This window comes from Brassica napus, chromosome A7, assembly GCF_020379485.1.
Source record: "Brassica napus cultivar Da-Ae chromosome A7, Da-Ae, whole genome shotgun sequence".
Classification (NCBI taxonomy): domain Eukaryota; kingdom Viridiplantae; phylum Streptophyta; class Magnoliopsida; order Brassicales; family Brassicaceae; genus Brassica; species Brassica napus.
In genome coordinates this window covers 2100218-2242717 of record NC_063440.1, presented here as the reverse complement: position 1 = coordinate 2242717, position 142500 = coordinate 2100218, and the positions used below count along the sequence as shown (strand labels likewise).

Below are 142500 nucleotides of genomic sequence, written 5' to 3'. Positions count from 1 at the left end.
CTTATAAACGAACATACATATGAAAAGTTAACATATTCCTTAGGTAAAAGCTGATTTTGTCTGATGATTTCTCAGATAGTGAACTGCCGAGATGAGATTGCCCAATATTACCTAATGGACTGTATCATTCAAGTTTTTCCCGACGAGTATCACTTGCAAACTCTGGATGTGCTTCTTGGAGCTTGTCCACAACTTCAGGTAGTCTCAAATTCTCAATATCATAGCTGGCAATTTGGCTGTATTAGACAAGAAATCCTGCATGTTCCTTCGATATGTACTAGTATCAACTGTATTTTTGGATTTTTCATGTAAGTAGATACTAATCTCCTGTATTTTTCACTTTATCTCTTCTCAGCCATCGGTTGACATTATGACAGTGCTTTCACGTTTAATGGAGAGGTTGTCAAGTTATGCTGCCTTAAATACTGAAGTGTTACCTTATTTCCTGCAAGTGGAAGCTTTCTCGAAGTTAAATAATGCAATTGGAAAGGTAACAATTATGTTAGGCGGCGATCAACTTTATGGGTATGCGCGGTTGCAGTTTTGGTTTCTGTAAAAGAGGAGGAAAGTAATGCTAGCTTAGAAATCCTGATGACCTGACTTAATAGTATCATGCAAAGCATGGAGAAGACGCGAATATTTTTGTTGCTTGATATTCCTTTCTTAGTTAAAACTCTTCACTTTAGATGATTCCATCAGCGTGTAGATTCTAGAAACGTGCAGTGTTCTTCATGTGTTGAATGTATTCGCTGCAAAACATGACCCCTTCTGCATTTTTTTGTTCCTTCTTAAGTTACGTGGTTTTGATGTCTTTTTTCATTCGATGGTAAACATTTCTTTAAGGAAATACTATGATGTTGCAGGTGATAGAAGCACAAGAAGACATGCCAATTCTGAGTGCCGTAACCCTATATTCTTCGCTTCTCAAGTTTACTCTTCATGTTCACCCTGATCGGCTTGATTATGCGGACCAAGTTTTGGTCAGTATTCTTTTCTCTTCTTAAGCCAAGTTAAATACGTCTTTATCTTTTCAGAATTTCAGTATTTAGACAAACTTTTCTTTCTATCATTGCCAAATATTGACAAATTCATGATAGCTGTGTCAGAAGATAGCCAATCTTGTATTGTTCTATTATATGTGTGTGCTTTATATACAAGTTACATTTTCAGAAAATTTCATACTAAATGTTATACTGGAATAAGATAAACTGGATGGAAGAGTGTGAATTTGATGTTCTCCATTTTCTCTCCCTAGGGATCATGTATTAAACAACTGTCTGGAAAAGGAAAGATTCATGACACCCGTGCAACAAAGGAGCTTGTTACCCTTTTAAGTGCTCCTCTAGAGAAGTATAACGATGTTGTTATCGCCCTTAAACTAACAAACTATCCCCTTGTGCTGGATTACCTTGATAGCGAGAACAAGAGAGTAATGGCTACTGTTATAATTCGAAGCATTATGAAAAACAAGACTATTATTGCTACAGCAGAGAAGGTAGGATACCTTCGCGCACTTGCCTTTTGGTTGAACCATTTGTATGATAAAATTAAATTTCTTTGTCTTGTTTACTCTTGGTAGGTTGAAGCATTGCTTGAACTGATCAAAGGACTTATCAACGACCTGGATGAGCCGCAAGGTCTTGAGGTTGTTATAAGCATTTAGTGATGCTTTCCATCTTGTGCTTCGAGACCTGTTCTCTCATTTATTTGTTGATTTAAAAAAAAGATTCAGAACCCCAAAAGAAAGTTGAATTTTGACCTTTGAACATATGTTTCTACGCTTTTAGGTTGATGAAGATGACTTTGAGGAGGAGCAAAATTCTGTTGCGCGTCTCATTCACATGTTATATAGTGATGACCCGGAAGAGATGTTTAAGGTGCATGAATCTCTTGCACATTTAGATTCACTATCATCTCTTTATGTTGACATTAGGCTTTCTAGTTATTGGCTTGTATTTAGAATTTTTATGTTTCAGGGTGTCAGTTTTATTGCATTCATTACCAGTTGGTTCTATTCTTGTTTGAATATACCTAGTTGGTCATATAGTGTACTTCAACATTGTTTTAAGGTTTCAGTCTTTGAAGTTGTTCAACTGAATTTCAGATTATCAGTGTCCTCAAGAACCATTTCCTGACAGGAGGGCCAAAGCGCTTAAAGTTCACCATTCCACCCCTTGTTGTGTCTGCGCTGAAGGTTTGATTTCTTAAATGAAGTTATTGAAAATGCATAGCGTTTAAGTGTTGTTATGCCAATCTTCAAAGCTCATCAGAAATGTGTTGAGTTTGGCTTGCGATGACATGGTTTTGTTGTTTCCTTTTATCTGTTATACCGCATAAAAGTGTATCTGATGTAGTGCGTGGGACTTTTCTTCCTAAAAATATATTTTTGATCCTCTATTTTGTTTTTAATTGTAGCTAATCAGGCGGTTGCCAGAGGAAGGAGACAATCCTTTCGGAAAAGAGGCTTCGGTGTCTGCTACTAAAATCTTCCAATTTCTAAATCAGGTAAGTTTTCATTTCTGGTTTTCTAAGTGGAACTTAGTTTCAGAGCTACATTTCCTTACTCAAACTTGGCTAAATCTAGTTCATACGAGCTGTTTGAGGACATTGAAAATTCTTAGTCGACAGTTGTTGTAGATTTAGCAAGGGGACCAATTGTGTTGTTCCGACTCTGTTTGTCTTTTTACAGTTGTTGTCTTGATCTGCTGGAGTCTTTTTGGCTGTTGCAGATTATTGAAGCGCTACCTAGTGCTCCATCACCTGACTTGGCATTCCGATTGTACTTGCAATGTGCTGAGGTAAATCAGTTTCCCTATGTACGCATTAGTATGCAACTTGCAACAGTAAAATGCTCACATATTTTTCTTATATTCATCAGGCTGCGAATAAGTGTGATGAAGAGCCAATTGCATACGAATTTTTCACCCAAGCATACATCTTATACGAAGAAGAAATTTCGGTTAGTTACAATTCCTTGCTATCACTGTTTCCTGCCAAGGTGTCTAAACCAAAATAAGCGGGTGAGTTTTATACTCATACTCCCAAAACTTGTCTTTTAAACAGGACTCGAAGGCCCAGGTGACTGCTTTACAACTGATAATTGGAACGCTGCAAAGGATGCACGTATTTGGTGTTGAGAATAGAGATACTTTAACACATAAGGCCACGGGGGTATTTCCTTATGATATGCTAATTTGTCTAAGCTAGATTCAGTTCTCTGCTAAAATAGCTGATAAGGGCAAACTTATCCTCTTGCAGTATTCTGCAAAACTTCTGAAGAAACCGGACCAATGTCGAGCTGTGTATGCCTGCTCTCATCTGTTTTGGCTCCAAGATCAGGAGACTATACAAGATGGAGAAAGGTATATTTTCGCATGAGCAATACAGTGTATTTTAACGTCTCCTCAATCTTATTTGTATATATTTCTGTGTACGTTTGAAATTAGGGTTTTGCGTTGTCTAAAAAGAGCGCTTAAAATTGCAAATTCGGCTCAACAAATGACCAGCGCAGCCCGGGGTAGTACAGGATCTGTTACCCTGTTCATCGAGATATTAAACAAGTATAAACCTTTAATTCTACATTTTCTTCATATCTCTTGCCTAGGGAGCAACATCATCTGTGTAAGTAAGCTTATGTAATGTAAAATGCGTAGGTACCTCTATTTCTATGAAAAAGGGATTCCACAGGTCACAGTTGAATCAGTGGAGAGCATGATCCAACTGATCAAGAACGAAGAATCGTTGACATCTGACCCATCCGCCGAATCGTTCTTTGCAAGTACGCTTCGGTTTATGGAGTTCCAAAAGCAGAAAGGCGGCGTTGTTGGTGACAGATACGAGCAGATCAAAGTATAGAAGATCTATGATACTGGTAACAAGAGTTTGTTTAAAACCCATTTTGGTTGGGTCTTTTTCAGAATCATTAAAGGACACTGTGTGTGTTGATTGCTGCTCGAAATGTATACCCGGTTTAGGTCTGGTTTATTATTCCTCGGAGTTTGAAGCGATTCAGGGTTTGTAACTTGTGGAATTTGCAGTGTTTATAAGAATCTTGCTTGATCACTGGTCGGGTGAATAATCTGAGTTCAACGTTGGGATAGTAGATGAAGTTCTCATAAAATACATAATTTTTTTCTATTGAGTTTCTTTTACTTTTATAGCTGTTTTTAACTGTTATCATATCATTGTTTAATTAGGCTCATAATGATAGTTACCAAGAAGAAGTACAATGCAAAATTAAGATCCCTTACAAGTAACCACCTTTATGAGACATCAATTTAAAGGGAAGTAAGACATGATATATGATTTTTTTTTTCTTTTTTTTGCGAATAATGACTGATATGAGTATTGTTGCAGAAAATGCGACATAATCGATATAATAATTTAATGAACACTAATGTCAAAATATTAACCCTGTTCTAAAAATCGGCCGTTTAGACGCTACGCGTCACTTTTCTGTTCTGATTTATGCCAAATTGATTAAAAAAATTAGATATCCGATTTTCTCCGTCTACACCACCTAAGTGACAGTCTAGCCACCTAAGCGGGCGCCTAATCTATTTTTATTATTTTATTTTATTTTTAATAATAGTTTTATTTATTTATTTGATCTAAAATTTTATAAATATCATTTATATTCATAATTTTGATGAAAATTATACTATATTATGTTTATATATTTTATTTGTGTGTTTTATACAGTCTTAAACTTCTTCAAAATATATTAATGTTATACACAATTAAAGATTAACATGTTTTATAGCATAGAAAACAATTTAAAAATTCCTCCCCGCATAATTTTCGATTAATCTCCGATTTTCTGTTTAGACGCTAAGTTCAACCCGACCTCCCGACTAGCGCCTAGTGTGTTCCCGAACAGGAAATATACTCTTTTTATGTTATATTATAAAATAAATTAAACAATCATACTAACCATATAATAAGAATTTATATTTATGTATATGTTATATTTGAATTTTTAAATTTTTTATTAACTATAAAAAAGTGTTAAAAGTTTCACATTAAAATTTTTGTAATCAATGTTATATAAAATACAAATGATCATAAAACGATATGAGTAAAATCACATTTAATAGATATTCAGATTAATATATAGGACTTATAACATGATATAACTATAGTTGAACGACCAAATTTAATATTCAACAATTATTAGTATATACATTTTATTTCGTGTTCATATGCGCGGATAATCACCTAAAAAATATTAGAAAAACAGTAATTAACATTGCAAAGTGAAGAATTATAAAATTACTTGGCAGGAAAAAAAAAACTAAAAAGTTGACAAAAAAAAAAGGAAAAAAAAAAGCAAAAGAATCGGGAAGTTGATGGATGGAGGAGAGATGGTGAACGATTCAATGGCATAAAATTCCGGCCATCACTTGGCTCTCAATACTATTCATCATCTTTCACCTTTCATTTGATCACACTTGTTCTCACATTTTTTTCCGATTTTCGCTTAGGGTTTCCAATTCTAAACAACAATCTAAGGGTTTTTCTTGTTTGGAGGAAGATGGCGGATTGAAAGGGAAAGAATTTGGTTTGTGTAGAAGATTGTTTCCACGGTAGTAGTAGATCTGAGGTTTTTGATACTCACTCGGAGTAAAAAATGAGCGCATCGAGGTTCATAAAGTGTGTGACCGTTGGTGACGGAGCTGTGGGTAAAACATGTCTCCTCATTTCTTACACCAGCAACACTTTCCCTACGGTATTATCTTTGAGTTATATTGTCTTCTCTATTTAAATTTGTTTTGTTTAATATTATCCTTCCTCTCATATTACTGAGCACAAAGTTTTTATATATGAATGGATCTTTACTCAGTCTTGTGATTTTCCTTCTTTTTTTTTTTTATGGAAAACAGGATTATGTTCCGACTGTTTTTGATAACTTTAGCGCTAATGTGGTTGTTAACGGAGCCACTGTCAACCTTGGCTTGTGGGATACCGCTGGTAAAAAAAAAAAAAAAACTCTCAAGCTTTGTCTATATAGCCTTTTTTTTTTCTTCTGAACTTTGTTTTCGTCTGTGAAACAGGGCAGGAGGATTATAACAGGTTAAGACCATTGAGTTACCGCGGTGCTGATGTTTTCATCTTAGCCTTCTCCCTCATCAGTAAGGCTAGTTATGAGAATGTCTCCAAGAAGGTGCGTCGTGAGTAACTACTTTTGCTTTACAAAGTTTCTTGAATTGAAAGTCTTCATCGGTTCTGTTTGCAGTGGATCCCTGAGCTGACTCACTATGCCCCTGGTGTCCCAATTGTTCTTGTTGGTACCAAACTAGGTTTGTTCCCTTCCCTTCTTTGCATTTGTCTTCTTGGTGCATATGTGGGCTGCATATTCCTTTTCTGAACATAAGCTCTCAAGCTTCTCTGGATATCTGTGGACACTAGTGGGCATTCTCTTGCATTCATCGACTCTTTTTTTTTTTTTTCATGTCTATACATACATAAACCTATATATATATAGGTTTGGTAGTTATTAGGTTTAGAAGCTAGTCCCTGATGTTTCTTCTTTCGGAAGTTTGGGATTTGTTATTCGTCAAATGGTTTCTTGTATGATCTCACACTTTCTCTTGATAGTTAAACTGCCACCTCCACTGTAAGAAACAACCATATGCATGTAAGCAGCCATTCAATTTCTTGATATTGCTATTTTTAACCTTTAGAAAAGGCGTATACAGGATTGGCACAGTCCATGTAGCAGATTCTGTTTCTTACTACTATTTAAGCCCCCTTTTGATTAAATGGCTTTTCATTTTCTGCTTATGGTTTTTTTGTGTGTTCATCAAATGTGGCAGATCTTAGGGATGACAAACAGTTCTTCGTTGACCACCCTGGTGCTGTACCTATTACCACTGCTCAGGTATACACATACTCTTCAAATCCATTTTAATTTAAAGGAACCCATCTTAACCATTCCTCACTTTGTGCAATTAAAAGGGAGAGGAACTGATGAAGCTAATTGGAGCTCCTTCGTACATCGAGTGCAGTTCAAAATCACAGGAGGCAAGAAACAAAAAGACAAAAAAAATTCCCTTTTCGAAATTGTGTGTCGGCGCCTCACTGGCACTCAAGGCGGGTATCAAAGCCGCTATCTCCCTTAATATCAAAGACCTTGTCTGTCACTCAGACTCAAAAGGCTTGATCAATCTGATCACAGGAAACACGTCTGTGATTGCTCTCCAAGGAATTCTCCATGACATCAGTGTGTTGAGTAATTCCTTGTCGTCTATCTCTTTTAAATTTGTACCTCGGCGTTGTAACACGATCACTGATCGTCTGGCCAAAGAGGCTCTGTTTTCTGTATCAAACTCTTCTTTGGGAAGAGAGAACCTTGTAGCTTAAGCTTTTATAAATGAATGTTTGACCAAAAAAAAAAAAAAAAAAAAAAAAAAAATTATTTCCTGTTTCGAGGATAACGCGTTTGGCACATGAAACCCATCTTCATTCTCTATATATAGGCGTTTGGCACATGAAACGTCATAATTAGCCAAATATACATTAATTATGTCAATATTAAAAAAATGCACACGTGGGCTATAAACATGAAATATGTATAGTGTTGCGATTTTGCCCACACTTTGAATCGATATGGATGAATTAAGATTGTAAAAAAATTATTATTGTGGATTTATGTGGGATTTTGTAGCTAATTATAGAACTATAAATCTACACAACTACACAAATACATAGAACATGCATAAACTAATACTCGATAAATTAATAAATTATGCCGTCGTAATTTGGGCGGTTCAAAATTTGACACAAATCGAAAAATAATAAAATAATATTTTAAAAAAAAAATCTATGTAAATATATGGTCCCATTAAAATTATAAATTAATAATATATATGTATACATATTTTATATAAGTAAGAACCTATTATTATATTATTTGTTTTATATTCACAATGAAATTATCTTTATATTTTTTTAACACTTAATATATTTTTATGAGATTTAGTAATATTATATCTAAAACCACATTTAAGTTCTATGCAATATATATTATATACACTGAATAATATAACAAAATTAATATAAATGTCATATTTCAAAGAATAACAATTAATGTCTATAAACTGAAATCAAATATTTTTGTTATCTTAGAATAAAGATATTTTAATATTATAAATCTAAATAAGAAAATATTTGTAAATTAATATCTCTATAAATTAATCAAATTATAAAGTCCCAACATTGTTAATTTATAGAGGTTTACTATATATATATTTACAACCACATGGTAGTTTCTTTTTTTTTTTTTTTTTTTTTTTAATACTTTATATATATTAAATCAACCCAAAGAGGGAGTACCGGAACAAGACCTCCGGTTAGCCGATGGAGAAACAGAGATCCCGAAAATAGATTAGGCTTATCACTAAGTACAAGGAAAAGTAAGCGCAAAAATTCAGCGGGAGGGAAAGAATCTCGACTCAAAGGACCGTTACCAGTCACTCTTCATCGCCAGAGATACGCGGCCAACGACGCCGACTTAAATAAATCAAGCCGACCACTGCATCTTCGCATCCTTCTCAAATGAGGCGCCGACACACAATTTCGAGAATCACCAGAACTTCTTACTTCAAACCGTCGGATCAAAGTCGGATACTCGAAACGGACCGCACCATTGGGGATTACCGCCATCCACAACTAGTCCACTTCTTTCCCCAAAGCTCAAACCGGAGAAGGTGCAACCCTCCAGAACCACTCCTCCGCACCACGGAGAAACAAGAAGGTCCACTCCATACAAACTAACTAGATTCTCATTCACGAAGATGAAGCTCTGTATCCGATATACACAATGCAGAAACAAATAAACACATGACGGCGAGAGATATAACCTCAACCGGATGCAAAAGACGGGTCCAAGAAAGCAGCTGCGCCAAGACCAGAAAGCTCCTTAAGACCTGTAAAGCTACTAGAGAACAACACTGCTGAATAAGCAAAGCCAACATCAGCACTGGGAAATGTTGAACTCAACGAGCAGAGTCATCGAGGCAGAAACGTAAAGCCGGAGACCACCCAAACTAACATCCTCCCCACTGCTTACCGTTTCCGAGAACCGGAAAGCGGGTAGCTTGAAACTGTCAGGCTCTCGCGTCGATGACATGGACACGAGCACCACAGAGAAAACCAACAGGAGCAAAACGCCTAAGAAGCTTTCCGGAAGCTTCGAAGACGGACTGGAACAGGACACCGGGTAGAGACGCCGCAAATGAGAGAGAGATCTCCGGGACTGCCAAGACAAGGCCATAGACGACCCAGTCATGGAGCAGACCATTGATACTCCACCCGCCGATACTAGAAGCTCCGGCACGCACCGGACAAACCTCTAGGTGAGACGAGTCTCCGAGAAGAGGGTACTCCAGAGCTCTCAAGACGCCGAGTTGAAGGTTCAAACCCACCAAGACGCCGAGGTAGGTCAACAAACCGAGAACCCGACACCGCACCTCGAAACCAGACCACGACGGGCGGATCTAGAAGAGAGAAGCCCGGATCTGGAGGAGAAGCCGCCGCAACCTCCACACGCGCCACCGTCTTGAGCGAGTGAATCCAAAAGAGATGAAAATTGAACCCACTCTAAACCCTAAAAAGCTGACCCCTTTGACTCACCACCGCCTTTCCCACCTCGAAGTCACACCGGAGAGCCGAGCACCCGTCGATTCCGGCCGCGTATCCATCGTCTAGGGGCTCTTCCTCGAGGGTAACTACCATATCGGAGGGAACAAGAGAGGGGTACGAAGGAGCAAAGGAAAAATGAGGAGAAGGGAGGAGGCAAAGCCCTCCGGCGGCGGCGAAGTGGTGGCCACGCGCCGGAGGCAACAGAACGATTGCGAGAGAGAGCTAGAGAGAGAAGGGGTTAGAGAGAGAGAGCTCTGCGATACTAATATCTTCTTCATAAGTTCACATGGTAGTTTCTAGCTTTCAGCGTATTTCTTAAAGTATTATAAATAGGAGATGTGGTTAAAGCTTTCTAATCATCTGAATACAAATTAAGACAATAACGAGAAAGAGAAAGATCAAGAAAAATACTAAAGAGTTGTGTCTTACTCATTACACTCTCGTGATCACTATTAAGCTGTTATCGTGAGACTCTTTTTTTTTTCTTGCTAAAATATTCGTTATCGTGAGACTCTTTTGTAGTATTGAATAAAAGATACGTTTGATTCATTGTAGTTTTAAAGCACAAATTTGGATTCAATCATTCAACTCCTTACCAAAAAAATTATTTTCTTCAGCCAAACAAACAATGAAAAATTCTTCATACAAAACATTTGGTTCGAAAAATTCGTGTCTTTAACTTGTTTCTTTTCTTTTGTTTATTATGAAAAATATACGGTTTTTGTATGATTGTATCAATTAGAAAGCACTCATGTGAAGTTGAACGAGGGAAGCATAAACACCACCTTCGATATTCATCAACGTCTCGTGCGTCCCTTTCTCCGCGATCACACCGTTCTTCACTACGGCGATGACGTCAGCATTCTTGATCGTCGAAAGCCTGTGAGCCACCACGATGGTGGTCCGGTTCACCATCACCTGGTCAAGTGCGTCCTGAACCACACGCTCTGATTCTGCGTCCAACGCGCTCGTCGCTTCGTCCAGTAACAAGATCTTCGGTTCTTTCACGATGGCACGTGCAATTGCCACGCGCTGCTTCTGTCCTCCTGATAACTGTATCCCTCTCTCCCCGACCACCGTATCGTAACCCTAAAACCAAACAGGAAAGAGTTTTTACTTGCAACACAAGTAATAATCTCTGTATGTCTTAACTATATATATCAAAAGGTCTTGTTTCGGTCACCTGTTGTATACTAGAGATGAATTTATGAGCATTACAGAGCTCGGAAGCAGCTACGATCTCAGCCTCGGTTGCTTCTTCTCCTCCCTTTCCATACGCAATGTTGGCTCGTATTGTGTCGTTGAACAGTACAGGCTCTTGCCCCACAAGCCCCATTTGTTTTCTCAGCCATTTCAGTTGCAGCTTCTTGAGCTCAACTCCGTCTAAAGTGATATGACCCGAATCTGGATCGTAAAACCTCTGTAACAGAGATATCACCGTAGATTTACCTGATCCACTTTCTCCGACCAAAGCAACAGTCTGAATAAGAACAAAAATTAGGAAAGTCAACATGTAAAGTGTTAAAGAAGCATAAGTTCTATATATATTACTTAGGATTTATAAGTTTTATAATTTGTATACAGAAATGTTACCTTTCCGGCACGAATGGAGAAACAAAGATCACGAAATATCTGAATATCAGGTCTAGTTTGGTAAGCAAACTCTATGTGACAAAAATCGATATCTCCCTTTACATTCTCCAACACCATCCCTGATTCATCTCTCGAGTCTATCTTCGATTTCCTATCGATGATTCCGAAAACTGAAGCAGCAGCACTCTTAGCTTTGCTTGAATCAGGAGCGAAAGAACTCGCCGCAGAAATCCCAATTGTTGTCATCGTCAATGCTAAGAAAACCTGGCGCAAAACCAGCCAATAGAAAAAGATTAAGCATGTTCTCGTCAAGTAGGTCTAGGCAATAAAAGTGTAATCCAATATCAGTACTGAATTCGAACCAAAAACAACATGAATCCATATACGATCCGAACTATAAAATACTCGAATTGATCAGGTAGAGAGTTGTGTAAAACATACATGAACCCTAAGTGTTATTACTTATCAACCCAACACAAAAACTAATAATCGAATAACCCATAAAGCTGACCTAAAAATCCAAGTTATTAGTTTCCGAATTGTATTCAAAAACTAGTATCTTAGATATTCAATTTTACATGAAATCACCGTGGCCTAGTGGTTAAGATTTAAAGGCTTCTACACCAAAACTGGGGTTTAAAGGCTACTCAAGTCGTCTATATAATGTTTCTCGTAATTTGTAATAACATAATTAACCAGACTAAAAAAAATATATTCAATTTTATGTTTACGCTGTTATATGACATTTAAAATTATCCGAACCAAATTAAAATTAACCAGACTTGAAATAAATTTTGATCTAAAATGAGTCTTTGGATATATTATAAAATATATTCGAATCCAAAATATTATTAACCGAACCTGGCCTAAAAAATATAAAATCCAAGTGGTGGTGCTTAGGTGGCTGAACCAAAAACCTGAAATCCTAACCGAACCGAACACCGACCATGTCTAATTGTCTATCCTCAAAATTTATCATATAGATTTCCAAAGAAAAAGAACCATGACAAAACCTGAAAAACACCGTTGTAGGTTGTCCTTCCGTCTTTAACCAATCTAGCACCTGCGTAGAAACAAGCAGCATAGACAGAGTAAAGAACGAAGAAGGAGAGACCAAACCCCAATCCTGCGACTACTCCTTGCTTCGTTCCCGATTTGATCGAATCTTCACATCGTTTCTTATACATCTCTATCACTTTCTCCTCCGCACAGAAAGATGCAACCGTTCTTATACTCCCAACCGCATCGTTCGCTACTTGACTCGCCTCCTCGTACTTTGTCTGAAAACTATTTATTTCAGTTTCTTGTTTAACAAGTAACCAACCCTAAACCTATTTAATGAAAAAAGGACCAACCAACCTTTGCGTCTGCACTGAAGCCTTTCATGAACTTAACCTGAACGTAATTATTGATTCCAGTTAAAGGAATCATTACTAAGATAATAACAGCTAACTCCCAGCTAATCGCAAAAGCTATGATTATTCCCGCCACTGCGGATGCAACGTTCTTGACAGTTAGAGCCAAAGAGTCGTCCACAAGTGTCCTGATCAAGGCTGCATCAGCAGAGAGCCTTGCTCCCATGGCACCACTCGAGTTCTCGGGCTCATCAAACCACCCAACCTCCATGTGAACAACTTTCTCAAAACACATTGATCTTATCCTACGAATCAGTCTCCCTCCAGCTACGGCAAACAAGGACATATGTATTGGATACACTACCAAAGAGAGTACACCAAGAAGCACAAATATTATCGACCAGAATCTCGAATCGCTCCTCAGCTCATGAGGTGGTTGGAAGAAAGCTATGATAACTTTAGCAAAGAGGAGTCCGAAGATTGGGAATATAGCGCCATCAAGTGCACATACTAAGGTTCCAAGTATGAGAATGGGAGCCTCCGGTTTGTTAAGAGCAGCAATTCGAGTAATCGACACATCTTGGGGCATTTCTTTAGGCTTTTCAGTGTTTTCTTGTCCTGCAACAGAAACAGATTCATCATCATTATGCATCCTACTGACACCATTTCCTCTTGATGATTCATTCCTGATAGATCCATTTGAAATCTCTAATCGTCTTGATTCTGTGTTTATCTCTTGTAGCCGTATAAGTTGTGAATAAGCCCCTTCATGATCCTTGAGTAACTCCAAATGTGAACCTTAAAATGTTAAAAGTAAACCAAAATCTAAACAGTTTTATAACCAACCCAAAAGAATATATATACGTAAGAATGTGTATCATGTACGTGTACCTTCTTCAACTATCTTTCCACGGTGAAGAACAGCAATCATATCAGCATTTCTCACTGTGCTTAACCGATGTGCGACAATCACAGTAGTCCGGTTAACCATCACCCTATCTAAAGCTTCTTGAACCACTCGTTCGGATTCTGCATCAAGAGCGCTTGTCGCTTCATCTAGCAGCAAAATCCTTGGATCTTTAAGTATGGCCCTAGCGATTGCGATCCGCTGTTTCTGTCCTCCTGATAGCTGAGTTCCATGTTCACCTACCATTGTATCCAAACCCCGAGGCAACTTATCGATAAACTTGGCTGCGTTTGCTAGCTTTGCAGCTGCTTCTATCTCTTGGACACTTGCTCCCTCTTTCCCGTACCCAATATTCTCCATTATACTTGAAGAAAACAGAACCGGTTCTTGACCAACCAATCCAATCTTTCCTCTAATCCATTTCAGCTGAAACCCCTTCAAGTCAACACCATCAATAAGCACTTGCCCGGAACTCGGATCATAGAACCTTTCTATTAAACTGATCACAGTAGATTTCCCGCTGCCGCTTTCTCCTACCAAAGCAGTAGTTTTGCCACTTGGGATCATCAGAGAGAATCCTCCAAAGACCTCTTCTCTAGGCCTTGCAGGGTAACTAAAACACACATCTCTCAGCTCTATTTCGCCTTGTATATCTTCTAAAACCTTCCCGTTTAGATCTAAAGAATCAATCACTGGCTTTCTTTTTATTGTTTCAAACATTTTATAAGCTGCAGCTTGACCAGCTGCAAATGAGGTTAGACATGGCGCTGCTTGCCCTATAGACCTATCCAAAGAAACAAACAAAAAAAAAAGAGAGAGTTAGATTGGTTTCCAACTCAAAATCTAGCGAATTGGTTCATTTCGCTTATATATTCCTTAATTATCTTCCCGCTTCTAATGTGGGATGATGTCCCTTAAAAATTTTACAATTCTAATTGTTTTAACTGCCTTTGAGACTAAGAATGATATGTTTTACTCACATCGAACTCGCGACCACAATGATCATTACATTAATCACTGCACCACCTGTATACCCTTTTCTGAGTATCATCTCTCCACCAAACCATATAGCCAAAGCATAGCTACAAAAGAACACCAAGAACATTACTCCAAACCCTAAACCATTAGAGAGACCTTGCTTGACACTCGATTTATAGGCCGAGTTTATCAACTCTTTGTAGCTACTAGTCGCCTGCTTCTCTCCCGTGAATGAAGCAACCTGGAGAAATCATGTAATAACATGGTTTATGTTTCAAACTTTTATAAATTTTATGATAAGTTAACAAGTAAAGGAGGGAAAGGAAATATTATTAACGGTTCGAATAGACCCGCAAGTTTGTTCAACAATAGTTGATGCTTTGGCATAAGCAGCTTGTTGTTGAGAAGAAGCTTTAGTGAAAATAAGCGACATAGCTGCACCAGCCATAGCTAGAAGAGGAATTGAGGTTAACATAACAAGTGTAAGTAACCATCCTTTCACAAACGCTAATGCATATCCACCCAAGAATGTTACAAACAACTGTATAAATTTCCCAACCTGAGAAAAAATTTCACACTTCATATATTTCAATCTATTTATACATAACATCTATTTTTGGGGATATTTTTGTTTGTTTACCTTCTCACCCATAGCATCTAGTATAAGAACAGTATCACCTGACATACGACCAACAACTTCTCCTGTGTTTGTTTCGACATCGAAGAATACAATGTCTTGTCTTAGAATTGTCTTCAGATATAAACTCCTTATCCTTGCAGCTTGTCTTTCTCCCGTAATCACCCAGCAAGACACCTCTAGAACAGGGGAAAACATAAAACGAAATTGCTTTCTTCCTTAACAAGAAACAATTTTTTTTGTATATAGTAGTTGTGTTTTATTAATTTTACATAAGCTAATTAATAGCATGATCTATTATTTTCTTACTTCTTATATATTAGTTCTCACTTGAGGTTAAAGTTTATGTATTTATGTCAATTTTTACATTGAAAAGGTTAAATGGGTACTATACGACATTTAGTTTGAATCAGAGAGAGTATTACTTACGAAGAAAGGCTGCTACAAATGTCCCAAGTCCAAGGTAGACAAATTTCAAACAAATCTAAAACGAAGAAAAACAAACAAAATAAAGTAAACATAACCAAGTAAAAACTTGGAAGATTGTTTCCTTTGTGCATCTATATCTAACCTTGGAGATTAACTCAACAATGTCGTTTGTGAATAGGTTTCGACGACCAACCGTATCAATAAGATCACCAAACAATAATGTCATCAACGGAAAACCAAGACCGTTTCCGATAGCTCCGATCGAACCAACGATCATCAACAACACATCGGTAGAATCTGAGAAAGAAAACAGTTTGTAGAATGGTACCGTCTTTGCCTTCTCTTCGATTATCCCCTTCTTCATCTCCGACTGTGTGGGACTTCTTGAATGAACATGACTTGTTTCAAAACTAGATACATCGACCATTGTCCTGGATTTTCGTAGAGAAGTGACCCACACGTATCATAAATGAAACAAAGCCTAGAAAAAGCTATCATTGAAAGATCTTAAAACATATGAACGATCATTTAAAATTTCCGTTTACTATCAACTTTATTATTAAAGATACAATAATTAAAAACGTTTAGTGAGGTGTAAGATGAATATTATTTTGAAGATGTTGTTATCAGGTGACATAAACAAAGATTAAGAGACAAAAGCGTGGAATATTTTTTTTTTCCCTAACAAATACAGTTTAAAAAAAATACAGTTTAATTCATCATAACTTTCATGTAGTATTATTTTTAGCGTTATGTCATGTAATTCCTAAAATCATTGTTATAAATTTTTAACATTAACATTCGAGTTAATTTTTTTATTTTTTTGGTCACTGACATTCGAGTGACTTAATATGAAAATACCATCAGTCTTATGTCATGGGGAGCGACTAATTTTTGCATTTGCTCAACTTGAGTCGTGTATTCCACTATTCCTTATTGTATTCCTAACAAGGCATTTGATGGGCCTTGAACATGTTTAATTAGTCGACAGAAAATAGGCCTAAATATGGATATTCATTGTTATAGAATGTTTTTTTTTCTGTAAACTTGTTATAGAATGTTGCTACCTTCTTGTATATAAAGATGCTTAATATATATGAGTTGTGTCTATCCGATGATTCGCAGTAAGAAACTTAGGTCAAGGTGACTTGAGAAAAAAGGTTTTAGGTCAATGCGTAGATAGTTCATTGATTACAACATAAAATCATTCAATTGATTACCTCTAGCTTGCATCTTAATATCCTAAAAGACCATATTGTAGGAAACTATATATGACGCTTCATCTAGTGAATTAGGGATATCAAAGTCAGGCTTTCCATAAACATACATTATGATCGGACGCATTAAAAACATATATCTAGTAAATACTAGATATTTGACGTAAGATCGACATAAAGAGCAAATGGCCTATTAGCTCAGTTGGTTAGAGCGTCGTGCTAATAACGCGAAGGTCACAGGTTCAAAACCTGTATAGGCCACATTTTTTACTACAAACGGCAAAGCAGTAATATTTGGTCTTGCTTCATGACACCATATATAAAAACAAGTAGAAGTGTTATTTTACTTAAGTACAACAAGCATTCTTTAGTATACAAAGAATGACCCCAAAAAACAGAAACTTGATTCTCTTTCCCTTCAAAAACCTCATTGACCACTACAAACTTCACATATATACAAAAGCCAAGATCCCGAACCTAAGAAAGCCTCTCTCTCTCTCTCTTGTTAGATTCCATCCAATAACTTCAGTCAGAAAACGAAGTTAGGACTGTTGATGGTTTTGTAAGTGACAAAATGGTAGAGACCATAAGCTTTCGGTCAATAGGCTTAGTGAGATAAGCATCCATTCCTACCTCCAGGCACTTGGCTTCATCAGAAGACATTGCGTGAGCCGTCAACGCCACTATTGGTACGTGGAGACTGGTGCCAATCTCTGCTCTTCTTATCGCCTTTGTTGCCTCATATCCATCCATTTTTGGCATCTGCCATGTTGAACAAAACGTGATGTATTTGCATGTGTGTGAGAGTATGAATGAAATAAAAAAAGGTGTGAAGTGTTAGTGGTACCTGGCAGTCCATGAGGATCAAGTCATAAGGTGAGGAGTTTGGTGTATCAGATTGAGGATTGGTTTCTTCTTCTTCAGACAAGTTGTTGTGTTCTTGTGCATTGATAGACTTGTAGTTGAGGGCATCAACAGCTTGTTGTCCATCCCAAACTGCAGTTACAGTTGCTCCCATTTTCTCAAGCATTATGGTGGCTACTCGCTGAAGAACCGGTGTATCTTCCGCTAGCAAGATCCTCACACCTTCAAGAGACTTCTGATTCTTTCCATCCAAAGCAACTCCTGAATACAACCTGTTACTTCGATCTTTCCAATCTTCTTCCTCTTCCTCTTTTTTCTTCTGAGTCATACTTGTTGACTCATCGTTGCTTTTAGTAATGTCAAGAAGGTAGTTCTTAAGCACTGGAGAGGGCAATGCGGTTGGTTTCACAGATGTATTCTCTGAAGAGTCATCAGAGCTGCAAGTGTCGAACTGTGTTGGATCTATTTCTAAACAGTCGTGAGATTCATCACTACCGTTTCCTCTTAAGCCTCTCTTGCCGGTTTTAATCACAGCTTCAAGAATCTGGATCATCTTGGCCTTGTACAAGGGTTTGTTAACCATCATGACATGCCCTTTTCGTCTGAGCTCTGTTTTGACCGTGTTGGAGGTGTCGTGCTTCAAAAGCCAAGCGAACTTCGCTTTGCTGGAGAATCTGTCGAGGTAGTTAAGCTGTTCCTTCCATATATCTGTGGTGAGATCGAGAACTCCGATGTCCACCACTATGACGAACACAGGGTTCCTGATCTCTTGTATGTTGGAAAGCTCTGCTCTCAGTGATTCAGCGATGGTGTGCTGCGAGTCGAAGCTGTTTTCGCGGCTTCCCGTCTCGAAGAGGTCTCTGATGATCTGTGTCAGCACGTTCCAGTCTGATGCTTCGACTGTTGCAATGCCGTGTTTGCGCAGCCACTTTGATTGAATTGATCTTGCTGTGCTTCCAGATATTGAAAGTAGAACCTGTTCCATTAAAAACCAATAACACATTTAGGCATGGACACATTTAACCTAACCCAAAAAACCTGAAACTGAAACAGAGCTGGATTGGTACCCATAACCGAACCGGAACAGAAAACCAAATTGGTACCATAAATTTTAAAATATATATTATATACCTAAAAATATTAATTATACTGTATTTGGTTTCTAAATATCTTCCAATTATCTGAATATCTTTTATCCAAATATTTAAAAAAATTCTGAATTAACCAATATTTTTATCGGATTTATCCAATATTTTATCTGAAACCCTGTATTATCCGACGTTTTTACCCATATTATCCGAAATTACCCAAAAACTAAAACCGAATTGAATCTGAATTTTTTAGATATCAGCCGATTCCCGACTTTGGTATCCGAGCCAAAACTCAAAATAACTGAAACTTTCCTAAATTTCTAGAATCAAACAAAGAAGCTTTAATCTATCATCCATAGGTCATAATCAATGTCTTTACGTACCACAAGACCGTACTGGGAGAACTCTGGCTGGTAGATTTGTTCTGCGTTGTCTGGAATACTCAGAATCAAGTGTAGTCTCATTATAGTCCCTCTCCCATTTTTCTGTACTACTTTGATATCTCCACCCATCTTGTTTACCTGTTAAGTTACAACAAAGCAAAGGTTTCAGATGATTTGCTTGACTCATCAAACTCTAAAGTTCCAGACTAGACTAACCAAGTTTCGCACGATACACAGTCCAAGTCCAGTTCCTCCGTGCCTGTACAAGAACAGTGAGGGTTAAGACCCAAATAAGAACATAGCTTTGCTTAGCCCTGCGGTTTCGGATACTTCGGTTTATTCGGGTCAGATATTATTGGTTTCGGTTATTTCAGTTCGGCAATAATTCCACCGAAGTAAACCGAAAAAGGCTCTGTTCGGTTTAAAAAAAAACTAGGTGTCTTGCCCGCATATGCGGGCTTAATTGTTTTACAATATTTATTAGTTTATTTTTTATTAATTCAAAAACCAGCATAATAACTTATTATTTATGTTTTCAAAAAAATTAAATCAAACATATATATTTTTATTAAAGATAACATTGACTTTAACCACTGAATTTATTATAATTGTTTTACAGTTTATTTTTAAATTTTATAATTGAAAAATATGTTTTAAGATAACAACACAATATATAAGAGTTATTTTATTTTTTAAAAAGTTAATATTATTAATAAAAATTCGTTTTTGATTATATAATTAATTATATATATAATTCATTAAAGGTATTATAGATATTAACCGCTCTAACTTTCAACGTGAGAGCTCTATTGCTAAAAATTACTTTGCAAATAATAGTATAGATTATCCGAAGATAATCAATTTTTCTTTCTTTTTTTTGCGTTTCGGTTATATTTAGATTTATTTTTCTAAAAAACTCTGATATTTTTGGTTAAATTCTGTTATTTTTGGTTAGGTTATTTCAGATAATCAGTTCTTTTTTTATTTTTCTGAAACCGAAAACTGAACCGTTTTCAAGTCACAAACTCAAAACCGTAACTGAACTGAAAACTGAAAATTTTGGTTCGGTTCAGCTGGTTCCGTTCAAATCTGCAGGCCTAGTTTTGCTTATACATTTACTGTCTGCACTTTATTGTGATCACTTACGTCCGAGTGGTAGAAGGATCAGCCTGCTCAAAGCTCTCAAACACAGAGTCCCATTTGCTTGGATCTATTCCTGCAGACAAGATTTATATGGAAAATTGACTTTCAGAACCTGGGAAATTGGGAATAAAGAGTATATAGTTAAGAAACTCAAGTGTCATACCACATCCAGTGTCATCAACCTCAAACCAAAGAACAATTTTGTTCTCGTTCTTACAAGACTTGTGCAAATGATTCCTGTGATGCACCAGCTTTGTTTTCACTGGAGCCCATGGTTTCTTTCTGTCAACAGTTAAGCTCATCTCATCATGTAGAGAATTCACACTGTCGCACCATCCACGGAGAATAATGTGGCCCGCTGCAAAGTATTCATCTTTTTCAGATTAGCAATGCACATCTCTGTCATGAAAGAAAAAAACAAGAGAAGATAGAGATGGTCACAAAACTTACTTGTTGTAAACTTTATAGAATTGCTTATAAGATTTGCAAAGATCTGAACAAGCCTTGCTGAGTCCCCTCGGACTAATGTTGGCATGTCATCTGCGGAAAGAGAAATCATAAACCGGGTTTCATTTCAATGAAGATTCAGTAGTTTAGCTGTCTACAATATAATAACCAGCCGTACCAGAGAGGTCTAGAACAGTCTCTACATTGTGGTTAATACACTGCACTGAGAACATGTCAACAAGTCCTTCTAGTTCTCTTCCCAAATCGAACTCAGCTTCTTCCAGAACAAGTTTTCCAGACTCAACCTATGGCAGAAAAAGAGAAAATCTGAGGTCAGTTTGTAGGAAAGACACATCTGAAACAGATAATGTTTACTCACAGCCTAACTTAAAGATCTGCATATGTAATAATTATATCAAAAGTAAGTTCTGACCTTGCTCAAGTCCAGAATGTTGTTGAGAAGCCGGAGGAGTGCAGTAGAGCACTTCCTGATCTGAGTGACTGTTGCATATTGCTCATTTGAAAGACAATCATCTGATATCAGAATATCCAGCAATCCAATCACAGCAGCCATAGGCGTCCTCAACTCATGGCTAGTATCCATAAAAAAAAGGAAAACTCATCTCAGTATTTAGCATTAAGAATGTTAAACAGTCAAAAAGAAATCTGACAAACCTCATATTTGCCAAAAACTGGCTTTTGTAGTTGCTTGAAGCTTCAGCTCTTCTTCTTGCATCAAGCTGCCTTATCAGTTCTGCTCTTAGTTTCATCTCCTTTGAAACTCCATTTGTGAGGATTAAAATGCAGACACATCCAATAAAGAAGATGCAGACAGAAGCAGATATCAGTATAACCAAAGTCTTGAAGGCTCTTTCATCCACTTTTCCCATTATGAACTTCCTCGGAATAATGACAACACCTATCTGCAAAATGCGTAAAACCGAAAAAGGTTAAACAGTTAGACTTCTTGAAGATTTGAATGCCAATATGCAAAACAACTACAGTGTGGTCCTAATAGTAACAAAAACATATAGATACATAGGTATATATATAAATTTTTGTTACTATTAACTGCGGTGCAGTTTGTTACCATTCATTCATAGCGAGAAAACTTACAATTGGAAGTCTCTTGAGATTGAGATAAAATGAATCAAGGTAATACTGTTGGTCACCAAGCCTTGCATTGTCAGCATGAACAACGTCAGGGAGGTGACTACCATAAGTCTTCTCTAACCAATGAGCTCCTGTCTTAATAGCCCACTCCTTCGAATCAACGGCTTTCATCAGCTTAGGCCCTCTTGATGTATTCGTTAGCAGAGGACCATCTGTGGAAGTAGCAAGCAAGTATCCTTCTTGAGATGTCAGATAAATATGCCCACCATGTACTTCCACAAGCTCTCTCATCAACTGCCCCACGCTGTAAAGCGCAGTCGTCACCCCAACAACAGCCACAATGCTCTTGTTCGAAGCATCGAAGACGGGCAAAGCCGCCGAGAGAAGTGGAGAGTCCATGTATTTGCTTACCGTCACATGCCAAGAAGCTTCACCATCAGGCACCTGTGAGATCCCAGCGATGTTGATGAGATCATCAGGTGGAATCTGAAGAGGCTTCCCTAGCTTTGCGCCTGTGATTGGATCGAGCTGCTGCTGGTACCAAATGGCAGTCATGTTCCCGTGTATCGTCTGGTTGTTCCAGCCGTGGCCCATTGACATTTTTACATCTTCAAGGCCCGTCGTCTCGCTGATGGAATAGTTTTTGAGATCGGAGTAGATGTAGAAGGTGCTGCTGCTTGCTGGATCTCTGTGGAAGGCTTGGACAAAACCGTTTCTGTAGTTTATGGTTATGGCATTTAGAGCTTTGGCACTAGCAAACAGAGCCCATGTCACATCTTTCATTGCTTGATACATCTGATTAAATTTTTTTTAACAATTAATATAAAAAGCATCTCAAAATCAAAACAGAGAATAGAGAAACAGAAAATGGAACCTCAACAAGTTCTTCTTGAGTGGTTGGCTTGTCATATTTTTTAATGACATATTCAGAGAGCTTGACCTGAGCTGTTGTTAGCTCGGATGTGGTGTTTAAAACGCTCCACATCCTTAAGATTGGACGCTGAAGAAGCTCGTACCTAAGGCCAGTTGCTAAGTTTTGAAGCGATTGCTTTGTGTATATCCTTGTGAAGTGCCATGTTAGTATTGTTAAAAGCCCTATTAGAATTGCTAGCATCACCTGCACACACACACACACACACAGACCCATCTCAACTTATAAAGCTTCCACCTTTCTTATCAAAAGATTGATCAAAAACTAAACTAACCATTATAGCGAGGCGAACGACGAAGACACTGTAGTAAGAAGACAAGCAGTGACTACTTGCGTATTGAAACTGTTCTTGCTCGACATCTCCGCGTATGATCCTTGTCTCTCTTGGCGATTCTGGGTTACTTCTCCAAGGGGTAACCCATTCAGTCATTTTATCGAACAGTTTAGTGATCTTCTTCTTCCTTGGACCCATTGGAGAATCAGGAAGACTCTCTATACTCACTGAGAAGCTTTCTCTTTGCATCTTTAATTCTGCTCAGAGACGAAGACACATGTTGGGGTCTTTGTTGTTGTTGTTGTTGTTGGGTGTTTTTTTTTATTTAGTGGAAAGCTAATGCCTTTACTGCTTCTTGTGTCACTCCCCACTCTTTGATCAATACCAACCCAAAAAGAAAATTAATATTTTAGTAATAAAATTAGAAACCCATGAAGCAAAAATGGTAAAGCTTCAGACTTTTGTAGAATAGAGAGAAGCAGAGACTGGAGAATAGAGAAGCAAGACAGTGTTCTTATTTATATATACAGAGAATAAACAGAAAGATGAAATCTTTTGTTCTCCTTTTTTAACGAAATCAAATAAACGAAAAAGCAAAGATCTTCGAATTTTGGCCAGTGGGAATGTGTAGAAGGTAATACAGATTATATTTGGCTTCTTCAGGTCCACAGTCCACAGAAGCTTCAGAGGATGTACGGAGTGAAGGAATTTTCCAAGTTTTAGTATTGTTTTTTTTTTAAATTTAAAAAGAAAGAAATAAATTATTAACGGACCTAACTTTGAGTTTTTATTTTATTCTTCAGAAAGAGAATTCATCTTTAGCTTTGAGTTGTTCTCTCTCAGAAGGTTTTAAAGATTTGAGTGCTTGTGATTTGTTTAGGGTTTTGTCTTTTTACAAATAGGATAACATAAAATGTTTTTTTTAACAACCATTTGAGTTTATCTCAGTGCACTCGTTTAAAAAAAAAGGTATTTGGCCGACATTTTCTAAGGCTAAACAAATTATTATACAAATAAAAAGAACAAAGCTAATCTTTACTACATTATATATTTGTTACTCTGGTTTTGATTGGTAAAACGCAATTCCACGCCTATTTTACCGATCAACAAAACTTATAGAATAAAAAGATACAAAATGTAAACATATGTTTTTCTGATAAAAAATCATTAAGCTAAAATATTTTAGGAATCACCATTTTCCATAGTATTTAATTATTTGATAATATTTTAAACTTTTTAAAATATGCTAAAATTTTTAACATAAATTTACTAAAAATGATTCAAAACTTAATTTTAAATGCAAAAGCTAGACTCCAAATTCTATCAAATGCAAAAGTAACCCCAAAATCCTTGTGAAATTACAAGAATTCCTATATGACTAAACAAAAAAAACAAAATACATTTTTACGAATATAACTCCGGGAAGTCTTCTGTGATTTTGTAAGTCTTCTAAGTGGATCTTAAAAGTGATTCATAAATTTTATAAGAAAATTTGAAATCATGTTATTATAAACATTTGTAAATGATATAAATTAAGATCTTGTAAAGTTGAATTGTTTTCGACATAGATGAGTAAATGTAGTTAGTCAGGATATTCTTTGGTTTAGGGTTTGGTAACATATTTTGTAATATTGTTTGTATTTTTAAGGTTAGAAATTGGAAATTGTTTTTTTTTTTAAATTAAAATTTGACCTATATGCGTTTAGTTTTGTATATATTAAACATTTTTAAAGTTAATTTTAAGTTTTATGAAGTATTTGTTTCTACTTAGTTGGTTATTTTGAGTTTAAGGTTTACGTGAATTAAGTCTTCCAATAAATAATGCACTAGAAGTCTTCTATTAGAAGACTTTTCTGAATTGAAAATATTTAACTTTATTGGAATTTATCTTGTTTTTGCAGGTTTTTCATTACATGGTTCTCATCTTCCACTATTTCAAAGTTATATATATTAATCATTTTCATTTATTTGGTAACTTCTTATTGCTTAAAGCTCTTACCTTTTAATTTTTTTTTTGTTGTTTAAAACTCTTACCTTATTTTTGAAGTTTTTCTCAGTTATTAAACCATTTGAATGATTTTGGATATGTAGGTTTTTTAAATTTTAGTCATACTTTGAAAGAGTTCCAGTGAAGTCTTCTAACATATTATGCACTAGAATCTGAAGGAGTCTTCTCCCACGTCTCTTCTTTCGTAGCAGATCTGAGCGTTTGGTAAGTCTTCATGTCTGATTTTTGTTTATTTGGTAACCTCTTGTTGCTTAAAACTCTTATTTTTTGAAAACTCTTTTTGTTGCTTAAAGCTCTTACTTTATTTTTGAAATTTTTCTCTATTTTGAAGTCATTTGAATGCTTTTGGATATACATGTTTTCAAATCTGAATCAGACTTTGTAAGACTTCCATTGAAGTATTCTTGGACGTTTTCTAACATGCACTAGAAGACTTCACGAAGTCTTCAAAAACCTGAAGTCTGAACATGAGGACTATCAAAGTGTATGATGTGTATGTCAAGTGGAGTCCAAACTTATATATTTGGAGGAATGATCTATAACTCCAAGTGTAATAGTTTTGTTTATGGTTTGTTTTGTGATTTGTATGTGTATTCTTTTAGTTGTGTATTCTTTTTGTAAAATTTGAAGAGATATTAATAAAAAGAATTTGGTAAATATTTTTATGTCTATCATATTATCTTACCAAAAGTACTTGATATTATTGAAGTTAAATAACAAACCACAATAAAACAAAAATTTAGTCAAATTTACTAAAACTAAGGGAGAAGACTTAAAAAAACATAGTTAAATTCACAAAAGATCAAACATTACATAAGAGAAGAACATATAATACTTTCACTAGAAGTCTTCTGGAAAGTTTTCAGAAACTTCAATTTAAGAGGGAAATTTAAATTTAAGCAGGAAACTTACATTTTAAAGTTAAAACTGAAATTTTTAAATCTCATGGAAGTTATAAAAATTATCTTATGATCTAAAAACACATTAAACCACATGACATGATATTCTTGAAATTAGTTAACACTTTTGAAAGTTACTTAACACTCTTACACTTCTTAATAAGTTTTCTAGGATTAACTAGAAACAATAATAAACATGAATGTTGGTAGCCTCATAATTATCACCAATTAAATTATGAATTTCATTCATGAGCCCCAATATTAACTAATATACATGAGTTAACAAGAAAATATTAAAAAGTCTTTTTAATTTTAGAGAAAATGAAAGTTTATTACACATTGACTTAGAAGACTTCTCCGTGGAAGTCTACCATTTAGATCATTTTTGCAATTGAAAAGTTACGAAGGAAGAATTCCATGGAAGTCTACTCTAAAGCAGACTTCTCTGAAATTATTTCTTTGTAAATGTTGGCTTACTTTTGTTTTTGAAAAAAATCTCAAAATACCATTAAAAACTTACCGAAAAGTCTTTTTGGATAAACAAGTTAGTTTTGTAATTCACCAAATTTTGTCCAAAATTTGACATTCTTTAGAAGACTTCCCAACTGTCTGGTGGAAGTCTTTTCACTGTCGGTAAAAGTCGTCTTTGGTTACTTTTACAATTGATATTTAAAACTTATAATTTATTTTTAACAAGAAGACTTCCAGTAAGTCTTCTCTATCACAACCAAATGTTTGACCAGAATCTCGGAATAAAAATCTGGACGACTTCTAAGAAAGTCTTCTAATTAAAATTAAAAACTTAAGTTTTACTTGTCAATTTAAAATTAAAGTAACCTAAGACGACATTCACTGACAATTTTATCTGGCAAATATATCTCTGGGAGCATCATTAAATTTCTAAATTATAAAATATCTTAAAAAATACTATTTATAAACAAAATTACCCGAAAGCCAAATTATCTGAATATTTTTTATTCAAAATATTAAAGTTATCCAAATTATCCGATATTTTTATCCGAACAACCTGAATTACACGACAATCAAACTGAAAACCCCAAATTATCCAATATTTTATCTACAAATCCGTAATTACACGAAATACCAGAATTGAAGTGGAACAAAATTGGACCTGATTTTGTTTTTGCATATTAGCTGGTACCCAACTTTGCTACTGAACCGATACAAAAACTGAAATAACTCAACTGAAATAAAATCAAACCAAACTTTGTAAATAGTTGAATGGTTTCTAAATTTCTAGAACCGAAAACCAAAATACCTGGACTGAAATCAAATGCTAAGGACTTATAGTGCATCTACATTTAAATGGTGCGAAGAAAGCATTATATTTTTACAAATTATTTAACTCCTTTTAGTGGAGTACATATGTTGTTTATAAACGAATTACGATACATGCAGTGTTTTTATATCCGATTCGGATTGACAATCAAGCCGATATACTCAGTGGCCATATATAATGTGGATTGGCTTATGTTTTTCATGTAGCATGCTACCAGAGGTTCTATAACTAATATGTTTCCACAAAATTTGGACCTGGTTGACCCCGCAAAAAACCCATAAAAATGTATAATATTTTTTTAAAAAAATTGATTAAACCTCTCACATACGTTTTTAAAAAAATATTGGTTTTGTCATATAAGGTAAATGCATTGTGTTTATTCTATGCATTTTTATTTATAGGTTTTGTAATGATCAATACTATTAAAAATTTAATGTAGATTTAGTTCTTTTGTTTATAAGCATATAATGAGTTTAGACCTATTAATAAAATTAAATTTATGATTGCTGGAATGGGCTTTCGTAATGGGTCATAAATGTAATGAATTAAATTAATGGGTATATATATTTCTTAAGCTCAAAAACCAAAAGAAAAAAAATTACCATTAATGAAAATTAAATTTTCTTTGTAAATTTAGAGGTATTTTGGGAAACTAGACATTTTCATTAAAGGAAAAAAAAAATTTTCTGTTTTAATAAGATAGGTATGTTTTGTTAGAAAATCTTATCTATTAAAACACAAATCATGACTTCTTTCATGTGTAAATTTTTTTTGGATCATCCCTTAAAAATTAATTAATATATTTTTGTACTTACCTAATAATATTCCAAACAATAAATTTTAATTTAACACAAATCTTTTTCTTAACGCCGTATAATTATCCTATTACAAATTATGAGAAACATTACAGAGTATTCTGCAGCTAACAATTCTACTGACAATTCTACATGCATTATGAGGATCCAAGTGAGACTGCATCACCTAAACCGCCCTATGGGATCCACGCTTGGCAGTACTCCATGCTGCAAATCTCTTGTAATTATTTTTTCAATTAATTTGCATAATTCTGCTTTCTAAGGGAATCGAAACCTATACCTCCGGGTATAGAAGCATTATTAATAAACCTTAGTCAAATCACTGGACCAAATAGACTTCCACATTTAACACAAATTTAACCCTCTTATTTACTCCCAAAATTATAGCTTTTTTTTAAGTCTATTTCATGTATAATGTCACTATATGATGCAAGAATTTTCGTCTCAGGTTCTAAAACCCTATAAATATATTGCAACTGCACATAAAATAAAGTAGTATTCTAGGAGTCGAATACACAAAGGCTAATAATTACACTACAGTTTTATCACAGTGAAATGGAGCTAAGACAAAGCGATTTTGTTTACGATTTATGTAACTAAAATAACTAAAAAAACAGGATGAAAACGATGTAAAATCAGAGAGAATAAGCGCTAGGTCTAGGGTGATGATTTGGGAATCTAACGATCATAAGCCAAACATTTATACAAGGAACTAAGTAAAACCAGTCTCAAGCTCAAATAAGATTAACCCACTTTTGTGGGATCAATCCGTTTATCAAGCAAACATAATACATATATTTTCGTTTTAATTAGAGAATGAAGATAAACATTATTTTCAGATTCCATATGTTCACAATTTGCCTTAACATCGACTCTCGTTGGTTAAGGACAAATTACCTATCTATGTTCTTTCTAGCAACCTAATGCACTTTTGATGAATATAATCAATCTAAAATCAGAGACTAAGTTGTCGATTTATTCTCAGCATTAAGATCAACTATAGATGAAGACATCGAAATATAAATCATTATTTGTGTTTAGCTCATAAATCTACAATTTCCTAGCACCCTAAACCTGAGAATCGACTACTCATCAATAGCCACAAAAATAACAAAAGGGTATAGGAATCTTCTCAAGAGTATGTAGAGGTCCCAAAATATCAAGCTTTCTCTCTCAAAAGTCTGTAAATGGTACGTGTTCTGAAAATAATAATATGAAACGATAAATTGCAGGTCTATGGCAGCTCCAGAAGGAAAAGTGAGGAAAAAGCTTGAGTTATTTAGAAATTTACTTACAAATCTCAATCTTAGAAGTAGCTGCTCCATTCTGAAATCGGGTGCTTCATTTTGAAATCTTCAAATTGTACTCTTTTCTGCATGATTTCCTCCAAGTGATCCACCTTCCATCCATATTCTACTCCAGAACTGTAATGAGATAAGGACTCGATAAGACTTGAAACACACAAATCGCAGACCCACACAAACCCAACTGACTGCTTTCAAACCTGCTTCATGCTATTATCTAAAACCTACAAAACTACACTTTCCAAACAAAAACTCCTTACATTCAATTAAGAGTGGTGTGAGTTTCTCATTGCATGCACCATTCAGGGTAGACGACGCTAGGTATAAAATAGGCTAATTGATGGAGGATCTACATGGGTTTAAGGGTTACCATTTTGATGTAGAGGATGCAAGATATCACACAACGTTGCAACATAGGATAGACCCATTGATGTCCACAACCCCTACTCGATCTGTTTTCTCTTTTTCTTAACTCACAAACTCGAATTTTCACCCTTTTTCTTCACCCAACCACAACCTCTTTTGATTTCACCATTTTGATTCTCCATTTTTGTCTTCTTTTGACAGGTTCTAGAGCAGTCACTCTGTTTTGATCCATATTGAAGATTTATTGTAGTTATTTTCTCCATTAATTTATATAATTTCATTTTTCTGGGACTTGAAATTCAGACTTTCTAGAGTATAGCATTAATGAAACTTTAGTCAAACCACTGGATTAAGGTGACTTCCACAAAATCCCAACTATCCTATATCACATTACATCATATATATTATATAACTATTGTGTTTTAAAAAATCATATAAAGATTTAAATATACGGCTAATATTAATAATATAAAACACCAATTGTGTAAAACAAATATTTATATACATAAAGTGAAAACAAACATCCGCGCAGATGTACATGTTAATATGTAGTAATAATTGTGTGTAAAGTGTTAGCATAATAAATAACATCCATAATGGTAAGTATCTATTCTTTGGTATGAAACTATGTATCATATAACAAAACATGTATCATGTAATAAATCATGTATCAGCTAACAACAACTATTTGTAACATGTTAACAATCTTTTATCAAATAGCGGCAACCTGACTGTATCATCAAACAATACATGTATCCAAACAGCAAATATAAAATGAGGATAAGCTAAAACAGAAATAGATAATGATTAAGTTATTCTAATGTAATAATATGTTATTAGCCGATGTAGATACAATATATACTAGGTGACCGGCCCGCACCCTGTGCGGGAATAACAAAATTCAAAATATGGAATAAATAATGTATAGTTTTAGAAATAACGGATTTTACATTATAATATCACCGCCTTTGCGAGAAAGCATCAGCCATGGAGAAAAGCTGGTACTCAATATTTGACATAGACGAGAAGGACAAAGTAACTTCAGTATCAAAAGGCAGTTATTGTGTGTATGTATAATTGCAACGTCCCAAAATAATTTGTGTGTTTAAGAAGAAAATTTCAAGAGGGATTTTATATTGTAATAAGATAAGTCATTACAAACGAATTAAGAATTTAGAAACATTAAGGTAAATTGGCATTTAAAATTTCAATAAATGTGATAATAAAGGTAAGAAGTGTTTAAAATAAATAAGGTAATTTACATTTAAACTATTCATAAGTTACTTTGCAACTTGCACATGTCAAATCAGAAAACGACATGTGCAATAGGAAAAGAGCTGAAGAAAAAAAAAGATGATATAGCTCACCTTCCCAAAGAACATATAGAACCTCTTATAATAATTTAAAACATCTGATAAGCCAATATAAATAATTTTATAAATTTATTTATAATTTGATAAATAATTTATAAAGCATGCATGGAATTTGTTAGACATTAATAGTTATTATGATATTTTATATACAAATATAAGGCTTTATATATGTATATAAAATCATTCTATCAATTCAAATAATCATTTTTGTTTCTTGTCCCCTAGACTATATTTGCGAAGTGATTTATACACATGTTGTCACTACAATCATTCTCGCTGAAAAAAAGATGACATGACACTTGAAATAGATTACATGGTTTTAGAAAATACTAAAATAGTGACATGACATCATATTAATTGTGAGATGTAAAATTTCCTTATAAAATTTAATTTTTTTTGTAGGCATTTTAAATATGGTAATAAAAATAAATCTTATACCATCATTAATGTCAATTTTCCATATAAATATTTATTTATGGTAAACTATTAACTATATTAATAATTCATATATCACAATTAAAATAATAGTATATATGTATATATATATGTATCTCACATTAATAAAAATAAACTAAATAAAGTAACACTAATCCAAAAAAACATTGATAGTTAAATATTTAAACATTATTTAAATTTATCTTTTCATCTTCATCATTTAAATTAACAAAAAGATTTTTCAGTTTAACTAAAACAAACAAAGTCTCAAAGAATGAAAGATCATAATAACAAATTTGTATTACTATTTCAGATTTGTATTACACAGTTAGAATCTCAAATTTATATTAAAAATTACTATTTCTGCGCATGGCGTAGGAAAACTCCTAGTTTATGTAATTTATAAATATATAAAAAATTTGATCACATTATTACTCTTTCATAGTTTCAACAATTAGTTACCATAAATAATTATTTCTAAAATTATGTAGATTATTTGCAAAGTGGTAATTGAATTAGCATTTCCTTTTAGATATAATTATAATAAAAAAATTAAAAAATAATCGGCCAATCAAATTATAACAATTTGAAGAGTTCCTTTATGATCGACACGTAATAAAAAATCACTTATATGACTTCTCAATCAATATGTAGTAGGTTTATATTTTATAAACAATTTATAACATTTTATAAATTATTTTAAAATTCTGATAAATTTATTCTTTAAACAGCGATAAATAATTTAAAAATAATATTAATAAACATGTTTGGATTTTGTTATATTTAAAATAGTTATTATATAATTATATTCGAATACAATTCATCAAGTAGAGTATAAAAATATTATAATTATCTTATATAAAATTTCGTTCATTATATTTTATAGTTTATAAATATTGAAAGTAATAAATAAAACATTATTAATCTTTCTATAATTTCGAGAATTAGTTTCCATAAACTATTATTTGTAATATTCTTTAGATTATATGGCAAGTGATGTTAAATGATTTTAGACTTACCTTAAATTTTTAGATCTAAATTAAATAAATAAAAATTTAGAACAATCGACTAATCAAATTAGAACAATTTCTTGAAACTTCACCTAGCGACACGTCACCAGAAATCACTAAAGTGACTTCTCTTTTTAAATATGGAATAAATAGTGTATAGTTTTAGAACTAACAGATTTTATATTATCATTAATTAGAATTGTATTGTATATGTGTTGTAATTCTTTATTTTAGGTGAATAACTGGACGACCTTCGCATCGCCCTCGGTTAGTTTCTCTTCAAATTGTTTGATGAGCTGTTCACCAACTGAAGCATGAATTCTTGTCCCCTACACGAAGATGAGATAAAGTTATATGAGTTGGATTGAAAACAAAAGACTAAAGACAATTATGAGTTGTAAAAAATATAGTAATCTACTTATTTCTTTATCAACGAAAACCATTTCGATGGTGTTTCCGGAATCTTTGTTGTAATTTCCCCACAAGCGAAGAATCCTAACCTCAATACGCCATGTATCTTTACATGGTTTTAATTGCCTGATAAAAGACACTCGGTTTTTGGGAGCTTGAACCATTGTCATACTGTTTTTAAAAATTTGATATCTTCACAACACTGTATTGTATTGTATTGTATGTAAGACCTTGAAAGTATCTTTATATATAGTCGACTTTTCATAATAAATGACGTTTGAATATTTATTTTCTGCAATAAATATTGAAATAGATTAAAGAATGATATTAACTCTACATTGTCATAAGCTAGTTTGCATTTAATATATAAGAACTTGCGCAAGTAATGCATATTTAAAATAAGGTAAGTCATTAAAAATGAATTAACAATTTAAAAAGATTTAAAAGTCGAATTAATGTGATACTAACTTGCGCAAGAAATGATTATTCTCAATAAGGCAACTTTATATTGTCGATCTTTCAAAAATAAATGATGTTGCTATATTTATTTTTCACAATAAATATTGACATAGATTAAAGAAAGTTATCCTCATATTAACTATTTCACCGGGGATTTTATATTGTAATAAGGTAAGTCATTACAAACGAATTAAGAATTTAGAAACATTAAGGTAAATTGGAATTTAAATTTCAATAAATGTGATAATAACTTGGGTAATAAATATTTAAAATAAATAAGGTAACTTACATTTAAACTATTCATCAGTTACTTTGCAACTTGCGCAAGAAAAAAAAATTATTCATAAGTTACTTTGCAAATTAAATAAGGTAACTTACATTTAAACTATTCATAAGTTATTTTAAAATTCTGATAAATTTATTCTTTAAACAAAGATAAATAATTTAAAAATAATATTAATTAACATGTTTGGATTTTTTTATATTTAAAATAGTTATTATATAATTATATTCGAATAAAATTCATCAAGTAGAGTATAAAACTATTATAATTATCTTATATAAAATTTCGTTCATTATATTTTATAGTTTATAAATATTGAAAGTAATAAATAAAGCATTATTAATCTTTATATAATTTCGAGAATTAGTTTCCATAAATTGTTATTTGTAATATTTTTTAGATTATACGGCAAGTGATGTTAAATGATTTTAGACTTACCTTAAATTTTTAGATATAAATTAAGTTAATTTTAATTATTATCCCCATAGCTATATATGGCTTAACGAAATCGACAATAGTTTTGGGCCTGTCTACATAAGCGATTGATTAAAAATAAAGAAAAAGAAAATTCTAAAAAATCGACCAATAAAATTATAACAATTTTCCTGAGAAGCTCTATATGAGTGTCACGTCAGCAGAAATCACTAAAGTGTCTTCTCTTTTAATGTATAGGAGGATGTTTTAATGATTACGGAGATGACTAAGAATATATAGCCAAAATTTATCAATGTATTTTATTGTTAGCAAGTTATAATCATGTAAAGAGTATTAAAAGAATCAATATCCCCTAGACATTATTTGAAAAGTGATTTCCTAAATGACTTCTCTACAATTTTCACAAAACAAATTTGACATAACTACTAAAATTGATGACATGGCATATAGTTAAATATGACATGGACAATACATTTAATGTTGATTTATATTTTCATAAATTTTTAGAATATGATAATAACTCATACATTACATTTAATGGTGATATATATTTTTGATACACTTTTTAGAGTAAGATAATAACTCATACATCATCATTGAAATAATTATATTCAAATACGACATTACAAATTGAGCTTTTCTTAGTTTCACCCCCTGTTCGGAATCGCGCTAGGCGTTAGTCGGGCGGTTATCATGGGCCTAGCGAGTTAACAAAAAATCAGGGATTAGTCGGGGATTAATCAGGACCTAGTTTCTAAATATTTAACGGGCTAATATATATATCAAATTAACTTTGCATCGAGTATACAATGATTCTCGCTAGCTCATGCGGTAAGTGGTGGTCACTTTTGTTAAAGCACGCGGGTTCGACCACGTACGTCGTCTGTTACCTATATTTTTTATTCTTTTCTTTTAAATGAAGGACAAAATAGTATTTCACCAGTCATCTTCATCATTGACCTAGTTCTGTAAATCGACGCCTCCATTTCTATATCAGTTTTTTCACACGTTTATACATTTTAAAATCATTATGTAGCTTCTTCCTATCAAATCTTTTGTAAATTTAACTATAATACACTTTCTGAAACACAAAATGAAACAAAAAACGAATATTTTCGAAAAATCCGATTAAATCTCCGATTAGGGTCGTTTCGCCACGGTGGTTGGCCGCCGAACGCATATTCGCCGCCCAGGCGGCTGCCTGGGCCGAGTTTTCGAACAGGGACTTTCACCCCCTACGGTGAACCTATAAATTCAACAACCAATAATATTTTGTTATTACATATTTCATATCTTTTAAGAAAGGAAAGGAAATAATAAGAATTTGTCAAGTTATATTATGTTTCTAAAATAAAAAATTGTAAATAAATAAATAATAGTAGTAGTTGCAAAAGAAAAGATTTTTTAAACCATATTTTTAATGCCGTCAGCAAAACCCTAAACCCTAATTACTAAACCATAAACCATAAATACTAAACCCTAAATCCTTGTGTAAACCCTAAATCCTTGGATAAATTTTAAATCCTAAATCATAAACACTAAACATTAAATTTTAAAAACACTAAACCTTTAATTCTAAACCCTTAATCCTAAAACATAAATCCTAAGCCATAGGGTATATGGTTTATCTAAGGGTTTAGAGTTTATGGTTTATTATTTAGGGTTTCGTGTTTTACTGACCGCGTTAAAAATATTAAAAAAATTCCTTTTGCCAACTACTAATATTCTTATTTATTTTAACATTTTTATTTAAAAACCATAATATAATTTAGCAAATTATTATTATTTTGTTTCATTTTATAAAAGATAAAGAAAATAAAATAACAAATAGTATTGGTTAGTGAACTTACATAGTCATTCTAGGGGGTGAACCCAAGAAAACTCTTACAAATTTCGAAATATTATTAATTCTATTTTTATAATTATACAATTTTTATAGCTAAATTTTCAAAAATTTCTACTATTTTTCAGAAAACTAGAAATTTAAATCTTAATATCATTACTTTATTTTATATATCTACGAATTTTATAAATATTGTTTACTTTTAAATTTTGATAATTATACAATTTTTATATCAATTTTTTTATTATTTTTATGCAACTTGATTTAATATATTTAACCAAAAGAGATAGTCACAAAAATCTATTTAAGATTATAATTTTAAATATATATATACGTATTCTTAAATATAATTGTAAAAAAATTATTTTTATCTTAATTTATGTTTAATTAAATGAAATTAATATTAAAATATTGATAAAATAATAAAATATAAAATATCTATAAAATTTTATTTTAAAATATAATTTAAATTTTTTATTACGGCACATGGTGGTGCATAAAACAGTTAGTTATACATAATAGCAAATATTCATTTTTTTTTTTGTAGCAAACGATGTATCATGTAAGAAACCACATATTATTTAACAAACCAAATATTTGGTAACAAATCATGTATCAATTAAGAAACTATGTATCAACTATATATCAAAACAAATATCGATTACCAAATCATGTATAATGACAAATAGTTTGTAATATTTTATCAACCATTTATCAATTAGCCTTTGTAATATCTAACAAAACATATATCATTCACGGCTACTAAAAAACTTAGTAGCATCCATTTCGACTAGCAAAGTTTTTGATCATGTAATACTCACATAATTTGAACTTAGTTTCTTATTCTTTTTCTCTTATGACCCGATTTATTCGGACCGTAAAGACCTGAAATCTCAAATGCTAGGGACAACAGCCGGTTACTTAATCTTCTCCGAACGCCAATCGAACCAAAGCAACCGAACTTTCACAGAACCACTGGGCCAGCACCGCATTTCTATCTCAGTTTTTGATAGATTCCAATTCACTTTTTATATATTCATTAGTACGTAACATTATGTCACTACGGTGTGGATTTTCTTTTTATATTCTAGCTATAGGTTCTAGACTACTTTTAAAAAGAAAATCAGTCGTTTGATTGGGTCAGGTCTGTTAAATTTGGTTTTGAGTCGTTGTTTTCATGCTCGTTTTCTTTATAAAAATTTGTCCCCGTGTTTTTTAATGGTTCAATTGTCACTAATTAACAAAATAAAAAGGTTAAACTTTCATTAGTGGTAAAAAAGAAAAGAATTGTCATCATATCACGGTGATAATTAATTTTGACCAAAGTTTAGCAAGAATATCTTGGAGCTTCATGATCAAGTAACAAATCTATAAAGCATAGTCGGTGTTACTAACCACCCGTGAACTTGGTAAAAAGTAGTAAATTCATTGCTAATACCTTTTAATAATTAAATTGAAGGATATTTACGTGATTCTAAAAGTCATTGTCATTTAAGAAATTTGATTTTTATGTTGGCTGAAAGTTGATCAGTTTATCTAAATTGGTCCTTCTCGATGTATCTCAAGTTCAAATCTGAAAGGTAGAGAATCATTTATATTATTAAAACTGAAGTATTTTTTTGTACTGATTGAAAACATTGATAACATTATAAATAAAAATTGTTTGAAAACATGGATAGTATTATTAAAAAAAGTATAGTGTTTTTTTTTTCATCAGCTAAATTGTCTTTCCATATTTCACTCAAGTTTAACAATTTCTTTAACTACTAGGTTAAGACCCGCGCCTTGCGCGGGATGAACATTATATATATAAATTATTTTATATATTATATGTTTATAACATATTATGCAATAATAAATATATATTAAATAATTAAAAAATTATTATCTACTACTTATATAATTAAATTGGTGCGAACATATAAATAAATTTAATAAATCAAAAAAATATTTTTTCTATTTGATATGATATATAATTAAATTTAAATGATAGTAACATATATATGGTACATGTTAATATTAATATTTATTAGATGATGCTTTTTGCTCATTTTTTTTTATCATTTGTATCTGTTATAGCAAAAAGTCTAAAGTAATAATAACAAAATTTTCACTGTGGAAATAATGGTTTAAGTAATTTATAATATTTAAAAAAATTCAAAGTAAATTTCAAAATTACGATATTTATGTATTTCTATATGACATATAGTTTAATTTAAAATGATATATATATTTATATATCTTTTATTTTTGATACTTATTAAATGAGAATTTCAACTTATATTATTTTTCAATTATTTGTATCATGTCATAACAAAAGTTTTAAATCATAGATCACAAAATTTGAATATGAAACTTTTAACAGTTTTAGTAATTTATACTCATTTTAAAAAATTCAAAATATAATTTATAAATAATTTTTTTAATTTTTATTATATGGTTACTATGGTTGTTTAATTTATTTTAATAGCTTAAAATTAAACAAATATAATTATAATACACACTTATTTTATCAAATCTTTATGATTCAAAATCATTAATTGTCATATATATTTTAGCCACATTAGGCAATTCTGTAATTTTATTTAAGGAAATAATGAATCACATTAATAATGTATTTATTGTGGTTTAATAAAAAACTTATTATATATTTAAATGGACCAACCTATTTCTCTAAGGATTCTAAGAATCATTCTAGTGATGACACATGGCTACAAAAAATGTTGCAATGCTTCTCAAATAATATACAGGGGATATTATCTTAACAATACATCACAACATTAATTATATTATCATAATAATTATGCAATTTTTTATCTATTAGTTAATCAACATAACTTTGTTCCAATTATAAAATCAAAAATGTAAAATAATGGGTTTTGCATTTGATTAAACGTTTGCTTTAGTTTGTTTTACTAAAAGTTTATTTATTTATTTGAGTTTCAATTGGTGGAAAATTCCGTATCCAAAAAATAATTCAAAGACATGTTTTATGAATAAAATAATAACTGAAATCAAAATAATGAAAATTTATTACATTTATTGTCACTTAATTTTTCACTTCATATAATTATTTTACTAAATAAAAACTCTTTATATTTCACTTAATTTAGTCAAACACATAGAATTAATCATTTTTATTAGTTTATAAAATCAGTTAGACATGAACATTGGCTATCCATTTAGGTACGGATTGTTTTTTTCGGGTATCATTTTTTTTTTGAAATTATGCCCGGCTTGAATATTATAAATTTATGTGTGGGTTTGGGTTGGGTCCTTCAAAATATCTAAATAACAAATGTATCTGAAACGGATTTGGATATTTGTACCAAAAATAATAATATTGTTTGATTCGGTCGAGGTCTTTTGAATATAATTAGTCATATTACGACTTCTTTAAAATATATAACACTAATTATGAAAAACAAATATCAATATATAAAAATGTAAGAACCAATATCCGCGCGGATGCGCGGATCAATCTCTAGTTTCTCTTAAAATTAATGGATGTATATTCTTTTATCGATTTGTCTATGATATACATTTCACTTTGGGAACTTACATCTAAAGCCCTTTGTGTTTTTACATACTGGATCTAATATTTGTTCATGATAACAAAAAAAAAAGAAAGAAGGTGCATTGTTGTTGTCTGTATTTGGATAAAATATATTTCATCATCATTTTAAGTAGGCCTGGCCATTTTAACCTGGACCCAAAAACCAGAACCGGAATCGACCCAAAAATATCTGACCCGGAACCGAACCAAAAATTTACAAGTATCTTTTGGGTCTAAGTTTCTTTTACCCGAAAGAACCGAAGCCGAAAGAAACCGACCCGAATAGATCCGACCCGATAAGAACTGATTTGTACCCGACTTAAAAACATGTATATCTAAAACTATGATTTTTGTGTTCTATTTTATACATATTATTTTATGATTTAGTTATAATATCTTTTATTAACAACTTTTATTATTATTTTATAACATTTTTAAGTAATATGAAGGTTTAAAATATAAAATTTAGAGTTTAAAAATGTTTTATTTTAATTATTAATAGTTTCATTTAAGTTATTTTGTAAAACTTTAGATATATATATGACAAAGATCAAGTAAATTTGATGGAGTTGAGTATGTCATGTCTTTTTCAGATCCTAAATACCCGAACCCGACCCGGACCCAGAAAATTATGGGTATTTTATGGATATTTTAATTATTGACCTGAATCGACCCGGATCCGTGAAGAACCGACCCGAACCCAACCCAAAAAATTCTAAATACCTATTGGGTCTAAATATTTAAGACCCAAAATACCCGGATCTGAAATGAACCGGCCCGAACCCGACCACGAGACTGGAACGCCCAAGCCTAATTTAAGTATAAAATACATGCTTCAAGTCCAAATTTTATTCATTTATTCAAATCACATAAATATATAATTACCTCATCTGGATGACACAGAAATGTATGTGATATGATCATGGACCAGCACAAGGATGGAGATGAAGAGTTCAAAGACAAATCAAGGGAAGAAGATGATGCCTTAGTCATTCCACCATGTCCCATCACTCGCGCCAAAGCTAGAAGACTCAAAGAAGCTGTTGGAAGTCTACTTATGATCTCATGGAAGCAAGAAGACGGCCTTGATGGACGTTTGATCAATCAAGACACTCTTATCACCATTCAAGCAATGGTTTCAAACTGATCATCATCTAAGCAAGTGCTTGTGTGTGCTCTTTTCCTAACCTTTGGTTTTGTCCCATTGGGTTTTCCAAAGGCAGGTTTTTAATGAGGCCACAAGTTACTTACATAAACCTTAGATGATGTATCATGGTTCCACCTTATGTTATTTTTAAACTATGGTTTTTATTTCATGTTTTAAAACTCTTTTCAAATTTGAATAAGTCTTTAGTCTTTGTTGTAGTTCCAAGGGAGCCTGTTCCCTTTAATGATCTCGAGAATATGGAGCCTGTTCCATACTTCTCTATATAAGCTTGTATGCGTTCTCTCTTTTGAAACACAATCTTTTTTCTACAAAATCTATCAGATTTCTTGTTCTCTCTTTACTTCTCATCAAGTCTTGAGTGAATCTCGTTGGTGTGTCATATCCAACAACTAAGGGTGTCTATTTTGGTGTGTAATATCCAAGCTAGTCATCTAGGAGTATCAAGGAGTCATTCCGCAACTCTTTGTGTCACCATACGATCCATCACCTTGATAAACTTGAGTCTCTGATTCGTTTATACAAGGATCTATCCAGTTCAATCCAAAGAAACATCCTAGGAGTTCATTAAGTGGTATCAGAGCTGCTTTGGATTGGGAAGTTTTCGATTTCTCTTTGGTTTCAAATTAACTCTTCAACTTCTTTGATTACCATTGATAGATCTGTGATCTGTTGTTGTTTTCTCGTATCATCTGAGTAGCATATCACCTGATTGCTAATCATCTGTGTTGAATCCTGTTAGATCTAAGTGTTCTTATCATATTTTGAATCAAACTCATCAGATCCGTGTGAAGGAAGTAATCGAATCACTTGATCTGTTGAATCACTTGCTGAATAATTTGATTTGTGACGTTTCTGTGATAGATCTGTTCTTATTATCTTGAATCTGATCTGCATAAATCCAAAATTGATAGATCTGATCTTAGTCTTGTCGATTTGAATTCTCTAATCCGTGATCTACAAGTTTTCTATCTTTTGAATCTGTTGAAAGTTGTTCCGCGTCGATTAATTGTTCTGATTTGATTCTTGTGAACATCTTACTTGTTTGAGTGTTTTCTGAATCAGGTACCATGGTGAGTGAGTCGGAAGAGGAAGCAGAACTCGTGAGACAGAACAAGTTATTGAGGGATCAGATGACTGAGCAACTAAACCAAACGATGATCACTACCGTTGCTGATATGATCAAGAGCAGTATGAAGGAACTTCGCGATGAAATAAGGCAAGAGATAAGGCAAGCTACTGGCCAAGGTCATAGCAATGAGTCTAGACGAGAAAGACGTGATGAAACCCCGAGAGAGCATGCTGAATCACAAGAAACAGACCACTACTATGAGCGTAACCGAGCCACGCGCAGCAGTTCCTCTTCTAGAGATAGTAGAAGGAGATATAGAAGAGATCATGATGAAAGGGGAACTTACAGAGATGATCTTGCTGGTTTAAAGCTGAAGATACCTCCTTTCCATGGCAAAGTTGATCCGGATGCTTACTTGGAATGGGAAAAGAAGATGGAGTTGGTGTTTAACTGTAAGCACTACACCAATGCCCAAAGAATTCAGATAGCAGCAACTGAGTTTCATGACTATGCGCTGAGTTGGTGGGACCAGCTTGTGACTACCAGGAGACTTAACCAAGAGTATCCCGTTGAAACATGGCACGAGATGAAGGCTCTCATGCGTAAAAGATTTGTGCCAAATCACTATCATCGCGACTTGCACCAGAAGTTAAGAAGACTCACCCAAGGATCTCGGTCTGTTGAAGAATACTATCAAGACATGGAGTTGTTGATGCTGAGAGCTCGTGTTTCTGAAGATAAAGAAGCTACTATGGCTAGGTTCTTAGGAGGTCTCAACCGAGAGATACAAGATAATGTTGAGATGCAGCACTATGTGGAGATAGAGGAGATGCTTCACAAAGCTATACTAGTTGAGCAACAAGTTAAGAGGAAGGGCCATTCTCACTCTCGTTACAACACCAGACTTCAGGGAACTAAAGAAGAAAAGTCTAGCTATCAAAAGGAAAGCAAACCGCAACTGAAAGAAGATTCAAAGCCAAATTCCATTTACAGTAAGGATAAAGGAAAGGCCGAGGTCTCAAGTGCAAGAGCTAGAGATGTTAAGTGCTTTAAGTGTCAGGGTAGAGGCCATTATGCAAATGAGTGCACCAATAAAAGAATCATGATTCTTCTTGAGAATGGAGAGTATGAATCTGAGGATGAGCTTTCAGAGTCTGAGTGTAAGGCGCTTACTGAAGAAGAATATGAAGAAGAACCCGTGAGAGGAAAGCTATTGGTGGCTAGAAGAACTTTGAGTTTGCAAAGTAAAGCTGAAGAGCAAGAACAGAGAGAGAATCTATTCTACACTCGGTGCCTTGTGCAAGGAAAGGTCTGTAGTCTTATCATTGATGGAGGAAGTTGTGTGAATGTAGCTAGTGAAACTATGGTAAAGAAGCTTGGCCTCCAAGTACAGAAACATCCAAAGCCCTACCGGCTTCAATGGTTGAATGAAGAAGGAGAAATGAGGGTTTCTAGTCAGGTTTCGGTTCCCATTGCAATTGGAAGGTATGAGGATGAGGTTCTCTGTGATGTACTGCCTATGGAAGCTGGACATATCCTTCTTGGTCGGCCATGGCAATCAGATAGACGAGTGATACATGATGGCGACACCAACAAGCACACGTTTGAGTTCAAAGGGAAGAAGACTGTGCTGGTTCCTCTAACACCAAAGGAGGTTCACCAAGATCAACTGCAGCTAAAAAAGAAGAAAGAAATAAACCTCAAACCTGATTCAAAGAAGCAGCATAGTTTCTATGCCAACTCGGGTGATATCAAAAGAACTCTCAATGCTCATCAATCTATTCTTTTACTTATCTTTAAAGAGTCTCTTTTGAATGTTACTGACCCAACACCGGTATATCCGAGTGAAATTGAGTATCTTTTACAGGAATTTGAAGATGTATTTCCTAAAGATAATCCAATTGGTCTTCCACCTCTTAGAGGGATTGAGCATCAGATTGATTTTTTCCCTGGTTCTACACTTCCAAATAGGCCAGCTTATAGGACTAATCCCGTGGAGACTAAAGAACTGCAAAAACAAGTTGAGGAATTGATGGCAAAGGGGCATATCCGTGAGAGCATGAGCCCATGTGCAGTACCAGTACTTCTTGTGCCTAAGAAGGATGGAAGCTGGCGCATGTGTGTTGATTGTAGAGCCATCAACAATATCACTGTAAAGTATCGCCATCCTATTCCTAGATTAGATGATATGCTTGATGAATTGCATGGTTCTTGCATATTTTCTAAGATTGATTTGAAAAGTGGATACCATCAGATTAGGATGAAAGAAGGAGATGAATGGAAAACTGCATTCAAAACTAAACATGGTTTATATGAGTGGTTAGTCATGCCATTTGTATTAACCAATGCACCTAGTACATTCATGAGATTAATGAATCATGTTCTTAGATCATTCATTGGCATATTTGTTGTGGTATACTTTGATGACATCCTGGTATACAGTAAGAGCTTTAATGATCATATAGGACATCTTAGAGCTGTTCTTGATGTGCTTAGAAAGGAATCTCTTTTTGTTAACCTTAAGAAGTGTACTTTTGGAACGGATAACTTGGTCTTTCTAGGTTTTGTTGTAAGTGCAGATGGAGTAAAGGTGGATCAGGAGAAAATCAAAGCAATCAAGGAATGGCCAATTCCAAAGACTATAAGTGAAGTGAGGAGCTTCCACGGCCTTGCTGGTTTCTACAGGCGGTTTATTAAAGATTTTAGCACTATAGCAGCTCCCCTGACTGAAGTGATAAAGAAAGAAGTCGGATTCAAGTGGGGAGAAGCACAAGAGACTGCCTTCCAATGCCTTAAAGAGAAGCTTACTCACGCCCCTCTTCTTATACTTCCTGATTTCAATAAAACTTTTGAAATTGAATGTGATGCCTCTGGAATTGGAATTGGTGCTGTTCTTATGCAGGAAAAGAGACCCATAGCATATTTCAGTGAAAAACTTGGAGGAGCAACTCTCAACTATGCTACTTATGACAAGGAACTCTATGCTTTGGTGAGGGCTTTGCAGACATGGCAGCATTACCTATGGCCCAAGGAGTTTGTCATTCACACTGATCATGAGTCTCTCAAGTACCTTAAAAGCCAGAACAAACTCAGCAAGAGACACGCAAGGTGGGTTGAGTTCATTGAGACATTTCCTTATGTCATCAAGTATAAACAAGGTAAGGAAAACATAGTTGCTGATGCACTATCCAGAAGGTATGTTCTCTTGAACACTCTTGATGTTAAGCTATTAGGATTTGAGCAGATTAAAGTAATGTATGAGAATGATCCTGAATTTAAAGATGCTTACAAGTCTTGTGAGAAATTTGCTGCTGGACATTACTTTAGGCAGGATGGATTTCTTTTCTATGATAATAGACTTTGTGTGCCTAATTGTTCTTTGAGAGATTTATTTGTTAGGGAATCTCATGGAGGAAGCCTCATGGGACATTTTGGTGTTGCGAAAACTCTCAAGACCTTGCAGGATCACTTCTACTGGCCGCGGATGAAAAGAGATGTGGAAAGACTTTGTGAAAGGTGTGCAACTTGTAAACAAGCTAAGTCCAAAGTCCAAAACCATGGTTTGTACACTCCTTTACCCATCCCTTATCATTCTTGGAATGATATCTCTATGGACTTCATTGTTGGATTGCCTAGAACTCGTACTGGTAAAGATTCAATCTTTGTGGTAGTTGATAGATTTTCTAAGATGGCACACTTCATTGCTTGTCATAAAACTGATGATGCATTGCATGTAGCTAACTTGTTCTTTAAGGAGATTGTGCGTTTACATGGCATGCCTAAGACTATTGTATCTGATAGAGATACTAAGTTTCTAAGCTACTTTTGGAAAACTCTTTGGTCTAAACTAGGCACTAAGCTATTGTTTTCTACTACTTGTCACCCACAAACTGATGGTCAGACTGAAGTAGTTAATAGAACTCTTGGTACACTCTTGCGTGCAATCATAAAGAAGAACTTGAAATCATGGGAAGATTGTTTGCCTCATTGTGAATTTGCATATAATCATGCTGTGCATTCTGCTACTAAGTTTTCTCCATTTGAAATTGTTTATGGGTTCAATCCCATCTCTCCTTTGGATCTAATACCTTTACCTGAGTGTGAAAGAGTTAGTCTTGATGGCAAGAAGAAGGCAGAGAAGGTACAACAACTTCATGAACAAGCAAGGCGCAACATAGAAGAGAAGACTAAGCAATATGCCAAACAAGCAAACAAGGGGAGGCGTGAAAGAGTCTTTGAAGTGGGTGATCAAGTCTGGATTCACCTAAGGAAAGAAAGATTTCCTAATGAGAGGAAATCCAAGCTCATGCCAAGGATTGATGGACCATTTGAGATCATAAAGAAAATCGGCAACAATGCTTACAAGCTGGATCTCCAAGGAAGGTATGATGTGAGCAATAGTTTTAATATCACTGACTTGATTCCTTATTTTGCAGATGAGCCAGATTTGAGGACAAATCCTTTTCAAGAGGGAGGGGATGATATGATCATGGACCAGCACAAGGATGGAGATGAAGAGTTCAAAGACAAATCAAGGGAAGAAGATGATGCCTTAGTCATTCCACCAGGTCCCATCACTCGCGCCAAAGCTAGAAGACTCAAAGAAGCTGTTGGAAGTCTACTTATGATCTCATGGAAGCAAGAAGACGGCCTTGATGGACGTTTGATCAATCAAGACACTCTTATCACCATTCAAGCAATGGTTTCAAACTGATCATCATCTAAGCAAGTGCTTGTGTGTGCTCTTTTCCTAACCTTTGGTTTTGTCCCATTGGGTTTTCCAAAGGCAGGTTTTTAATGAGGCCACAAGTTACTTACATAAACCTTAGATGATGTATCATGGTTCCACCTTATGTTATTTTTAAACTATGGTTTTTATTTCATGTTTTAAAACTCTTTTCAAATTTGAATAAGTCATTAGCCTTTGTTGTAGTTCCAAGGGGGCCTGTTCCCTTTAATGATCTCGAGAATATGGAGCCTGTTCCATACTTCTCTATATAAGCTTGTATGCGTTCTCTCTTTTGAAACACAATCTTTTTTCTACAAAATCTATCAGATTTCTTGTTCTCTCTTTACTTCTCATCAAGTCTTGAGTGAATCTCGTTGGTGTGTCATATCCAACAACTAAGGGTGTCTATTTTGGTGTGTAATATCCAAGCTAGTCATCTAGGAGTATCAAGGAGTCATTCCGCAACTCTTTGTGTCACCATACGATCCATCACCTTGATAAACTTGAGTCTCTGATTCGTTTATACAAGGATCTATCCAGTTCAATCCAAAGAAACATCCTAGGAGTTCATTAGTATGGTTTGGTATTAGATTTTTCGTGTGTTGCTTGTGTTTAAAGCAAGATTCAAATCTAGCTTTAGCATCGAATCGAAACAAAAACAAATGAGATCACAATCAAAAGAAAAAGATTTGAAAATCTAGAGAAAATCCCAAAAGAGGCTAATTAGAAGACTTAAGTGAATGGTAATGATGTGTGCTTAAAAAAGAAATGTGCATGCATGATTATTGAAACTAGTAATTAAGCCTTTGAATCTTCAAAGTTTCACACGCATTCCATTTAATTTTATTCAACAAGGATATGTATAGAAATGATTTTATATAGTTTGTTGATTAGCATTGTGTGCTCTTTGGTCATTAGTGGTTATGGAGACAAAGCCACGAAGGGCAAGTTGATCATAAATAATCAACCTGTGAGTTATCTACAGCTTTCAAATAGTATACGCATATTATTTAATTAGGTATTAGAATGGTTCATGTGCTAAAATCTAAATACAAGGATATGAACTCCATATCCTTGAGAACTCCATAGAGCTCTATAGAAAATACTTTTGAGTTGATCGCTCTGATGAGCTTGAGGTTGTCGGATCGGATCCAAACGTTGTTGCTCTTGCTCAAAAAAAAACTTGCTAAAGTAAGTTGAAAATACAAATGATAAAGATCCTTGCTAAAGGGTGATTTGATGACAATATATATGAATACTAAAGTAAACATATTTTTCATATTTGTCATACATATTTCAAAGACTATATATATAAACTAGGACAGGCCCGCCCTGCGGACGGGAATTTATAATAAAAGTGATTTTATAATAATTTATGAAGTAATTTAAAATTATGATAGATTAAAAAATATTATAAATTAAAAAATAATGAAAGACTTATGAGATCATTATAATTATTTTTTTGTTTTGAATTATAATGACAGTAAATTTCACTATTCTCTGATAAATAACATTATTTTTTAATATTTATTTTAATTCAAATGTTTTGTTTTATAATATTCTTAATTAAACTAACTTATTTAAGGGTTTTTTTTTGCGAATATGACTCAAAACTTGAAGTCATTCCTAAAGTAATTCATGTTTTTTTGTGATGTAATTGTATATTCCCTTTGTGTGTATGTTTTGTAAAATTTTGTTAAAAGAAGTATATATATAATAATGTTTATGGGTTTTGAGAATTTTAGGGTGTCGAAGGATTATTTATGTTAAGATTAGTTATATTTGAGTTAAAATGTTTTAATGAGGGAGTTCATTGAATGATTTAATGTGATAGTCAATGAGGATGCATGAATCCAACCGACTTCCATAACGGTTCCAAAATTCAACCAAGGGTAGAAGAAGTGGAATCGAACAGCCAAATACGACGCCTTCCAACTGACTTTGATCGGAATTCAGAGTAGCCGGTGCAGCAAATCTTCATTGGCCGTAGGTTTGAACCGGAGTTGTTAAAACGTAGCAGATCTGTCTTTCGTTTGTCGACATTATTTTGGAGAAGAAGCTGTCTCATGTGGGACCTCTTTATATGTTACCCTACAGCCTAGAAACCCAATTATGTTAAGCTCAAAATACTGATCTGAAATATTTATTAACAAAAAAAAGAAAAGCTCATTAATAATTGTGATTAAGTGAAACGGTGAGTATCATTCAACCCGGACACGTGTCGGTCTGTCAGGAACCGACTTTATGATGTGGCAAAGCAGGAGTGAGGCGAACATATTTTTATATATATAGATGGGTAATTGTCAATAATAGCACCTTTTGAATTTTTGTCTCAAAAATGACATTAGAAAGAAAAAGTCACAAAAATGACATTCATTAAAGGGTAAAATATCCCTACTACCATTGGTTTAAAATTAATTAAACAAACAAATAAAATAAAAAAATGAAAAAAATAATTTTTTTTATAGTTTCAGATTATATGTTTTCAGATTCGAATTTTTTTATAATTTTGTTTTTGAAATTTTTTTCGAATTTGTTTTTATTTTTTTTTCAAATTTTCTTTTTATAATTCATAAATAATTTTTGAGACTGTTTTTAAAATTTTTATTTTTAACTTTTAGTATTTTTTTTAATTTTATAAAATTTTAAACCCTAATTCCAAAACCCTACCCCTTAACTCTAAACCCTAAAGTTTGGATTAATTAACCCAATAGGTATAAGTGTATATTTACTTCCTTAATGAAACCTATTTTTGTGACTTTGAGCATTGAATGCTAGTTTGGGAACAAAAATTGGTTTGGTGCTATTCTAGTTTTTTTCCCTATATAAATCCTTAATTTGCTATGTATAGACGACGGTCTACCTCATGTGGTTAACCCGTTTTGTATAACTATCTAGGATATTGCGATGTAAGCTTAAACGTGTATAACGATTTAGACTACTAATGCCAAAGAGCACACAATGTTAATCATTTAATTTAGCTAAATAATTAACTCGTCCAAGCAAGTCGGATTCCAAAACAATAGACTATTCACTGAAAGCGTTCTATGCAATAATACTAGTAGTAGGTTCCAACGAAGGATGACCAGTGGAACGTAAATGTTTAAACATAGACGTATCTAAATTTTAACTTGAATATTTTGCATCATTTCATCGGGTCGTCTACCTCATTTTCTACCTTCTTTTATAAAAAAGTTCACGTGTTAGTTTTATGGGAAAAGCTTGAAAAGATAGTTAACATTGTGATCAGGTTTTCTACACATACTAAATTACATAATATTTATTTAACATTATATATTATGTAATTAGCCATAGGTTTGGAAATATAAACCTATCTACCATTTGTTTTCTTTTTGACCAAACCTATCTACCATCTTAGTCGCCATTTTCCTTACTATTTGTATTTCATACTTTATGTTAAAATATACATATTTAAAAATGTATATTTACTTTTTTAATCTTAAATGTATATATACATATATGGTATAGTACCACAAGTTGTATTTCAAAATTTTCACAATTTCATTTCATGAGTGTATAGTTGGCAGTTGAAACATTAGTCATAGGCATGGATGACAAAAAACCGGAACCGGAAACCCAAACCGGAATGGAACTGAAATATCTAAACCGGAACTAGACTGAAAATTTCAGATACTCAAATAGCTCCTATATGCTTATATCCAAAATAACCAAATCAAACTGAAACCAAACGGAGAATCGAAAAGATAATAGAATATATAAAAATATCAATTATATATATAAAATAACCATATATATTCATATATATAATTTAAAAGTCTACTAAAAGTATTCAAAATTATTTGAAAAAAATTATTAAAAAATGTCAAAATTATCCAAAACAATTATCCAAAATGTTTTATTTAAAATATCCAAAATAATCCAAATAATCCAATATTTTTATCTAAATTATCTAAATTATTTGATAAATTACTCAAATACCTCTGAAAGTTTACCCGAATTTCCCAAAATAACTGAACCTCAACCATAATCAAATAGGATACAATTTTTTCTGGGTATTTTCCGTTTGCTAAATTTACTATCCAAAACAAACCGAACCCGAAACTATCCGAAACAACCCCGTAACTATTTGAATCGAAACCGAACCGAAAATAGGTCAAGTAGTAAATTGATCCTTTAACCCCCTATCCAAACCATCGATACTTGATGTACCTGAACCGAACCAAACCGTTACCCAAATTGCCGTGGCCTAATTTGTCATATATATAAACTATGTAATATAATTTTTAACGCCCGCTTCCATAACAACTGTTAACCATAACACATCGTTGCGATAAATGAGTTAAGCCTTATGCTTACTCGGCTACATATATAATAAAAGCTAGTAAGACACTTGGCCAAAAAAAAAGCTAGTAAGACATTAAACTACAGTTAGTTAGAATGTGTATAAAGTTTTTTTTTTTTGAAAGCTGGCATTCAAATGTGTATAAAGTTGTTGTTTTTTTGGTAGAATAGTCATTTAGCAACATACTTTGTATTGTAAATTTTGTAATCTGAGTCCACGTAAGTAAACACCACACTTTCCTCACTATTTTTCCTTTTATCATAGGTTATTGGTTGGCTGATACTTCATACTTCTTACTGATATACCAAATACTTCCTTAAATAAATTATCTTCTACTTAATTGCTTTCATTGCATCACTACATTGTATGTATATAGAACGAAGCAAATAATTAAGAAAAATTCTTGAGTTCACTTCCTAGATGAATCTATTGGTTCACCAACCAATGAAAATTGGTTATTTTATATACAGATTTTTTTTAAAAAGAAACAAAATATTTAGAATTTATTTTTTTCAATAAAAGGATAGAAAATAAATAAAAAAGTATAATAACAATAAAAAATGATTTTTTTAACATTGTTAAAGCAGTTCATACTAAACACTAAACTATAAACCCTAAACATGAAATCCTAAATCCTTAGGTAAACACTAAACCCTAAACTCTTGGATAAATCCTAACCCATGGATAGACTCATAACCCTTGGAATATCTCTTTACCCAAGGGTTTAGGGTTTAATATTTAAGGTTTAGAGTTTAGGATTTAGGGTTTACTATGAACGGCTTTAACAACATTAAAAAATTCTTTTTTTACAGCTGCTACTATTTTTTATTTATTTTTTATATTTTACCTAAGGGTTTAGGGTTTATCCAAAGGTTTAGGGTTTATGGTTTAGTGTTTATGGTTTAGTGTTTAGGATTTAGGGTATAGGGTTTAGTATGAACGACTTTAACAATGTTAAAAAAATTCATTTTATTGCTATTACATTTATTTATTTATTTTTTATCTTTTAAAAAAAAAAATTCTAAATATTTTGTTTCCTTTTTAAAAAAAAATCTGTATATAAAATAACCAATTCTTATTGGTTGGTGAACCTATAAATTCACTTAGGGGGTGAATCCAAGAATTTCTCAATAATTAATACAATAGTTTAGAGAAACATTAGGTCAAAATCGAGACGCATTTTATATTTGTTACTCGTAAGAAAATTACGTAAGAGTTGTGAAAGAAATACTTATTAGTGATGAGCATAACTCAGACCAAAAAGCTAGTTTAAGAGTGGAGGGTTGTCCATACACTTATATATTGCTTAAGAATCACTTATCTAAGTGATATAGGACATATAATAACCTCTTTCGAGATGTGGGTAGGAAACAGTCCAATGTAAACAGCTCAAACTCAACATTTCGGAAATACCATAGTAAAATGGACTACTTGTACATGCTACATAGATAAGAAACTGTATGTGATAAATCATATGTTGGACTAAACCATGGACTCTAATACCATATTAGTAATGGCTTTAACTTACACGCAAAAATTAGATTTCAACAGTAGCTCTAGCTCGATTACGACTTGTTAAGAAAAAACCCCACGAGAGAATCGGACAAGAAACTAAAGTGAAGATGCCGTAAGCATATATATCTCATATACAACTAGTATTAAGATATACGTTCTTATATCATATAATATAATAAGAGGATAAGGTTAAGTGGTACAAAGCACTTAGTAACCATTGGTGGTTTTGACACTTAGAGGGCATTTGATTCGATTTTTTTCTGTCTTTCATAACCTTTATATTGTTATTTCATATGTTCATGTGGACCAATCTAACCTGTGTGTACGAGTGTATCTATATAATACTTTTTATTTCCCTTCATTTCAAAACAGATTCTAGAAGTAGACCTGGGTCAATCTCCCTTGGGTTTTCTTGATCAGATGCGAATGTATTAAAGCTTTTTTGAATATATATTAGTTTTAGCTTTTTTACATTTTGGATTTCGTTGTTTCCATTTTTGGATGACAGTTGTAGCATATCGAAAATAAAATGTTAGGTACTTATCATATAAAAACGGTACTACAGCATCTGAAGTGAAAACTAAAGCATATATCAGCATCTATGCGATTCTATCGACTAGTATTTTCTTCTTCTTTTTGATTGGTCAACTTCCCTTTAATGAAAAAAGAATTGTGGACCCTGAAATCCATATTCAAAATTTTAGGTGTTTAGGAGTAAAAATTAATAATGAAAAAGTAAATTCTCTACATGAATCAATAACCTATATTGAACTCACGTTCAAATGAACATGTCTATACTTAGTGCACTATAATGTGGACATGATCCGCCCATGGACAACACACCATTTGACATCCCTATATATTAACTAGTAAATAGCAAGTTCAGAGAACTTGAACTAGCTACACGTGATGTTGTTAGATCGATATCGTGTTTTTCATCAAATGCGGAGACGACGTGAAAGAGTGACGTATATTCCTTGAGCTGTGTAAATAAACATCTAAACTATTAAGGCATCTAAACTATTAAGGCAGAAGTACAAATAATACTTACTCCTTAAAGTTGCACAAAAATTACATCCCTATGCCACTATACTTAAACTCTGTCGTTTGACTTTTTTTTTTTACTCATGAAACGTTTTTGCCTTACGGTAATTCTATAGTTATGGGCTTAGAAATTTTATATGGCCCAAATCAATGTTAAAGTAAGTGTTTTCAAACCGAACATAAAAAATCAATAACCCAATGTTTAAAAATCTGCGCACCATGAGCAAACCAATCGATTGAACATATAAAAGATGCTCCTTAAATGTCGTATTAGCTAAGATTTTACACATAGAAAATCGTAGCTAATTAAACTTCCTTCCTTCCATATTTCAAAATATTCCAAAAATGACTCCTAAATTTACGATTATTCAAAAACAAATCAACAAAGAATATTTGTTTCCTAATTTAGCGTTAGTCAGTATTTAAAAAGAGATCAAATAACTAACGCAATCACATTAATTATCTTTCTAACAACTTGCCAACCAAGTAATGCATATCTTTAAAAATCTAATATTCTCTTTTCCCTATTAGATAAAAAATAATTAATGTACATTAAATAATTTTACAAAGATTTTGCCATTGATTCTGCGTTTAAATTATAACTACCTTGATTTACCATATAATTATTACGAATTAACCTAACAGGATCCCATTTGCTATCACAACTATATATATCTAATCATATATTCTCCAAATCATATCAAAGAAAACACAAAACCTCGATATGTCAAAAATGACGACATTTGTTCCTCTCACAAAACTCAGGCCATTCAAAGATAACTGGAGAATTCAAGTGAAATGTTTACATTCATGGAAGCAAAACACACCTTTTGCAGGTGATACTTTCGAGATGGTGTTAGCAGATCAATGGGTAAGTTTTGTTATACACGTTTCTTTTTTTCACCTTATTACTAATGTCTAAAATCTATCTAATATGAATGTGTTTTTTTTAGGGTAACAAGATCCATGCTACTAGCAAACGATCTCTCATGCTACGGATTCAACGTGTCTTACCTATTGATTCATGGGGGGTTATTGAACACGTTACCGTCACTCCGGCTGGTGGTCAATATCGAACTACCAACTACAAATACAAGATGGTTATAGCAGAAGACGCTGTGCTGTCAAGATCAGATTTAGCTGATGATAGAAATTTCCTATCTCTTGCTAATTATGAAAAAATTGAAAATGGAACAAAAAAGCAAGCTTTCCTCATAGGTAATCTCACTTTCTGTTATATTCATATTGTTTAAAATCGTTTCTGTTAGTTGATAAAAGTCGTTACATATGTTTTTATTTTTTTTTCTTACAGATGTTATAGGAAGAATTCATGAACTTGGTGATGTCCAGACTGTTCAAGTGTTTGGCGAAGACAGAAAGAGGGTTCAGTTTCGCTTAGTTGATGCAGAGTTTGTTTTCATAACACTTTGTTTTCATTAGCTTATACACTTTATTTTGCTTGCTTCGTTTACTAAAGAACATGTTTTGATTTCGTCAGAGGAAACAATCTAGCATGCTGTCTCTGGGGAACATATGCCGAGCAACTTGAACCGTTTGCTGGCAAAGATCAAACAATTATTTGTTTGATCAGGTTTGCAAAAATCAAGGAATTTAGAGGTATTTGTTTTGACTCTTATAATTTCGGTTGATTAATTTGTTTTTTGTTCGAATTCAAAGCTTATGTTTAATGTTTAATAGGAGAGCTGCAAATCACTAATGCTTTTGATGCTTCACGTCTGTTCCTGAATCCCATGATCCCTGAACTTACCCAATTAACTGAAAGGTTTTTTCTTTTCTTATGATTTATATATTATTACATGCGTATCTTTTATATCTTTTATATCTTTTATATCTAATTTGGGTTTTATATCTAAAATTTAACACAAAACAAATTGAACACCAAACACCAATGTCAGAACTTACTAACATATAAAATCATCATTAATTTTACAACAAACCAAAAAAATTGAATTAATGGTTCCATACTCCCGCGCGGGCGCGCGGGTCAAAATTTAGTTGTTTATTAATACAGGTTATGATAATTAAAGATGTTAGTGTTTATGGTCTTGACTGTTCGAGCTCTCGTTACCGAAAAGTTCCAAATCCTCGTGAAGATAGCTTCTTCGTCCTTTTACAGAATTTGATCTCCGTCACCAAGCCCGCAACGTCCGTGGTTTGTTACACGTGAAGTGTTGTTTGACTCCCTCATTTTCAGGAATAGGAAGACCGTTTAATCTCTTTGATGTGGAGATATTATGATCTTTGACTTATATGATCTTAGATATGTCATTCACGTGTGGGTTAAATGGCTCTTATCCATTAAATCTCATATTATTGTTCACAATCTGTTACTTCATATATGTACATTGAGGAAGGAGTTTGGTTACGCATAAGATTGAGCCTGAAGAGGTGTCTTGGAACAAGTTCTTAGCGGTAGATATGAGACCATTAACTAGTTTATTTATGAGTTATTTACATCCTAGGACAGTTTTTGAGTTTTTATAACACTAAAAGACACTTTCTACTCCTAACACACTTTTTCTTAACTTGTTCTTATTTTGCTAACTAGAACATAACTAAAATATAATTAGTAGGACCCACATATTAAATATCATCTTCTTCACTTTTTTTAGTATCGTAGTAATGAGCTTAACGAGACGAAATCGGCGGTGAGGGAAATGGTGTTGTTGTAAGTTGGCGGAGAACTCCATCGTAGATTGAGAAGAAAACGTGACAGAGTAGTTGGAGAGATTTGTTGGCAGCGACCTCAAACCGCAAGCTCCATTCCGACATAGATCTACCGCAATCCGCGTTGTTTCCTCCTAGCAGTAGGCGTCATGCTCGGAACCAGAGTTGTGACCACCGGAATCATCATCGCTTTTGCCTCCGATCGAAGAGAAAACTTCGGCACATCAACAATGGTCATTTTTTGGTTATTTTCATATTTGGTCCTCCAACTCTTTACTTATTCTCTAATTTGTCTTAATTTTTTAATAAGTTCAATTTTGTTTTCACAAATTTTCCCCAAGATTTTTAATTGTGCAATCTAGACCAATCGAATATTTTGATTTTGTAACATTGGTCCATATCGTTGTTTTATTTCGTTTTTGTCCCAATTTTTTCTGATTTACATACATGTAAGTATGTATCTGTACATGTGTACAGATTTACACGTGTACATAGATTTTTGGCTGGCAACATGTACACATAATAAAAAAAAATCCATCAATATGAAAGCATGCTTCCATGTAGAATGAATGGTGTGTGTGAGCAGTTTGGTTGTTTACACCATATGATTTGTACATGTGTACATCGATGTACATCAATGGTGAATCAAAAAAATAGTAATTGTATGTGATAAGTGATGAACCCATCATTACACCATATGATTTGTACATTGTTTGAAGTTAATGTACATTGTTTGAAGTTAATGTACACATGTACATTATGAAGTTGATGTACACATGAGTCTAGAATAAAAACACACACACTAATCAGAAGCTCTTAAACAAGGTGTGAAAGATGATATTTGGGTTCAGTCAGATATCAAGGATGCTCCAACGGAAGAAGGAAAAAAAATTCACATGTACATTGAGTTAACATTATCTTGAGTTCATGAAGTCGGAGAGGCTTAGTTATTTAGATAGAAAACCTAAAAAAACTAAAAATGTGTACACAATCACTTTGATGTATAATACAAAATTAGATGTACACATGTACAGTTTGAATGTAATGTACACACGACTTTTCTTTTTTCATTAATGTTGCAAAAAGCAGTTATTTCATGTTTTTTAACGTGTTGGCGCAAATATCGTCAACGTGTACGCATATATACACTGTCCACATGTACAATTTATTTTTTAAAAATCAGATGTACACTGGTTCTTTTGTACAGTGCACAAGTTATGATATCTGTGATTCTAATGATTTTAAGTATCTTGTTATAGTTTATTTTGATCATATTAGGTCTCGTTTAAGTGTATATATTGCATTTGTTTGTTTATTTGCATATCACATTGGCAAAGAATACAAATTTAGAAGTTTAGGGACAAAATTTAAGAGCAATATGCACCTTTAAAGAGTTTTGGGGTCAAAATCGAATTGATGAAATACTGGGAACCATAATTGCAAAAAAGCTAAAGTTATCCATGGTTGCTCATGAGATTTTGTGATAGCTGGAAGCGCGTTGGAGATGAACAAAGGTCACAACGAAGATAAATCTCGGCGATTAAGGACGAGCTGAGACAAGGCTGTGGTGAAGGAACCTTAATCTCTTTGCGGTGTCTCATGTGAAGGCGTGTCAGTGGTCTTGGTGGATGAATTTATTGATTTTCATAGTCTGATCTATGGTGGATGACGGGTCTTATGCATCATCTTCGCCGTCGTCTACGTCTCCACCGTCATCTGTGTCTCCATCGATGATATGCTAAAGTCGATAATGTTTCTGCCGTTGATGTTGTTATTGTATATGTCACTATTATATCATTATCGGAACTGTACCTTGATATATCTTAAGAGATAGATAGAGAAACAAAGATTATAATTACATGCACGTTCTTTTGAAATAATAATCTAAAGAATCAGATTTTAATTTAGAAAAAAATAGACAGTTTAAGAGGAAGAAGACGAAGAAGAAAGATAGAGGAACCCATTTTATTTATGATTTGTTTGACACTTAGATTATCCATAAAATGAAGGGCTGCGATGAAATTCTGTCAATAATATATATATATATATATATATATATATATATATATATATATATATATATATATATATATATAACTTAGTTAGAGTACATAGTTGGGTGGAAGCTTATTTAGTTAGGTTGGTTAGATAAAACTACTTTAGTAGTAGAAACTGTCTTATATTGTAATAATAAACTCAAAACTGTCCTATGGTGTAATATTCTCTTTATTTATTGACCAGAAGACAAATGTTGTCGTGGTTTTTAATAAAGACAAATTATACGTGGGCTCGGTGACATAGTTTACATCTTTGGAAAGAGTGGAGACTTCAAAAAGAATGGAGTCTCGGTAAATCTGCAGGCCCAACTTGTTTCGTGTGCTCTTCTTATGTTCTAAGCTCAGTGCAAATCAAGCAGGCCCTAACCTGATCATTATCAACCAGTCCATTAATTGGTTTCTTTCTTAATCATCATGGATTTTTAAGTTTTGACAATTGCTGTCAAGTGTCAGGCACGCCCTTTGCTATTGTTTTCCGATGGATAAACTTTTTCTTTGGCAATACAACCATAGATGAAAAGAGACGAGTATTATGTGTGATGCAAGAATTGCTCGGTTACACATTGAAAAACAAGAACAAGGCATAAAATACACTACATGTGAAATATTAAAAATCCTAAATAATTATAACTAGATGAACAAATCCAAATGAGACTAATATAAACAAGTAGAATCAGTTACAAATGTTGTCACGAGATTAAGCATGGAAGCTTTGACATATAGCAAAAACTATAACTGACATTATGGGCTCAATAGCCTCGGATGATAATTTTAAGAGCTCCCAGTACTAGCACAATACTTCGCATAATCATTACATCACATGATTCTCAGTCAGAGAAACAATTCACAACAACTAATCCAAACGGACCAAACCTCTTTTCCGTTTTACTTGCGAACCAAAGACGAGAGACAATACAATACAAACACGCATCAAATGGCATGTTTGTGCTTCAACAAGGAGCCCTTTACTAGGCTTTCTTTTGTGAAGCTGCAGATTTAATGGCTGATTTCGCAAGAGACGAAGGTTTGAGAACGCTCTTAGGGTTAATAGCCTTTCTGATCTTGAAAGCAGCCCAGGCTGTCCCAAAAGCATGTCCCACTGCCTCTAGCCCTTCGTTTGTCGCCTCTGCCGCTTTACCACCATGCCTGCACGTTCACCGAACACCAAATCATTTCTCTTCCACACTTTCATCTCTCTATAACATCGAGAGTTTCAGATTCCGAATGCTATAACTTATCTTACCTGTGATCAACAAGTTCGGTTGCAACAGTAGACGAGGTTGCCATTACATTCCTTCCAGCTACTTCAACAGCGTCACAGACCTTATCTATCAAAACGAGAATCAACAGTCTCAATAAAGTGTTCCCAAAAAAAAAAACATATGAGTGTATCGATGATATAGATAGTAGACTTACTAAATCCGTCAAGAGTTGCAAGGACGATTTCTCCAGGGAGAAGGCTAAAGAACTTCTTTCCTACTTTGGTGTTTGCCACTGAACTTGTGAAGAAGCCTGAAACTTTAATGACTCCAGACAGAACACCGTTTGCCACACTCTCTGTCATCTTGGTCATCTTCTTCACTCTAACATAAACAAAACAATCCAAGACATCAATATATATACCAATGCTACATTTTGAAATTCGAACTAATAAATAAAAAGATATATTCAACAACATGAGTCATGACTCGTGTTCCATTATCTAAAGAAAACATTTGGATACTTGAGACAGACCTGGACTGGGCATTTGTAATTAAACCCAAGATCTGAACTGAACCAGAAGATTCGTAAATATACATGGTATCCAAACCCGACCCGGATACCCAAAATTTTAAGAACCCCGAAAACCTGCCCAATATTCGAATTAGAACCCAAAATAGTATTTCAAACATGAATAATTAACTCAAATACTCGTATGTTTATTTAGATATATATCTCAAATATCCAAATTCAAAGTATTCTTAACTGAACTCATTTCGCCTATTCCTAATCCTAATTGTGATGTAACTACGGAGGGATCCCTATGTAAACATAGTATCTATTTGTATAGGCTCGAATGACTCCTTCTCATATTGAGAATGTATATAACTGTAAAATGAGTTCGGATCCGAAATAGATTTTATACAAAGTTAAAAATCTACATGAACCTAAAACCTAAAGTCTTATCAACGAATAAGATTCAAACATTTATAAAAACCCGAATAAGGCCTAGGAAGCTAAACCCCAACCCAAATGTCCATGCCTAATTTGTCCAAACATTTTCCTAAAATAGAAAGTCACATCATCACCAAACAATTAACTAAATCAAAATACCATTAGTTCAGACATACCTCTTGATCCTTTTCAAGGTATCAGGATGAACATCCCTCTCCTTCTCAGCCTTACTCAACCTCCGTTTCATGAAATCATTCCCCCAGTTGAGCCGATCCGTAGTCACATCTCCACACCACAGAATCCCTTTGATCAGATGCCCCGAGCCACTAGCTATCAGCTTCGCCGTCTTCCCACTATAATCCTCCACGTTCGGAGCTAGAGTCGTCCAATACGCAGCGCACTGCTTCTCCACAATCTCTTTCCTCTCCCCAGTAAGCTCCACCGGAGATGTCTCCCTCGCCACCGTCACGTCCAAAACCTCCTCCCCTGTTTCCTTCGCTTCCTCCGACACTTTCTGAACCGTGAAACAGCTGTAATGATCCAAGATCCTCTCGAGCTCTTCCAGCAAATGCTCTTGGCCTTTGGAAGCAACCGTGAGTCCGTAGTTCAGCATATCGGCATTATCCTCGTCTTCGTCGCTTGAATCAGATCCGAAGTCTTTAGAGGGACGGAGGGTGAAGAAGTAGTGAGACTCATCGACCTTGACGGAGTTTTCGTCCTTAGTCAACGGCCATTGAATCTCGTCGGCGACACGAGCGAGAACGGCGACGACGTTTCCGTCTTGAACGATGCGGATGATGGCGAGATCGCCGCAAGCGAGCTCGACGCTGTAGGACTGGTCGATGAGGTGGAGAATCGCGCCGGAGATTGTCAGGATCACTTCCTCAGTCGCGGCGGGAGGAGCCGAGACGGGGATGGAATGCGACTCCGGTTGCTCGGGGAAGAGATTGTTGGCGAGATCGTTCATGTCGAGGGAAGGATAGAGGTTGCTTGTGGAAGAGGAGGAGATAGGGTTGAGAGGAGCTTCGGGGTTTGACATGTCGACGGTAGGGTAGAGAGACGAAGACTGCTTGTTAGGGTTTCCGTAAGATTCCATTATCGCCGGAGAAGAAAGATATTTATTTGAAGAAGAAGAAAGTGTACCAAGTTAAGTATCTCTGTCTTGTGTTCTGTGTTGAAGACGTGGAGAAGGAACGCGTGTACCGGTTTTGTTCGGTTCGGTTTAAGATTTAACCTCACCGACATCTTTCCCGCGTTGTTACACGGTTAAATTGATTTAACTGATTTTGACTTCAGGCAGTTTTTCTCATGTCGGTCCATCTTTGTTGTCGGGAACTGAATCGGCACGTAAAAAGAGTAGCATCTATTTTATTTTATTTTAACCTTTTTATGTTTTCACTGAAAGTTGAACTCAAGACATGAGAATGCATTAAAATTAATTTAATTTAGACGGTTAATAAAATAGTGTATACTATATTATTTAAAAAAATTATACCAATTTTCAAAGTTTTAATCGATCTTTTGACAGAACTAAATGATGAGTTGAATATTATTCAAACAGTTGTAACATCACATAAAATATTAGGCAAATCTCCAAAAATTCCAAAAAGAAATATTTCGACCAAAAAAACACACAAAAATAAATGATAATTATACTCATACTCTATAAATATATAAATATAAATAATATTTAAATATATAATAAATAACTTTTTTTACTTTTTCAAAAAATATTAAAAAAATATTTTGCAAATTTGCAATCTGAGAATTCTTTTCCAAAAATATATTTCAAATTATTTTCTAAATTTTATATCTTAAATTTCATTTGGTTTGTGTATATCTTCCAATGATTTGTGAAAACAAAAGCTTCGGTTCAACAGAACCGTTTAGAAAATATAATTGACAAAGGTAAATGCGGATAGTAGCGACGGGTTTTACCGAATTCAATCGTTGATGATTCTTTATTTAATAGTGGTATAGTTCTTATTGCAAACTATGGTTATTTTAAAAGCTAACACAAAATTCTAATTAATCGACTATTTGGAACAGCGTTATCTTTGACTATGCTATTATCAGTGGAGCAATATAAAGAGTTGTCTTGTATTAATGATTTTTATTGGAACAATAAAGTAAAAGTGAAAATTGTTATCAATTCAGTCTGAAGTAATTAAACGTGATATTTTGGATTATTTGAGATTTAATTATTTCAAAAGCAATGATGAGACCTTTATATGAAAAATCTTTCATCTATATATAAGACCATCTTCAATGTATTTCTCTATTTTTTTTCTTCTAAAATAGGGAAACTCTGTAATAGAGATGCATTTATCTCCAATGTATTCTTCTATTTCTTCTTCTAAAAAAGAATATTCTTGATATATTCTTTTCTAATTTTACAAATAGTACATTTTTATTTGTGAAAGTTAAAAACTAACCCAATTTAGTTTAGCATCCATAAAATTATGATATTATTTACACTGAATATGTTTATAGAAACTATTATGTAAATAAAAGTATGATTATTTATTTATATATTTATATAAACAGTACATTTTCACTAAAAATATTTATTTTGGTTATAATTATTAAAATAAAAAGTTAAATGATCATTTTGTGAATAAAAAAGTATGTCTCTTTTATAGAGGAATGCTATTTCTAGAGCATCTCCAACCCACCTCTATTTCCAACTCTATAATAGTATGTAGAGGCAAAACCACTCCAACCCATCTCTATTTTTTCCTCTAAAATAGAGATTGCTATTTTTTCCTCTATTTATAGAGGAAGAAATAGCATAATTCTATATTTTGCTCTATATGTAAAGATCTCTATTTTAGAGAAATACATTGGAGTAAAACTCACATCTATTATAGAGTTCCTCTATTTTAGAGGTAAAAATAGAGAAATACATTGGAGATGGATAGAGGTGAAAATATCAATCTCAATTTTTTTTTTTTTTGGCTCAACTACAACTTTCATCACCCATGGAATTCATGTTTACAGCCTCACACAAAGAAACTAACCAAATTGGCATAATAGAGTAGAACCTAGGAACATGATTCCCTAAAGAAAAAGTCTCCTTTGCTACTCTATCTCCTGCCTTATTTCCTTCCCTTAGATAATAACCTAGCTTGTAACCTGGATTTTTAGAGAGATAATGCTTAATTTCCTGCATGACCGGCTCGATCTTTGGCCATATTACTTCTTGTCATGCGGTCATCCTTGCAAGGACCTGAGAGTCTGTTTCATAGAGCACCTGATTGTAGCCGAGACTGCGCATTGACTGCATTGCCCACTTGATACCTTCTGCTTCTGCCTCAATCGGTGGGCCTACTCTCTGAAAATCCTTTACCCTGCCCAAAGCAATTTCCCTGTACTGTCTCGGCTTATCCAACCTACTCCACTTTGCTGATGCTCTTTACGCCACGCACCATCCGTATTACATTTAATCCATTGGGGTGGTGGAGCTTTCCACTTTACTCGTGCATTGCTAAGGGGTGGTGTTTGAGCCACAATATGATCCTCTTCTTTTCTTCCTAGCCATGCCTCCATATCCTCCTTGGCCTTTGCTACCGTGCTTGGTGCGGAGTCGTCGATTCCTTTGAATAAGAACTCGTTTCTGTTTTTCCAGATTCTCCATAACAGCCAAGGAACTAGATCATCATGTATCTTGAGATCAGGTCTGTGATGCTTCAAGTTCATCACACGGTATAAATTAGCATATAGGGAGTCTGACATCACACCATTTGGAGGGGCCTGGACCGGAGAGACTGCCCAGATCAGACGAGCGTATGGACACGTAAATAAGATATGATTTACGGTTTCACTGTCCATTGAGCATCTACCACAGCATCCGTCTTTGGCTATGTGTCTTCTGACCATATTTGCACCACCTGGGAGAGTGTCACTAATGCATTTCCATAGAAAGAATATGGCCAATATTTCCATAGAAATATCAATCTCTATTTTAGAGGAAAAAATAGAGTAGAGTTGGAGTGATTTTATCTCTAAATGCTATTATAGAGGCAAATATAGAGATGAACTGGAGATGCTCTAAGATGTGTTGTTTACTTTAGATCCATACCAGTGTATCTTTTTCTAGTTTTTTTTTTGTTTAGAACTATTTGTCTATAAAATTTAATATTACAATCCAACATTAAAAAAAGACTAACATATATAACTGCTAACCTAATATAAGCAAACTAACTTAATATAACCGAATTTACCAAATTTTAACCCCAAAAAAACTAAAACTCAGTTTGGCAACAATTGATTTAAAGCTGAAAATAAAATCAAACGAATTTTATTGATTAATCGTGGTATAACAAAAAACTAATCAAAATTCTGAATTAACCAAACCAAGAAAATTGAGTTTTTTTTAAACTGAAAGCTTTCTTATATAAATTGCAGAAAAGGAAAAAAGAAAAGATTACAAGCCCACTGACTTGAGTTAACTGCAGCCCTACTAAAATATATGTTGGAATGGGTTTTTTTTAGCAAAGACATTCTGTTTGATTCTAGTAGTCCTGCGTATTTTACCGGAATCCAAAGTAGAACCTATCTGAAACTCCCAAACCAAAACTGGTCCAAAACTGGTCCAAAACTACACGGATAAATATATAGGTTCAGAATTCATCTATCCAAAACACTTGAACATGATAAAAACCAATACGAGAAGACATGGATCTTAGAAGAACTGGTCCGAACCCAATATAAAAACCCAAATATCTAGGACTATGACTTCATGTGTGTTTCTTTGCTATGGTTTTATTTATAATTAGTTGTAGTGAATTTCTATTTGTAAACTTCATTTTGTGATATTTTGAAGTAGTATGAAATTTTAAATGTCAAATTTAGAGTTTAAAAATGCTCAGTTTCGAATGTATCTTATTTATTTTTGGTTATTTTGTATATTTTTGAATAAAATTGATAGTTGCTGGGTAAAACAAGAAAAAATACCGGATGTTACAAAAATGTTGGGTTATAAATATAAAATATTTCACACCAATCCAAAACCGAATCAAAAGTTTATGGATATTTGTGTAATTTCAAACTTATTTACCCAAAAAAACTTGGATCTGATAAAAACTAACCTGATCTCAACCCAAAATTTTGAATTTCACATGACTAATTGCTACTATTTTTTCAAGTTAAATGCTTCTTTTTTATTTGACCAGCAATTTAGAGAAAAAAATAAGAATTTAGGGGTATTATAATAAGGGGTATAATAATGTCAAATGAAACGTTTTTGTTTTACGGTAAACCAATTTTAAAATGTGAGAATATCGTGGAAATTGTACAAAATGTTCTAGAGCGTTGACAGCGCCCCTTAAACCCTAATTATTTTCGCTGGTTGCGAATGATTAGGGAACAAATATATAGTTTTTTGGAACAAATATTTGCACCCCTAAAACATGGATATAATAAGAAAAGTAGTAAAATAACCCAACCAGATAGCATGGTAAATTATACTAATCTGTGGCATACTTAGACTGGCACGTTAGGTTGTCGTTTTGGTCTAGAGATGAGACTTTCTTTATCAATATATAAGCTGTATTATGGACTTCTCCTTCTCCACCGATTAATACACGCACATCAATATACGTAGGAAGCAAGAAAATGAGTAATCTTCAAACTGTGAGACACTTCTTTTTTATTTAGCTTATTCCAAAAAATTAACGTAAGATTATTCTTGTGTTGTCTTTATCATCGAAATCTTCAGTCATGTGTTTCTCTTAAATTTATCGGAAATTACTTGATTATTATTACTATTTTATGGAATGAGCAGGTGAAAAAGCAACTGGAACCATGGTGTGAACTTAAAGACAAAGTGGTTCTTGTGACAGGAGCTTCCTCTGGTATAGGAAGAGAGATCTGTCTTGATCTAGCCAAAGCTGGCTGCAAGATTATAGCAGCAGCTCGTCGTGTCGACCGTCTCGAATCTCTTTGCTCTGAAATCAACAGAACCGGAGTCCAAGCCGTTGCCCTTGAGCTAGACGTGTCATCAAACGCAGCCACCATTCAAAAAGCGGTAAAAGAAGCTTGGGACATCTTTGGAAAGATCCATGCGTTGATCAACAATGCCGGAATCAGAGGCAATGTCAAGTCTTGTTTAGATCTGTCAGAAAACGAATGGGACAACGTCTTAACAACCAACTTAAAAGGAGCTTGGTTAGTAGCCAAATACGTCTGCGTTTTGATGCGTGACGCTAAAAGCGGTGGTGGCTCGGTGATAAACATTTCATCCATCGCAGGGTTTCAGCGCAGTTTAGCTCCTGGTGCACTCGCGTATGCTTGTTCCAAAAGCGGTGTTGATACCATGACAAGAATGATGGCTATTGAGTTAGGTGCTTATAATATTAGAGTGAACTCGATCGCGCCGGGGCTTTTGAACTCAGACATCACAAAAGATCTTATGCAGAAAAAGTGGCTCAAGGTTGTGGCCGAGCGGATTCTACCGTTAAAGGTGAACCAGACCGTGGATCCGGGTCTCACTTCTCTCGTTCGCTATCTACTTCACGACTCTTCTCAGTATGTCTCCGGCAATATATACATTGTTGACTCTGGAACTACACTGCCCGGTCTGCCCATCTTTTCTTCTCTATGAAATCTTAACACCATGTTGTAATATAAATCTTGGGTGTTTCATGTGTGTAGTTTTCTTTTTGCTATAATAAGTACAAACTAGACCCTGACCCACGCGCCAACACGGGTATGAATTTTTGGTTTTTGGTTATTTATTTAATTAAATGATCTATCTGTAATATTTGATGTATTATATTTACCAACTCAATATTTTTTTTTGGCATCTTAAACCATCTATTTATGATGAATATTCGATATAATATAAAAAATTGAACAAATAGACGTAATTAGAGAATTGTATACAATATATAAAAATAATGGTTATTAATATAAAATATGAAGAAATATTATATTATGACTTAGTATGGCATAAAAGATTATAAATTAATTGTACATGTTTAAAGAAAATACAATGATTTTTAAACTTCTATGAAAAATTTAACATATAAAAAAGGGCGATGAATTAGTCATCAGATTGTAAATAATTTCATAATTTTACTAATAATAAATTATTTATAGTCTTTGTTTTTCGTCAAGATAATTATTAAATGTCCATAACATTAATATGTTAAAAGGCCATATTATGAAAGCCCATGTTGTAACCGTTTTTTTTCGGGAAGTGTAACAAAAATAAATTACCTTTAACTCTTCGTTTTGTTTAAGTTCCGTGTCGGTATAAGATCAAAAAAATCTCTCTATCTTTTTCAATGTTCAATTTGAAGCTTATTATGCGAAAATCATATGCAAATATAGGCAATTGGTTGGATCTCTATATCTTTATATTCTTACAAATTTTAAATTTATTGTTTTCTCTCCTACAAGCAAATCAATTACCGAAGTAATAGATCAATTGGTTAGAATCAAATCTATTCTTATAACTAGTGTAATTATGGTTACAGTTTCTATATTTAATAGGTACATTAAAGATACGACATTGAAGATATTATGTTTTGATTAATAGAATATATTGGATTTTGAGTTTGTATTTATTGATTTGTTTTTTATAAAGCTTAGAAAATCAATAGGATGATTGGTTGGTTGATACATCCTATAAAGAAAATGAAAACTATAGGGGGTTTAAATATTGTACATCGATCGATGCATGATGTAAGTTGACTATATAAAACTTGAGCATGATCATTTTAAACTAAAGTATAAGTAGTTTATATGCATTTGCTATATTGTAGTTAATATATTTTAAATATTACATATGTCAAGTGATTCACGTTTTCGTAAAAAATAAAATTCAAGTTCATTATTGGCTCGTACTCGTCCGTAATAAGTTACATTAAATATATGATGTATTTTTAGGTTCATTTAATGATATTAAGTTTAAGTTTGATTAAGAAAAACTCATTAATTTAAATGGAAAAGACAAACATTAAAATAGGTAGGTTCATTTAATGACATTAAGTTTAAATTTGATTAAGGAAAACTCATTAATTTAACTGGAAAAGACAAACATTAAAATAGGTAGTTTAATTTAATTCTCAGTGCCATGGAAATGTAAATAAATTAGAAAACTTATGGGTATTTTTAATGGGTACTTCTCTTTTAATAATATAGATGTACACTTATTATAGCAAAAAACAAACAGAGAGATCAAGGTCATCTTTCATTCACTATTTTAGAAAAACTATATATTTTTTTATATATGGCATTTGGTACTTATAGAAGAAAGAAGAACTTTGGTAGCACATGATCTAAATCCAGATTTACAACCAATCAATTGCTTCATTGCTCCTGCCCGGAAAAAAAAATTCTCCAGAACTTGCATAATTAAAACTCAACCAAGGGCACTGGCGCGGACCATTCAGACCCGACCCATAAAATTTGGATCTGTTTCTCCACAACTTCCGAAAAATTAGTAAGAGTTGGTGTAACTGTAAACATTTGTGTTACTGTACAACTTAATAAAATTTCAACTAAGTCGCACTTTTAGTAACTATAAAACTTAGTAAAAGTTGAACTAATTTTTATTGTATCTTTTACATTGGCATTTATTTTTTGGAACACATTGGTAATATGTTATTTTATTGTATCTCTTACATTGACAATATGTTCTTTTATTGAAGTTAAAATAAATAAAGATAATTTTCTAGAGAAAAAGTTGAGACATTACATTATGAAATGTATTTTACATAAACTTAGCAAAAGTAGATAAAACTTACATGTCATAACTCTTAAACACACAACTAATCTCCAATTGGCGAGTCACGAGCACTCAAATGAATTTCATTGCATAAGTCCCAAGCTGAACATTGCCATAAACAACGATCGCATTTCCATTGTGTTCTTGATCCATATATGGAGACTACAAACACTGGTTCTATTATTGCGGAGCACCAGCAATCATATGAGACGTTGGGATCTATTCTTTCCGATAGAGACATAAATATCTCAGGTTTACCGTAATCCCAATGGCCAGAGAGCGTCCAACTAGTGATCATGTGATACATCCGATCAACATATTCACGAGTAAAATCATGATAGTTGTGAACCAATCCTCTATGATCAACGCTAAATGCTAAGTTCATCATATCATCTACATATTTGGCAAGCAAGCATCCTCTCTCACCTGCACGATGAAATTTTCCCTTCCTTCATCAAGTAAAAGGAGGATGAAGTATTCATACATACCTTGCAAATAGATGGCCTCTAGATCACCCAGTTGGTAGCACTTAAGCCTGGATGTTCTAACAGTATTGACCTGATCTAACCAGTCATTCAAGAAAATGAGATCGACAGATTTGTAAAAGTAATCTTCTCTGCCAACTGCGCTTAACCCGGGGAAAGCAACTCTAGCACAACCAAAGTCCCAGATATTGGTTATTGCTACCTTGGATAGAATCTTGTGAAGCATGGAAGGAGGGAGAGAAGCCAAGTTGAAGTTCGCCACAGAGAGATATTCGTTTAATCAAGTAAATGGAGAGATATTCATTTTATGAAGTAAATGGAGTATTCCCGTTTTATTTATTTGGAGAAGGTGATAATGATCATCTGACCCATCTACAAGTAGACTCCTCGAGAAGACACGAGTTCAGAAGACACAAATTGTCATTGCAACAGTTGCATACCTTGGATTTGAAACTTTTGGATTTGAAACTTTGTATCACTTTAATTGATAAAAATATATAACTTTGTATAAGTAAGCGAAATAACTGATTTAGAATTGTTAAAAATCATGATACTAAGCAAAATTTTAACGATTTAGATAGTCTAAATATAAGAAACTATGTAAAATTTTATGAAATTTAGATATTATATAGCTATATTTTGCAAGAAATGATGGCAACAAGCATTATCGGATATAATAAATGAAAATGCTAATATTTAGTAATTTTAATTTCTGCTATTTAATGATTTATTACCCAAACTACAAATTGTAACTCTTCCATTTAAGAGTGATTTGATAGACGGCTCCAGAAGACACGAGTTCAGAAGAGAGGACTTCTTCTAACGACTTCTCATTGCAACAGTCGCATGCATTAGATTTGAAACTTTGTATAACTTTAATTGATAAAAAAATATAACTTTGTATAAGTAAGTGAAATAACTGATTTAGATTGTCTAAATATATGAATCTAAGCAAAATTTTAACAATTTAGATAGTCTAAATATATGAAACTATGTAAGTTTAAGAAATTTAGATATTTTATTTTTATATTTTGCAAGAAATGATAACAAAAAGCAATATCATAGATAATAAATGAAAATTATAATATTTAGTAACTTTAATTCCTGTTATTTAATGATTTATTACCCCAATAGCAAGTTGTAAGTCTTTCATTTTGACACGAGTTCAGAAGACACGACTTCTCTCTCACTCCAACAGTCGGCTATGTTACACTTGCAGTTAAACTCCACAACACTAAAACTGTGTACAATCATCATTACATTTGCATTTAAACTACACAACACTAAACTGTGTACAATCATCATTACATTTGCATTTAAACTCCACCGCATTAAGTTAAATAGTCTACTTCACTGCGGAGGGATAGTTAGATCCATCATTACATCTACATTTCACTGCAAAGAAAAGATTCATCATCTATGATTCCCGATGTTCTATATTTTCTTATGATTATACAGTTGTTGATTATCCAATTCCCTAATAAATATACTATTCACACTTTCCGATCCTCGATTAGTCCAGTCAAATTACAACTATGAATCTTATAAATCAGAATCTCTGTAAATCGATCGTCTATGGTGGATTCTAAACATTGGCTTTAACGATAATTTAAGATAATACCCTGTGAAACGGAATCAATAGCTCAATGATTTAGCATCCAAGCGACGAAACCGAGTTAGCTCAATGCGGTGATAGCGACGAAGAAGAGAACACCCGAAGACCCCGAAGAAACTCACGGGGTGAGATGAGAGAGAGAAAATAATAGATTCGATTACTCCCTATTTGAAAATGGAATAATGATTTTTGATTGGTCATCTAACGTCATTCAATCCCTATTCAATCGATCAGGTAGAGAAAAGACACTTTCGACATTAACAATCAATATGGAAAATATCAGAATAGATAAGAGTATAACATAATAAATAACAGTATGGCAGAATGAAGTTCGCCCCATTAAGAACATCTGAGCATTTCACCCACTTACAACCCTACAAAATAATTTTAAAATAGTAGTGTTTTTTTTTGTTCTAGTAGTCAGTACTAGTAATTTAAGTTATAAAAAAGGTATATATATATATATATGTATATATACTATGCGTCCACGTGGTCGGACAAGACTGTGTTATATTATATAACTAACACGTCCACGGTCCACATGATCAGAACAAGGCTGTGCTGATCTGTTTGGTTACAGAGTAATGTAACGTTGAAGACTTTTTGTTTTTTTTTTTTGCAAATAACGTTGAAGACTTTCTCTGAATCAGCATGGCCCTTCTCGAATTCTTCAACAGTTCTGTCTTAAGCAGATTTCAGATATCGCCCACAACATATATCGACCAACAATAAAGACATGTTTTACACTTTAGCTTACATCGAGAAAGTGTAGCATGATGAAGAAGTTAAATGGCCTTGGCTCACGTCGATAGTGATAACTTCTGGTCTGAGCTTGATAAAGTCTTGCAAGGAAGATGAAGAGAAACATCGAAAGAAGTCATGATCTCTGCTTATACACTGGAGAAAATGAGAGATGTCAATCCATGTCCTACATTGGAGAATTAGACAAGGAGTGTCTAATATATAAAGAGATGTCCAACTCTAATAGTACGAGACCTTTTGGGAAGGAAACCAAAAGTAAATCCATGCGGGCTAGCCAATTAGGCCCAAAGTGGACAATACCGTATTAATTGGATAATATAGAGTTGGACACGGAATTTTATAATATCAACAATTGGTATCAGAGCGGTTGACGAGCCATCTGCAAGAAGACCAAAATATCCTTCGAATAGGAATGAGACCCTTCAAGGTGGAAAGCGAGGTTCGGCAGAGATTAATCAGAAGATCCTGGAATTGTGGGAAGAACATCCTCAAAGCCACTCAATGTAAACCTTGCGACTAAGGGTGTCGAATGTCGAATATGCGACAAGGCACCGAGATGATTTGCTAGAGGAAAGGACACAAGGTGTGTGGTCCTTAGCTTGAGAGGAAGAATGAGAGATGTCAATCCAATCCCGCATTGGAGAATTAGAACATGAGTGTCTAATATATAAAGATATGTCCAACTCTAATACTACGAGACCTTTTGGGAAGGAAACCAAAATTAAATCCATGCGGACCAGCCAATAATTAGGCCCAAAATGAACAATATCGTATTAATCGGATAATATAGAGTTAGATACGGGATTTTACAATCCCAACAGAAAACATGTAATTTTATAAACGCTCTTAATATTCCTCAGTGGTCCATATAAAACTTGTGTTATTGATATCACGCGACAGATTATTATCAAACTCTACTATTTTATGGAATGTAAAATGTACGTTTCATAACTATTCTAAATCTATAGAATCGCAACAAACACAGTCACATTAAACTGAACTTTTATTTTTTGGTAAAAGAAAAAATCTAAACTTGTTGATATATATCACCAAAGCTCACTCCCCACCCAAGAAACCGCAACAGCTAAAACGCTTAATATGAATGCAATTGAGAAGGTAGGTGCGGCCGAAACGTTAACTGCCTCCGGTTTGGGACTCCCTGAACTATAACAAACAACTAAATATTCAGTCAAAAAGAAAAGAACAAACAAACAATCAAGTAATTTATCAAAAAAAAAAATCAAGTACAGTAAAATAATATAATGTTAATAATTCAAATTTAGAAGTAATATCTATATTAAAAATATATGAACATAACTCTTCTTTTTTTAAACGAACAACCGTTACAAAATCTACAAAGTATATTTAAAACAAAAAACAAAAAAAAAATTGAATTTTTTTGTACCAAATGTTAAAAAAACAATTATTTCATTTCTTAAATAACCAATTTTCTAAATTTTAACACATCTTATTAAATAATTTTCATTAACACATCTTCTACTCTATTAAAATAGAGTCCTGTTTTTTATCTACCATACACAAGTCTATGTTAGACCACATTCATTAGAAATTTAACTAAACATCCTAAAATTACTCATATATGATATTCTCCTACCAAAAACAATCTACATCTAAACAATAACATTTCTAAAAAAACATAAATATATTATCACTAGGTGATACCCGCGCCCTGCGCGGAGTGAATGGATTAAAAGAGATTATAACTTTTAATCTAACAATATTAGAAATGCAAAACTTATAGTCACAAGATTAGATATTATATAATGAGTTGAGACCCACCATAAGTGTTTTGCTTGCAAGATCGAATTTGTAATGAAGGTTTGGGAAGAAGAATGTGATGAGTAGATGTGCTCAAAACAACCTATTTATATATACGATGAGGAAGGATTAGATTTCAAATGATGAAATCGTATGTGATTCGAATGAAAGCGAATCTATAAGAGTAATCAAAAACTTATATAAACTAAATTATGAAGGAAAAAAAACACATACAATAGAATTATTGTTTTCATAAAATAAAATATACATATAAGATAAAACGAAATATAAGCAATAAACTAAAAAAATTCTTGAAAAACATGAGCAAAAACACCATAAGAAACACACTTAATGATGACGTGAAATCACGATGTTATCACCTAGGTAAAATGACAATGTTACCACCTAGGTAAAATCAGAAAAACCTAATGTTTTGGTAACAATGTTTTGAGATATAGACTGTGGTGAGGAGATGTTAACATCGGCTACATATTTATATACAAAAAGTTTTGGGTCTAGGGTTTGCTATCTTTATTCGAAATCGCTTTAAATATATGTAATATTCAATAATTAATACTGAATAACTTGTGCTACAATTCTATTTTGAAACTCGCCTTATTACTCCATTTGCGAATTGATCTTTCAAAATCAGAAAATATTTTATTCTTATTTTTAATATAAGGAAACAAAGATTGCAGCTTGATTGAAAAAATCAATCGATCTCAAATCAATAATCAATTCTGATTTTGAAACTTTTCATTTTTCGTCGCAATTTTTGTATAGAAATTATTGAGTTCAACTCCTATAACATACATTTATTCCAATAGCGTCATATTTATCTTTATACATTCCTGATTTGAAATATCATGGAGATCATCGTACGTCCCATTAAGTGTTGCGTGATTGACAATCCCTTCGTTTAGGTGAAAACTTATATTATTAAGAAAAGTAGAAAAATATTGTAATATGTAAGTTTTAATATATATTTCATTTCACCAATGCCATTATTGCTGTAAGAAAATATTTAAAATACATAGCAAGGATTTCATGTAAACTATATTTTTAAAATGCATAGCAATGTTATTATATATGGCTTATTGAGAGTAAAAAAAAATACTCAGTAATTACATATCCCAAAAAGGAAGTCTTTGTTTGAAAACAAAATCTACATTTACATTTGAAATATTGTATCATAAATTTTATAGAAAACTCCTCTTTTCACAACAATTGTGTTGCCATTTCCTACGCTAACATTGCCATTGACAATAATTTATTTGATCCCGTGATTGACAAATCAATTTTGATTCATATATTATCGGAACACTCGAAATGGTAATGTATTATATTGTGTTGCCTTGAATCTAAACTATCATAAAATGATCGTTGATTACAATTGCATTGATAATTATGGAAACAATAAACGTGGTTAACATACAATGGAGGAGATTTGAAACTATTATTAGCTTTTAAAAATACTATATATTAGATCGTTTTATGTAATTTTTTTGAAAAAGTGTATGTATATATCTATAAGATTTTGCGATTATGTAAGAATTGTTGAACATTGTGTTTGACAACACATATATAACGAATTCGTGATATAGCAACACATATATAAGTAGATATGTAGATACATACGTACACAATAGATTTTATGTAGTTTAACTATATAGAAAGACATTAATATTTAAGTCAGTTTATACGAATTTCCATATTGAAATCGATAATTATGACGAATCTTTGGTTATGGTAATAAAATCTCTGCGTATTTGAAAATGGAAACGTTTGTAATCAAAGAGTAGTAGGGCATGGGATAAATTATTTTGTTAGTCAATAAGCTTATAGTATACTAGGTGGCCGGCCCGCACCCTGTGCGGACATAAACATATTCAAATTATTAACTAAGTAGTACATAGTTTTATAAGTAACGAATTTTATATCATAATACCACCGCCCTTGGGAGAAAGTATCAGGTACAAAAAAATGTTGGTACTCAATATTTTACATGGACGAGATGGAACAAAGTAACTTTAGTATCAAGAGGTATTTATTGTGTGTACGTATAATTGCAACGTTCCAAAATAATTTGTATGTTTAAGAAGATATTTTATTTTCAAAATCTGGAATAAATAGTGTATAGTTTCAGAGGTAACATATTTTATATTATCACTACATTCCCATTGAAACCCTCTTTTACCATTTCAGAATGTAATTAAGGACATAAAAAATTCAAAATATGGAATAAAAAGTTCGAAATATGTAATAAATATGGAATAAATAATGTTAGAAATGGGTTGAGTAGAGAGAAGATACGAATTACAGTCGGTGATTTTCGAATCAGACTCTCTCAGCTTATCAAAACTATTAACTCGGCGATTAAATATACAGCTCTCTATGGAGTGACTGCGGATATTGTATCGCATATGCGGATATTTTATCGCATATGCGGATATTAATATTATGATTAGTTTAATTTTACATGGTTAGTTAATTTTTACATACAATGACATGTATATGCATAATATATATTATATGTATAATAATCACATAGTTATGATTCATTATTTGTGGTTGAAAACTATAAATCTTCTTAACATTATTTAATTCAAGATATAATGCAATCTACTTTGCTGTTAGTTTTTATTTTTTATTGTAAAATATACAAATTACATTCATTAATTTTTAAACTCTAAACTCTTGATAAACCTTAAACCCTTGAGTATACTCTAACCCTTTGGCTTTACCGGATAAATCATAAACAATAAATTCAAAACTTTTGGATATACCTTAAACACTAATCTCTCTCTCTCTCTCTCTCCCTCTCTCCCTCTCTCTCCCTCTCTCTCCCTCTCTCTCCCTCTCTCCCACTCTCTCTCCCCTCTCCTCCTCCCTCCTCCCTCCATCACTCTCTCTCCGTCCCTCCCTCTCCCTCCCTTTCTCTCCCTCCCTCTCTCTCTCACCTATTAATAGTGAGAAAAATGTCTTTATTATTGATTTACAACATTACAATATCGCGAATTCCACAAAAGTAAAACAAAAAAAATTAATTAATAGAAAATCTAACAAAAGCCACATCTTAACCAATAGAAGAGTATACTATTGATAACACGTTTCAAAACTTAAACAATGTAAATGAGCGTCCGTTCAAAAGCATGATTGATTCAATCTCCGCCAAAGATAAACTCTTAATTTGATCTTCTGATAAACTCAAGCCTGAAAGAACATGTAAAACTTAATTTGATCTACTGACGTTTATTACGGAAGGTTTAATGTAATTAGCAATGGCAAATTTTGTAATTAGTCTAGTTAAGAAAGGGTGTTTGAATATAAGGTGTGAGAAAGCTTGTGGTGATGCCACGTAGGAAATGGCACATATGTAATAAACACATGAAGTAAAGGTTAGTTTTATCTAATGCTCCTCAAATAATAAGAAAGGGATTAGATAATTATCATTTGATTGTTTATCATATTTAATATAGACCATATTTTATATATTCCAGTAACTAATTTTGAAATTAAATAGTATAGCCCAATTCTTTTAAAATTATCAAATTAAATTTTTATATAAAACAAAATAATAATATTTTATTGGTTGTAACATTTTATGTTGATATTTTTAGTAAAAATAAAAACATTAAACTGAAATATAATATATTAAATAAAATAATATTTTAAAATATAACAAAAATAATTTAATTTATTCACATAAAAACATTTCGAGAATAAAAATTTCTAAACAATGAAGCTAATATTTTTTTTTATTAATTCATATAAAACAAATGTTTAAAATTAAACTATTAATATTGACGTTGCATTTTAAATAAATAAACAAAAATACTTCATTAATATATATGATTTGTACAATATCATCAAACAAATTTCAAAAAATAAAAAATTTCAAAATAAAAATTATATATATAAAATTGATATTAGATATATATTTTTATAGTATATTTATATTTTAAATATTAATTTAAAAATATAAATATATCCGCACGGATGTGCGGGTTAATATCTAGTATATATTAAAATAGAAGTCATGACTTCTTTCATGTGTGTTTTTTTTTAATTTGGACCATCACTTAAAAATCTTATTAAATATATTTTATTAAGACTAATAATACATAGAATCTTTAAAAGATTTTAATCATAATATCTTTTGATATCTTTTTATTTTAAATATAAATATATTTATTTTAAAATTCTAACAAATCTGTTTTAAGAGATTTTTACAAGATCTTCATTTTCAAAATTATATTTAAATATTTTCACTAATTTTGAAATTAGTTTGAAATATTATTATACATTAATAAATTCATTAATCGTTTATAAAATAAAAAATAAAAAATTATGTAATATTTTATATATTATATAGTTATAGTCAATCATATTCAAAGAAAATTATTATATTGAACTAAATATAATAAAATTGTATTGAATTTATAAATTATATATATTTTATTTTTGTAAGTATAAAATATTTATGTTCAAAAATATAATATAATATATTGGTAAGATAGGTTAACATTAGCAAACTATATAATACATGTATAAAAATTAACATGTATTTCTTTAAAGCTTATAATATAGAATCTTTGTAACTACTTTAATCATAATATATTTTCATTTTAAATATAATATATATTTATGTATTATATTTTAAAAATTCTAATAAATCAGTGTAAAAATATTTTAACAATAATTTAATGTATTTTAAGTTATCGTTTATAAAATGAAAAGTAAATAAATTATATCCTATTTTATCTACTTTATAGTCATGATCATGTTACAATACAATTATTATACTTAAATAAATATGATAAAATTATATTTAATTGATAAATTTATAAATTTTATTTTCATAAATATAAATTATTTATTTTAAAAATATAATATGATGATAGAACGGCTTAAACTTAGCAAACCATATAATACATGTCTAAAAATTAACATATCTTAGACTTTTGTATATACAATAATATATTATCTAAAACGAATAAGCATAAAAAAATATTAGTAAAAAGAAATACAGCTTTGAAACACGGGTCAGAATTTAGCATAAATTAAAAATAATTTTCAAATACGTTTTCTCATGAATATATTAATTTGCTTAATAACTAAATGCAAATACAATAAGAAAAATATATAATAAGAAGTAAAAATACATACAATTTTAAGCAATTGATTAATTATAACATGTAAATTATAAAATTATTGTATTTGAAATAGTTATATAAACATTTAAGTATATGATTAACGTTAAAAATATATACCACTAATGTTAAAAACAATAATTTATGTATAGAAAAGTGGAACCCGCGCAAGTCTAATATATTAATGGGCAAATCTCTAAAATAGCACATTTTTAAGTTTATGTCATAAAAATAGCCTTCAAAAAATAAAATGACCAAAATAGCATTTTATCTTTTGAAAAATTTAAATTTTTATTTATTTTTCAAAATTTAAAATCTTATCCCCAAAACCCCACTCCCTAACTCTAACCCTAAAACCTAAACATTAAATCCTAAACCACACCCCTTAACTATAAACCCTAATGTTTAAATTAATTTATCATTGGAGTATAAGTGTATATTTATCTCTTTTGATAAAACATTAAGTGCTATTTTGGTCATTTTTATTCTTATAGACTATATTTGTGACAAAAACATTTTTTAGTGTTCTCCTAGTCATTTTCTCTAAATTAATTTCCTTATTTCCTAAAAATAATAAACAATTTACCTTGGAGGAGGACAGAAAGTGATGATGTAATCAGCACCGGAGCAAGTGAAGGTGCTTGTACCGTCGTCATAAGCATAACTATAAGCCGTAGGGCAAGCTTTCTTGAAGAAAGCAGAGTACTCACTCGGCTTACACTTGTCCGGCGTTCCAAACGCGCCGCTACAGCAATACTCCGGCGTTCCAAACGCTTCGCAAGCACTCTTGCACGCCACTGCCACTGCGTCAACCGTTACTTTCAGCTGAGCAGGACAAACGCCGTTGAGATCAGCCGCGCAGCCCGTGGCGTTGCATTTACCGACTCCATTAGCTCCGCCGCGAGGAACGACCATCATGGGGACGTTGTAACCGTCCACAAGACTGACGTCGAAGAAATCAAGATTGTCGGAGCCGTTGAGTGTGAATTCGGCTAGTGTGGCCGGAGGGTTGGCTCCGGCGCCGGAGCATTCTATTTGGGAAGAGCCGCAGTCGCCTGTGACGCAAGTAAACTTCCCGGTGGTGGCGTTTTGATTGCAGAGCGTGCGACCCCATATGCGGCCGGACCAGGAGGCAGGTATGGAGATAACTCGTGACTCGGACGTGTTTAAAGAGAAACCGGTGGTGGATAAGGGAGCGGTTCCGGCGCCAGAGAGAAGTCCTGGCCAGACGGTGTAGTTGCATTGGTTAACGACAATGAAAGTGGTGGAGGAAGCACCATTGATGAGAAATAGAATCACCACTAGAAAGGAAGGAACTTTAACCAAACCCATCTTTGAGAATTGAGGCACTATTGTTCGCTTTTCACTTGGTTTGTTGGTCGTTCCGGTAAAGTGTGATTTTGATATATAAAAGTTTATAAGAGTTGTTGATAAGTGGGTATTAGTGCAATGGAAACTTCCATAAAATCTATTATCTGATCCCCCTATGTATATGCCATTCCAGAGGGTACATACCAGATCCCCTCCCCCCTATACATGATGCATGTTCATTGATCTTTTAATTTATTTCAACGTCCACATTACAAAACTTGTAAAATAGAAATATACGAACTAAGTTATTTCATTGATTTTTGCCTATTATTCGTTTTACATTTTAATTTATGTGCTATTTTCAATTATTAAAATTTAATGTGTTAAAATTCGAAAACTCTTTTCTTTTGTTTGTTAAGGAAAGAGACGGACAAAAGTTAAACGTTGGATAGGAATTTGTAGGATCGTTTATAGAAGTTGCATAAGGTATTGGGTTGGGTCAACAACATTGGAAGAATGTCTTTGGGAATGTTTTTTTTTACAACAAAAGGTTTTTCAGTGTATTTGGGAATGTTAATTTATTAAGAATATTTTAATATCTAATGTTTTATAAAACTTAATATCAAAGATAGCATAAATATATAATTAACAGATACAAATGGATATATTTAATCAAATACCCTCAATTAACATTTACACAAATTTTTATCGAAAAAACACCCAAATTAAAAATTTCTAAAAATAGCCTTCATTAAAATAAAATATATATGATTAACTATAAAGAAATTTTCTAAGATAGCACTATTTTTTTTTATCATAGATGTAGCACACAAAGTTCAAAATGACCAAATCATTAAAAAAAGCTAAATAGACACTTATACAAATATAATTAACTAATCAAGACTTAGGGTTTAGATTTGAGAGATGAGGTTTTAGAACACATGGAGTTTAGGATTTAAAAAATAATATTTTAAATTTAAAATAGTTTCACAAACAGTTTTCGGATTTTAAAATAAAATTTCAAAAAAACAATTTTTAAAAATCGAAAAGATGAATTAAAAATGTACTATTCAAAAATAATGATTTTTGAATTTTTATTTAAATAATTGTTTTTATTTATAGATAAATTAAAAGAGTTTTTTTTTAATCTCTTTAATGAAACTTATTTTGGTCATTTTCCAGATTGAGTGCTTTTTTATTAAAAAAAACTCATTTATTATCTTTTGACAATTTCCCCTAACTATATATAGATATTTAAAAAAAATTAAAGTGTGTAAATGAAAAATTCTACAATAGAAATATATTTTAAATTAGAATTTAGGATTTAGTATCTAAAGAGTAAAATTAGGTTTAGGGTTTATAGTAATTTAGTTTTTTTTTTGTTTTGTTTAAAGAATGCTATTAAGATCGTTTTTTCTTTGTTATTTTTGTGAATATTTTTGGTACTATTGATGGGATTCAACCTATATTTTTAACATGTAAGCGGATATATTCTAAGAGTATCAATGAGTTTAAGATAAAGTTCAACGTAAATGTTTCAAAAGGAGTTAAATGTCATATTGATAAGAAATCTAAATATATGTTTCCCTAATAACAATTAAAATTATTTTTTTAAATTAAACTATGTTACCATTACTATATTAATGGATTTAATGAGTATCTCGCATATAATAATTTTTCTGTAAAGCATTTTTATTAGATACTAGATATGAGCCTGTGTGTTGACATGTTTTGTTTAATTTTTAGTTTTATAAAAAACATAAAAGTAATAAATTATTTTATTATAGTTTTAGATTCTTTTAACATATATTGTGAGATTTATCTTAGAATTAAAAACTTGTTTTCCTACATAAGTTTCAATTCAAATCTGTATTTAAAAAATTATAATGCATAGTAAATTGTTATCAACTTTGTACTTAGGGCTAAAGAAAAAAACTATACCTAAAAATTTAAACCCAACCCAACCCAAAATAAGAACTAGAGAAAAAAAAACTTGAGAGTTAAACAAGGATAATCAAGTCAATGACAATATTATACACTTTCTTATATACTAATTTAACTAGGATAAGATCTAGGTCTTGCGAATAGTGAATTTATATGAAAATTATTTAAAAAATATCGTATGGAAAAATAAAGTTTATATTCTTGATCGAATTAATATATTTGGCGCTTAAACAATTTTTAAAAATATTTTAAGTCAGAAAATCAATTATCGCATAAGAACCTAACGTTTAGGCTGAAGATTCCGAGGCCTACTATATGGTTACAATAAAACTATGCCAGCTCGGTTTTATATCATGATTTAGCAATTTAAAAGTTAGTTATGGTTATGAGAAGTTTACGTTCACGTGTCAATCCTATCAATCTTCAATATTTTGCTCATTTTTGTGTCATTTTTTTCATTTTGGTTATTTCTCGATAAAAATATTGACTTTTGAATTTATTCTCATTTCGTTATTTTGTTTTGACCTAAGATTTAGAAAATATTTAAGATTTAAAATTATATGCGCCTTGTGCAGAATAAATATTTTATATTTATTACTTATTTTATATTTTCTGCATATTATGAATTAAAACAAATAATAATTATATATTAAATAACTAAAAAATCAGTTACTAATATGTAATAAATTGGCTTGTACATATAAATCAAACGACCGCTCGTGTTTATTCGCAATCATTTTAGGGTAAATAAATCAAAACAATCAATCTTATCTATTGTACATGATATATAATTAAATTTAAATGATATTACCATAGATATACAATATAGTTTTAATATGGATATTTATTAAATGAGGTCTCTATTCCTATGATTTCATGATTATTTGCATATTTGTGTAACAAAATTTTACACCAACGATTTTTTTAATGTGAAATATTAAGTGGTTTCAATAATTTATAATCATTTAAAAAGAATAATAAACATTTCAAAATTAAAATATTAACTTTTCAATATTTGTTCAACGTAGATATCAAAATATAAATATGTATTTTATATGATGTATAGTTTAATTTAAACAATATGAAATATATATATATATATATATATAATATTAACATAAACACATATTAAAGTTAAATTATTTATTCATATGATTTTATAATCATTACTTTATTATTGAAAAAAATTTAAACCTTGATCACAAAGTTTATGTGAGACTTTTAACAAATTTAGTAATTTACACTCGTTTTGAAAAATTCAAAATACAAGATATAAAAAAATCTAAATTTTTATTATATTATTAATATAATTGTGTAATTTATTTTTGAAAATACAAGATATATAAAAAAATCTAAATTTTTATTATATGATTAATATAATTGTGTAATTTATTTTAATAATAAATAACTAAACAAAAATGATAGAAAGTAAACAGATTGTTAGAAAATCTTTATTATTTAAAATTATTAATTGCAATATATATTTTAATCACATTAGGTAATTTCTTAAGTTTTATTTAAGGAAAAAATATATAATAATTTCAATTTGATTAATGAATGTCCATAATGGACATACTATATAATATAACATTTCCTATAAATTTAATTTTGGACTAACAAAATTCTCAGTTGATTCTCAAGCTGCCACGTAAGCAAATTAGTATTCCAATTAAGTGACAACTCAACATGACATTTTTTTAATTAGTACAAACTACATATTATAACTTTTTAAATGTTTCTCTATTAATATATAGGGATGTTCATATTAACTTACTATATGTTATTCTTCTAGTTTAAATATATTCTAATGTTTTCTTGTCATATAGTGATGTTGTATTGTGTCATTGTAGGGTCTTATAAAAAAAAATATGCATTGTTATCATCTATTTTGATTTGCGTTATCTATGAATTTTTAATTGTTCATCTTATATAAAGCATTTTGGATCATTATTTTTCTCATGTAACTAATGATAATAAAACCATCAATACATTCATATTATAGCCACAAAAACTTATGTGCATGTTGAAGACCAGATTCCCACAAAAACTTATGTGCATTTTGAAGACCAGATTTCTAACTCTTGACTGTGTGAATAACTGTTTATAAGAAAACATAAATTCTTAATAACAGTTTTGTGGAAAAAACACTGTAGTACTGTGAAAAAAAACTATAGTTGTGTGGTGACAAATTTAAAAATAAAGATATAAATTATTTTATTATATGTTTTAATAAAGCTGAAGAAGATGCAATCTTGGAGGTAATTAAGAAGTTCTTCTAATTTAATTTTAAATATACGACATTCTATATCATATATATCATTTGTAAATTTTATAAACCCAACCTCGCTGTTAAATACTAAATCCTAATTAATAATCACTAAATCTTAAATTTAAAAGTTATGGTATTTTAACTTGAAGGTAATATTAAAAAGTGGTATCCAAGTTATAGTATTTCAAGTATTTCAAGTAATTTAATTTTTCCATTTTGGATTTCAAGTAGTTTTCCAAGTTATGGTATTTTCCGGGTTTGGTCAACTACTAATATTGTTTAGTTTTTTTTTTAAATCCTAACAAACAGAAAAGTTTAAAAAATTATTCAATAGTAATTTGGTGTAGTTTTTTTTAAAAGGAAAACTACTATCAAATATTTTTTTACTGTTTTTTTTAGAATTTCAGAAAAAGAAAATTAATATTACATAATTGTTTACAATTATCTTTTATCTTTGATTTAGAAAAATAAAATTACTCTCAGATAATTATTTCCAGTTAATGTTAACTATTTTAAAAGGTTTCATTTTTAAAATTCATTTTTTCAATATAACTAATATTTTTACATTTTTTAATTAAATAATTTTTAGTATCATATTTATCATTAAATTCTTGAAAATAAAAATTACTAATAAATAAGCTTTTAGATTTATTTTTGGTCAGGATTTAAAAATAAATAAGAAAAAGCAAATCTTTTTTGGGTAGGATTTAGAAAAGGAAAAATATATATTTAAAATTTTATTTTATTTAGAATTTTAGAAAAGGTTATTTTCAAATAATGACATGTTTTTATAAACACATATCACAATCCAATATTCTTTTATTGACACACATTGCAATCATCTTAATTAACAATTTTAAAGAGTCAAGATTTTATATAATAAAATTTTCATAAAATATCTAAACATTAAATAGTTTTTAAAGCAAAATATAGAATAAGAAAAATTTAGAACTTATGGATAACTCCATGAAATACCATCAAATCCCTTATATATTAAAAGAGAAGCATTGTAATAAATGCATTCACACTATAACAGACACGTGGCAGCCTCACAACGATTTGATAATAAATATGCTAACGCGTTCACACTATATTCATAAATGTGTTCACACAATGTATTTTGCGTTTTTAATATAAAACTCACATACATGGTTCCAATAAAACTCTAGATTTTTCGGTTCGAATAAAAATAGATAACGAATCAAAAGCCAAACTATATATATATATATTACTTTTATTATTTACGGATAAAGTTGAGCAAAATATTCATAAATTTTGATTCTATTCATTATCCATTTTGATTTGAACCAAATAATTTGGATATCCGCAACTCTACGAAACAAATCAAATACTAAAATACAATGTCCAAACAAAAAGCAAATCATAAATACCAATAATTTTAGGAACATATATCTAATTTGATCTGCTATATGAATATATATACATATATGTAAAGAATTATATATATATATATGTTATGAATTAAATTTAATATATTAGGTACTAAAATTTAGAAAGTTAAATAATATTTTATTTTTGTAATAAAATGTTATTATTAAAATTTTCAATTATTTTAAAATTTTATTTTATTTACGGATCAAATCGGATATTCTTTAAAATTCTAAAACATTTCGGATATCCGAGTCACCAAATATCAAGGTGGCTAAAGATCGAATCGACACGAATGCTTCCAAGTACTCATATATTCGATCTGGCCCCACCCCTATTTACGGATACAACTTTATTTTCTTTATATGAAAAATGACTAATGTCAAAGCCTTTTTTATTTCAAATTAATTTAAATTTTATCTTTCATGTATTATTTTGAACAAAAATGTCATTTCATATTAATTAACAATATCTTTATATATATTTGTCAACTATTTTTATATACTTCTTACATACTCATACAACAACTGAAATATCTATTTTTTTTAAAGTTGAAATATTTTTTCTTATTGCTTCTTTCACTACCGACCAAATTGTAGTAAAATGATTTGTCTATAATAATTTTCTTTTCTTTTTCTTTAAATATTATATGTTTGAAACTATAATATTAACTATTGGTTCGACATGACAACTATCTAAAATTCATAACATGAAAATAAACAAATAATATTAATTTTTGGTTTTTACCGGAAAAAAAAACCAAAAAATCAAACATTTTAACCGAATAAACTAAAATGAATACTCCCTCCGTTTCTGAATAAGTGTCGTTGGAGAGAAATTTTTTCGTTACAAAATAAGTGTCATTTTCGATTTTCAGTTCAAAATTTATTAGTTTTATTGAGTAATTTATTTTTCTATTGGTTGAAATATGGTTAGATATAGTGGTAATTATGTTTTTATATAGGAAATATACAAAATTAATTGTTTCCTTAATCCGTGTGCATAGACCCAAAACGACACTTAGTATGAAAAGGAGGGAGTATAAATTTAAAATAATAGTTATATTTTAGAAGATTAAAAATCAAAAAAAAACTTAAAACCGAACTAATATCCAGATTAAACAGATTTAGTGTCTATTTATTAAAAATAACGAAACTAATAATCACATTCCGCGCAAGGCGCGGGTTATTACCTAGTCACGTGTATTATTTGGAATGGAAAATAATATATTTAGATAATACGGTATATTGTGACAAAAAAAGAAAGAAAGATAATATGGTATATTATTTAGATATTTGTTTTAATAACTTTTGGCAATAAAGATGCTAAATCCTAGCAAAAAGGGAAACAAAACAGAACAGAATATATAACGTCAAGGACAGAAAGTGATGACGTAATCAGCGCCGGAGCAAGTAAAGGTGCTTGTCCCATCGTCATAAGCGTAGCTATAAGCCGTCGGGCAAGCTTTTTTGAAGAAACCAGCGTACTCACTCGCCTTACACGTGTCCGGCGTTCCAAACGCGCCGCTACAGCAAAACTCCGGCGTTCCAAACGCTTCGCAAGCGCTCTTGCACGCCACAGCCACTCCAGCCGTGTCTTCCATCGTTAGTTTCAGCTGAGGTGGACAAACTACGTTGAGATCCGCCGCACAACCCGCGGCCATGCATTTACCAACTCCGGCTGCTCCACCGTAAGGAACGATCGTCACCGGGATGTTGTAACCGTCGACGAGGCTGATGTCGAAGAAATCAAGATTACTGGCGCCGTTGAGTGTGAACTCTGCTATTGTAGCCGGAGGTTTGCCGCCGGCGCCTGAGCATTCGATTTTGGATGAGCCGCAGTCGCCTGTGACGCAAGTAAATTTACCGGTGGTGGGGTTTTGACTGCAGAGCGTGCGACCCCATATGCGGCCGGACCAGGAGGCGGGTATGGAGATGACCCGTGACTCGGATGAGTTTAAGGAGAAACCGGTAGTGCCGTAGTGGACAAGGGAGCAGTTCCGGCGCCAGAGAGAAGTCCCGGCCAAACAGTGTAGTTGCATTGGTTAACGACTGTGAAAGTGGTGGAGTAACCGCCATTAATGAGAAAGAAGATCACAAAGAGAAAGGAAGAGACTTTAATGTATCCCATCTTTGAGAGCAGAGATCAATTGAATCGGTGAGAGTTGTTGTGGTGCTTAAGTTTCATATACATACTAGTATGTTCAACCCGTGCTACGCACGGGGTACTCTTCATTGTGTTTAATAAAATTAAAATGTTATTTTTCTTTTTTCATAATTAATAGCAAAACTCTCTTTTTAGTTCAACTTAACTGTGTTGTTACACAATTTAATTTTTATTTTACATCAAAGTAAATTAGAAGAAATTTAGTTTTTAATTAGAAGAAAAAAAATTGATGATAGCATGATATATTAGTTTATCTATTAGTAAAATATAGTGAAAGAAATATTGCATAATATAGATATGATCAAAATATGATATAGTATACTAATAATTTAACATACGAACATATTTAACTAATAATCTTTATATTTTATTTACTTTATTTTTAACCAAATTCAAAATATACTCAAGAATATACATTTTTTGAATGGTTAAAAGATGGCTAAGAGATTATGCATCTGACCTATTAATCAAAATATGAGCAGTGAAAGTCTCTTGTATCTTGGAGTCTCCCTTCTCTTCCATTCTTCTTCAACCATCATCCCAGAACATAACTTGTTTTATGCAGACAATCTCCTTGTAATTTTGAAGTCTCTTCTTCTCATCATCTCACTCTTCTTCACTACAATCTGAAACATAGAGAATAGAGCTAAGTTTCAGTCGAGGAGCTTTGGTTCAAGGAATAAACTTGTCACGTGAAGACGTTGTAACAAAACGACTTCTCTGCACATCAAAAAAAAAAAAACCAAAATGAATTCAAAATTGTATACGCAAGACAATTAAATGCTGAGATCACTTACTCATTTAACTACTACAGGAACTCATCTACACCACTGACAAACAGTGAATTTCCTAAAGCCTTTTTAACTTTCTTTTCTTCTTTTCCAAAATCATTTTGTACACAACATCCATCCGATATTGTTTCTGCAACTTCAAAAACTTTCTTTAAGAACAGTTACAAAAAAAAAAAACTTTCTGTAAGATAAGAAAGTCAAATTATAGGAAATATGAAAGCATTGGTTACTTTGTGGAAGAAGTTAAACTTTTTGGAATAATTTTGTAAGCAAATTTGTTATCAGAGTGATTATAGTGGTCATTTAAACTGATGTAATGTAGGGAGTTGAGATCGTGATGTAATGCTTGAGACAGTTAGAACAATTTTGCTTTCTCTTTTGTTTTATGTGGATAATAAACTGTATTAATTTTTTCTATTGTTTTTATTAATTTTTTTTGAAAAGAAAAAGATTAATTATGTGTCAAAATATAACTGGTTGAGTGACTTGTACTTTAGTATATAAGAGATGTGTTAGAGTCGGCCGTGACTTTGACTGGGCTCCAAACTAAAACATTTTTGGCCCGTTAACTTAACCATTTATTGGAAAACTAGGGTTTCAATTGATGACCACACTTAAAAAAAAATAACGGTAAAAATTTAGTTCCTCAAATTTTATGCCATTCATGCTGAATTAAAATTACAAACGCATGAGTTCCACTCTATTCCTTTCATTTCTTTATGAATGAAACAAATTATGAAGAAAATTTTCCTTCTTCATTTTCGATAAGGAACAAATTGAATACTAATCCATACTAGATCTCGATCCGCGTAACCGCGCATATTTTTATTTTCATTTATTTTTATAAAAATATTTTGTTTTTAATTTTAAATTTGAATATATTAAAATATATATGTGTCTATTAATTTATAAAACATAATAAGTTTACGGTATATTTTTTCATTGAATAGATTGTTTTAAACTTTTACATGTATTTGTATCTTCTTCTATATATATATATATATATTTGGATTATTATTTTATTATTAAAATCGTAACTATATATATATATATATAGTTTAGTAAAATATTGTTTTATTGTCATATTCAAAGATATTGTAACATTTCACAAATTTAAAAAGTTTTTTAAAAAATAAACTTTTCACTCCATAGATTTATATTATCGAGTAAATAATTAAATATTTAGTTTTTGTTTAATTTTTAAAATAAACTATATAGTCTAAAATTTGTTTCATTGGTTTAAGGGCATCTCCAACCCTACTCCATTTTCAACTCCAAACATCATTATGGAGTAAAATCTTCTCCAACCCCACTCTATTTTCAACTCCAAAATGGAGTAATGGCTAGTAAAAATTAATCATTGTTAGACAATATGGTTTTTGTTAATTAAAAAAATCTTTATAATTTTAAAAGTTAACATCGACAAATATTTAGATATTTAACGTAGGAGGTATAATATTACAACATTAAATTATATCTATTTAATTTATACTATCTATAAATCTAATGGATCATCTATTGTTTAAAACTAATTATTGATAGCCCAATAAAAGTTTTTGTTAGGTCCAAAATTTAAATGATAAGATTAGAGATTAAATGTAAAATGACTTTCTAGAAATAGGTTCATTATATCCATTTTTTTAAAAAATCACACATGAATCAAGATTGTGACTTATGTTTTAATATATAAGATGTTTCTATTTATTCATTTCATCAATTGAATTTTTTTTTCATTATATTTTTCTCTTAGGTGTTTTCATGCATCATATGCAATAATAAAACTTTAAATTTAAATTATATTTAATGATAAATTTTTTTAATATTTTATATTTTATTATTTTCTTACCAATATTTTAATATAAATTTTTATTTAAGTATACATAAAATTAAGATAAAATAAACACTTTTTGTCATAAAAAACACTTTTTATTTTAAACTTGTATCTGCTAAAATATATGTATATATTTAAAATTGTAGTTTTAAATAGTTTTTATCTACTTTTTTGGATAAAATATATTAAATAAAAAATGATTTTAAACAAAATCATGTATAATTTGATAGAAATTTAACTTGTAAGTAGCATAAATGAATGTGTATAAATATGTAAAATTTATGCTAATGATGGAAATTCTCAGAATCAACTTGTAAGTAGCATAAATTAATTTGTATAAGTAGTATTCCCATAATTTTATACTTTAAATTAATTTTATCAAATTTTATTATTACTTTTGTAGAAAAATAATAATCATGTATATAAAATCAATTTACATAAAATTTGTAATTATGAAAAAGTAAAACTAAATAGTATTTCTAAAATCTGTAGATATGAAAAGGATAAAAATGCATAATATGAGTAATAAAAATTGCATACAATTTTGAAGAAATTTATAATAATAAAAATTGTATAATTATAAAAAATAGAATTAAATAATATTTTGAAATTTGTAAAATGTTGTTATATTTTTGTCATTATATTATTTATTGTTATATTTAAATATATTTACTTTAATGATGATATATATGAGTTATTACTATATTTTAGAAAGTTTACCAAAAATATAAATCAACATTAAATGTGATTGTCCGTGTCACAATTAGCCTAAACCATGTTATAATTGTTTTTTTTAATGAAATTGCATGTAGAGATGACACATAAGCAGAATTCAAAAAATCATTTTTTTAAATAATGTCTAAAGGATATAAAAATGTAGCTACCAGAATTCGAACTAGGCAACCGAGGTAGACATACTGTTTACTAATAGACTAATAGCACAGCAACCTTAAAACAAGACCTTGGCATTTCGAGGGTGTCGGTTAGGGTATTTCGGGTATTAGATAGTAGGGGCTAGAGGATCCATTTACTATTTGACCAATTTTTAGGTTTAGATTCGGTTTGGGTAGTTTCGCGTTCGGTTCGATCTGGAACCATATGAGAACCATATTTTTACTGGATTTTTTTTGGTTCCATATTTCTGGTAGTTCGGGCAACTCTGGTTAAATATCAGGTATTTTGAGTAAAATATCAAATAATTAAGATGATTTATGATGCAAGTCTTGGATATCTCAGATTATTATGGATATTTCAGATAAAATTATTTGGATACTTTTGGGTAGTTCGGATACTTTATAATATTTGTTTTTTCAAATACTTTCATATACTTTTAATAGGTTTTTAAATTGTAAATATATATTTAGTAATGCTGTATGTATATATATAATTAATAACATTATATATTCGAGTATCCGTTCGGTCCTGGTTCGGTTATTTTGGATATAGAAATATAAAAAAAAAACCATTCGGATATTTGAAGGTTTCGGTTCGGTTCCGGTAGGATATTTTGGTTCGGATTCGGATCTTTGATTCTGGTACTTTTGTCCAGGCCTAATTAAAACTAAAGCTATGTGAAAGAGATATCAACTCGGTTGGTTCTTTATATGTTACAAGTGTCTTACATTGCAATTTGCAACCTGAATGTTTTGTATAACGTACGGTATTCGGTTTTACACAAATTGCATGGCTGAGTTCAGTCGGCTGAGTAATTATCAAATCGTTAGAGAGCTCTTTTCCTTTTCGACAACCCAGCATTTTCTAACGTTAGTCTGAGGGACTGGGTATACGTCACGAGTTTAAAATGATTCTTTAAACATGAAAGATCACTGAAAGAGAAACCAAGAAACGGGATACGCAACTAAATATCACCATGTCTCTTCTCTGATCAAATAGATTCTCGCTTGTGGATATCAAAAATAGCTTTTACTAATCCCTTTCACCGGCTAGATTGTACTTTAGCTAATATTCATTTCATCGAAGAGTATGGAAACATCAATTCAATGGGAATATGGCAACCTTTTTGAAGCAAAACCATGTCAGAACTTCCCAAGAACAAGCTCTCAAACGAAAAAAGAAGGAATCGATAAAGCATCGGGACTGATCTCTAGTCAGATGGTGGATAAGAATAACAAGCTAATAGCACGTTTCAATCTTTGCATACGGGAGTGACTATCACATTACATCACACCAATTGTAAAGAAGGACAAAGAAACTTCAACTTAAGCAATCACACATATCATTCAAGGTTCACACACTTATGGGTAATGGTCAATAGGTATGCAAGAACCTGTCATATAGGAGGAGCAATATAGAGATGATAAACTAACTCCCAATAAACATATTCCAAAACATCAACAGAAACAACTCTAGCTATCACATTCATAGTCACCATTTGAATAGAAAACAAAAAAAGTTTATCAACATTACTTTTCTTTTTTTCTTTGTTAAGCAAGCGAAGAGCAGTCCCTTGCAAAGTGACCTTCCTCCCCGCATGTGAAACACGTGCCACCACTTCTTCCGCTTCCTCTACGATCACAGTCACGTGCCAAGTGACCAATGCCTCCACACTCGTAGCAAGGACCACCCCCACCAGTACCAGTACCGGACGGTCTCCTGCTTGTGCAAACCCTAGCCATGTGGCCAACTCCGCCACAGGTATAGCAAGTGTTTCCACCGCCACCACCACCTCCGACGTTTCCACCGCCGTTTGCCCTGCAATCCCTAGCGAAATGCCCCACATCGCCACACGTGTAGCATCCCTCACCGCCAGATCCACGGCCACCGTATCTGTTCCCACCGCGACAATCCTTCGCCATGTGACCAACCACTCCGCAATTGTAACACTCGCCTCCGCCGCCGCCGCCGCTGTTTCCACCGGCGTTCTGCCTACAATCCCTAGCGAAATGTCCTACATTACCGCACACGTAGCAAGAGCCTTCGCCACCGGATCTACGCCCTCCGCCTCCGTATCTTTTCCCACCGGCGCAATCCTTCGCCATATGGCCAACCTCGCCGCAACTGAAACAACTACCGCCGTTTCCGCGGGAGCTCATTTCCTTCTTGTTGAGAGATCCGCCGCCGGGAGCAGTGACATCGACGGCCTTGGTCTTGCCGTCGTTTCCAACCGCGATCGCGTACTCAACCGGCTCATCAACAGTCAAGGTTCGGAAACCGTCGGAGACGATCGAGGACTGGTGAACGAAAAGCTCGTCTCCGCCATCGTCGGGAGCGATGAAACCGTAGCCTTTGGCATCGCTGAACCAGTTAACTGTTCCGGTAGATCTCGCCGCCGATTGATCGTCTTGCGCCATACAGAGAGAAGAAGGAGAAACTCGTAACCGTTCGTTCGTGCGGAGAGGAAAGAGAACCAACCCTAAATGATATCCAATTGCTAGATTTCGATTTGACCATTAATTGCCACGTCAGCTTCCTTCCCTATCGGCAGTTGTTATCACGTGCCGTTTAAATCAGGCCTGATCTTGTTTAACTTATCTATTCGGCCTGTCATTATCTATTTCATGCTGTTTCTGATAGATAATGAACCGGTTCTATTTGATTAACCCTTTTATATCATAAAGATTTACATCAACGAGACCGACCATAATGTATCAAACCAAAACCGGTGATACCTTAAAATGATCGGACCATCTGAGTCCAATAAAGATTTTGATCATATTGGCTTCTCCTCACGACATTTGACCTGATTTTAGACCGTAACAACAATATCTTGCGTCCCAACGGTCATTCGAACTGCGAACCTCTGATACAATGGTCAATGATCCTTTCCAGTTGGACTAGGACATGTGTAAATGGGCTTGTTGTTACTCAACACATTCGTACAGATTTACAAATTGCGGACAGCTTGAGTAAAAACTTGGACATGCTCCATTTCATAAGTTATTACCCAAATATAAAATTTTCATGATCTAACTTGAATGAGAATACTGAGAGCATATCTACTAGTATGGAATAAGTAAATATTTTGCTATTGTGATAATAATGTTTTCCTAATCCTAAAAGGCCAAGGTTTAGAGTTTTTTTTGCCACATTCATCCTTGTATACACATGTTTGTTTAGAAAATAGGATAAGTCAATCGAAAACCAAATTCTACGCGTTTCAAATGCATTTGTATTTCAACTCTAACTATGCATGTGTACTTCAGCTTTAACATGGGTGATGCGATATAGACTGATACACAAGCTTGTATTTTCACACTCTAGTAGATCATAATTCATAAGGTGTTTATTCACACAAAAATAATTTCACCTTTACTTTGCGCTCATTGGTTATATGATTATCCATTCTTTTTGTTAGTGGTTATAAAATTTATGAAAATATGTGACAACAACACATGAAAACATGCAATCCCCATCTTGTTTCTGCACAAGAGATAAAAAGATTCAAGAACTTTCTTGATCTTGATTTTGTATATCCTCTCCAATACTGAAAACTTCTTTCAGGTTTTCCGAGAAATAAGATAACCAGGAGGGTTTCTAACATTTCTTGATTTGATACTCGCAGTTTTCAAAAGTCTACGAAACTCATGGAGACTGATTTTACCATCATGATCAATGTCTGCTTCTTCAAGTAGTGGCTCAATGGACCCTTTCAAGCCAGTATGCTGCAAAGCAAACAAAATAAGAAAACCCTATAAATAATGTGATGCTAAAATTATACAAATAAGAAGCATAAAGTAAGTGAAATTCAAACCATTCGAAGTTCTTCTGCTGTTATAAATCCATCTCCGTCTATATCGAATTTCTCAAATGCTGCTCTTGATCTCTGTTGCCATTTCTCAGAATCATGCTCCTCTAGTTGGTTTACGTGTAACGCAGCAGCAACAAACTCTTCGAAATCCACAAATCCATCTGTGTTGCTATCAATCTGCATGCAAGCATCAAACACAACTCCTAGCTTAATATTAGAACCTCATAATAAAATATCTGTATAGTATTCTCTTTATTTCTGTCCGAGCAAGGATTGATGGGCCAGTTTTGGGCCAGATCGAAGTGGATTGATCGGACTCTGATATCATATTAAGTTAGATTGACTTCCAACCTTAAATCAATTGGTGAGAATTGGATTAACTCATCTCTCTTATATATTATTTAAAGATTCCTTCCAACTTCGAATGCTAGAAATTTTGTCTCTAATAATTAACTAACTTAAATTTACATGCATACCGCTTGAAGAATCTCAGCGACTCGTGCATCTTTAAGCTTCCAAGGATGATCTTTCGCAAGAGCCTAAAAGAAACATGAACTAATGTCAAGTATAGTATATGATGTATTGCATGAGAAGTTTATATAGATCTGTGTTCATTTTTACCTGCCGCATCTCGTCAAGGCTAATGGCTCCATTCTTATCAGCATCCATCGCACCAAACTGGTCTCTAAGATCAGCCAACTCCTCTTCATCAAGCGTCGTTGCAAGAGCCTAGAACCAAAAGAAATAATTCATGTTATATAAAAAACACAGCATCGAAAATTCAAATGATATACAAATTATCTCTTGTTACATACTCTTAATGCGAATTGCTTGAGGCGGCTAAATTTAACAAACTGACGCATATTGCTAAGAACAGATATGTCTATGGGAATCTCAGTTGCATCTCCTCCTTCTCTAACCCATGGATGTGCTTCAACCACAATCAAACCAAAATATTCAGAATAAGATAAGAAAATGAGAATAAAATGATAGAAAAATGTGCTTACATAGTGCCTGCGCAGCTGTTAATCTAGCTCTTGGGTCTTTTACTAACAACTTCTTAACGAAATCTTTGGCGCTGTTGCTAATGGTTGGCCATGGTTTTCTTCTGAAGTCAGGTTTGTTCTTCAATACCTAAACGTACCAAAACATCTTCAATTCAAGATTTAGAAAAAGAAAAGATTTATCATTATTTTGCCTGAGGGTAACTACACAAACCTCTTTGAAGATACCATCTTCAGTCTTATCCCAGAAAGGTCGTCTCCCACAGAGAAGAATGTAACTGATAACACCAATACTCCACACATCTGATTCGGGTCCTGACCTTCGTTTCAATACTTCAGGCGCTACGTAATACGCGCTCCCTACTATATCATGAAACTTCTTGCCTACAACATTGTATCAAAGATTATTGCTATATAAAGGTTAAACAAAAAAAGTAATACATGAAGACGAACTTTGAAACTAAATTTACAAAAAGAAAACTTTGAAACTAACCTGGTTTTATGAAGTCTGATAAACCGAAATCTGTAGCTTTTAGAGCCGAATCTTCTTCAGTTGATTTGAACAGAAAATTCTGATTGGTTTAAAATAAAAAGTAGTGAATAAAAAAAACTACATATTTAGAAACGTGATGTTGAAGAAACTATTATACTAACCTCTGGTTTCATATCTCTATGAACCAAACCACGTAAATGACATTCAGCTGCAACTTTTAGCATCTGTCTCACTACCACGGCCGCGTCTCTCTCGGTATAATGACTATCTTTCCTGAAAAAATAGTAACAAAAAGCATTAAGACTCGACCGTTCATCAATAAACTAAACTAAAATGTATCAGTCAGGGTAAGGCCTTACTTGGCTAATATCCGATCCAGCAATTCACCACCCTCGCATAACCTAAAGAACAATATATACAATGAGTAAACTAATTAGCACTAGAGAAGAGTCTCCTTTGTGACTTTGTTGATCCAAGTAGAATGGCCAAAATGGTTCTAAATTGTAACACAAAAAAACTTAATGATTTATCTTGTGGTGCAAGAAAGAAGATGATAACTGAAACACATGGTATAAAAGGGTCTTTTTACTTACTCCATGGCTATATAAACAGAGTTCTTGTCCTCGAAGGCATTGTAAAACCGAACCACGTTTTCATGACCAGTTAAAGCTTGAAGTATCTTCACCTCTCTCCTAACATCTTCCACAGCTATCGGCAGTGTCATCTGCCCACCAAATCAAAACCCTAGCGTTAAGCTCAAGAAACGCAAATAAAAAATCCATTTTTTTTACTAATAATAACGTTACCTTGGCTTTATCGATTTTCTTCACAGCGACACGATCTCCTGTCTTTTTATCGGTAGCCACGTATGTATAACCGAACTGGCCATGTCCGAGCAACTTCCCGATGGTGTAACGGTTATCGAAATCTTTAGCGTACCCGAAATCCACGCGCTTACCGTACGGGATCTTTTCTCCGTGTCTCTTCGCCTTCTCTCTCGCCTTCCCGTGCGTTGGCGTCTGTCGGGTTTGCGTCTGCGGCGGCGTTTTCTTATTCGTCGTTGTTGCGGCGTTACGTCGCGGTTGGGCCTTGTGGTCTTTTTGGATCGTAACGGCTAGGAATGAACATGGCGTTTGCGGCGGTTTGGGTTTAGCGACGGTGAGGGGATGATGTGGTGGGTTGGGACTCCGGGGGCTGCGGTGTTGGCGGCCGGAGACTTTGGCGGAGGAGAAACAGAGACCCATGGTTTCGGTTTCTGGATCCTACGCGAGGAAGGATGTTTTGTCCGAAGATGTTTTGTGTGGCGTTAATGAATAGAAAATGAAGTCGCCATTGAAACAGCATTGCCAGACATAATGAAAGAGAGAAGGGAATGTCATAAGTTCAAATCGTGTTGGAATCAGTTTGTCTAAAACAAGAATTAAATTAGTTTCCCATTAAATAATGTTATTTTTTTGTGAAAACTAGTAGTTAAAATGTTAAATAAACGAACTAGTCTTAAAATAAATGTAATCATCGAACCTAAACTTTTTTAGGAATACAATCATTTGTCCGGTCATTTAGTTATCACCGGTTTTGGTTTGACACATTCTGGTTGGTCTGGTTAATGTAACCTTTATGATACAAAAGGGTAATCAAACCGGTTCATTATCACAAACAGCTTGAAATCGACCTTTTAAAAGACTGTTTTGTCTGTCTTATGTTAAAGTAAATAAATCTTTGATGATCTAAGCAACGGATCTGAAAGTTGGAGACCAAATATTTATTAAGAATTTTAGTAATTTTCTTTTATGATTGAGGGGCCATATCTTGTCTATATAACTTCAAAAAAAAAAAAATTGGGGACAAATACCAATTCACTGAACTGTGTGTCCCAGAAAGATCCGGTCCTGATTATCATCTTCCACTTTTTCATACAATCACCATAGCATAGAACCGGTTCTGATCAAATACAAAATCAGTTTTTCTTTTTCAGCTCAAGAATTTCTCTAGACAATTTAATAATTGCCGAGAGTAAAGAAAGTGATTCATGAGGAGAAGAGTAAGTTCAAGAACTTGCTAGTTGCCATCTTTCAATGCAAGCAACTTATAAGAAGCCTCTGCACGAGCTTCATCCAACTTTGCTGAGAGCTCTTTCATGAAAGGTGTACTTGTTCCGTGGCTGATCCTCAGAATGTCATATGCCTTAATCAGTGAACTCACCGCCTCTTCCGTTTGCCCCAGTAACCTACAAACATAACAATTATGCTGTTCATCAACTGTTGCCAATTTATTGCATTCGTATTCAGATAAATATGTAGAAATCTAATATGGTTTGGTCAGTGCCTGCATGCACATCATGAACCAGAGTTTTTATCCCCCTGAGCATTCAAACTGAAGGGTATCAAATTATGAAGGCTTTATAACCAAGTTCCTCCTACCACTATAACCCATACTAGTCACGGTTAAAAAGAGTCTTAAAACACTATTAGTAAATAAAGCAGCTTGAAAGCATGTAGTGGAATGGCTTCTTTGATAATGTTCAGAAACGCTTATTTGGTCCTACGGATTTCAATGGGATGGGAGCATTAAAATGTCATGATAAAGAGTATTAATCAGTTCTTTGAAGCTCCAAATATAATCCAGTTAATACAGTAAATGAGATAAAAGGATTAAAGAAGCTTTCATACCATTCGAGTTTTCCCTGGGTATAGAACTGCAGTCCAATCAAAGGATGGGTTGCTGGATATACTCCTGCAATTATATGAACAAAGTAAGCACAAGTTACCTATAACCACCAACATCATTTGACTGATTTTACTGATTATATCATTCTCTGCCGACTTCCCTAACAGCTAGTTAATCTACATAGTTGTTTCTGTTAAATATAGTTAATTAGTAGCCATTAGTTCCATAAACGAAAGAGCATCTAAGTTTGGTTCGAAATATAAATCCTACACTACTAGAAGTCTGCTTATCGGTTTCTAAGGTGTCCAAAAAGCTAAAATATTAATCAAACTTGCTGCGTCAAGGAGAAAAGTAATATTCCAGATGAAGCAGACATACTTTGGTAAACAGGGACTATAAGTTTGCAGTAATCTAAAGCTTCTCTCCAGCTTTCTACTTCCATCAGCATCTGCAAAAGAATGCGTAATAGTAAGTTTGAGACACCACATTTGTATCGTCCTTTTAATATTCTGTACAGCTTCCAAGAGTCCAAAACCTTCTTATCAAAAGAAACGTACCTTAAGAAGCTTTTCACGAGTTCTCATTAAAGTGATCGAGAAAGAATGGTAAAGCTTCTCTTGTAATTTCTCCATGGTCTTATATAGCGCAATAGTGTCATGTTTATCTGAAAATTGTCAAAGATTCTCTCAGACAACTTGCAACACAAATCTAATGTAACCACGAAGGCATTGAGGAAGCAACATAGGCAACAGATACTTTCTGCCGAAGGAGATGCAAGAGCCTTCGCTGAAACTGTTTTCACATCACCAGCCAACTTTTTGACCTCTTCCTTGCTCCTAAGAAGCATGCAATTCTGGCAAACAAAGCCTTTATCATCTGCAAAAGCCAAACAAAAAGGAGGTACGAGCGATCAATAATGTTCTTGGAAACATAAACTATGTAGAGAAGTCATTACATACCAGGATCACGGAGTAAGAAACCATTACACTTCTCATTGGCACACCGATAGCCTTCCAATATGGCACTTTCTTCAATATCATGAGGTTTTCCCTAAGGAACGACAAATGTTGGTCAAATGCAAAGTCCATTCGTTGATAAGTGGAAGAGTTAGTGACTACTTACAATGTTACTGCATCGGGCGCACTGACAGTGGAAGAGGTATTGTTCTTTCAGAGACTTCTGCCGAGTTAGAGTGCTTCCAGCGGTTTCAATATAGCTGATAGTTACCTGATCAAAGACAAATGATCTAACAGGTATATCATGTCAGTGTGCAAGTAGCATATACGAAAGACCTACCTCTGAGTCCTCCGATATGTTGTCCATAGCTCGAACAACCGCCATCTTTTCTTCGAACACAAGTACCGCATTGGGAGAGCAGCTACAGAGGAGAAGGGTTAGGCAGGAGAAAAACTGATTTTAAAAACACAAAGAAAACAGAATAATGAAGCAAATTTTACCTGTGATTAATGATGGAAACCAAGGGAAACAATCCTATCCCCTCAGGTCTCAATTCGCTATCACAAATGCTATGAGCATTGCACGAGAACTGCGTTCAGTATAAATGTAACAGATCAAACAAAGTGACCAATCTATTTTGACCTTCAATAGTAGTATCTAACGAGTTTTCAGATGCAAAATCTATCTTTATAATCCAGAACAGACAACTATCAACCGCAGCTTGCAGCAAGATAATTCAGTTTGTGTTAATCTAACAAGAGAAGAAGAGACAACAGGCACTGAAGACGAACCTTTGAAAAGTTCTCGGCAATCTCTTTGAGATCAATACCAGGAAACTGAAGTATCAAGTTCACAAGATTAGCCATTTGCGCATACAACATCAGCTGCTTCTCATCAAGCTCAGACATATCTACCAAAAAAAACAGTTAAAGAAGACAAAAAAAAAAAAGATAGAATAAGCAAAGATCATCAATTCCACAAAACTAAACCCCAAAATAGAGAGGATACGGGACACCAAAGCCTCCACCAAACTGTAATCATCTGTTGTCGTGATCGGTATGACCTGGAACATGTATGAAGAATCACAACAAAGTCAATTAAAGAAGTAAAAGGTGAATGCATCATCAAATGATAAACCTTTTCGTTTTGCAAGTTCCTCTTGATGTAAAGCTTCACCATCAGACGTATTGTAGGAGTCACTAACATGCGCTTCTCCTTCTGAAGCCTACAGAGAGCTTTGCATTCGTGGCGATGCAACTTCCACTCTGACTTCTGCAAATAATCAAAAAGTAAACAAACAGTTTACAATAACGAATCAATCATCAATCGAACTTGTCGACCTGGCACGAGCTCCCACAGTACCAAACCACTTGACAGCCAGAACATTTCTTCAAGCCATCGGTCTTGAAACATCCGTCACATCTTGATTCCGACGAGTTGTTGTTCGGAACAGAAACATACGGCTCTTGCCTCAGAATCACTTCTCCTGAACAAAAACACATAAAACCTCAGCCGCCGAAAGAAAAGCAGTTTTGGTACGAAACCCTAAGAGAGATGAACCTGGACGAAAGTCTCTGGAGGTGAATAGAGAGCGGCCTTTGTCTGGGAGATTCAAAACGGTTAAGCAGCGATCGCGAAGAAAGCTCTGCAGATTCGCCATTGCCTTCTCTCTGGTAAGCTCTAGTAGAAGAACAACGGTCAGTTTGAAAATCAATTAGGGTCGGTTTAGCTTCAACGGTTTCATAATGGATCTTTTCGGCCCAGGAACGTTTATTTGGTTTAGATTTTTTTTTTTTTTTTGTCATCTCGTTTTATTAAAAGCCAAAAGGCCAACAGAGTACAAGAAGATAAAAGATAAAGGCCCAAACAGAAAGACCAAACTAACTAACAACTAGGGCAAACCGCAAACCCAACTAACATAAAGGTTTAGGGTATTATTTCTGAAGAGAATTTTTTTCAAAAAAAAACAAAATTTGCTTCTGTTTCATTATTATATTTATTTTGAAAAATATAACATAATTTTTATTTTCATATAATCGATTTAATTTATCAATAGACCGCAAAACACCTTTTTCAAACTAAACCAGATTTTAACCCGCACGTCCGTGCAGATATTTTTTTATTTTATAAATGTATTTGATATTATTACAAATATTTTAAATATATTAATTTTCATATTTTTTTTTTATTTTTATTTTTTTACTCTAAATATAGAGTGAAAAAACAAAAATACTCTATATTTCACTCTATTATAGAGTAACTCTATTATAGAGTGAATCATTGGATCAAATCCAACTCTATAATAAAGTTACTCTATTTTAGAGTGAAATATATAAAAAATTATAGTGTAGCATTGGAGATGGTCTTAGAGAGCAAACGCACCTCCATATATTGCTCGGGAAAACATATCAACGAGCCAAACGCACAAAAGCCTAGAGAGAAGGACATAACTTTTATTTATCAATCTCCGACGTCAAGATGGATACGAACTTTTCCACTGTAAAACTCTATTTTTTCTCCAAAATAAAATAAAAGTAAGTATGAAATAAAAATGCTTTAACCCTACTTTATTTCACATTCCATAATAGAGTAATAAACAAAAAAAAATAGATTACTCCATTCATAGAGTAAATCCCATTATAAAGTGAAAAATATAGTAGAGTTGAAGTATTTTTTACTCTATACTTACTTTTACTCTATTTTAGAGGAAAAAATGGTGTTGAGTTGGAGATGTCCTAAAAACTAAGGTTCATATTCTTGAAAACGAATCGGATAATTATTTTCACAAAAGCCGATAGAGGAACAAATCAAAAACTATCTCGTTGTAAGCGTAAGCAAGGAACATCACACCATCTAACCATATAGCGTTCACACAAAAATTAACAACGGACAACCGACTAGATCTGAGAGGAGAAGTCAACGGCAAAATTGAAGGGTTAACGAAGCGAAGATGCAAGGACCTAAACAAAACCGAATGATACTCTAGGATAGGAAACCACACTAGAGAAAGGTAATCCACGATCGTCGAGCTGCTGAAACAAACCTCCACTGACAAATCCTAACCACCAACAAAGAGATATGAAGTTCAATATCTAAAAGTCTAACTAAAAAGTCAGAAATGAGAGTCAAAAAACATGCAATAGAAAAATACATAGAAAAGAAGTAAAGCCCGACCGATAGTGGCTATGAAATCCTTCTATGACGGTGGTTGTCGGCCGATATATATAGAATACATAACTAATCAATAGAAAAATACATAACTAATCAATAGAAAAAAAAAGAGACATCTTAAAAACAGAAAATGAGAAAAATCTGAAACGACAAAACACTGTCTAAACCAATTCTTAGGACGTTGATAATTGAGAAAGATTTTTAGCAAAAATTTTAAAATAGAATAATAATTTTTAGCTACATACCGTAAAGTGTATATAAAAATAATGAAATTTAAAAATATCAGAATTGCAAATATAATCTTTTCATATCAACTTAATAATTTAATAAATTTCATATTTATTTTATTTCATCAAAATTAATTGTAAATGTTTTCTTACCAAATACAAAACTAAAATAATTTTAACTAAAAATAAAATTTATAAATAGTTAAGTATTTTAAAAGTTATCTATTGATCCTTTAATGAGGGCAAATATGCGATGAATCTAGTTTTTGAGTTTTTAAATTTATTAAAATTAAAATGACATATAATATACATTGTTGGGTGATTGAAGACTGTTAATTTATTGATATTAATCAAATAAATAAATATAATTGAAAGATGATGATTCTTCAATTTCTCATGTTCAGTGTGACTCCTCTGAAAAGTGAGTACGAACAATCCGACACATTTCATGAAATCGCCGACGTGTTTGTTCCGACCAATTTAATATTTACCATTTTTGTTCAATGGGCCTAAAACTAAACCCAGTTTATTTTTAAACCCCAATACCTTTTTTATTTTGGGCAAAAAGCCCAATACATTTTTAATTATTGGTTAGGAACGAGAGGAGAGGTGTTGTTATCAAGACTGTCGCATTTAGCTAACGACTATTAGACCTAACCAAATAAAAATCACATCATTTCCCATTAACCTAAATTCAAGTGTAGTGAACGCCAAGAATCTAACACCCTATCTACATTACTATATAAACCCAAAATTAAAAGCAATGTTTTCACTAATTGTGTGTCATTCTCGTGTAATTATGGAGAGAGAAAATGGTTGTAGAACCGTCTTAGGTGGTCGTGCGGAGATAGACACTAGACCACCGTTTGGATCCGTGAAAGAAGCTGTGGCTTTGTTCGGAGAGAAAGTTTTAGCCGGAGAGGTCTATGCAACTAGGTTTAGAGAGGTAACTCATGTATGTTCATGTTCATATAATCACGAAGATTACTGCTTTAAGAAATTTCTATTTTGGGAATATATTTTTAATTTTTACATTACAACATATATTTTAATGGTTACAGATTCCAACAAAGTCAACGCCTTGTCCTCAACCAAGATTACGATCGCTAAAACTCGAGCTCGAGCAGACGAAACATACTCTTACAAGAATCCTACAACAAAACACCATCCTCTCCAACCGGATTCAAACCCTAACACAAGAACTCGAACATGAGAGGAAAGAAATTCAACGACTCAACATGATAAGGTCAAGTCTCCTAGAGAATCCAGAGATCGAGGAACTCAAGTTCGTGGAACATCATCAAACGAGGACGTCCAAAGATGTTGAAGAAGAGATTGTAACGATGGAGGAGTTTGAAAAGAGGAGACTGGTCACGTTCGCGAGCTCTCCTCTGCTTACACGTGTGATGTCAAGCGTTGAGGAGGAGATGAAGGAGAAAGAGAAGGTTTTGGAAAGGGTTTCTTCGGTGAAGAAGATGAAACCAAAGAGGGGGTTCGCTATGTTCAAAGGATGGTTTAGAACAACCCGTGGAAGAGACTGATCAGTCTCCAATAATGCATACTGTTATATGATATAGTTAAATTTGATGATGAACTGATGTGTATCAATCTCGCTTTAAGATTTTGATGAATACATTTTTTTTTTTTGAAACTTAAATGAATAAAACTTTTATGGTATAAGTATTAGTTCATCTTGTGCCGATCAATCATTGATTCTTTACTACTTATTTTATTAGATTGAACGTTTATACACATTTTTCTCGTCAACATTAGAATGTGTATATTATATAGACTAGGTAGATGGCCCATGTCATATATGAATATGATCCTGTCTTGGTTATTTGAATTTGACTGAGATTTTCGCGATAGACATAGACGCTCCAGAATAACAATAATTAGTTAGGCTAGACACTTTAGTTCAAAAGGGCAAGAAACAATATTTGATTACAGTGGATCATATTTTGAGTTGGGATCTATGATTCAAGTTATTGTTTTTAGTGTATGAATTAAGTTTATTTTTCATTGTGGAAATTGTCTGCATTCCATTGCCAACATTTAAATCATGTTTCTCCTAATTGACTCCACCATCTTGGAATAGAATATAGCAAGTTCTCGGTGAAAAAGTTTAGGTTGAGCTTCTCAAATATCGCAGTTTTGGCTATCATCTCAAATTGATCCACTCTCCTCAAATTGGTGTTTACTGTTTAGTTCCCTCTTCTTTCGATTTGTCGATTAACCTTCTTGGGCATATCCTACTTCGGATTTTCCTCGAGTTTGACCACTAATACCAATTTTTTTTTTTTGTATATTTGATCAAGATTAATTTTTATTATTTAATAATAACTTTTTGGTAAAAGAAATTCAAAAAAAAAGAAAAAAACAAAATGTTTTCTGTTTTAAAATGGCAGATTCTGCCCCGTTTGAATCCAAGCCTCAGGCCATGTTTATTGCAGGGTTCTTACGGTGAAGTTCTTAACGTAATATAAGAACCCTCAATAAACATGCCCTCAATAAAACAACAAAAGTTTTACCTAAATTTTACTCGTAAATACGCAAAATTATTATAAAATGGTGAAAAAAATCTTAATGAAAATTGTGTGTGTTTGGACCACTATTTTTTTAAATCACATATAAATGGTTTGTTGATAGGCGGACTTTGGAAAGCTAAACAATATGGATTCGAAACAATCCCACGAAACTAAATATATGTGGCCAACCGTAAACAATACATTTCCTTATGGATTAGTCGAGGTATTTCATAGGTTTGCAATATTTCTAGGTTAATAATTTTTTTTTAAGTCCTTAATCGTCTAACAGAAGTCGAGTCCATCATTTCGAGACCATGTACAATGGTTTCAACACCTATTTCATTTTCAACACCTTCTTTTTCTCTTTTTAACAATCCACATCACATTTTCTCTCTCTTCCATTTAGTTTATACAACACTCACTTCATTTTTAACCTCGACAATGATTTGTTTAAAAAATTCAACACTTTACCCACTATTTTTAATTCATATGTTTATTTTTTATAATATAATAACTACATATTTATAATTTGATTGTAATTAACTTAAAAACTAGTTAAACAGAAAATTAGAAGAATTTTGGTGGTTAAACAGAAAATTAGAAAAAATTTGGGTGGTTAAACAAAAAATTAGAAGAATTTTGGATGTTAAAGGAATTATTATAGGGATCCATTTAACAATTTTTTTTAAAAAAATATTAAAACAGTTGATTATAATAAAAAATAAAAAAAGTATTTTTTTTATATTCAAATGAAATGAAAATAATCTCTATTTATAGATCATGAATTTTATTTTGATATAAATTTTATTCTTTAAAAAAATATTATATGATAAATGAGTTTAAATTATTGGGTGGAAATAAAAATAAAAAAATCTACACAACCAATGAAAACGCATGACTGACCAATATTTATACCCAACAAATTTTCGCCACGTGGCTGTGCTGGCCCACAAATTTTTTTTATCAATATGTTAGAAACTTTACAACCATGTTAAATCTCTAAGATAAGGCACAATATTTCAACAACTTTATTGTAAAGTATTCAACATCTGAAATTTTTTTAACATCCCCATTGTGGGTAGTCTAAGGCACATAATCATAAAAATAATTATATGCCATACGTAATATTTAGTTTTTATTTATTTAGTTAGCACTTTTATGTTTCCGAAAATGCTTTTTTGGAAACGTAAGATGGGGCTTTCACAAATTTTATTTCGAACATATAACAACCTTTCTTTTCTTTTTGGTCAAAGAATTTTAATAATTTTTTGGCCTTTCACAAATGGGGACTATAGTTACGTATGTTAAATTTTTGGGGCTTTAGACCACGTTTCAGTTGCTTATGTTTAGAACTAGTTCTGGGTCAAAGACCAACGTTCTGAAAGCAAATTGGAAACGAGAAATTTGTAAAGTAGTTTTATATTTGTAAAGTAGTTCTGGGTCAAAGACCAACGTTCATAATGTATTATAGTTCACCGATTTATTCAAATAACGGATATAAAGTTTATATTTTGGAGCATGACAACATTTCAGCTAACAGAAAAGGGAAATGGACCTAACTGATCCATACAAGTCTTTTAGGGAGAATTTCACAAAAAGGGAATCACAGTCCATGATGTTACACAAGCCTCACATCTTTGCTTCTTATAGAAATAACGTACTTTGAATCCCCAAAAAGCATTTAAAGATCTTCTCGGATCCGCAGAAAAAAATCACTTGTATATAGACAAGCAATATATACATCACAGATAAGCAACTCTTCAGACACACATAACTGCAAATGTCAGTGCCTATGCCATATGAATGGAACATATATGATCAAATATACGTAAAAAATTTAAAAAATATGTATATATATTTAGTACTATCAACTTGGTTCATTCTAAAAAAAAAAAAAACTTGGTTCATTCTCCTTTTCTCTCTCTTTCTCTCTCCGGATTCAAAATGAAAATGGGCAGTTTGGTCAAGATGTGTGCAATTGATATTATGTTTGAAGAATTTAAAAGCCTATTGGATTTGAGATCTCAGTGATGTAGACTCCATGTTTTCTTCTTAAGGGTTCGGTTTAATGGTATGTATAAAGGAGGATTGCTCACGTAAGCTAATACAAAGCAACAGTTTAAATTATATGTCTCATCGTGATACATACTCCTTCTATTTCATATTATAGGTAGTTTAGCAAAAAAAAAATGTGTTACACAATATAAGTAGTTTTCATATGGTAATACACAATTTTTTATTTATTGGATATTGTGTGCACAATTAAATAATATTAGTTTTTTTATAATTGGTTGAATTTATTGTTCAAAAGATACTTTTTAAAAAGTAGCAATTATTTGAATATTTGTGTTTTTAACTAAAACTATATACATTTTAGAATAGAAGGAGTCGATAAATTAATAAACACTATAAATTAATAAATGTGCTCGGTCCCGAGTCGGACCAGTTGAAAATATGATACAAATTGATAAAATAACTAGATAATAATGTTTAGATTTTTTTTTGTAAATATATGGTCCCATTAAAATCATAAATTAATAATACATCTATATATACATTTTATATAAATAAAAACTAAGCATTATATTGTTGGTTTTATATTCACAATGAAAATACCTTTATTTTTCTTAACATTTCAATATATTTTGATAATATTTAGTAAAATTATATCGAAAACCATATTTAAATTCTATGAAACATAAAAATATACACCAAATAATATAACAAACCAATATGAAAGTCGAATTTCTAAAATTTAATTAATGTATATCGTAAAATAAAATATTTTTTTAAATAGAAAAAAACTAAAAATAAAACCTTTTTAAATTAATGACTCTATAAATTAATAAAATATCATAATTTTTTTTATCCAAGATCTTTAATTAATTTAAAAGCTAAAAACATGTACATATATTAATCTTAAATTCTTATCAAAGTGAACATTTAGTTCCGGTATACCAAGAGCTGGTCCTTCATGCGCTAGTACGGAATTAAGATTCATTACTATGATATATAGTCCAAAATACTAATAAACTTAAGCTTGGTATATATTAGTTATCGAATAGATAACACGAATGAATTAACCTGTCTAAGCGATTAGAAGTTTAGAATAATAAAAAAAAAAAGAAACCGTGTGTGTTTCCATTTCGACGAACTTTAGTCATAGTCCAATGGTGTGTAATCATTGCAAATTACTAGTAGTATTACTTTTTGGTTAACTTGTGATTTGTGAATACAAGAGAAGGAACTTAGAGCATGAGCATTGGGTTCACCAAATTTTTTTAATATTTTTTTGTGGGTCCATAAACAGTTATGAACCCGAATTTGTTGTTTTTTGCATTAGTGAACCCGAAGAAGGAGTTCATAGGAATAAAATAATAATATTTTTTAAAAAATTAAAAATTATTGAGAATACATGAATAAAATATTAAAATGTATTATAAAATTGATGAAAACATTTTACTCAATACATTAAGAGTAGATTACACAAAACGAGCAACCAAACTTTTGCCAAATATTTTCGACTAAATCAGCTTTCAAACGATCATGATTCTCTAAATCTCGAACATATCATCGGGATAAAGAGTGTCATTTCAGATGTAGAAAAGCTATGTTAGAGTTTTGGAGTTTAAGTTTTGGCTTTCGAGATATGTTTTAATATTTTGGTTTGTGTTTTCAGATGTAGAAAAGCTATGTTTTAAAACTTTATGTTGTTTCTTAACTTAAATTTAATTCATAGAAACATTTTGTTCGATGATCAGTCTACGCATTCAACAAAGGAATTAAGTTCGACAATGTTTAACTTAGCATAAAAGTTCACATAGAAAAACCATTCAAGTTTTACAAACCGAAATACATAAGTTGATAAGTTGCTAATGAAACAAAAAGAAACAAGTTAAGATGATAGAGAGGAAAGACCGCAAAAGAGCCATCTAATTTCGTGAGGTAGAAGCAATGCTACCTGTAGAAGAAGAGAACACAAGTTAAAGCAGAAGCAAAGTAGTAACATTGAAGATATAGACAACACAAACAAGTCAAATAAGAAGACTTACCATCGATTCTGCTGAAGTGGTTGATCAGTAGTTCAGTACACTCCTTCCTTTCCGGACATACATACAGTAATGGAGTTGTCGTCCCGTCTCCAACCACGTTGAACACAAACAAAGCTCCGTTGGTGCATCTGTTATCACGACAGAACTTTCTCCACCCTCTGCTGATGTAATATGCGCCGTCTGATTCGCTAAATCCGAAGCGCGCAGTCCATGACTTTCCCTCCTTGTTGACAAGTTTGACCTCTTTGCATTGTTGGGTCAAAGCACCACACCACATAGCTTCCACAGGAAGAAACTACAAACACAGAAATAACATCAGCCAAGAAGCAGTACTACAAACAAATAAAAAACTAAATATGGTGTGTAACATAGTCAAAATTTTACTCACCATTTTGTCGTCCTTTTGATTTGTAGCAGTAACCTCAGCCAAGAAGCAGTAGTCGTATGAGAAAGTAGGAGCATCATCCGCGTCGGCTTTTTCCTTAACGATGTGAGGATGTGTATACTGAATCTCACAACAGCTTGGACCAAAAGGAGTCACATGAAAGACCATGTCTCCTTCGTGTTTGAAGATGACAATGTCACCGATTCGAAGATCATGTGCTTCGGTGAACTCTTTCCAACCTTTGGTGAGTGTCCTGCCTTCTCGGATCACCTCCCAAATTTGATCCGAAGCGTCCGATCTTAGCTTCCATGGGTTATTGATCTCAGTCCCTTGTATGTGTTTTGAGTAGAAGTCAAGTGGTATTGCCTGCAAGTAAGAGAAGGAATAGTTAAACATAAATCCTAAATACCAACATACAAAATAAGGAAAAATAGGCTTCAAGAACAGAGAATACCACGCCACTTTGAAAACCAGGAAGAAGAGGCTTGAAGAAATGAGGTTCTCGGGGAGTTTCCATCTGCAACAATCCAGTTTCAATTACATGTATTAATCGAGTTCCAATTTAAAAAAATGGCATCCAACTACTATAGACCACACAAGAACACATACTGAAGCTGTTAATCGACTAGTAACCATTGATGCTATCGAACCCTCTTGCGGATTAACAATTATTAAACGCAAACCCCCGAATCAATTTAGAACCGTAACTCGAAATCCCTCTATCGATTTGAAATCTCAGAGAAACGAACCCTAAATGAATCGACCATGACGATTTACAGCAATTATTCGAAACCCAGACTTCGATTTACATCCCTAACGCGAAAGCCCCAATTTTTAATTGAAATCCGAGAAAACGGTTTCGAGTTTCCACCACAAAATCGAACCAATTCAACCCTCAATCTACTCGATACTCACCTGAGCAAGTGGAGAAGACACTCCGTCGTCGATTAGAAGGAGAAAACCTCCGGGAGACGAAGTCGCACGAAATATCGCCTTTCACAACAAAACCCTAGCTTTTTGGTGGAGAAGAACAAATGAGTCGATACACGGAGAACCCCAACTTTCCTCCTCCTCTACGCGCTTTCGTTCAACAAATCAACACCCGACGCGTGGCTTGAACCCGCTTCATACGATATCACTCGTAAGGCCCGGTTCATCAAAACGAACCCATTTTTTATTTTCTTTTATTCATCGCCCCTTAGAACTCGAGCCCATGAACCTCACTAAAAGCCCTACTGCGCATGGTCTTAGAGTAACAACAATGGGGGTTTCTCCGCATTAGTTTCTAAAGGTGTATATATAAATATTAATATTTAATTGTAAGCATCTAAAAGTTATGAAAAATATAACCGAAAGTATATATTCCAATTGGGATTTCTTCATATTAGTTTCTAAAATTATAAATATAAATATTTAATTATGAATATTTAAAATTTACGAAAAATCCAACAAAAAATATCTAAACATAAATACTAACAATTAAATACTATATTTATATATATATATATAATTAAACATTAATATTTATATATATATACACATATATGTAACTTTAGAAACTAATGTGGAGAAACCCTCCTTTTCCATTGGGATTGCTTTTATAACGAAACAACCCAATGATAGAAAAAGAGACAATGAATATAAAATAAAATTTAAATATAATACTCTCTTCAAAAGGTTGATGTTCTTGAATTTTTATTTGCATATAAAAGATCGATATTTTAGAATATAATTAATACACTAGTCTTCAAAACTAAGTATAAATTAAAATGTAAATTATGAATTGATAAAATCAAAAGTAAGAATTAAAGATGTTTTTGAATATGTCTTTTTCACAAACGGCTGTTTTTAATGTCTAAAAAATACTTGAAACATCAATTATATAAATACAGAGAAAGTAATAGTTAGCGCAGTTTACGATGACGAAGGGTTCAAACAACAAAAATATACTTTATTGTTTATTGTTTAAAAATAATAATATATTAATTTAAAATTTCCGTTCTTTATTATTCTAATAATGTTAATATATGATTTCACATTTTTCATAAAAATACTGAATTAAATTTAAAATTATTTTCTGTACTCTCAAATCTTAGTAGACTACAAAAGAAGTTTAGTCTACCCTAAAATTAAATATACTTCAATATATGTCTACTATATCTTAAGAGCATTTTCAACCATCCCCTTTATTTTGAAAGAGAACCCCTCTTAAAATAACGAGATCAATAGATGGTTCTCCAATTGTGCCTCCCAAATCTTTTCTCTTAAAACTTTATATTTTACAGTTTAGTCTTCAATTTCATTAATCTCTATAACATTATTTGATAAGTAAGTTTTCTAGAGTTGATTACATTCAGAGACATTTTTTGACTTTCTCTTACACATAAAGACACTTTTTACATGTGACACACTTTGTTGTGGGCTAGCTATAGACTTTGGAAAATTTAGCCCCTTAATAGAAATGATAATTGTGGGCAGGTGATGTGTGGATGGATGATTTATGGACGGAGTATATATGGACGTATGATGTGTGGATGAACATTTGTAGACGACTATATGTAAACAAGTAGGGGCAAACATTAACCAAGAAAGCTAGTAGGTGTGAAAATGAACACACGTATAAGTACTATTCAAAGTCTACAAGTATGTAAAACCATTTTTCAGTTTCATGTTTAAATACTCTAGTTATAAGAGCTTCTTCTTCTTTTTCAGTGTCCACTTATGCTTAGAAAATCCCACATTTCACAACTTCTTTTTGATATGTATATAAAATATGTGGATGAATAGCAAAATGAAAAATAAAAAATGTGGGTTAAATGAAAACGAGGATACAAAAACGTGGATGGTATACATATGAATACAAGTTCATGTGGACACTATTTTTCTATAACGTGAACAAAATTTTGTGGATGATGTTTCATCTGTTAATCATTAATGTTCTTCAATTTAAAATATAATAATTTTATGTATAAACGATGTGAAATCACGATGTCTTGATAAGTTTGAACAGACAACGACGAAGCATGAAATCTCAAGTTCAACACAATGAAGAAGAAGAAGAAGAACCACAACGGATTGGAGTGGTGGTGACGGCAGTGGTGCCGGTGACGATGGGAATAACGGTGAAAATGTGATTTTGTGGATTTTTCCTTATGAGAGACTATGCCAAAGAAAGAAAAAGGTATCAATCAAGGTGTCCATGTCGACAAATACTCTGTAATTTTATTATCCACGCTTTGGTATCCACGTCCACATTTAATTTTGTTTATATGTTGATATATATATAATATATATATTAATATGGATCTTAAAATATTAAGAATTTTATATATAACTTATTATGATAATTACTTTTATTTAATATATTTTAGAATTTGTCAATTTGAGATAAAAGTAATTGAAAACATTGGTGGAATAAGAAAAACAATAAAATGAAATAAGAAGAGTAGAGATTCTTGTGATGAGAAAAATACGTATGACAATCTATTCTTTTTTATTTGGTCACAAAGGGCTGGACTGTAATTTCACAAGGTTTTTAGGTTAATTTTGCATTTGATTCAAATTTAGGTATATGTTTGGGGTTAAAATCAAATTGTGGGTTAGTTTTGGCAAATTCCTCTCAATTCAAAGTTGTTTTTGTTATTTGCAGCAGTGTGCCCCGGCTAAAATGGTGTCTAGATCCGCTACTGTCTACATGTATAAAAACTGTCTAGATTTTGGGGGCTTTCCCCTACATAATGCCTCCGGATTTTTTTGAATTTCCATGTGTATATCGTACTGAAATAGGCTTAAATTCCATATTAATATAATTTCAATGTGTTACATTATAAAAGAAAGGAGAAAAACACACTCGAGTAAAGTTAAACCTAGACGATAGTAATTACAATTTATTAAACTACGTAAGTACGGAAGATACTGCTATTACTGCATAATACGAGCCAACCATGCGAATATGCGATTGAAGCTAAAGAGCGTAGGAGTTCAGACGTAGCTCAAGAAAGTATTAGTCCTGTGTGACGCCGGCGGCGTAGGAGTTCAGGCATAGCTTTAGAGAAGCACAAGGGCCTCTACCATAACGATCACGACCGTCCGATTGTCCGTGCTTCCAGATGACACCACCACCGCCGTTGATGTGATCCTCACCGTGCATAGGAAAAAGAGGAAGGGTACGTCTATGTTCCAGATAAGCATCGCCACCATAGTCTCCTTCTTCTTCATGAACTTCTAGTTCATACATAGGCTTTGGTCTATCGAAGAAGTTGTAAGCTGGAGCCGAGTAATGATGATTATGATCCATGTTTGTCCACTCTCCACCTACGTTGTTGTAGCTCATTGAACAATCTTGTTCCTTCACCCAAAATCCCGTTTCATAAATGTAAATAGAATTTATATGCATGCAGAATTTTTATTGTCTAAAATAAATGACTTGTAGTTTCAAACGTACAATAGATCCATAGAGATGGCTATTCATGTAGCCATTAGAAGACGCATTAAGAGCACCACATTCAGTGCCTGTACCTGCATAATTTAAATTCCCTTCAAACAGATATATACGGTTTTGTGACCATATAGATGATGTATATGTTTTCAAACCATCAAATAATATTTAGAGACGAAAAAAACAAAATCCCTAATATTGTTATATACCGCAACATGTGACGCTAGTTTCCATTACACAACAAAGAAACCGTTCTTTTAGATGCAAATTTGGTTTGTCCCATTTAAAGATCCATATAGCTTCACATCACTTCATGACATATAACTATCAAAATCATTTTTTTTTATATCAATAGTATATATATACATGAAAGTCTTGTTTTCTTTTTCTTGTTTTTTGCAACTTGTATTAGTTATGGTGTAAATTAATCCTAGTAACATAAAATTAACTTTAAAAAAAATCATCTGAATAAATTCATTGAAAATAATATTTAAAAAATATTTTGAATGTTTGATACGCTATAAATATATATATGTAGATGTAAAACTTCTTAGATTTGTTTTTGCTTTTTCATGTTATAGGTAGTGGTGTAAATGGTTCCTATAGTAATGCAAAACAAAACATTTTAACTATGACATATAATAAAAGAAATTAGTTAGTCACCGTTATTGAAGCTAGGATATGATCTGTTTTCCTGAAGCAGATGATTTTCTTGGTCAAGCTTAACGTTTACTGAAGCAGGTCTGTGCATGGTAACACCTTGCTGAGGATGGTGAAGAAGAGGATGATGGTTATAATAATGATCACTAGCCATCATAACCGAGTTAGGAGATGAAGACGTCGGCGTGGTCATGACTGTGCCGTTGAATCTCTTCTTCTGTCGCTCACGAGCCTTATGGTTCTGGAACCAGTAAAAGACGTTTTTACCCTCGATTTTCCCATACTGTCTCAGCCTTGCAGAGATCTTCTGAATCTGGTCGGCCGTTGGTGATCGGACTCCGTTGTTGTAGTAAAGATCTTTTAGGATTCTGATTTGCTCCGTTGTTGGTGTCCATCTTGTGCTCGTTTGACGACACGTATAACTACCAGAGCCGGACTTGTTGTTGTTGCCGTTTTCTTGGTCGGCCTGATGATGATGTTGCGGTGGCTCCATCTTCAAGATGAAGATGAAGATAAAGATGAAGACAATGATCTTGAGAGAGAAAGAAAATTTACTTTACCAAGAAAAAAAAGTTTAAGAAAAAGAGATTCTAGGTTTTGTGTGTGGGAGATATATAGAGAGAGTGTAAGGTGTGACTTATATATACACATATGGGGACCCAATAAAAGTTTACGATCTTGAAAAATCAATTATTCAATTTTAGTCTTTAATGCATGTAGATTTGATCTCACACAAACAAATTAAAATCTATTTTATATTTTCATATACAAGGAAATGAATTATAGAATGTTTACTACGTGTTACTATATGGTAATAAAAAGGTCGTGATATATTTAATAAAATTATTCACTATACATGTATGACCTAGAAAATTTGTATATGACAAAATTTGGGATATACAAGATGACACTAAAATTTCTTTTGGATTAATATTCGAGCAAAACGGAAGGAAATCCTTATGCAGAAATTCGGTTTTCTTTGTTTAAAGGGCAAATCTCCAAAATAGCACATTTCTAAGTTTATATCACAAAAATAGCACTCAAAAACTAAGATGACCAAAATAGCATTTTATCTTTTGAAAAATTTAATTTTTTTTATCTTTCAAAATTTGAAATCTTATCCCCAAAACCTCACTTCTCAACTCTAAACCCTAAAACCTAAACTCTAAACCCTAAATTCTAAACCCTAAACCCCACCCCTTGAGTGCTATTTTTATGACTTTTGACCTTGAGTGCTAGTTTGGGAACAAAAACTTGATTTAGTGCTATTTTGGTCTTTTTCTCTTGTTTAAAACAAAAATAATTAAATGGAGAAACAAGATTCTTATTTTTATTTACGGAAAATTATTTAGATCATCACTAGTCAGTATAAGTTATATGAACAAAATTTAGGTTCACCCCCTAGAGTGAACCTTTAAATTTACCTTTCTTTCAAGAACCAATCAAAGTCTCAAGTAGATAATTAATTAAAAAATTAAATTTATTTAAAAATAACAAAAAAAAGAATAACGCCAATTTTAACGATAAAGTTAACTAAACCGTAAACCCTAAATCTTAAATTCTAAATGCTAAACTTTAAATCCTAAACCAAAACCTTAAACTTTGTACCTTAAACCCAAATCCTAGACTCTAAACCCAAATTGTATATCTTAAACCCAAATTGTATACCCTAAACCCAAACCATAAACTCTAAACCCAAACCATATACCCTAAACCTAAATCCTAGACCCTAAATCTAAACATTATAGTGTCTAGGTTTAGAGTTTGGGTTTATGGTTTACGGTTTGGGTTTTAAGTCTAAGAATTTATGGTATACGGTTTGGGTTTAGAGTCTAGGATTTGGTTTAAGGTATAGGGTTTTGATTTAAGGTTTACTGTTTGGATTTGGGTTTAGAGTATACGATTTGGATTTATGGTCTAGAGTTTGGGTTTAGGGTATAGGGTTTGGGTTTAAGATTTACGGTTAAGGATTGAGAGTTTAAGATTCCGGGTTTACGGTTTAGTTGGCGGCGTCAACATTGTTAAAATTAGCTTTAGGGGGTGAACCTAAGTTTTGTTCAAGTTATATTATCTAAACATTCTTAACCTAATGTGTGTTTATATTTCTATACCTATTTCTTGTTATGAATTACTTTTTATATAACAAACTGGAACTACTCTTGGTGAATTTTATTGAAAAGTATTTAGATCATCATTAGTTAGTATAAGAAATATTATCTAAGCATTCTAAACTTAATGTGTGTTTACAGTTCTATAGCTATTTATGTTTTTTTTCTTATGAATTACTTTTTATATAAGAAACTCGAACTACTCTTGGTGATTTTTATTGATTTTGGGAAATAATATCTTTTTTTCTAAAATATTGTGGGGGATAGAATCAGAGGATATCTGTTGGAGAAGGATTGAAAGGGACAGAGAGGTTAGAAATAAACATGAAAAAGGAAAGGGACAAATGAGGGAATAAGAAAGGAGAGGGCATCATCGATATTTACTTGGAGGAAAAACAAACTCCATTTTTTTCCTTCAAATTCTCTATTTCTCTGCTTCTTCTAATTTTTACTTCCCTAGCTTTTAACTGGTGGATGCCCGCGATTTCGTGAATTTGAATGTTTTGTAACAATATATTTATTATAATATTTCTAAAAATAATTGTTTTTTAAAAAGAATAAATATGACTATTTTAAATACTTTTTGATATTTTGTATTGATAATTGTACTAAAATTAGTTATATAATATTCTTGATTCAGTTTTAATAAAATTACTTAAGTTTTGAAGGTATATAATACTGAAACTTTTGAAATATTTTATATAGTTTAGAAATACTTGATTCCTAAAAATTATTTTATGAAGCATTATATATATTATATAAATTACATATTTAATTAACATAAATTAGTTTGTGCAATATATTTAGGTCGTTTGGATAAAGATAAAACTGGTTCTAAAACTGATTTTCTTACTCATAAAATAAAAAAATTAAAATTACTAACAAATCAAATTATAATATTATTTCTCAAACTTTATATATGATCGACACCTAACAAAATTAATAATTAAGTGATTTCTCACTTAATATAAAATGAAATTTAAAAATAGATTTTATAAATTAATTTATAAGCTTGTATAAATGACTTAAAACCTCTTATCATAATTTAAAACATATGATAAGCTAAGATGACTAATTTTATAAATGTATTTATAATTTTTTTATAAATGATTTATAAAGCTTGTAATTTTTTTATTAGACATTAATAGTTATTATAATACATTGTATACAAATATAAGGCTTTAAATAAGAATATAAAATCATTATATCAATTTAAATAAAAACAATTGTTTCTAATTTTATGTAGTTTACAAATATATAAAAAAATTGATCAAACATTATTATTCTTTCTATAGTTTCAACAAATAGTTACCATAAACAATTATTTGTAATACTATGTAGATTTTTGCCAAGTGATATTAACTATTTATAGACTTATTATTTTCTTTTAAATCTAATTAAAATAAAAATAAATAAAAATTAAAACTTATCGACCAATCAATTTATAATAATTTTTTAAGATTTCATAAATGATCGACACATAAATAAAAATCTCTTAAGTGACTTCTCAATTAATATATAGTAGGATGAGATTTAAAAAAAAAGATTTTATAAATTATTTATAAGCTCTTATGATCGAAACATAAGAAAAAGTCTCTTAAGTCACTTCTCAATTAATATATAGTAGAATAGTATGATGAGATTTTAAATTAAATTTTATAAATTAATTTATAATCATAGATGATATACAAACTCTTATAATAATTTAAAATATACAATAAGCAAAGATAAATAATTTGATAAATGTTTTTATAAATGATTTATTAAAGCATATAATATTAACTTTAGAAGATTTTAATAGTTATTATGATCATTTATACAAAATATAATGCTTTTAAATAAGAATATAAAATTATTATATTGATTTATATAAACGGTTTGTTGTTTATTATTTTATGTATTGTATAAATATAAAAAACGATCAATTTATTCTGCTTTCTATAATTTAAATAATTAGTTACCATAAATCACTATTTGTAATATTATGTAAATTATTTGGCAATGGATATTAATGGGTTAGAGACTTGCCTTTCTTTTTAGATCTAAATAAAATAAATAAAAATTAAAAATCATCGACCAATCAAATTATAACAACTTTGTAAGAGTTTAACTATGATCGACACGTAAGAAAAAGTCACTAAATTAACTTCTCAATTAACATATAGTAGGATATGATGTATCTTTCTACGTACCTAGGGCTGGGCAAATAAACCGAACCCGAAAATCCGAACCGAACCTGATCCGATAAAAATGAATCCGAACCGATCCGAACCCGACATAAATACCGAATGGATCTTGTTTTATGGTATTTCGGGTTATGGGTATTATCGAACCGAACCCGAAACTAAATGGATATCCGATAGAACCCGAAACATTCAAAATACCAAAAAAGAACTTGTACCAAACATTATCTCAATTCCTGATATGTAGCCAAAATACACTAAGATGTTATTAAACATCTACAATAACTATCTACTACATGAAGGTTGATGGCTGAAAGTGGCGGTTGAGGCTTGAAATTTTTAGATTTTGGTTTTATTTTTATTGAATAATTTTTTTTCATTTCATGAGAACTTAATTTTTCATTTTATGATTTCATTTATTAGTTTTCTTTCTATCAATAACAACATATACCTTTCATTTGACTTTGAATGATCATGTTTGATGTTTTTTTCTTATTTCTGAATCGATTTTACTTATGTTTTGGTTACAAAATAGGTACAAATCAAGTACTTTAAACCCGAAGAACCGATTTTACTTATGTTTTGGTTACAAAATAGGTATAAATCAAGTACTTTAAAACCGAAGAACCGGTTGGAACCCAAAACCCGAAAGTACACCGGGTTGTACCGGTTCTTTGAAGATTTACTAACCCCGATCCGAACCCGATAAAACTTGAACCGGTCCCGAACCGAATTTTTATATAATCCGAATGGGGCTGATTTTGATAAACCCGAAAAACCGAAACCCGATTGGACAAAACCGAAACCCGATTGGGATCCCGAATGCCCAGGCCTATACGTACCATTTAAAAGAGACAAATAAATCGATTTGGAATGAATTTCTTTTATAGAATGAATAATATTAAAGACCATGATTTGACGATAATTCGTTAAGGCAGTTCTTTTTCCACTTTTCAAATTTGATCGTGTCTCAACAAATTATAACTATTCCTCTTCATATGATTATATTATTTGACCATATACCATAGTCATAATACACTTATATGTAAAATAAACTTAAGATAACAATAGACAATAGTTACCTATAATATAGTTGTGCATATGTGATTTTGATCTTCATCTTTTTTATCCTGGGGGTATCCAGAATAGGCTCAAACTAATTTCCAAAAGGGTGGTGTGGCTCACGGATGGACTCTCAGTCCGGATATTCAAATGAGATGTAAGATACACGCATATCCGCATGACCATAAGGTGAAATGTAGTGGGGGTGCCTAAACCCGGGTTGCTAAGCAACCCAAAGTGATATTTTTAATAGCTCATAACGTGCAAAGAATATCATGAACAATCAAATTTTACAAACGATTATTTGAATTTTTTTCAGATTGTATATTGAAGTCTTGTAATATTTTTGGGATTGTCCCTAACAAACCAATCGATCATACATAAGCCGGGGTTTCTCCGAATTTCATCTCTTTTTCTTTGTTTATGTAATTACATTTATTATTTGAACTAATATATCAGATTTGCTAATTAAATACAATAAAAACTATCAGATTTGCTAAAACCTAAAACTGGCATATATTAGCAAATAAAAAATTTGTAACTTATTTATATGAAAACATATTTACCTCATGTTGTCTTTATCAATATAGGGAAACCAATCAAAAAGCAAAACCAAAAGCGATTCTCTTCGGCCCTCCAACTAGATCTGGCATCCTATCTCTGATATCGGAGACGTCTTCTCTTTTTATCCCCTTATTTTTTTCTTTACCTCTCCTCTCCTTTCGCCGTCCATATGTTCGACTTTTTGATGGAGGCTTTTCCCATAGAACCCTTGATCTGCTTTGGAGAGTAATGGATCCAGCGGTTGAGGTCTTTTTCTGGATCTTCGACGACGTGGCAGGGGTTGTGAGGAGTAAGGAGTCGGATTTTTAGGGTGGGGCTTTTATGGATCTCGCTTTTTCTTTGTAGATTTGGTTGATGTTATACGCAATGGTGGCGCATGGTATTCAGCACCGGCTCGCTCCTCCGGTCTTTTTCTTGTTGTATTATTTCAAAGGTTTTTTTTCAATATGGAGTGGAGCGTGATATTACGTGTATACGCACACCAAATAACCTAATGTGCACACTACCACAATCGAATGGTATGTCGATGTAGCACTTTAGGATCGAATCCACAGAGACCAAATCTTACACTTTATCTTTATGGGATCAGAATCAAGCTAAAACAATATGGGGGTTTTAAAGTTGAGGAATCGTAACAAGCAAGTAATAGATTGAATTAAAGTTTTCAGATGATTAAAAATGCTAGCCTAGGGTGGTTTGATCGGGTGTTAAACAAGTGTGAGCCAAACAATTATTCAAGTTTAATTAAGAGCAAGTCTAGAACTCGGATCACTCAAGTAGAACAGCCCACTGTCGTGGAACTGCCCCCTATGCTGATCGATCTTCATACCTAAACTCTCGTTTGGATCAAGATGCGACAGCAAGCAATAGAGGTCAAGTCCGATATGTTCACAAAACACCCTAACATCTACTTTCGCTGGTTAGGGATGCAATGCTCATTCAAGTTATGTCTAGCAACCTATAACACTTTTGATGAATAGATTAAACCTAGAATCAGGCACTAAGTGGTTAACTTGATGCAAGCCTTAAGAACAACAATGAATGAAGACAATCGATTTATAACTTATTTATGTCAAGCTCACGGATCTAACACCCTAACACCCTAGACTAAGCAAGCTGACTACTCAGCCATGGAGCAAGAAAACACAGAGACAGAGATATAAAGCAACATGAAATATGACTGAAATAAAGTAATAGGGTTCAGGGGGTTCTTCTCTAAATCGAGAGAGATGGCCTTCTCCCTTTACAAAGTAGCAGAATCTCAAGTCTCCAACTCTAAGGTCTGGTTCCTTGTCTCCAAAACAGCGTAGTATGATAAAGAGAAACAGAAAATATGATATATCAAAGCCACAGGCGGCTGGGAGAGAAAATAGGGATAATTAGGGCAAATCCCGTAATGATTGTAGTTTCCTTAAAAATCTCTGCCGCTGGAACACTCACTCGGAACAATCACTCGGGTTGCTCCGCTATCCGGAACAGTCATCAAGACTGTTCTGCGTGAAAACCACCAAATTGCACTGTTTGCTGCCTCTTTTGTTCCAGCTGGTCCATCTCCCATCCAATGCAACTCCAGACCTGTAATGACTCGAAAAGGACTAGAAAGACTCGATAAAGACTTGAAAACCAATTTAAAAGCATATATACAAGATGTATAAAACACCATATATCAATTCCCCCAGACTTAGATCCTTGTTTGTCCTCAAACAATGTCAAGTATCAAGAACAGGGAGAAAGGTTTGAAAGTGTGGGAACTCTCCTATTCTCAGCAACCATACTTTAACCACGAATCTCTGAACCATACAAGCAGTAAAACTAGGACAACACACCCTTACCGGAACCCCACTGACTGCTGTTCAAAAATCGGCTCCATACTCTTCATCTCAAACCTGAAAAAGCAACACTATCGAGACAGAACTCCCTACATTCATTTAAGAGTAGCGCGAGCTTCTCATCACAGGCATCAGTCAGGGTAGACGGTCTAGGTGTGAAACAGGCTATTTAATGGTGGAGTTAAGAGTGTTTAAGGGCTACCATTTCATTAAAGAGGGTGCAGGATATCACACAAAATGGCAAGAGAGGATAGATCCATTGATGTCCACAGCCTCTACTCGTTTTTGCTCTATCTGGTGCGACTGTTCTGATGATGGAACAGGCAACTGATTGTTCTGCGTTCCACTTTCCTTTTGGTACCCACTCCTTTGTTCGATCTTCCTAGTGGCTTATGTTTCTTTGATTTCATCCCCTTCTCCATCACATTGATCTCGTTTTTTTTTTTTTTTTTTTTTTTTTAGAGACTGATATGGTGATGTGACGAAGAAGAAGGTAATACATGATCGTTCTGAGTGCCACTGGTGGTTCTGATTTCGCGACCATTCTGGTTCTCCACCCCTGCTCTTGCGCAGTTCATTGGTTATGGAGCGGTTGCTCCCTTAATCTGCTTGTTCTCCTTTCTGACAAAATTTCTGCAGCAGTAACGAGTAGGAGGCTGCGTTGATCCTTTCCTCTCCGACCTTTTTGCACATATCTGCACATATGACACTGAAAAACAAATGCATGAAGGTGGAATAAAGGCTAAGGTGCAGGGTGGGAACTAGCTAAAGATGAGCTAGCCACTCAGGATCAGCAAGATGGATAAAAAGGATAAGAAGTCCTGAGTGTGTTCTCGTTTCCCTGATCTAATGCCCATAACAAGAAGAATTTCAGTTAAGATTAGGTTCAAGTAAGGTGGAGTTAAGTCTGCCCAGTGTAACCTGATCGGCTGAGAACTTCTGGAGAATCAAGTGAGATATGTCAGGGTGTTCCAGGTCCACATGTGTGTCTTTCGCCACTGCTAAGGTCACTGAATAAGATAACTAAAGCACGAGGTGGTTAGTGATCAACACGGAATAAGGTCCTAATTCCCACAAATTTTTGACTGACTCAATAAAAACTGACTCAAATTGACCCAAAAGAAAAAAAAAACAAAAGAAAGAAACGAGTTAGTAAACGACGAAAACCCTCCCCCAGACTTACTTCACAACGTCCCTGGTGTGAAAATAAATCAGAGAGAAGGTGAAATCAAGAATAAACATTTTTTTTTGTTCGAGATACTTACCTGGCGCGGAGCAGCCTGACAGAGCACGACGCGGTTGCTCCAGTAAAGGATGCTCTGGAATGAGAGCAGCCAGCTGCTTGCTCCAGTCAAGGGTCTTGGATTTTCTGATTTGTGATCTGAGACTCAACAAACTAAAAACAAAAATAAGTAAAAAGAAAATCCTAATGTCAATGACACTCACCAGTGGGTTGCCTCCCACCAAGCGCTTGGTTTAAGTCACTAGCTTGACTTGGTGACTGGGATCAGTCGGGTTGAGCAAGAGGGCTTGTTCCAAAACAAGCTCCACAGTCAGACATGTTCATCTTCAGAACTCTGCTCAACAACCCTTTCACAGCATCTTCTCCTTTCTCCTTCAGCTCATGTGTGAGAATGGCTCTGACTTTAGAGAACGGTTTGGAGGTACCCTTGCACTTTACCTCATACTCAATGAAGTTCTCATCACACTTGAGAGGTTTCAAAGTCATTGTAGGATCTCCCTTGACCCTTTTCTTCTGGACTTTCTGTTTCACCCTTGAATTCCCTCTGATTTAGTAGGATCAGTGCAGGATCTTCATCAGAGAACAGCCTGCTCTCACCCTTATCACCATGCTCCTTCTCTGGAACAACCTTCAGCTTTTCTACATCAAACACTGAGATGCGAGAGGCGTGTGATGAGGAAGATCTGGTGGGTACAGCCTTGTAGAAAACTTTCTTGTTGATGTTGGAGAAGCAGACTCTCTTGTTGGGCATATCGATGGTTGCTCCAACAGTAGCCATGAATGTCCTTCCAAATATTAAAGGCATCTCATGATCCTTGTTCATCTCAACAACTTGAAACTCAGCAGGAACAATGCATTCCCCTACTTGAACATGAAGGCTGCGGATGGTTCCATATGGGACTGCTCTGGAAGAGTTTGCAAAGGTCAGGGTCAGCTGAGAACGCTCAACATCAGCAATACCCAAATCGTCTACAATAGCCTTTGAGACGAGATTCACACAAGAACCAGAGTCACAAAGAGCATCCTTGAAGGTTGTTCCTGCGATGGAACATGGGAAAACAAACTTTCCAGGATCATCAACCTTAGGCAATACCTTCAGTGCTGGTGTAGACAGTGCTTTGGTATAGAGGACCTTGATCTCCTCTTGAGTCTCTCTACAGTTTTAAAGAACTGGAGCAATGGACGAATCTGCAGAGCATCTTCGAATGCAAGTTCTTTAGGAAGCCTTCTCACCATCTTGTTAAAACCTATCAGCTGCTCTTCACTAATGGGATCCATCAGATGTCTAGGTGGAATTGGATAGGGAACCTTAGGAACATAGACTCGACTGGTGGAGTTTCAGCAGGTTCGTCGGGAGCAGTCACTCCAGAGCTAGCAGACTGCTCTGCTCTCTCTTCTGCGCCTGGAACAGTCTCAGCAAACGGCTGCTCTATTGCATTACAGTGCTCAGTCCTAGGATTTTTATCAGTTCTTCCAGGGAGCGTCTCTTGTTGCCTCTTGACACTCTCAACTGTTTGAGCAAGCTGAACATCGATCTTTCTCATATGGATTGCAAGATTGTCATACTTGTTATTCAGCTCAGTGAACATGTTGCCCATCCTGGTATCCATTTCTGTGGTTACCTGATTCAACGCCTTGGCCTGAACCTGCTGACCCTGCAACAGCTGTTGCATCATCATACCCAGACCCTTCAGCTCATCTGGTTGACTGTTCCCGGTAGCTGGAACAGCATGCGGATTGCTCTGCGGTTGTCGCTGGTTCTGGTTCTGAATATGCCCGGTCGTAGGTTGTTCCATGCTGAAAATGTACCCTTGGTTGTTTTTCAGTAGCTGATCAACCTTGGCAGTCAGCTTATCTATTTTCTGGGTGTCAGAACTGTTCCCTTTCTTGGAGCAATCACTCTCCTCTTTCTTATTAGCTGAGCTAGCAGCCATGTTCTCAATCAGCTTAAACGCTCCATCAGTGGTTTGAGTCATGAAGTCTCCATTGCTCGCAGAGTTTAGAGCACCTTGGTATTTACAGTCCACTCCATCATAGAAAATGTCCAGGAGGTAATCATCATCAAATCCATGGTGAGGACATTCTCTGCGATAGTCATTGAAGCGCTCCCATGCGTCGCAGAAAGGCTCATCAGTGAGCTGTCTGAAGGAGGTGATCTTGTTCCTCAATGCAGCTGTTCTCGCCTTAGAGTAGAAATGGCTGAGGAACGCTGATCGGACCTGTTCCCATGAAGTGAGAGAGCCGGTAGGGAGAGAGTTCAACCACCGTGCAGCTTTTCCATCAAGAGAGAATGGAAATAACATGCACGTGATGTAGTCTGGTGGAACACCATGCACGCGAGTGAAACTGCAGACTTTTTCGAAGCTCTCAATATGCTCCATTGGAATTTCTGTAGAGAGACCAGAGAACACCTTTCTCTGTACTAGACCGATCAAAGCAGGCTTGATCTCGAAGTCCTGCCTGGTGCAGAGTGGAGGAACAATGGCAGAGCGCGTAGTAGGGATGTTACGCGGAAGGTTTCTCTGCCCGATTGGAACAGTCTGCGCCTGTTGTTCTTGCTGCGCGAGAGCAGCCTGTTCAGCAGCATTCTGCTGAGCTTGGATGGTCTGCTGCATTTGTTGCATCTGCTGCTGCATGAGTGCCATAGCCGCAGCGAGATCATCCTGATTGGCGTGATCACCCATAATGGTGTCGGTTTGCCTTGGCTGTTGACGATTTGTTCTTTCTAACCTTGCTAGCTCCTGGTTGGTAAATGTAACTAACTCTCCTTGTGCGTTTCTCCGAGTATGTCTACTGGTCATGCACCTGGAACATTAGCTGCAACAAAAAGGATAAGGCAAGTTAGAGGTCTTAGACTAAATAAATAACCGAAAAATAAAGGTAAAAAGATGGTCCCCGGCAACGGCGCCAATTTGATATTACGTGTATACGCACACCAAATAACCTAATGTGCACACTACCACAATCGAATGGTATGTCGATGTAGCACTTTAGGATCGAATCCACAGAGACCAAATCTTACACTTTATCTTTATGGGATCAGAATCAAGCTAAAACAATATGGGGGTTTTAAAGTTGAGGAATCGTAACAAGCAAGTAATAGATTGAATTAAAGTTTTCAGATGATTAAAAATGCTAGCCTAGGGTGGTTTGATCGGGTGTTAAACAAGTGTGAGCCAAACAATTATTCAAGTTTAATTAAGAGCAAGTCTAGAACTCGGATCACTCAAGTAGAACAGCCCACTGTCGTGGAACTGCCCCCTATGCTGATCGATCTTGATACCTAAACTCTCGTTTGGATCAAGATGCGACAGCAAGCAATAGAGGTCAAGTCCGATATGTTCACAAAACACCCTAACATCTACTTTCGCTGGTTAGGGATGCAATGCTCATTCAAGTTATGTCTAGCAACCTATAACACTTTTGATAAATAGATTAAACCTAGAATCAGGCACTAAGTGGTTAACTTGATGCAAGCCTTAAGAACAACAATGAATGAAGACAATCGATTTATAACTTATTTATGTCAAGCTCACGGATCTAACACCCTAACACCCTAGACTAAGCAAGCTGACTACTCAGCCATGGAGCAAGAAAACACAGAGACAGAGATATAAAGCAACATGAAATATGACTGAAATAAAGTAATAGGGTTCAGAGGGTTCTTCTCTAAATCGAGAGAGATGGCATTCTCCCTTTACAAAGTGGCAGAATCTCAAGTCTCCAACTCTAAGGTCTGGTTCCTTGTCTCTAAAACAGCGTAGTATGATAAAGAGAAACAGAAAATATGATATATCAAAGCCACAGGCGGCTGGGAGAGAAAATAGGGATAATTAGGGCAAATCCCGTAATGATTGTAGTTTCCTTAAAAATCTCTGCCGCTGGAACACTCACTCGGAACAATCACTCGGGTTGCTCCGCTATCCGGAACAGTCATCAAGACTGTTCTGCGTGAAAACCACCAAATTGCACTGTTTGCTGCCTCTTTTGCTCCAGCTGGTCCATCTCCCATCCAATGCAACTCCAGACCTGTAATGACTCGAAAAGGACTAGAAAGACACGATAAAGACTTGAAAACCAATTTAAAAGCATGTATACAAGATGTATAAAACACCATATATCAGAGCGCTTGGGTCTCCAATAGTCGAGGCTCCAAATTTTGTCTCTATTAAGGGTCTAGCTAGTCCACAGGAGAGGTGGTGGTTGTGGCTGCCAGAGCATGCATTGGGGTTCTGGTGGTAGTGTACCTGCCGCATCTTGGTAGGTCACTGTGTGTAGCTTAAGGTGTGTGGTCTTGTTCTGTCATCTATGAAAATCAGCTTCATCTCTGGTGGTTGCTCTCCATTTTATTGTGCTTCCCACAATTTTGGTTTTTAAGCAGCTCTTTCCTTTTCACGTGAGGTATGGAGTCTTAATATCCACTTCATATGGTTACCCTTTGTTTCTGCAGCGTCGAGAAGCCCCACGCGCAAAGAGGACATAATAAGGTTCTCTGGTCCAGCCCAAGATGTCGTTTAGTTGCTCCGATTGAGTCAGCTAGTTTGATTTGCGACTTGGAGACCTGGTGGGGATTGGTCATTCCAATGTCGAGATAATTTTTTTGCAGGTTATGAATTTATTGATCCAGTTTTTTCTACCATCGCATCCCGTTTTTCTTCGGAGGATGTTTGTTTTGTCGGTGTCATCAGCTTTTGACGATATTGCTATCCTCTGCTGATAGTCTGGTGTTTGTAGTGCTTCCTTGATCGGATCAATTACAAGGATGGTGAATTCATCAAGATTCAGCTACTCCGGCAGGAAAGGAACTAAGACGGTGATGGTCTCTTAGGCTCGGGAAGGTAAAACCGTGATAATTTCACCTTTTCGGGCTATCTTTACTACAATTGAGAACGGTGGGCAATTCTGTGATATCTGAAACCGGCTAGTGAATTGCGCCGGTTAAGTTTGTGTAAAGGGATCTAATTGGAGATGATTTAAAGCGGTTATTTTGTTGTATTCAAAATTATAAGCGATACCGAATTTTCGATTTGCCGGTTATTAATTAATAGAATTGTTTTTAAAAGAAAAACATATTTACATCATGCGTCATGAGTCATGAATAATCATGCACTATAGTGTTTTCAACAAGATATTTGTATAAGTTACAAAAATATTTGATCGATCAGTTAAACGTATTTTATATGGTTTTTGAGCTTTCTTACTTATAATCGGACATTACACCAAACTATACGATACTAAGTTATTAATTTTGAATATTATGTTGACCAAAAATGTCTTGTTATATATATATATCTATCTAGACAAGCAACTACACAAATGAGGTATACTCTCTCTATAGGCCCTTTGATTTCTAATCTCCTATGAGTGCGTACGGTAATGACCATGCATTGGAAACAGAGGATCTTAAATTACGCATCACGACCTTTGTCATTGTCGTTGAGTTCTGTTGAAGAGGCAGGGGGGCTAAAGACTGGGATATCTTTTGTAACTAATGTCTACGTGCCCCCTAAGAACCACTTGCAAGAGATTTCATTTCCATTAGGGCATGATTAGTTTTTGTTTGTACTTCAGCCCTAATTTCATGAAAACGATAACAATATTTTTGTTACAAAAATAATTATTTGATTCCCGGAAATTAATAGGAAGAAATATAGGGTTTGGAACATGCATGGTCCCCTCTACGATCCGAGCTTTATATTCAGTCTGTCATATGTAATTCGCTATTTACACCTTACACTGTATATATAGTGCATCTATTGAATTTTTTATTTGTTCGACGTACCATAGTTAGACATTTTTTTACTGTTACCTGATTTCAATATTTTATTACTTGTTTAGAACGCATTTTAAATGCACAGCATGAGATAAGAAAATAATAATATAATAATAATAGATGTAAACTATTACCAGTCATATATGATTTTATATAACTATTTTATATAAGTAAAATAATGAAATGACATACTATATGAACTTCAACTTTTATGAACATATTTCCGTGAAAATATATGATATTTCCATTCATATACTAATTAAGTGGACTTTGTTACCTTATATTTTGTGAATAGTTCAAACAAAATGTTTATCAGTTAATCATCACTAATTATTAGTTTAAATATTTGTAAAATACTACTTAATTTATTTTCTTCATTTTCGTTTGCTTTAATTTAATTTGTGGAAACATGAATTAGTTTAATATATATGTAATGCTTTATGTGTACAATAAACGTGAGTGAGAGAGAAATGCATAAAGGAATTTCACTGTCGAAGAAAGAGCACGCTCTTCCATAGCGTAAATGCAATGTATGCAGTAAATGAAGTGAATTCGTGAGAATTAGTTCATCATCATCAACACCCGCCTCTTCATCATCATCATCTATCTTTATTCAAAGTTTCAAACCCACACACCGTACGACATATGGATGAATCAATGATGATATGCTTTTACATGAAAATATATGATTTAAAAGCTTTACATATATGGTTTAAAAGATGGAATATTACATCATCAAAAAAAATTAATATCGGATTCACCCTCAACTGCACCATTTACATTGGTGGTTGAACCTATTTAATTATAGCTCTCACTGTCTCTCTTACCGCTTTACTGACTATATGGATGAGAAAATTGCAAATAATATTTGACGCACATGACGCTGAGGGCATTTCCATTCCTACTCCATTTTTTCCACTAAAATGGAGTAAAAGTTAATATGGAGTAAAGAATGCTCCAACCCAACTTCATATCTCACTCCATAATGAAATTTACTCCATAAATGGAGTAAACTATTTTTTGTTTGTTCATCACTCCATTATAGAGTGGGAAATGGAGTAGGGTTGGAGCAATTTTACTCTATTTTCACTTTTACTTCATTTTAGAGGAAAAAATGGAGTTTTACATTGGAGATGCTCTGATACATTCCCTACATCGTGATGTATTATGTAATTTGCAAAATATAGTAGAATTGTGAGGTTCCTTATCAAGTTTACACAAGTGGTTAACAGAAAACCCCTTTTCTTACAAAAATATATATCCAACACTAACAATGTATCTCTTTAAAAAAAACACTAACAATGTAACACTACTAATGGGTATGAATCTAATCCGCACAAAACTAAATGGTTTAACACTGGCCAAGAGAAAACTTAATATAAAAAATAACTTTTCAAAAGAATACTAAAATTGGAAAATCAATAGCGATTGACAGTCAGATTTTGTTCTACAAATTGTAGAAAAGGGTTATAACTTATAATAACTAGGATTTATAATCTACCGCAAGCACATTTTTTCTAAGAAGGAATAAGATAGGAGTATATTTTTTACAAAAAAAATTAATAATAAGATAGGAGTATATTGAAGGAAAAGGCAAAGTGTTAGTTTCCTAGAAAGTTAGATAAAAGTGATCATTGTTTTAACTGAGGTAAAGATGAAAAATGTGAGGAGAGAGATTTATTTTCATTTTATTAATGATTAGTTTTATTATGGGTTTCTATAATCAAGAAGAAACAATAAAATAGCCATATGTTCGCGCTTCTTCGTTATGCAGACCCGTTTTCTCTAGTAAACCTTACATGTATAGATGTATATAAATATTAATATTTAATTATAAATATTTTAATTTTACGGGAAACTTAATCCAAAGTATCCGAAAAAATATATTTGGATTGAGTTTCCCGTAATAAAAATATATAATTAAATATTAAAATTTATATATACATATACATGTATTTTGAGAACTTTAGTACTAGACCTTTAGTATATACATACATATACACTCCATTGAGAGTGTTATTATTTCTTGTATTCCTGCACTCTCTCTTGTTAGAGATGAGTTGCACATAACTGAATGATAAATGGTTACGTTACACACTTACAAAAATTGGAGGTCACTATTTGGAATGGTACATGGTCAAGATCAATTCAACAGAAAACAGATCAATACTTTGTGATGGGATAATATTAAAAGGAATTTGTATATTGCATGCACATACACACAACCCTTTTATCCGAATCAACAACAACACATCAAAAGCTGCTTCTTTTACTTTCCTTTTCTTACGGGTAATCATTATCTCATTCTCTCTCCCCTATCAAACCCAATATAACAATAATAATAAGTTTTCATTCTAATTTTTTTTGTTATTAATTATATAACACGAGTTCATGTTTTACTTAAAAAACAAGGAAATTGTGTACATACGGGTACGTAATAAGTTCAAAAGCAGGCTGATTTTTTCCATGTCATAAGATGTGTTATGATACTGATTCTGCGAGTTCTAATAATAAGAGTATTCAGTACTTTTACATATACATATCATCGATTTATAAGAAAATCTGATATAAATTGAGAATTTTTTTCTTAGAAAGTAGGAAACTGTTATGATGATGATGATGTTTTAAAAGAAGGAATATGAATTTGAGATTAGAGAAGATCATTCCATATCTCATATATAACACATCGGCCGCTTTTCAATGATATAAGCTGTCATACTCGATAGAGTCCAAAGCTTTTTTCTTCTTTCTTTCTATTGATTTTAAGAAGAAGAATTAGATCCCTAAACCCACGTGTTATTTCATTATATCGCTCTCTGTTTTCTCATTCCAATTGTTCAACTTGTAGTTTTTTTTTCTTTTTTTGGTAATAGTGTGCAACTTGTACAATTTTAAATAATTAAATATAGTGTGCAACTTCTCAGAAGTTGTAGGTCATTGGTTGCATGAATTTTCAAAATAATTAAATGTTTGAAGTTTTGAACATGCGGTTTTGTCATCAGCATATATTTTTGATCTTTTGTGCTTATCTTCTAATCTATTAAGAACTAACTTCACCTTTTTAATTACAAGTTTATGCCATTGAGATAATAACTATTTATTCCACACAATCACATATTATTATCATACAATAATTATTTGATAACCAGCGGTAGTAGTCCAGTGGCGCTTGAGGGACTAAATCCAATACGGTGAACCTTGGTTCGAACTCCGCTGGCCACACGGATATGAGCTATTGCTTTCGGCTCATTTGAATACCCAAGAGAGGGTCTATCCGTGGGGTGTACCTCCACCCGGAGATTAGGTCTGTGTTTTTAATAGATCCGGATTTAACTCTTTTAGTTTACAAAAAAAACAATAATTATTTGATTATTTATTAAGAAAGAAAAAGAATCACGTACGTGTACTATTCTTCTTTTCATTCCTAAAATCACACTCTTCGTAGTCATAATACAACTATATTACCATATATAAACAAATTCCTAAAATCTAGATTACTTTCTATATATTCTACAACTTACAAAAGGAAGGATTTGCTATAATATTAGGGAAATTTGGAAAAAGGGAACAACTAAACTAAGCTATTGTCCCCTTAGTACAAAATCAAACTTTATCACTTTTGGACTTTCACTACCCTTAAGAGTTATAAAAATTTATATCAATTAATTTACAATGCAAAAAAATTAAGAAAATTTAAAACATGAAGTAGTCAAACATGTGCATATATGAAAAATATTTTTGGATTAAAAAAAATTTGGAATGGTAAATTGAAAAATAGGCTAAAGGTGTTAGTATATAAGATCTACCATCTACGGAGATTCAGAATATGCATTCTAACTGAAACACAATGATCTACATACAGAAGAATGCGCATTAGACCGGAAACATTAAGATCTAAAATGGCAGAATACAAAATCAACATTTTCTTCTATGTTCTGCCTTTCTGGTAGATCATAAGTAATAGTAAATGTTCTTATATCTTCTATGGAAGAATATACATTCTGCTCAATTCTCATATATCTATAATATATGTATTCTATATCTACCACGTTTTCTTTATTCTACCGTACGTAGAATGTAATTTCTACTAGATTTTTTAAAAAATCCAAAAATCTAGGAAAAAACGGTTAGAAAATATTTCCTAAATCTATTAAATCTTTTTTATTTCCTTTTTTAAATCTTCTTCCCTAAATTTTTGTTTCTTCGTTGCCAACCACGATTTGGACCAAAAATCGTGGGGATTCTTCTCTTTTTCATAGTTTCTCCAAACTTTTGTCAATCTAACTTGACAAAATGCACATCTATGCCTATTCTGGTGTTTGGAGATCGTCCAAAACAAAAGGGTGGAAGTTTCTTGTTGATGAAGAAACAGGAGGTAGACTACTTACTTTGGACACAAGCAAAACCTTTGACAACCTAAGAGTTATGGTTTGTGAGGACTTTGGAACCGATCTAAACTTGGTCAATATCGACCTGAGTTACTTACCTTCCGATTTGGTTATTGGCCTCGATTCACCACCTGTTTTCATCACCAATGATCGACAACTCAAAAAATTTCTTACATATGTGAAGACCAAAGCTTCAACGCGGTTATGTGTGTGTATTCGATCTAAGGTCGGATTTAACTTGAATGAAGAGTCTGCTGAGTTGCCTAACAGAGAGGAAGTGGGTATGTCGGGTGAAGTTTCAGATGATATTGATGGTGAAGCCGAGCTTGAAGAAAAAGATGCGAAGATAGATGAAAGTGATGACGAAAACAAGTGTGAGAAAGATATGATCAACGGAAAGTCTGTCCGTTTTTCTCTGGTTGATGTTGTGAAGAAGGGTCAACATTTTACTAGCAAAGCAGCTTTGCAGGCAACAATGGAAATATGCGCAATGAAACATAATTTCGACTACAAGGTTGCCAAAACGGATAGAAGAGTTTGGTACGTTTGCTGCGCGTATGATGATTGCCGCTGGCGTGTTCGCGCAGAGGGATTAACAGGTTCTTCATATTTTATCATCAAAAAGTATGTGCCTGATCATTCATGTGCTCCATCATCAAGGAACCACTCTGTTCGGACCGTTTCATCAAAAACAGTTGGTAGTCTCATTAAGCATAAGTACGAAACTGTCAAAGAAGGGCCGAAACCTAATGATATTATCCAGTTTATGCGTGATGATCATGGAGTTGAGATATCCTACTCTTTAGCTTGGGAGGCACGTGAGTATGCAGTAAGTGTTGTGAGAGGCATTCCAGAGAAGGGTTATGAAAAAGTTCCCAAATACTTGCACATGATGAAGGAAGCTAATCCAGGATCACACACATTTTATGAAACTGATAGCGATGGGAGATTCAAATTCCTCTTCATCGCATATGGTCAGTCTATTCGCGGTTTTTATGCTGCCATTCGGAAAGTTATTGTTGTGGATGGGACTTTCTTGAAGAGCAAATACAAAGGAGTATTAATGGTTGCTACTGCTTTGGATGGAAACTCGAACCTATATCCTATTGCATTTGGAGTTGTCGACTCAGAGAATGACCGCTCGTGGGAATGGTTTATGAGACAACTTAAGGTTGTCATTGGTGATGATCAGAAATTAGCTTTTGTGTCTGACCGGAATAATTCACTTGCTAAAGCTCTTGCAAAAGTGTATCCGCATGCTCATCATGGAATTTGCATTCACCACTTGCTGAACAATGTTGTTACATATTTCAAGGGTAAAGGTGTCGCTGGTTTGGTGGCAAAGGCTTCTAAAGCTTACCGAGTTGCTGATTTTAAGAAGCAATTCACTGCTATTTTCTCAATTAGTCCTGCAATTGGAAACTATCTGATACAAGCTGATGTGAGAAAGTGGGCTCGTTGTCAATTTCCGGGTTACAGGTACGATGTTAGGACCAATAACCCTGCTGAATCAATAAATTCTGCTTTGCGTTCGCCAAGAGAGTTTCCAGTTATACCCTTGTTGGACAGCATAAGGGAAATGATGACTCGATGGTTTTTCAAACGTAGAGCTTTAAGTTCAAAGCATAAACAGCCACTGACCATTGCTGTAGAGAAGAAGATTGATCGAAGGATTGAGAAGGGTAAGAAGTTTCAGGTTTTTCCAGTTAGCGATGCCAGGTTTTTGGTTCGAGGTGACACTTTTGAATGTATGGTCGACTTGGTCAGACGCACATGTTCATGTGGGAAATTCGATCTGATGAAAATTCCATGCAGACACGCCATAAAAGCAGCTTTCAGCGTAGGCATACAAGCACACACACACTCACTGACGACATGTACACCACTGCTTCATGGAGATCGATTTATGAAGAAAGCATAAATCCTATAAGTGTACCGGAAGTTGCATGGATTGTCCCATCTCACGTACAGCAAGCGAAAGTCCTCCCTCCAGAAACTAGAAGAGCTGCAGGTCGGAGAAAGAAACGTAGGTACGAGACAGTTGAAGACAAGATCCGCTCGTCACAAGGAACTCAAAGCTCTAAACGTCGTAAATGCAGTCGATGTGGTATTGAAGGTCACAACCGCTCCACATGTGATAGAGCAATATAGAATTACAATCTATTCGGTCTATGCAAGTTACTTTTCAGAGTTTTTTCTAACATTAGCTTTGTTTCATGTCAAACTCTGTTTTTTCAAGACCAATTCTGTTTTATGTACTGTGCACGTTTCCAATATTTACTTAGTTTTATGCAAGTTTTTAGTCTACCGTTAAGATTTGATCCATAAATTGACAACACAACTGAATATCAAATTGATTCAATCTTTGACAAAGTAAATATATTCAGAAAACAATTAGAAGATCAATCAAATTTAGAACAAAGACATAAAAACGTGAGAATGGATCCAATTAGTCCTACATCTCCCGACTTCTTATGCTCGATAACTGCTTCCTCTACTGTCATTTTCAAGGAACTTCTCAAATCTTCAATTTCTTCGGCCATTCTGGACTGTTGCTCATGCATCATTTGTATCTCATCAAGCAGAGCCTCGTCCACCCACTTGAAAAGATGTTGCTCTTTCTTTCTCTGAATTGAAACACAAAAACGTCAATTGAAACATAGAATAATAAAAAGTCATAATTTTTCAGAATTACCTTCAGACCAATCTCACATCGGAAGAATCTTCTGTATGGGTTCTCCTCCGTTTTTGAAACATATGTGACAATCCCCTTCCCACACCAGCATCTGGAAGGAACCCCTCCATTGTTAGTCATGATCAGTTTTTGAGAATGAGAGAAAGACGGAGAGGAGAGATAAACGATGAAATAAGTAGGGTTTCTAGTCATTGGTGTTATATAAGTTTATGTTTAGGGCAAACGACTACTGTTAATCGGGTTTTAGGGTGTAATTGTATGTGTTGTGATAGTTATAAGATTTGTATTGACTATTAACATTTGTAGCCTTGTTAGGTTAGATTGTGTATAGCTGGGTGTTGTATGGCTTAGTTTAGACTCATTTAGGGTATCTTTAGGGGTTGATATGTTGTATGGGTTAGTTTAGATTCATTTAGGGTATCGTTAGGGGTTGATATGTTGTATGGCTTCGGTAAGATTTACTTTATTTAATTATGTAATCAGCCACTAATGTCAATAGTTTCAAGTAGTACAGTGGTTTATGTTGTACGTATAAATACCCTAGGTGAAGTGTTCGATGCCCCCTATCTCCATTTTTATTAAAAACCGTTTTTTCTCCTAAAATAGCCTTGAATTAGACTATTTAGGTTCATATGTTGCCGGTAATATCAATAGTTTCAAGTAGTCCAGTGGTCTATGTTGGACATTTAAAGGCCTCAAGTGAATTGTTCGATTCCTCCCATCTCCATTTTTATTTTAAAATTTTTTGTTTAGTACGACAGTCAAATAAGACCATTTAGATTCATATCATGTATCCCTTTGTTTGTTATAGTGTATGTAATTCACTAAAAGACTCAAATGCAATGCTAAATAAAAGACTCAAATGCAATGGTAGATAATAGATTCAAATGCTAAATAAGAGATGCAAACCAATGCTAGTTACGAGTCATATAAGAGTAACTAAAAAAGTCAATATCAACCTACTTGGTAAACAAGACATAGTGAAAATAACATTATAAAATCTCAACCGTAGGAGAAGCTATAGCCTTCGGAGGAACGTACTTTCCCATTCTCGAAATAAGCTCAGGATCATTAGCAGCTTCCCATAGGTCATAAGCAATCTTCTGGCGAGCTTCACAAATGTTGTCGTCATTCACCAACGTTAAGTCCATGCCTAGAAGATGTGCTTCAATGTGCTTCAACGCATATACTCCACAATCGCTGCTAGTCTTGTTTAGGAAGCAGGGCATTGGAGCGTAAGTGACATCATAGGGCTTAACGGTAAATCCCCTCTTCTCTGAAGACTGCACAGCTTTGACAATTCTTGGGATGAGATGTGCAAATGGCTCCAAGTCCTTGTTGTGTTTCAGTCCCGCACAGTCAAAAACTTCTATGGAACGAGTAACAAAGTTTACACACATAGAGATCCGGTGGTTACCGTGCACAAGAAGAGGCACATACATACGATTGACATCAAGATCCCACATTAGCCTTGTTCGGCCGTGTGAAGGAAGTTCACCAATTCCGTACTGATGGAGCAGTCCTTCTACCCTGAATTTTTTTTTGTCTTTCTTGAACTCAGTGTAAGAATTCTTCATTTGATTACTGAATATGCAGCTCATGAAAGCTACTTTGGTCGGCTTCCATCGTCTCAAAGAAGTCCTCTCGCGAAATAAGAAGAGCACAGCATCAATTTCCTATACAATATGATACAAACAGAGTGAGTTGATGTGATGTTAAAGACGAAGAACAGTAAGTAGGCGTGCAAAGTAATGTAAATCATACTTGATTTTGCAGCCACACTGCAGGTCCCATAACACGTTCTGCTAACTCAGTTGTGTACATAGAAGGTCCAATTTTAAGGTGCCTGCGATGCAACATTTAACTAAAAATTTGTTGAATTTATAACATAGAGGGAACGCATAGACTTACTGTTTGGTAGTTGAGCACCAATGAATCAGTTTAGCCCATGAATCCTCATGGACAAACACTAATGAGTAATCATCGTCGTTCACCCGGTCGTCAGGTAATTCCATATCTTTGAGAGTGGGTGTTCTCCAATCTACAGGCTTGAAGGATGATACTGGAGTAACCCACTTAGGTGCTTCTTCATCACTCGTTTTTTGTGAGGGATCGAAACCTTTAACATGTGATACTTGAGAAAGGTTCCCCATGGCGTCTTGTAAATACTCTTGGGTGCTCATTTCTTCTTTTATTGATGAAGGTTCCCCATGGGTAGATGATTGTGACAAATTCTTCAAAAAATCCATCATATCATCAGTTTCAGTTTCAATCTCCTGTTAATGAAACCAAACACAACATTATTAGCCAAAACTGTCATCAAGTACATAACAAAAGAGTCGAGAGACAATGACATTAAAAGAGTCGAGAGACTATGACATTACAGAGAAAACATGTCATAGTCATAAGTTCAGTTCATAGCAAACACCAAAATACATTACAAGCTGATTTCCAACAAGCCGATATTACAAGCAAACAACAATGACATTACAAAAGAGTTAAGAGAAAATTACAACAAAAGACAGTCCGACATATTACAAAGCTTCATTTTATTGTTACCTTTCTTCCTTGCCGAGGGCTACGACGAACCGTAGGAGGAACCACACTCTCATCAACCTTGCCTTTGCCTTTTTCCTTTGTTCCTGCAAGACACGGACTCTGTGATGATTTCCCCATCGTTGCTGAAGGACATGGAATCTCAGATGCTCTGTCTTTTCCCGTTGTAGCAGAAGGACCCGGAATCTGTGACACCGCTTGCTTGAGTTCAGCCATCTCTTTCTGGACCTTCTCAAAACGCTCTTGGATGTCATTCTGCACCACGTCCTTGAAAGAGTTGAAAGAAGAGGTGAACAAACCTTCAATGAAAGTCTTCATTCCACTGGAGATACCACTGTTATGTTCAGCTGCCCGTTGACAAAGCAGTTCTTTCTTTCGAGCCTCTGCACCAGGATCATTTAGCTTACGCTTTCCCCTTCTTGCAACAACAGCCGGTTCGTCAACATGAGTATCTGTGACATCTTCGACTTCAACATTCTCTCCATCAGTCTCTGAATCAGAAAGCTCTAAATTGGAGGCAAAGCCTCGACTTCCCATACGAAATCTGTCCAATCTTGTTTGACATTGAGAAGAGTAACAATGCGACCAATTCTTTCATCAATCTTCTCATCTTCCCTATAGAACTCAGTGCTATCAACCACATCATTGTTCCCAGTAGCAGATATAAATGGGAACAGTTCTCCCTGACAAGAACAAACGCCAACAGAGTGAGTTAAATTGTTTGTTAACTGAACCGAATATAATTTTTAAAAAATTATTACCTTATTAAAGTGGGACTCTAGGCTGCTGATATCTGCGTAGGAAAATTTCCCACTTCCTTTCCAATTCCTACATCTCACTTTGGTCATGTTCTTTTTGATCTTCTTACCCACCATACTACCAATGTCTGGGATTGCCTCCATAACCCATATCTGAAACGCATAGGAGAATCCATCCAACACGTAACTGTTCTTCAGATGTAAATCTTTCTTTGCTTTGAGTATTGATGCAAGCAGCTCGTCATACGCGTAAAGACCCCACGGATACATCCTCATCTTCTCAAAATCCATCACCAAACGGATGTATTCATGTGGGATAAACACTCTTGAATCCTTAGCTATGAGGAATCCATGTATGACGCACAGATACACTAGCCTAACCCTGTCCACATACGTCCACTTGTTGCATTCGTTAAGAAGCTTCGTCTTTATCAACGATAAGTTGACCTTTCTATTTTTCCTCAGCACATTGCTCCAGAACCCCTTATCATCCTTCCAATCATTGAAGTTTATGTCAGGTTCATCTTTGAACTTCAATCCTGTCACAGCATGAAATTCTTGTGCAGAGAACCTAAGAGGCCTCTTAGCAAATAGAAACCACAGCTCGTGAAGCTTCGAAACCTTGAGCTGCTTGCATATGAAGCTATGAATGATCTTCCCTGAGTAGATGAGCTTGTTCTCTATGATTGCCAGAAGCGGACCGAAGACAGGATCTTTCAAAACTTCCTCATACTCAGTGTTGAGAACACCCTTCACTTCCTCCAGAATTGTACGTCTACACGTATTGTTGATCTTGTCAATTTGCATCTCAAATCCTTCTTCAAGTATGCGTTGTGGAAACTCGTACGCCATTCCTATAAAACATAATAGCAATAACTTCAACTCGTTAGTAATGCCTTAAGAAAATCAAACTAAAACTCAATCTCGCAAAACCCGCAAAACCTTACCTTCAATTTTAGGGAAAGAGAAACCAAGATGAAATTCGAACAACGTCAATCTCTTCGTCCGTAGAAGAGCTTAAATCTAGTACATGCAAATAAAGAAATTAAGATCAACACAAAAAAAAACATAAAGGGACTTTCGAAACCCTAACCTCAACGATTTTGAAACCGAGATGAAGTAAGAGGAAGAGAAGAACAACGTGAAGCTAATCGTCCTTTATCAGCGACAAGAAGCTTTTCCCGAGCTTGAACAACTTCAATTGTAGCCGGCGGAGATTGCAAAGTAATCCTACTCTGTCGTGTTTAGAGAGGAGAGAAGAAAGAAGGAGGATGAAGGAGAGATGTGACGATGAGTTCAAGGTCTCCGACGAACTAAGACGGCCGGAGAAGATGGCTTCGATAACGAAACTTAATCGCCGCCTCTTTGTTAGAGAAAAAGGAAAATAGGAGTCGACGACATGTTATGATTTTTTACTCTGTATTTTTTTTTTACTTTTTATTTACTTCCTCAGTAAATTACATAACTTTTTTAATATATGTATTTCAAAATTAATAGAAAGGACAAAACGGGATTAGCATTATTGTTTATACTATAGGGACAAAGATTTGTGTTCTAATTCTAAGGGGACAAA

At 33.2% G+C, this 142500-nt stretch overlaps 17 protein-coding genes, 1 long non-coding RNA gene, 2 other non-coding genes and 1 pseudogene across 23 annotated transcripts in view; 8 read left to right on the top strand and 13 right to left on the bottom strand.

The window, feature by feature from the left end:
• Window positions 1-4137, top strand: part of LOC106453782 (vacuolar protein sorting-associated protein 35A) — a 5843-nt gene extending 1706 nt beyond the window's left edge. The window contains exons 8-21 of the mRNA XM_048737276.1: window positions 76-198; window positions 356-490; window positions 864-980; window positions 1256-1495; window positions 1580-1645; window positions 1788-1877; window positions 2105-2194; window positions 2416-2505; window positions 2730-2798; window positions 2879-2959; window positions 3064-3171; window positions 3259-3362; window positions 3447-3560; window positions 3654-4137. Coding sequence (XP_048593233.1) covers window positions 76-198; window positions 356-490; window positions 864-980; window positions 1256-1495; window positions 1580-1645; window positions 1788-1877; window positions 2105-2194; window positions 2416-2505; window positions 2730-2798; window positions 2879-2959; window positions 3064-3171; window positions 3259-3362; window positions 3447-3560; window positions 3654-3855 — 1629 coding nt within the window. The 3' untranslated portion in view covers window positions 3856-4137. The remainder of the gene's footprint in view (window positions 1-75; window positions 199-355; window positions 491-863; window positions 981-1255; window positions 1496-1579; window positions 1646-1787; window positions 1878-2104; window positions 2195-2415; window positions 2506-2729; window positions 2799-2878; window positions 2960-3063; window positions 3172-3258; window positions 3363-3446; window positions 3561-3653) is intronic.
• A 1154-nt stretch (window positions 4138-5291) lies between these two features.
• Window positions 5292-7428, top strand: LOC106453781 (rac-like GTP-binding protein ARAC1). The gene is made up of 6 exons (XM_048737275.1): window positions 5292-5728; window positions 5883-5970; window positions 6054-6163; window positions 6236-6299; window positions 6816-6880; window positions 6958-7428. Exons 1-6 carry the CDS (start codon window positions 5630-5632, stop codon window positions 7360-7362), a joined length of 831 nt encoding a protein of 276 aa, XP_048593232.1. The 5' UTR covers window positions 5292-5629; the 3' UTR covers window positions 7363-7428.
• Window positions 7429-10187: 2759 nt separating this feature from the next.
• Window positions 10188-16023, bottom strand: LOC106453778 (ABC transporter B family member 5-like). The gene is made up of 11 exons (XM_013895988.3): window positions 15684-16023; window positions 15542-15596; window positions 15116-15291; window positions 14813-15034; window positions 14478-14716; window positions 13482-14281; window positions 12595-13388; window positions 12249-12515; window positions 11236-11499; window positions 10826-11122; window positions 10188-10731 (listed from the first exon to the last, which is right to left on the bottom strand). Exons 1-11 carry the CDS (start codon window positions 15966-15968, stop codon window positions 10381-10383), a joined length of 3750 nt encoding a protein of 1249 aa, XP_013751442.2. The 5' UTR covers window positions 15969-16023; the 3' UTR covers window positions 10188-10380.
• Window positions 16024-16945: 922 nt separating this feature from the next.
• Window positions 16946-17019, top strand: TRNAI-AAU. Its single transcript has one exon. It is a non-coding gene; the product is annotated as a tRNA-Ile (tRNA).
• A 59-nt stretch (window positions 17020-17078) lies between these two features.
• LOC106451672 (histidine kinase 1) lies at window positions 17079-23704 on the bottom strand. The gene is made up of 13 exons (XM_013893628.3): window positions 23005-23704; window positions 22674-22916; window positions 21803-22594; window positions 21362-21609; window positions 21120-21279; window positions 20865-20991; window positions 20690-20779; window positions 20403-20597; window positions 20243-20312; window positions 19313-19355; window positions 19097-19234; window positions 17606-18598; window positions 17079-17520 (listed from the first exon to the last, which is right to left on the bottom strand). The coding sequence occupies exons 1-13, from the start codon at window positions 23251-23253 to the stop codon at window positions 17284-17286; spliced, it is 3585 nt and encodes a 1194-aa protein (XP_013749082.2). The 5' UTR covers window positions 23254-23704; the 3' UTR covers window positions 17079-17283.
• A 35026-nt stretch (window positions 23705-58730) lies between these two features.
• LOC106451671 (protein EARLY-RESPONSIVE TO DEHYDRATION 7, chloroplastic-like) lies at window positions 58731-61420 on the bottom strand. Of its 2 annotated transcripts, XM_022693454.2 has the most exons (5): window positions 60426-61419; window positions 59830-59943; window positions 59512-59678; window positions 59339-59423; window positions 58731-59241 (listed from the first exon to the last, which is right to left on the bottom strand). In XM_022693454.2, the coding sequence occupies exons 1-5, from the start codon at window positions 61343-61345 to the stop codon at window positions 59064-59066; spliced, it is 1464 nt and encodes a 487-aa protein (XP_022549175.1). In that variant the 5' UTR covers window positions 61346-61419; the 3' UTR covers window positions 58731-59063. The 2 variants fall into 2 exon arrangements, with proteins under 2 accessions (XP_022549175.1, XP_013749081.1); XM_013893627.3 differs by lacking the exon at window positions 59830-59943 and having other exon boundaries at window positions 60426-61420.
• A 4350-nt stretch (window positions 61421-65770) lies between these two features.
• On the top strand, window positions 65771-67079 carry LOC106455017 (3-oxoacyl-[acyl-carrier-protein] reductase FabG-like). The gene is made up of 2 exons (XM_048737337.1): window positions 65771-65799; window positions 65908-67079. The coding sequence occupies exons 1-2, from the start codon at window positions 65771-65773 to the stop codon at window positions 66851-66853; spliced, it is 975 nt and encodes a 324-aa protein (XP_048593294.1). The 3' UTR covers window positions 66854-67079.
• Window positions 67080-79286: 12207 nt separating this feature from the next.
• Window positions 79287-80947, bottom strand: LOC106455016 (thaumatin-like protein 1). The gene has a single exon (XM_048737274.1). It carries the CDS (start codon window positions 80107-80109, stop codon window positions 79360-79362), a length of 750 nt encoding a protein of 249 aa, XP_048593231.1. The 5' UTR covers window positions 80110-80947; the 3' UTR covers window positions 79287-79359.
• A 6008-nt stretch (window positions 80948-86955) lies between these two features.
• LOC106455015 lies at window positions 86956-89481 on the bottom strand (annotated as a pseudogene).
• A 3206-nt stretch (window positions 89482-92687) lies between these two features.
• On the bottom strand, window positions 92688-93907 carry LOC106451670 (cold shock domain-containing protein 3). The gene has a single exon (XM_013893626.3). It carries the CDS (start codon window positions 93787-93789, stop codon window positions 92923-92925), a length of 867 nt encoding a protein of 288 aa, XP_013749080.1. The 5' UTR covers window positions 93790-93907; the 3' UTR covers window positions 92688-92922.
• Window positions 93908-94070: 163 nt separating this feature from the next.
• Window positions 94071-98434, bottom strand: LOC106455014 (calcium-dependent protein kinase 16-like). Its single transcript, XM_013897077.3, has 12 exons — window positions 97490-98434; window positions 97277-97407; window positions 97043-97084; window positions 96845-96956; window positions 96684-96762; window positions 96405-96574; window positions 96194-96320; window positions 96002-96117; window positions 95808-95915; window positions 95663-95725; window positions 95190-95363; window positions 94071-95100 (listed from the first exon to the last, which is right to left on the bottom strand). The coding sequence occupies exons 1-12, from the start codon at window positions 97925-97927 to the stop codon at window positions 94936-94938; spliced, it is 1725 nt and encodes a 574-aa protein (XP_013752531.1). The 5' UTR covers window positions 97928-98434; the 3' UTR covers window positions 94071-94935.
• A 118-nt stretch (window positions 98435-98552) lies between these two features.
• On the bottom strand, window positions 98553-102069 carry LOC106451669 (histone-lysine N-methyltransferase ASHR1). Of its 2 annotated transcripts, none has more exons than XM_013893623.3 (14): window positions 101868-102069; window positions 101648-101793; window positions 101445-101579; window positions 101316-101370; window positions 101099-101217; window positions 100808-100896; window positions 100647-100728; window positions 100473-100577; window positions 100310-100400; window positions 100092-100226; window positions 99908-100014; window positions 99729-99798; window positions 99353-99416; window positions 98553-98910 (listed from the first exon to the last, which is right to left on the bottom strand). In XM_013893623.3, exons 1-14 carry the CDS (start codon window positions 101965-101967, stop codon window positions 98742-98744), a joined length of 1467 nt encoding a protein of 488 aa, XP_013749077.1. In that variant the 5' UTR covers window positions 101968-102069; the 3' UTR covers window positions 98553-98741. The 2 variants fall into 2 exon arrangements, with proteins under 2 accessions (XP_013749077.1, XP_013749078.1); XM_013893624.3 differs by having other exon boundaries at window positions 100107-100226.
• Window positions 102070-104249: 2180 nt separating this feature from the next.
• Window positions 104250-105356, top strand: LOC106455012 (WEB family protein At2g17940). Of its 2 annotated transcripts, none has more exons than XM_048737273.1 (2): window positions 104250-104660; window positions 104767-105356. In XM_048737273.1, exons 1-2 carry the CDS (start codon window positions 104469-104471, stop codon window positions 105244-105246), a joined length of 672 nt encoding a protein of 223 aa, XP_048593230.1. In that variant the 5' UTR covers window positions 104250-104468; the 3' UTR covers window positions 105247-105356. The 2 variants fall into 2 exon arrangements, with proteins under 2 accessions (XP_048593230.1, XP_013752530.2); XM_013897076.3 differs by having other exon boundaries at window positions 104280-104651.
• Window positions 105357-109942: 4586 nt separating this feature from the next.
• LOC111201317 (B3 domain-containing protein REM2-like) lies at window positions 109943-111714 on the bottom strand. Its single transcript, XM_022693027.2, has 2 exons — window positions 110286-111714; window positions 109943-110194 (listed from the first exon to the last, which is right to left on the bottom strand). Exons 1-2 carry the CDS (start codon window positions 110560-110562, stop codon window positions 110166-110168), a joined length of 306 nt encoding a protein of 101 aa, XP_022548748.1. The 5' UTR covers window positions 110563-111714; the 3' UTR covers window positions 109943-110165.
• On the bottom strand, window positions 110601-111306 carry LOC106453776 (B3 domain-containing protein REM5-like). Its single transcript, XM_022692904.1, has 4 exons — window positions 111280-111306; window positions 111125-111187; window positions 110670-111036; window positions 110601-110617 (listed from the first exon to the last, which is right to left on the bottom strand). The coding sequence occupies exons 1-4, from the start codon at window positions 111304-111306 to the stop codon at window positions 110601-110603; spliced, it is 474 nt and encodes a 157-aa protein (XP_022548625.1).
• A 2417-nt stretch (window positions 111715-114131) lies between the features above and the next one.
• Window positions 114132-116814, bottom strand: LOC106455011 (protein WUSCHEL-like). The gene is made up of 3 exons (XM_013897074.3): window positions 115772-116814; window positions 115115-115188; window positions 114132-115018 (listed from the first exon to the last, which is right to left on the bottom strand). Exons 1-3 carry the CDS (start codon window positions 116259-116261, stop codon window positions 114674-114676), a joined length of 909 nt encoding a protein of 302 aa, XP_013752528.1. The 5' UTR covers window positions 116262-116814; the 3' UTR covers window positions 114132-114673.
• Window positions 116815-126821: 10007 nt separating this feature from the next.
• Window positions 126822-126928, top strand: LOC125576740. The gene has a single exon (XR_007315166.1). It is a non-coding gene; the product is annotated as a small nucleolar RNA R71 (small nucleolar RNA).
• Window positions 126929-128880: 1952 nt separating this feature from the next.
• On the top strand, window positions 128881-129819 carry LOC106451668. Its single transcript, XR_002653115.2, has 2 exons — window positions 128881-129041; window positions 129208-129819. It is a non-coding gene; the product is annotated as an uncharacterized LOC106451668 (long non-coding RNA).
• Window positions 129820-134823: 5004 nt separating this feature from the next.
• Window positions 134824-137069, top strand: LOC106453775. Its single transcript, XM_013895985.2, has 2 exons — window positions 134824-136614; window positions 136734-137069. The coding sequence occupies exons 1-2, from the start codon at window positions 134824-134826 to the stop codon at window positions 137067-137069; spliced, it is 2127 nt and encodes a 708-aa protein (XP_013751439.2).
• Window positions 137070-137320: 251 nt separating this feature from the next.
• LOC106453774 (uncharacterized protein At4g04775-like) lies at window positions 137321-137805 on the bottom strand. The gene is made up of 2 exons (XM_013895984.3): window positions 137614-137805; window positions 137321-137545 (listed from the first exon to the last, which is right to left on the bottom strand). The coding sequence occupies exons 1-2, from the start codon at window positions 137803-137805 to the stop codon at window positions 137321-137323; spliced, it is 417 nt and encodes a 138-aa protein (XP_013751438.2).
• An 800-nt stretch (window positions 137806-138605) lies between these two features.
• LOC125576718 lies at window positions 138606-141779 on the bottom strand. Its single transcript, XM_048737336.1, has 6 exons — window positions 140931-141779; window positions 140756-140852; window positions 140173-140675; window positions 139525-139889; window positions 139378-139459; window positions 138606-139289 (listed from the first exon to the last, which is right to left on the bottom strand). Exons 1-6 carry the CDS (start codon window positions 141777-141779, stop codon window positions 138606-138608), a joined length of 2580 nt encoding a protein of 859 aa, XP_048593293.1.
• Window positions 141780-142500: the final 721 nt, after the last annotated feature.

Bases quoted from the DNA above. Each gene is read 5' to 3' on its own strand.
- LOC106453781 (XM_048737275.1), top strand. From the start codon at position 5,630: ATGAGCGCATCGAGGTTCATAAAGTGTGTGACCGTTGGTGACGGAGCT. The intron at 5,729-5,882 runs GTATTATCTTTG...TATGGAAAACAG, and splicing joins CCAGCAACACTTTCCCTACG to GATTATGTTCCGACTGTTTT. The intron at 6,300-6,815 runs GTTTGTTCCCTT...CAAATGTGGCAG, and splicing joins TCTTGTTGGTACCAAACTAG to ATCTTAGGGATGACAAACAG.
- LOC106455012 (XM_048737273.1), top strand. From the start codon at position 104,469: ATGTTTTCACTAATTGTGTGTCATTCTCGTGTAATTATGGAGAGAGAA. The intron at 104,661-104,766 runs GTATGTTCATGT...TAATGGTTACAG, and splicing joins GGTTTAGAGAGGTAACTCAT to ATTCCAACAAAGTCAACGCC.
- LOC106453776 (XM_022692904.1), bottom strand. From the start codon at position 111,306: ATGGTTACTAGTCGATTAACAGCTTCA. The intron at 111,188-111,279 runs GTATGTGTTCTT...GGATTGTTGCAG, and splicing joins CTAGTCGATTAACAGCTTCA to ATGGAAACTCCCCGAGAACC. The intron at 111,037-111,124 runs GTATTCTCTGTT...TCTTACTTGCAG, and splicing joins CTGGTTTTCAAAGTGGCGTG to GCAATACCACTTGACTTCTA.
- LOC106455016 (XM_048737274.1), bottom strand. From the start codon at position 80,109: ATGGGTTTGGTTAAAGTTCCTTCCTTTCTAGTGGTGATTCTATTTCTC.
- LOC106451672 (XM_013893628.3), bottom strand. From the start codon at position 23,253: ATGCAAAGAGAAAGCTTCTCAGTGAGTATAGAGAGTCTTCCTGATTCT. The intron at 22,917-23,004 runs GTTAGTTTAGTT...GTGTGTGTGCAG, and splicing joins TCGTTCGCCTCGCTATAATG to GTGATGCTAGCAATTCTAAT. The intron at 20,780-20,864 runs GTACGGCTGGTT...CTCTTTCCGCAG, and splicing joins GACTGTTCTAGACCTCTCTG to ATGACATGCCAACATTAGTC.
- LOC106453775 (XM_013895985.2), top strand. From the start codon at position 134,824: ATGCACATCTATGCCTATTCTGGTGTTTGGAGATCGTCCAAAACAAAA. The intron at 136,615-136,733 runs GTTTTTCCAGTT...AATTCCATGCAG, and splicing joins AGAAGGGTAAGAAGTTTCAG to ACACGCCATAAAAGCAGCTT.
- LOC106453774 (XM_013895984.3), bottom strand. From the start codon at position 137,805: ATGACTAGAAACCCTACTTATTTCATCGTTTATCTCTCCTCTCCGTCT. The intron at 137,546-137,613 runs GTAATTCTGAAA...GTTTCAATTCAG, and splicing joins GATGTGAGATTGGTCTGAAG to AGAAAGAAAGAGCAACATCT.
- LOC125576718 (XM_048737336.1), bottom strand. From the start codon at position 141,779: ATGGCGTACGAGTTTCCACAACGCATACTTGAAGAAGGATTTGAGATG. The intron at 140,676-140,755 runs GTCGCATTGTTA...CCTCCAATTTAG, and splicing joins GAAGATTGATGAAAGAATTG to AGCTTTCTGATTCAGAGACT. The intron at 139,890-140,172 runs GTAACAATAAAA...TTTCATTAACAG, and splicing joins GCCCTCGGCAAGGAAGAAAG to GAGATTGAAACTGAAACTGA.
- LOC106455017 (XM_048737337.1), top strand. From the start codon at position 65,771: ATGAGACTTTCTTTATCAATATATAAGCT. The intron at 65,800-65,907 runs GTATTATGGACT...TTTTTTATTTAG, and splicing joins TCTTTATCAATATATAAGCT to CTTATTCCAAAAAATTAACG.
- LOC106453778 (XM_013895988.3), bottom strand. From the start codon at position 15,968: ATGGTCGATGTATCTAGTTTTGAAACAAGTCATGTTCATTCAAGAAGT. The intron at 14,282-14,477 runs GTGAGTAAAACA...TTCTTTGGATAG, and splicing joins ATTGTGGTCGCGAGTTCGAT to GTCTATAGGGCAAGCAGCGC. The intron at 10,732-10,825 runs GTGACCGAAACA...GTTTGGTTTTAG, and splicing joins TCATCTCTAGTATACAACAG to GGTTACGATACGGTGGTCGG.
- LOC111201317 (XM_022693027.2), bottom strand. From the start codon at position 110,562: ATGTGGTGTGGTGCTTTGACCCAACAATGCAAAGAGGTCAAACTTGTC. The intron at 110,195-110,285 runs GTAAGTCTTCTT...CTTCTTCTACAG, and splicing joins CCACTTCAGCAGAATCGATG to GTAGCATTGCTTCTACCTCA.
- LOC106451671 (XM_022693454.2), bottom strand. From the start codon at position 61,345: ATGGAATCTTACGGAAACCCTAACAAGCAGTCTTCGTCTCTCTACCCT. The intron at 59,679-59,829 runs GTCTGTCTCAAG...TGTTTATGTTAG, and splicing joins ATTACAAATGCCCAGTCCAG to AGTGAAGAAGATGACCAAGA. The intron at 59,424-59,511 runs GTAAGTCTACTA...TCGTTTTGATAG, and splicing joins TGCAACTCTTGACGGATTTA to ATAAGGTCTGTGACGCTGTT.
- LOC106451670 (XM_013893626.3), bottom strand. From the start codon at position 93,789: ATGGCGCAAGACGATCAATCGGCGGCGAGATCTACCGGAACAGTTAAC.
- LOC106451669 (XM_013893623.3), bottom strand. From the start codon at position 101,967: ATGGCGAATCTGCAGAGCTTTCTTCGCGATCGCTGCTTAACCGTTTTG. The intron at 101,371-101,444 runs GTTTATCATTTG...TACATGTTCCAG, and splicing joins GGAACTTGCAAAACGAAAAG to GTCATACCGATCACGACAAC. The intron at 100,227-100,309 runs GTATGTAATGAC...TGGCTTTTGCAG, and splicing joins TTTCTTACTCCGTGATCCTG to ATGATAAAGGCTTTGTTTGC.
- LOC106455014 (XM_013897077.3), bottom strand. From the start codon at position 97,927: ATGGGTCTCTGTTTCTCCTCCGCCAAAGTCTCCGGCCGCCAACACCGC. The intron at 97,408-97,489 runs GTAACGTTATTA...TTTGGTGGGCAG, and splicing joins AGAAAATCGATAAAGCCAAG to ATGACACTGCCGATAGCTGT. The intron at 96,763-96,844 runs GTTAGTATAATA...TAAACCAATCAG, and splicing joins ATAGAGATATGAAACCAGAG to AATTTTCTGTTCAAATCAAC.
- LOC106455011 (XM_013897074.3), bottom strand. From the start codon at position 116,261: ATGGAGCCACCGCAACATCATCATCAGGCCGACCAAGAAAACGGCAAC. The intron at 115,189-115,771 runs GTGACTAACTAA...TAAATTATGCAG, and splicing joins ATATCCTAGCTTCAATAACG to GTACAGGCACTGAATGTGGT. The intron at 115,019-115,114 runs GTACGTTTGAAA...TTTTGGGTGAAG, and splicing joins GCCATCTCTATGGATCTATT to GAACAAGATTGTTCAATGAG.